The sequence below is a fragment of the Canis lupus genome, chromosome 24, assembly GCF_011100685.1.
Source record: "Canis lupus familiaris isolate Mischka breed German Shepherd chromosome 24, alternate assembly UU_Cfam_GSD_1.0, whole genome shotgun sequence".
NCBI classification, from domain to species: domain Eukaryota; kingdom Metazoa; phylum Chordata; class Mammalia; order Carnivora; family Canidae; genus Canis; species Canis lupus.
Genome location: NC_049245.1, coordinates 40,346,134 through 40,468,029, shown reverse-complemented (window position 1 = coordinate 40,468,029; position 121,896 = coordinate 40,346,134). Strand labels below are relative to the sequence as shown.

At 44.7% G+C, this 121,896-nt stretch overlaps 1 protein-coding gene and 2 long non-coding RNA genes across 7 annotated transcripts; 2 read left to right on the top strand and 1 right to left on the bottom strand.

Moving 5' to 3' along the window:
• The first annotated feature begins 2,015 nt into the window (after window positions 1–2,015).
• Window positions 2,016–99,637, top strand: BCAS1 (brain enriched myelin associated protein 1). 5 transcript variants are annotated; one of them, XM_038572627.1, is made up of 13 exons: window positions 2,016–2,371; window positions 14,419–14,495; window positions 16,862–16,940; window positions 36,509–37,080; window positions 57,698–57,856; window positions 59,411–59,455; window positions 61,813–61,947; window positions 66,290–66,466; window positions 73,048–73,089; window positions 80,863–81,036; window positions 88,781–88,843; window positions 94,448–94,711; window positions 98,611–99,637. In XM_038572627.1, exons 2-13 carry the CDS (start codon window positions 14,424–14,426, stop codon window positions 98,683–98,685), a joined length of 1,857 nt encoding a protein of 618 aa, XP_038428555.1. In that variant the 5' UTR covers window positions 2,016–2,371; window positions 14,419–14,423; the 3' UTR covers window positions 98,686–99,637. The 5 variants fall into 5 exon arrangements, with proteins under 5 accessions (XP_038428555.1, XP_038428553.1, XP_038428554.1 ...); XM_038572625.1 differs by lacking the exon at window positions 61,813–61,947 and having other exon boundaries at window positions 2,036–2,371; XM_038572626.1 differs by lacking the exons at window positions 61,813–61,947; window positions 88,781–88,843 and having other exon boundaries at window positions 2,040–2,371.
• Window positions 99,638–101,349: 1,712 nt separating this feature from the next.
• Window positions 101,350–103,100, top strand: LOC119865695. The gene is made up of 2 exons (XR_005377999.1): window positions 101,350–101,491; window positions 101,834–103,100. It is a non-coding gene; the product is annotated as an uncharacterized LOC119865695 (long non-coding RNA).
• On the bottom strand, window positions 101,809–105,597 carry LOC111092129. The gene is made up of 2 exons (XR_005377998.1): window positions 102,470–105,597; window positions 101,809–102,072 (listed from the first exon to the last, which is right to left on the bottom strand). It is a non-coding gene; the product is annotated as an uncharacterized LOC111092129 (long non-coding RNA).
• Window positions 105,598–121,896: the final 16,299 nt, after the last annotated feature.

The following is a 121,896-nucleotide window of genomic DNA, read 5'->3' as shown; positions in this document are numbered from 1 at the left end:
AAACTGAAGGTGGAGCGTGCAGCAGGACGTGTGAGCATCTACAAGTGAGGCAAACACCACCGCATACGTGTGCGTGGCATGTACTTTTTTTTTTCGTGGCATGTACTTTGAGGAAGAACGAAATGCATATGCATATCCGAGCTACAAAATACCAGTTGTGTGATTTCTGGGATTCTGCTCGTGAACGCGTTGCACTTAAAACGCACATTGCACAGAATCCCAAGGAGTCGTAAGATGCATGCTAGTGATTTAACATTTTAATTTTTCCTCAGAACGACTTTGAATGGCAAGGGAAACACGTAGGAAGCCGAGAGACACACAGAGAGAGAAAGACTATGGGAAAAAAAAGAAAATGCTTTCTATTTTAGCACCACCAACGGTACCTTGCCCGCTTATAGAACAAATGGCTTTGCATTTTCCTCTTGTACCGGCTCCTGCAAATCACAGAGCCAGGCCTGCCGCCACCACTCCTGCGTTAACACGGATGACAGGGATGCTATGCCAGACACGCAGCTAAGTGTCCTGCCTGGGTGACGATGATGCTTAATGGCCCCAGTTGCTCACCCCCGTTAAAGACTAAAATGCCATGCACATGGCAGTTATTGTCACAGCTGTTAAGAGTGAGCCAGTCCCAACAAGGAGCACTAGTCAAGCACCTCCTTTGTGGCAGGAAAATGGGCAGGAGATGGGGGCGGGAGGGGTGGGGGGGGTGGGGGGTACAAAGACAAGCACAAGATAAACACAAAGGTGCTCGCAGCCACTGGGGACAACAGAGACTGGGGGGCGGGTGGGGGAGGCAAAGTGGCTGCTCACTGTCACACAGCCGGTCAGTCCGAGTCACTATCTGAGCCCAGGCCTGGAACCCAACCTCCTGAGCCTCGGGCCCAGACCGCCTCTGTGACTCTGTGTGTGTGCGTGCGTGTGTGTGTGTGTGTGTGCGTGTGTGTGACAGATGCTTGATAATTGGATTTATTACATTCCAGATTTAAAGATAGAGCTCTAGAAAATAAATAAATAAATAAATAAATAAAGATAGAGCTCTGAGCTAGAATTGGGTTTACAGCCCTCGCTGTGGGGCATGCGATTGTGAATTCAGTATCTGTTTAAATAGTATGTTTGTCCCTTAAATGTTGCTCTCTGAAAGGGGCTTTCTCTGGCTTTCCCTGTTTCTCTCTCTCAGCAGCCTTGGCTTTGTTTCATGATGAGGATCACACTCTGTAATTCTATGTTTATTTGTAGGACTCTGTGTTCAATTACAATGAGCCCAGGGGGTGAGGGGACAGGGCCTCCCTTCCTCGCCGTTCTAAACCCAGGCCTACATGTAGCCTGGTGCTCAGCAAGTATCCATGATGGGCGCTTGGGTGAGCACATTAGTGAATAAATAATTCACTAATGTGAATTAGTAGCCTGCATTTCTCCTGCGTGTTTTCTCAAGAACACCAAATAGCATTTGCCACGCTTCCCTTTTTGCATTGGCTGTTGGGAAGCTCATCTGCTTCCCACATCTGCGACGCCACCACCGCAAGCCTGTAAGCCAACATGCGTGTTTGTCTCTGAACCGGGTTCCACTGATGTACTCACTCTTACTTCTCTGTTTTCTTTTGCTATTTTTAAGTTACTCTCCCATACCGGATTTCATGTGTCCTTGTGAGACACTTTTCATAAACATCCTTGCGGAAATTAAATAAATTAAGCAGGCTGTCTTGAATTTCCAGCCTTCAGAGAAGAAGAATGCCCTCTCCAATGTCGTGCTCTGTCTTCAGAGCAATAAGCCACCTCTAGGTTACCTGCTTTCCGCTGTCCAAAGCCCTATGGGAGTCATGTTTCTGTGACTGGGACGGTGGGTGACGTGCTAGTTCCTTCCCATCAGGTGGTTAGGCGGTGGTGGAGGTGGTGTTCTAGAAAAAAATGCAGGTGAAAGGCAGACAGGACGTGTTTTCCCTGCTCTGACCATGGCCCGTGGTTACTAGGGAAGGGAGGTGGCGACCCAGGTCAACGTGAGCAGGTGCAGTGGGTGAGGGGACAGGGACAGGATGCCTGGAGTGCCAGGGAGGCATTAGTGCGAGAGGAATCAGGTGTGAGAGGAGTCGGGTGCCGGGTTGTGATTGGAGAGGCGAGAACAGCCCCCGAATCCAGGAAGGGCACCTGCTTCCGTGGGACGATCCTCGGAGAGGGACGCCCCACCCTGCCTGTGTTTGCCTTGCTCTGTGTGTTCAGCCCGCAGGCTCCGGAGGAGGGAGCAGAGGGCGCGGAGCCCGGCTCAGTGGACGGCCCAGCGCGGCGCAGCGGCAGCCGGAGACGAGGCACCCCGAGCAGGAGCAGCCCCAGGGGACACAGGGCACTGCCGACACGCCCGCCAGGGGCCCGACAGGTAACGGCTTCCCGATCAGGCTCGTTGTTTGTGGCACGTGGCGAAATATGGAAGGTGGGCATCAGAGAGGATGGACTGTGACCCCAGCTCTGCCACCGATTCGCGGTGTGGACTTGGGTACGAGTGGGCCTCAGTTTCACCGTCTGTGAAATGGATCCACAGACAGCCTTACCTAAGTGGGTTATAGAAGGAAACATGGCAACGTAGGCCGCGGCGGGTGGAAGCAGCAGAAAGAGCTCCAGTTGGCGTGGACCCGTTGAGAGCCATTACAAGTGTGAGACGTGGGGTAAAACACCAGCAGATGCAGGGGCGCCCCGGTGGCTCAGTGGTTGAGCGCCTGCCTTGGACCAGGGCGTGGCCCCGGGGTCGAGTCCCACGTCGGGCTCCCTGCATGGAGCCTGCTTCTCCCTCTGCCTGTCTCTGTCTCTCTGTCTCTCTCTGTGTCTCTCATGAATAACATTTTTTTCAAAAAATCAGCAGATGCAGGGGTATGCTATGTGGTGTAGGGACCACCGTCAGGACAAGAGTACCCCGTAGCAGAGCTGACTGTGAGTCAGTGCCAAAGGGCATGGTCCAAGGCAGTGGAGGAGACAGGGAGCGAGACTCCTTGCTGAATCTGGCTCTTTCGTCTTGTTTGACGTTCAAAACCATCCTTCGAGGTAGGTGCTGGATTCAAATCCGAGCTGCAGGACTCTAGAGGTTGGCATCGCCCTCTGAGACTCCTTCTGCCTCGAAGAGTCAAGGTGATTAGAGGGTGGGTGCCCTGGGGCCAGATGCCACCGGCTGGCTGGGTGCCCCGGGGCGGGTTGCTTCACCTCTCTGAGCTTCATTTCCTCGTCTGCAAAATGAGCCCGATCGTAGCGTCCAGATCCAAGCATACTTTGTGAGGGTTGAGACTAATGCGTGGGACACCCGTGCGCTTGATCAATACTAGCTCTTATTTCTACTGTCATCATCGTCTCTGTTTTACGATTCTGGAGACGAGGCGGGGCAGGAACTCCTTCTGGGTCTCACAGAATGGAACTGAGAGCCCATCCGTTCAGGATTTGAGTGACGTGAGCGAGGAACGCACAGGAGTGCAGAATTTAAGAGACACCAAGAAACCCAGTCGTCAAGATAAATTATACATATTTACTTGAGGGGGGCAGGTGGGGAGCCGGGGGGAGAGGGAGAGGGAATCTTCAGCAGACTCCACACCCAGCGTGTAGCCCGACATGGGACTCGATCTCACAACCCTGAGATCAGGACCTGAGCCGAAATCAATAGTTGGATGCTTAACCGACTGAGCCGCCCAAGATAAATTAGATTTTAGTCACTAAGTAAAAATTAGCAATATTTAAAAATTGAAAATTAATGCTGAAACATCCACAATGAACAAAATCACATGTTAAGTAAAGATAGGATCAGTAACAGCGTGATTGTGTTTTTTAAGATACTGTGTTAAAGGGCACCTGGGTGTCTCAGTGGTTGAGCATCTGCCTTTGGCTCAGGGCATGATCCCGGGGTCCTGGGATCAAGTCCCCCATCGGGCTCCCCACAGAGAGCCTGCTTCTCCCTCTGCCTGTGTCTCTGCCTCACTCTGTGTGTCTCTCATGAATAAATAAATAAAATCTGTTTTAAAAATCTAAATAAAATGTTGCGTTAAAATATATTATTCATCTTGAAAGCTTGAGCTTTCTGGCGCCCCCACCCCCTTAAATTTTACACGAGGGGCAAGTGCCTGGCTTACCCAGCATCTGTGGGGACCTGCTGGGACACCACTGGCTTCAGGCCTGGGGTACAGATGTCCTGCTTTGCCCCTAAACAAGCCAAGAGAGGGACGCACTAAAGACATTTTCTATTTAAGGGGGATTGAGGGTAACAAGCCAGAGTCCCGAGTCGTGGAGGATTCTGTTTTGCCCCAGATTTCTTAAACTCAGGAATGGCTGGTTGTCTTTCTACCACGAAGGCATGTGCTTCTGCAGAGCGAGCGGCCGGTGAGAGCCCAGCCTGGCTGGTTTCCCAGGACAGCAGATGCTCGCAGAGAGGGATGGGCCCGGCAGGCCCAGGGAGGGTCGGGGATCCGCTCCACACGGGCTCATGCGACCTGCTGGCGTGACACATTTGCTGATTGTCGCACTGTTGGCAGCTTCTCTCACCTCTGCCCCACACTGGGAATAGTTTAGGATGTGCCAGCCTGAGTCCCTGGAACCACATCCGACTCCCATCTCTGCCTCCTTACAGCTCTCTGATCTAGGGGGACGAGAGTTCCTCTTCTTCATGCATTTAACCATCAACGCCAATTAAAGACAAGCAGGACAAGCAAGGCACCTGTCCTCATGGGGTTTGCATTCTGGAGGTGAGGGGACTGCATCACTGAGCCTCAGTTTCTTTATCTGTGCAATAGGAGAATAATGGGGCGCTGTCAGGAAAAATAGGGGCAATGCAACCATAGCTCCTAGCCCCAGGGCCAGGACTACGGTGAAGCAAACAAGGCGCCTGGGGGCAAAATCCAGTGGGGAGGGGATGCTCATTCCCAAGTGCAGATTCTGGACCTGCCCAGACCTGAGAGGAATGCCTCCCCCTCGCATTTTGTACCTGGATGCCTCTCTGGCCTTACCCTAATCCTGACCCCGCCTGGCGCAGAGTCAGCCTTCAGATAGTGCCACCTGCTACCCTATTAGCATAAAGACATTTACTGTAACACTAAGAGCAGGATGGGAAGCTCTAAGCCTTCTAGACACATGACCGTTGGTACAAATGTAGCCGAGCGTTCCAGCAGCAAGACCTCAATGACCAAGCTTTCCTGAAATGCCAACGTGATTTTGATAAAGGCACCTCGTCCCCCCTGGGCCCACCCAGTCCTGTACTAGGGCGTGAGGCTTGGGGAGCACAGTGAAGGGCGGGTTTCAGTCCTCACATGCCCCCTTGTGCAGGAGGCAACCTGTGCCACCACACATGGCGGCCCTCAGAGTATCTTACCACTCCCAGTACCGCGCTGGAGGACGCAGGCAGATGCAGGATCATGGGACCTGGTGGGGCTGGGCTGGTCTCTTTACTCATTTTGACCCTGCCTTTGGAATTGGGGGGCAGAGGGCTTGTCCTGCCGGGTGTGCCAGATGGCTCTGTTGGCTTTGCCCTCAGCTGGGTGGTGAGGAGAAGCCACAGTTTGCCCACATTCCATCGCATCGGTCAAAGGTGTTTCTGCTTACTTGGTGACTAATTCTGTCACCATTCCACGATTCGAGAACCTCCCCCTTCTGTTTGACAGTCATTTAGCTCCTTGCTGGCAAGGCAGCTTCAGAAGTGCTTTCTCCAGGGCAGCTTGCCTCTTGCCTGGTGTTTAATCCATTCCCTGGAGGAGAGCTTGTTGGTAACCGCTAACTGCAAGGAGGCCACATGAACACCAGTCCTTGGTGTAAAAGAGGAGGAGTTCGAGGGCAGCTTCCGGGGTAACTAAGTCACCCACGGATCAGAACACCGAGCTAATGGGGTCATAACATTAATAAGAGAAATAAATAGCTTTGGGAAGGAAAAGGAACGTTTTCTCACCTGACTCCTGCCATGCCCTTGTGCTAAATCTTTGCACAAAGATGATTGCATTCCTCCCAAAGTGTGCATTGACTTTAGATCAGACCACACTCCTTGACAAGTTGTGATTTTAATTTCTTATTGCACAGATCTGCAATATTTTATATTCTAAGTTGTATTACATTATATATAAACAAAAAATAAAATAAAAGCATAAGTTACCTGGCAGAGGACATAGTAAAAGGTAGGAAATAGAAAGTTGAGGGGCGCCTGGGCGGCTCGGTCGGTTACGTGGTGGACTCTTGGTTTCGGCGCAGGTCGGGATCTCAGGGTCGCGAGTTGGAGCCCCACGCTGGGCCCCATGCTCAGCACCGTGTCTGCTTGAGACTCTTTCTCCCTCTCGCTCTGCCCCTCCCCTTGCTTGCTTGCTTTCTCTCTCTAAATAAAATAAGTACATAAAACCTTAAGAAAATGGAAAGTTGGGGATCCCTGGGTGGCTCTGTGGTTTAGCGCCTGCCTTTGGCCCAGGGCATGATCCTGGAGTCCCGGGATCGAGTCCCGCATCGGGCTTTCTGCGTGGAGCCTGCTTCTCCCTCTGCCTGTGTCTCTGCCTCTCTCTCTCTCCGTGTCTCTCATGAATGAATAAATAAAATCTTTAAAAAAAAATAAAAAATAAAAATAAAAATAAAAAAAAAAAAGAAAATGGAAAGTTGAGAGTTTGAACCAAGGTGCCAGGGGCTAAAGCCTGAGTTATGGACTCAGCAGCAGACAATCTGTATTAGTCAGCTCATGCCGCCACAACAAAAATGCCATAGACTGGGTGACTTAACAGATACTTATTTTCTCACAGTTCTGGAGCCTAGAAGTCCGTGATGAAGGTCTTGGCAGACTCTGATTCTGGTGGGACCTCCCTTCCTGGCTTTCCGGCTCTGCTGCCCTCTTGTGTGTCCTCACGTGGTAGAGAATGAGCTCTCCCAGTGACTCCTCCTCCAGAGACACTAATCCTATAAGACCGGGGCCCCACCCCACTAACCTCCTCTAACCTGGATTACTTCCTTAGAGATTTTTATCTCCAAATGCAGACTCAGTAGGAGTTAGGATTCTCTTCACTATGAGAGTTTGGAGGAGGGATCCCTGGGTGGCTCAGCGGTTTGGCGCCTGCCTTTGGCCCAGGGTGTGATCCTGGAGACCCGGGATCGAATCCCACATCAGGCTCCCGGTGCATGGAGCCTGCTTCTCCCTCTGCCTATGTCTCTGCCTCTCTCTCTCTCTGTGACTATCATAAATAAATAAAAAAAATAAAAATTAAAAAAAAAAGAAAAAAAAGAGAGTTTGGAGGAGGAAGTAGTTCAGTAGTTCAGGTAAGGAACATAGGCTCCCTGCATGCAGGCTCTGCATCTGTAAAATGGGATAATATCAATATGTGACTCGTGGAGTTCTTGTGAGGATGTGATATGTCAAAATAAGAAAGCACTCAGAGCAATATCCAGCAATGAGTCAACTCTGTAGAAATACTAGGTATCAGGGACGCCTGGATGGCCAGTGGTTGAGCGTCTGCCTTTGGCTCAGGTCATGATCCTGGGGCCCTGGGATAGCATCAGGCTTATTGCAGGGAGCCTGCTTCTCCCTCTGCCTCTCTCCGTGTGTCTCTTATGAATAAATAAATTTAAAAATCTTAAAAAAAAAGAAATGCTAAGTATTATTATTATGAAGGTACAGCACATTTTATTTGGCCTTTATAACAAGGGCTAATCCTTAGTGCTTGACTGCTGTACACCAGCCACTGGGCTAAGCACCGTGTGGACTGCATTATTTTTATCAGCACATGAGAGCGTTGAGGATGAACCTGTCAGGATCTTTCCTCTACCCTCATCCTTACAGGCCAGGAGCTGAAGCAAATGCAGACGGCTGGTGGGAGCCAGGACGTGAACCCAGGACAGAGTTTACTCTGTGTCACAACCAGGGACTAGTTCCTGCAGCCAGCTCCTCAGAAATGTAGGTCACTAGGGGATGCTACACCGTAAGCATGGGGAGGACACTATGAGTCCGGCCCCTAGAGCAGGGTCCCTCAACCTCCAGACTGGGGGCCGTCCTGTGGAGTGCAGGGTGTTCAGCAGCGTCCCTGGTCTCCACTCGCTGGGTGCCAGGAGCAGCGCCCCTGAGCTGTGACCATCAGGAATGTCTCCTGGAGGGCAATGCAGCCCCCTGCTCTAGAAACACTGCTCTCAAGTTATTGTAAGAAACAAAGAGAAGCATATTTCTAAAGAGAACAGATATTGGCTGGGGGGAGAGATAGAGAGAGAGAGAGAGAGATCGTGAGTGGGGCAGAAGGAGAGGGAGAGAGAGAATCTTAAGCAGACTCCACCGCCCAGTGCACAGCAGGACACGGGACTCGATCTCACAAGCCCGAGATCATGGCCGGAGCCCAAATCAAGAGTTGGACACTTAATTCACTGAGCCACCCAGGCGCCCCAAGAAAACATTTTGCCATAATAATGTAAGTCATCGACAAATACCACAAGATCCAAAATAGTTAATGTATAGTCCTAGAGAATTAGGGTGTACCGCTCTCTCTCCCACCTGTCGGGCGCTGGCTCCATGCCGGGCACACATCTCCCTCATTGAACCTTCCCCGCAGAACAGTGATGAGCAAGGGCTGCTGGGCAAGTGCCACAGCCTCTCTGTCCTCAGGTTCTCATCAGAAAATTGAGCGTCTAACCCAGAGGGCTGTTGCAGGGACCAGGGGAAGTCGAGGCACGCAGATCAGGAGTGCGCGGCCCAGAGACAACCCTCCAAGCCTGTTCGTCGTTGTCATCATTAGGAGCACTGGGGTTTGCCACAAGAAAAATGCAACCCGAGGGCCCAGTGCCTTGCCCAGAGCCTGGAGTGAGGCCTTTTTCTCAGGGGCAGGTGGGGGCGCCCAGACAAGCAGGAGAGAGAGATTGCTCCCAACTCCGGCAACCCTCTCCCTCTTCCCGTGGGGCCTGTGCCGCCTGGGAGGGTGAGCCTGGCTGGAGCACCCACTCCCAGGGAAGGACAGCCGGAGACCCAGGTTCCCCTGCGTTCACAGGCTAGGAGAACAGAGGACCCACAGAGTGCCCTGGCAGGGTTGGGGAGGTCGTCAGATGCCTGGGCTGAGGATGCTTTGTGGGGCCTGAAGGCGGAGGCCCTTCCTCCATCTGAGAATCTCGTGTTCTGTGTGTCGGGGTAGGCAGCATCTGGGGGAGGTCCCTGGCCCTGGGTGGGGGGCTCGTGCACCCCTAAAATATCCACAACAGCCACCCTGGCTGCCACAGAAATCGCTGGAGATCTTGCAAGTGTACGGGTGCCCTGGACCCCACCCTGGAGAATCTAAGGGATCCAGTCCAGCGGGGGCCCAGGCACAGGGATTTTAAATCCACCCCCCATCCCCCTTCTCCTGCGTCCACTGACTGCGGCCTCCGGGACAGGGCCGGAAGTGGAGAAGTCAAAGGACTTTCTATCTGAACCACCCCCTTGCAGAGGCTTGACCCTGTGTTCTCAAAATGCTAAGGCCTCAAACATGAGTCTAATTTCAAAAACAGGACGCCCCGCCATATGGCGTGGCTGGTGTTTAATGTCAGGATAGGTCATTAAAAATAAAACAACTAACACCATTGGTTCGCGAAAGAAAGGGCATCACCTTCAAACTTTGTTGTTGTTTTTCAAAATAAAAACTGGCTCTTTCAGATGAATACTGCTTCCTTGATGAAAATCTGATCCGATTAATTTTTCTCGTTTGTTGGACACCAGAAAAAACTCCATCACAGACAAGAAGTATTGTCTGAACCATCCTGAGATTCAGTTTTGCCATCCGTCAACTAGGGGTGAAGAGGCCCTGCTGCCCAGGGTCCCTGAGCTGGGTCCTAGGGAGATCAGCTCGTCCCCGTGTGCCCGGGGCTTTCCTGGTTTTAGCATGAAAGTCCTGCACCCCAAGCACCTTCTTTCCCAGGACAGCTGGGACAGATGCTCACCATCCCGGGGTCTTCCACATACGCCTGACCATGAGACTCCCCTGTGTATTTACTAAAAACACAGATCCAGGGCTCCACCCCGGCTTTTCGGTGGAAGAATGTTGGGAATCAGAGGTGGTGCCAAGTTCCTCAGCTGCTTCCCACTCTCAGGGAGCTTTGGGGGAAGCTGCTTGAAAATCTGCATGGGAATAAGGATGACACCCCTAATCATGGCTACCACTTGCTTTTTTTGTTTTGTTTTGGTATGGTTTAAAGATTTTTTTTATTTCTTCATGAGAGACACAGAGAGAGAGGCAGAGAGAGACACAGGCAGGGGGAGATGCAGGGCTCGATCCCAGGACCGCGGGATCACGACCTGAGCTAAAGGTAGACACTCCACCATTGAGCCACCCAGGTGCCCCATGGCTATCACCTGTACGGTGCCCACCATGTGCCTGGCCTTCTTCCCGGCACCTTGCACGTAGTAATTCATTTAATTCTTGCAATGACCTCTTAAAGGGGGGGGGGGGTGCTATTGTCATCTCCATTTTACAGAAGAGGAAACTGAGGCCCACTGAGGCTCGGTACCTTGCCCAGGGTCACTCACATCCTTGTCCTAATCGCCACGTGGCTCTCCACCCAGAGTGTTCAGCACTGGGCCCACACATGGCTAGCTCTCCCTCCCCAGCAGATGTGATTATCAGGATTATTTTCTTAGCTGTACCATCACGTGGGCATGGGAGGACTTGCCACGCTCGTGCCCACTTCTAACAGAAGATGTAAATGCTAAATGTGAAATCGCTCCCCTGGATTTCCCCAAACATTCTGACCTCGCCCTGTAGACCCAACGTACTCATTTCTGCTGATACTGACAATGGCCAATAGGTGGCAGGAACCTTTTGTTCTTGTCTCGCCGTAAATCCTGCTCTTCACAAAACCTGAAGGAGGAAGAGCAGGACCGATTTCACAACACCTATGTTACACCTGCTGGCGGGAAGCAATCCTAACTGAATCCAGGTTGTCCCTGCGAACAACGGGCAAATGCAGGGTCCTTCTTTCCATCCACTTGGCCCTGAGTTCGCCAAGAGGCTACGTCAAATGTGCAACATTCAGAAAAACAGAGCCCTGGCCTCACACTTCTTGCAGCCCAAAGATTTTTCATGACCTCAAACTTTTTTTTTAGGTAGCCCCCAAATTTCACTGAATCTGAACTGAATAAGGAGAGCTTGAAAAGTTTGCAGACCCCTTGGTGACTCCTTTTTCATTTTGTAGACAGCTGGATTCAGGTGGTGACGTAATCTCCCATGGGTCTTATCCTGGTGCGTGACCTTGGTCAAGGCATTTAACCTACTAACCTCAGTTTCCTCGTCTGTAACACTGTAAGAAAGATACTCCTGCCTTGCTGATTTGCTGCAAATCAATGAGTTTACTATAAGTAAAACCCTTTGGACAGTTTGTCAACTCACGGTACACCCTCAGCAATTATGTTGTTGTTGTCACGATGTTGTCCATCACTGTGGTTGGTAGAGTTGTCATCATTATTTTTACCTAGAGTATTTGGTAAAAATCCTGGTCAATTGGGGATCCCTGGGTGGCTCAGGGGTTTGGCGCCTGCCTTTGGCCCAGGGCACGATCCTGGAGTCCTGGGATCGAGTCCCACGTCGGGCTCCTGGCATGGAGCCTGCTTCTCCCTCCTCCTGTGTCTCTGCCTCTCTCTCTCTCTCTGTCTATCATAAATAAATAAATCTTTAAAAAAAAAAATCCTGGCCAGTCTTACTATGGCAACACTCTGTGCTGCCTTGATCCCCTTATTGGCAAACTAGGTGTATATTACTCAGGGTGATCTCTTGATAAACTTTCTGGAAAGGGCCAGTTAGTGAATATCTTAGGCTTTTTAGACCATATAGTCTCTGTGGAAACTATGTGGCTCTGCCTTGGTAGCGTGTGAGCAGCCCCATGCAGATAGGACATGAATGAATGGGCCTGGCTATCTTTCATTTTCTTCTACTTACAGGTTACATTTGGATTTCGTGTAATTTTCCTGTGTCACAATCTACGATTCCTCTTCTGATTGTTTCCCCCAACTCTTCATACACGTAAAGCCCGTGCTTAGCTCGCTGGCCACACTAATAGAGGCGACAGGCTGGATTTGTCCTACAGCTGCTGTTTGCACACCCCCGGGCTGTTGATGATTCCATGTTATATTCATAATGCCCCGTTTATAGATGGAAGTGGTGGTCTATAGTAAGCACACATGTCATGGATTTTATAAATAAGAACAATGGCAAAGTAACTAGTGTCTGGTATGTTTTAGGAAGTGCTCGGCTTTATTACCTGGTACGATTAGAAACCATATAAAATCCCCAGATTCTGTTATCTATCAAATTTCCCCCAAAGGAGCCAGGTGGTGAGATCTATGACTCTTTTTTGGCCTCTGAAATTTCTGATGACCCAGGGCATGAAACCTCATACTGTGGGCCAGAAGCCCATGGGAATCCTTGGAGGAGCATTGGCTGCTTTCAACCAGAAATCGAACGTCCTAGGTTTTATTCTGAAAGCTTCCAAAGCTGATGAGCCTGTGGCTCATCAAACATCCATTATGTGTGTGTGTAAAAAAGAAACTTTTAGGTCTCAGGGCAGCAGGTGTCTGGAGTGCCTGAGAGAGCCCTCCTTCTGGGACCAGGCGTCCTCTGGGTCAGCCCCTGACTCTGCCATTTTCTGGCTGTCTCTCCTGGGTGCGTTTTGGGGACTTCATTCTTTCCTTTCAAAGGCGAGGTGAGGGATCCCTGGGTGGCACAGCGGTTTGGCGCCTGCCTTTGGCCCAGGGCGCGATCCTGGAGACCCGGGGTCGAATCCCACGTCGGGCTCCCGGTGCATGGAGCCTGCTTCTCCCTCTGCCTGTGTCTCTGCCTCTCTCTCTCTCTCTCTCTCTCTCTTTCTGTGACTATCATAAATAAAAAGAAATAAAAATTTAAAAAAAAATCAAAGGGGAGGTGATAATATGCAGAACATTCCAGTAGTTAGGAGCCTGGGCAGCCTGTGTTTGAATCTTGCCTCTGCCATCATTAACTGGGTGACCTTTGGAAAGTAATTCAACCTCCGCTTCCTCCTATCCAGAAAGATGGTGAGAACACCCATTCCACGGGGGTGCTGCAGGGATCAGCTGAACAATACAGGGAGCGTGCTTGGGAAACAGTGCTGGGAACTGCGAACGTGCTAGATAATGGTTGACTTTCATCATTATCAATAAAACAAGGCTCTTAAGAGGCTTAGTAATGCCGTGGGCACCTGCCTAGCTCAGGGCCTGCTGGGTGAGGGCTAGTTTTGAATGATTATTTCCTCCCTCCACCCCACAACTAATAATCAGCACCTGATAAATGCAAACAGCACAGTGAGAACAGAAGATACAAAGATAAAGATAGTTCCTGGCCTCATGATGCTTACAATGTACTGGGGAAGGGACACAGAAGCTAAACGTTGTGTTTTGCCTTCCCGGTCTGCATCAATTGTTACTTCGTCCCAGAACCACCCTACCTAGCATGGCTGCCTCCTGCCCCCACTACCCTGGCCCCTGTTACGTTACCAATTTACTTTTGTTCATTGCATTGAACCCTATGTGTGTGGGCTTAATGAGCACCTAGATATTCCTAATAAGGAGCCAGACATTGTTCCTACTGTTTTATAAGCCTTACTCATTGAGTCCCCGTAGCAGGCCTGGGAGGCACAGAGAGCCTAGTTAACTCATGCAAGGACACACAGCAAGGAGAAGCAGAGAGAAGGGTCAAGGTCAGGTTGTCTTGCTCCAAGCTCTGTGTTCCTAACCACTGCACCATGCTGCCTTGAACTATCAGAAATGGCCTGACTTATGGGTTTATTGTCCTTTTATTGTCTACCCACCAGACTTTCAGTCTGTGAAGTCCTGTTGAACACACAGCCGCAACGCTCATGCCTGGCACGGCATGAGGTACAGAGTTGGTACTCAGTACCTATTTGTTGAATCAACAAATGAATGAAAACACAGCCAAATAAATATATAATTACAAGTAGCACTAAGTGCCATGAAAAATAAAAACTAACCAACCAACCAACCAAAAAACCAAAAAAAAAAAAAAAAAAGAAGAAGAAAAGAAAAGAAGGAAGGAAGGGGAAAAAAAAAGCCATTGCTATGAAGGATTTTAACAAGGGATCTAATTTGGTTTGATGATCACAGAATACTAAATATTATAAATATTATATTGATTATCCTCATTCTAAAGTCTCCTTGTTACAATAGCTGGGCAGGAGGGAAGGAAACGTTATCTATACTGAATATACCTTTCATGATGATAAATATTTCCTCTTAGCAGTTTGAAATCTGGGGCTGCATTTGACTTAAATTCTGCTGAATATATGAGTCCCAAATCTTTTTTCATCCCCCAAATATATATTAGCAATTGACCTAACTTGGGCTTGTGGCAATTACACCCACAGTAACTAGTCAGCTCTCTACACTTGACTTCATAAGCGGGAATAAGACTTCTGTTTGTCTTGGGGTTTAATTTCTCTCTCTCTTTTTCTCAATTACAGGAACAATGGGTAACGAAATGAGTGTCCCAAAAAGAGTTGAAGACCAAGAGAATGAATCAGAGACAGACGCTAACAAGGTAGTATAGTTATGGCCACTGGGTCATTAGCTACTAGTAGCTAGATTTGGCGATGACAGCAGGATCAATGGCCTGTTCGGTGCTAATCACACATTCATTACTGATGATGCACTGCTGTTCCCGTGGACTGTTCAGTTGCATTCAAACCTCCAGAATCCATCCAGGAGCTCATTAAAGATGCAAACACTAAGGCCCCCCCTCCCAAGACTTACTGAACCCAAAATTACAAGGCTGGGAGCCTGTGCAACCTATGTCTTTAAGGAACTCCAAGGTGCATCATATAGGGCCAGTTTGGTACCTGCTGTCAGGTGCTTCTCCGCTGTGGGTGATTTTTGCCTGCCTCCACCAGCGGACACTTGGCTAGAGACATTTTTTATTGGTCACAGCTCAGGGCTACCTATCTAGCCAGTGAAGTCCAGAGATGCTACTAATCAGAGCACAGGACAGCCCCCCACAACAGAGGATGGCCTGGCCCCCAATGTCACTAGTGCTGAGGATGGGAAACCCAATTTAGGTCAGTAGCTTGCAGCGTTGGCTACTTTGGGATCATCTGGGGGATTAAAATATTGTTGCCAGAATAGCACCCTAGATTGATTAAATCAGAATCTGAAAAAAAAAAAAAAAATCAGAATCTGTGTGTGGGAGTGAGGGCAGTCATCTGCATTTTCAGTGTAGCCAAGCTGGGGAACTATGAGTTCAGGAACCCTTATTTTAGGAGACTGCTCTGGAGGGCAGAGGCCGAGGACACTCAAACGCTGCTCTTTAGATCTTCTATGACCAAGTGGCAGAAAGCCTACATTTCTACCATCCAATGCTTCTGAAATCGACCCCATTTAAGACTGGGAAGCCCAGTTAAACATGGAAACTTCTGTAGGAGGCAGATAATACCTACGGACCAATATGGATCATATCATCGGAGAATTCCAGCTCAGAAGAGAAGGCTGGAGGTGAAGCAATGGGCTCTAGCGCCTGCATAGTGGGTGCCAAGCCCAACGGCTGAGCCCACCATCAGGCAGCTTTGCAAACTCCCATGGCCTGGCCCCACCTGACAGCAACCGAAACACAGCCTCTAGCTGGGGGCTCAGGCATCAGAGGTCCCTCAAGCTCCCAAGCGCCTTCTCCTAGGCTGGGAAACTTGGGCCTCCAGGGGCTCGGGTGGTGACATAAGTAAAGGAAGCAGGCTGGGTGGGGTCTTCCGGGGACGGGAGACCAAGGGTCCATTTGCAGATGGCTGGCTCTGGCCAACAGGTACCAACCATCCAGATGTTCCCAGTCTTGTTTCTCATTAGCAGCTGGAGAACAATGTTAATGAAATCTCCTGCTTTTCAAATATTGGCAACCGATTCCCAGAGAGACCTGAAAACAAAAACTCTGTGAGCCAAATAAATCCGATTGGCACGCCCAGGATGGCCCCCCAGGGATGGCAGGGGTGAGCTCGGGACCAAATGGTCACATAGGTTCGACGTTTCCTTGTGGTAATTGCTTGGGAGGGTTAATGACAGATTCAAGAATGCAGGCTGATTTTTAAACAATTATCAAAACGTAAAGAAAGGAAAAGTCTTCTGTGCTCCTCCCACCCCCACCCCAGGAGTCCCACCTGCAGGAGCTGCCATTCAGATTTGAGTTTTCTCTCCGTGCCCCTATTAACATATATTACACCACTGATAGGATTAGCAAAATACGATACCCCGCGCAGCGTACTTAGCACATAATCAATATTCAATTAGTGTCAACTATCGGTGATATAATGTAGATGGTCTTATTACTAAAATAGCATTAGGTAACATATGTTCTGGTAACATTTCTCTTTCTGTGTGAGTATATGCATCCGGACGCACACACACACATGAAAGCTTTTTAAATTTCTGCAGCAAATGACAGTTATAGAAGCAATCAGGGCAGGGGCCTAAAATCAGAAAAAGGTCCCAACAGTGAGGATGGAGGGAGAGGGTGTGGAGCAGAAGGAAAGCAACAGTGAACTTCCTGTGTTTGCCAAGTTTGTTGACCAAAGGCCGGGCTGGGGGCAGCGCCGGGTGTGTGGGGACCGGACGGTGGCGGGAGTGGCAGGCGGGGGACCTCACGGGGCTGGGGATCAGCGTGTTGGATTCTCGTTCCCCACGGATTCGAGTGTCCCTGTTAGCCCGGGCGTCCCCCTTTGTGTGATGGGGTCCATTCTGCCTGCACTTGTGGGGCCCCCTGAGATGAATGCCTTAGTTTCTCTAGGGCACAATGGGAAGCTGGGTAGTTTCTAGAAACACAGCCTTTAAGTTTAATTTGGTGATGATGCACCTGCAGCCTCGAGGTCCTTCTTTGAGTTCTGAGTTTCCCGAAACCCTTGGCCGCTGATGCCCCCTGATCTGTTCCAGGTGGCATCTGAGAACAAGTGTGGTCAAAATGGGACGCCGGTGATCCTATCGACCCACGACATTACATTCTATGATGAAGGTCAGTGCCCCGCTGGGAGGTGGGCTGCTCCTGGGGCTGGGGCTGGGGAAGGGTCTGCAGATCCTGCTTACGGGGAAAAGAAAAAATGCAAGGCTTGAAACCACAGGCTCACTTTGGAACCATTAGTATAAGTGTCCTGGGGCTACCGGGCCAGTGTCACAAACCGGTGGGCTAAACAACAGAAATGTGTTGTCTCACAGTGCTGGAGGCTACAAGTCTTTTTCTTTTTCTTTTATTCCGTTTTATTAAAAAAATAAAACCACAGGAAAAAAAATGAATGTACAGGCGATGGGATAGTGGGGAAATGGTGAGGGAGGAGGGGGGAACACGGTGCTGGTGACGGGCAGTCCCGTGCCCCCTGTGATGGCGAGGTGGTCCTCATCACATGGACACTCCTCCGTTCCACGGGGTTAGCACATGGGCAGGGTTGGCGCCTTCTGAGCACCTCAAGGGGGAGTCTGTTCTCTGCCCCTCCTACGAGCCGCAGGTGCTCCCCGTGGCTTCCAGATGGTGTCCTCTCTACGCACGTCTGTCCATGGGTCCACATTTCCCCTTTTATAAGGATGCAGTCACATTGGATTGGTGTCCACCCTAACTGACCTCATCCTCGCTCGGTCATTTGCAAAGACCCTGTTCCTACACGAGGTCATAGGCACCTGGGGGATCCAGTTCAACCCTGGGCACCACCCATTCCTTCTAGAAGCGGCCGAGGATGTGCAGCAGCCAAGACGGAGGCAAAAGAGTGAAAACACTAAGAGGCTGGCATCTGGAGTCATAACCCGAGGCTACAGTCCCCGCTCTGCAAGGACTGGCTCTGTGACCTGGACAAGCCATTTCACTTTCTAAACCTGTGCTTTCTCGACTCTCCCGTGTGGGGATAAGAACCCCTATATCACACAGTTCCCAAGAGAGGTAAAGGAGCCCGTCCATGAAGCATGTCCATATTATTAGGCATTTAGGAACTTTGCAGAAACTGGGAAAGTAGACAAGGCAACAGGATTTTCCCTAACACAAGGCCAGTTTTTAAATGGGACCATATATTTATGTATCTTATTTTGTCCTGCAGTTTAAGACTATAAATTCAGTGCATGAAAGTGGCCAGGTTCTACTATGCGGAGAATATATATATATATACGACGATATAAGAAAGAACAAGTGGTTAAGGGTGAGAAGGCTTAGTGGAGTTCTTACTGGAATCAAACTGCTGGCTTTGCCCCCTACCAGCTGCGTGACCTCAAGCAGATTACTTAACCTCTCTGAACCTCAGGCTCCTCGCCTGTAAAGTGGGATAACAATAGCGCCTACAACATAAGCATCCGATGCACTAAAGCTCGGACATCAACGCCTGCCACCTAGCAAGTGCTCTGTGGATTAGCTGTCCTTATTACCGTGTGGCTCTGGTTGCTGTCATTGCATGTAACCTTCTGGGCTTCAGTCTCTTCTTCTGAGCCATGAGGGAATGAGTCCTCTTATTGGTGCTAGAAGTTTTAGAATTTCCTCGTGTCAGGGGAAAACTCCTTTCTTTCTCGTCTGCTACTCACCCCACATCTGACTCCAAACGTGAGGGGTTTCCATGCCAAGCAATTCTGTGACACCAGCTCGGTGTCCTCCATGTCAGTGCTGTTCTGACTCTGTCTCCCTAACATGAACATCAGCCCCCACAGGCTAAAGCCTCAGCCCCACAAGACTGCCTCTCACTTTCATTTGACAGTTGAAGGTGGTGAGTGGTCAGGTTACCCGCCGCTCCTGGCCTACCTGGCTACAGATCAGAGATGCCCCTGAGCCCCTCCCCAGGTTCAGTTGTCTGCTAGAATGGCTCGCAGAACTCAGGAGAAGAGTGGACCGACTAGATGGCCGACCCATCAGTGTACAACTCAGTAACAGCCAGATGGAAGGGAGGCATAGGGCATAGGGCAAGGTAGGAGGGCGCCTGGGGGTGGTGGGGCTTCCCTGCCCTGTCTGGGCACACCAACCTCCTCGCACCCCCGTGCATCCACCGTCCAGCTCTCTGAACCCCATCCTTTAGGGACTTTTGTGCATGCTTTATTACGCGGGCATGATTGATTAAGTCGTTGGCCATTGGCGATAGAACTCAATATCCAGCCCCAGAGATGGGGGATGGGGCTGAAAGTTCCAACCCTCTAATCACATGGCTGGTTCCCCTGGCAACCAAGTCCCCATCCTTAGGGGCTTTCCAAAGTCACCTCATTAACATAAACTCGGAGGTAGTTAAAAGGGGCTGGCTTGTTATGAATAACAAAAGACGTCTTCATGGCTCTTATCATTTCTATGATAAGCTTTAGGAGTCCTGTGCCAGGAATGGGGGATGAAGACCAAATACTAGTTCTTACCCTAGAACACTATATCATTCCTGAGGAGTTTATTAAAAGCTTAGATGGCAGGTGCCCTCCCATAGCCTCTATCTACGATAAACTAAGGTTGGGATTTTCCTAGAGGACTCTGACGCACCGCCAGGATGGCAACCCCTGGCCGAGAAAAGGTCCCAAGTTTCTTCCTCCCTTTAAGCCCTAGAGCTCAAACTTAACACTTTGACGTACACAACACGGATTGTATTTACAGCAGCAGCCTTTGATGAGAATGGGGTGAAAGCTGGCCCTTGAGACGCACAGGCTTTGAAATGAGAATCACACCGTTGATCTAATTTACAAACTGTAGATGTCTGTCCTCAAGAAGTTGAGAGGCACGGAGGATGTAATGTGTCCTACAGAAATCACTCTCTCTGTCATAATCATATTATCATTCCCCTATTTGTAGCACTGGGCGCAAGGGCGAGGAGTGTGTAGGAAGAACAGAAGAATATAGTGTTGGGGACTGAGAAAGCCTCCCTCCTCTTTTACTCCCTCCCTCAATCCCTGTCTCTTTCCTTTTCTACTTCTTTCCCTCCCTTTCCCTTTTTTCATTCCTTCCTATACATATACATATATATACACACACACATATATACACATATATATATTTCTTCCTATACATATACATATATGCATATATATATGTATATATATATATATATTTCTTCCTAAAAGGAGGAAAACAGGTAACAGAAACCCACAAGGATGGTCTGGAATAGCCTATTGCTGTGTGAATACCGACATGAGCCAAGGGAAACAGAGAATCGCATTTTGGTGAGTCATGGGTTCGTTGCATTTAGCCCTGGTTCCCTGCAGCCTCGCTTTCAAAGTCCCGGGCACCCGCTGGAGAATCTGTAAAGAGTTGTGATTAATCCTCTGAGGTCAGAATTCTGCTGCCATTCATGGACAACTTGAGCCCTGAGCAACTCGCTTTGGAGTGATTATCCCATTTAATGAGGAAGGCAGCCTATTATCACCCTCTTGCTGTTTTCCCCAGGTTATTAACTAAGTTATAATTTTCAATGCAGTTTTTAAGGGGGTATAAAAGTAGGATTCTGGGGGTCTTTTTTTTCATCCATTTGACAGAATTCTCTGACCCTGCCGTTTGACGCACATTTGTATTCATCTCTGGCGATGTATACACATACATCTGCACGTAGAGAAGAGTCACCAGAGAAATAGATAAATGGGATTCTGGGTGACTGGGTTTTTTTTTCTCCTCCTCCTCCTCCTCCTCCTCCTTCTTTTCTTCTTCTTCTTCTTCTTCTTCTTCTTCTTCTTCTTCTTCTTCTTCTTCTTCTTCTTCTTCTTCTTCTTCTTTTTATCTCTATTTTTCCCATTATGATTAAACAGTTCATCACCGTGCAGGACCGTTTTCTGCGAGGGCTTATTAAGACGTGGAGGTAGCAGTGACCGGACACACAGCATAGGAAGCCAGGATGCAGGATTTGAATTGTGGCTCCTGTGTGAGCTCAGGCAAGTTTCTGAGCCTCTGTCCTTTCATCTGCAAAATGGGAATGCTGTTCCTGGAGGAACCAAGTCGCTAAGATCCTTGTGAGGCTGAAATGAGTTGATGTGTGTGAAATACTTAGAAGAGTGCCTCGTCTCTGGTAAACACATGCAGAAAGTTGCTTGTCCTGGGTTGCACTTAATGCTGATGCTCGTCAAGGTTGTCATTGCAGTTTGAAGCTAACTGGAGTATCTCTAGCCTAACTTTTACATCTGGGTGGGCCCAATGTACTCTCAAGGGTCCTTATCAGGAGGATGCAAAGGGGGGGTCAAAGTCAGAGGGGGAGATGAGAGGGATAGATGTCACACAGAGAGAAAGATCTGACGATTCTGCAGGGCTGACCTTGACATGAAGGAAGGAGCCATGAGCCAAGGACTGCAGGAGGCCTCTCAAAGCTGTAAAGAGCAAGGAAGCAGATGCTCCCCTAGAGCTTCCAGAAGCTGCCCCGCTTTCCACTTCTGACCTTCAGAACTGGAAGATAATATATTGGTGTTGTTGTGAGGCACAAAAATTGGGGTGATTTGTTACAGCAACAATAGGAAACTAACGTGAGCACACTCACACTTTGGAGTTAGGGGACCTGGGCTTAGTTAGGTCCCAGCTCTGCTGCTCACTGGCTGTGTACAGCTTTGGCAAGGAATCTGTATTCTAAGAAAGTCATCTATCTGCAAAATGGGAATAATAATAATAATATTAACTTAATAGGAAAGTGTAAAGACAGTGGCTGGCACAGGGTAAATAAGTTGAAATACAGGAGTCCAGAAAAAAACAGAAACAGAGTCTATTGTCATGTGTGTCCTTTATCCCTGTCTTGTCATCTGACGATCTGAGATTTTTCCCACTTGTGCTTTGATGCCTAAAACCTCACTAATCTTTGGGGAAATAAAAATGCCTCATTTTTCTCCTTCTTCCACTCCTTTCTATCAAATTTATAACATTGGTTCCCTCTCTAAAAATTAAACTGTTCAGGGGCACTGGGGTGTCTCAGCGGTTGAGTGTCTGCCTTTGGCTCGGGTCGTGACCCCGGCGGGGTACTGGGATCGAATCCCACATCAGGCCCCCACCTGCTTCTCCCTCTGCCAGTGTCTCTGCCTCTCTCTGTGTGTCTCTCATGAATAAATAAATTTTAAAAATCTTAGGAAAAAAAAAAAACCCAAAACTGTTCAGTCCTCACTGCTACTGGAAGGCAAGGACTAATGCATGATTTATCCACCAGAACACGTCATTTTTCAGAAGCCAGAGGCTGTCTCTGTTTTACCTGGATAAGAAGTTTCAAAATATTAACACCTTTCCTTTTTGTCCCTTGTCAATTGTTCCTCAAAAGAAGAATTGCCTAATTTTGCTTAGAAAACAAAAATAAAAAATATAAATAAATAAATAAATAAATAAATAAATAAATAAATAAATAACAAAAATAAGTGGAATCATTTTATGAGACTGAAAATCCATAGCTGAGCTAAGTGTCCCTGCCTGTGCGGTAACATCATGAGAATAGAAGCATTTGCCAATAGTGACATTCGGGCCCAGTGTAATGGGAGTCCCCAAATGTCCACCCAGCCCAGCCTAGGACAAATCCCTGGGCTACCTGAACATGTACAGATCCCTCTAATTCACCTGGTATGGTCTTTAATTCATTGTCTTTTGACAGCTACAAAATATTTTAAGGTGTGGACTTGCTATCATTCAGCCATGACCCCCGCCCCCCATGGTGGGTGGGCATTCTTTTTTTTTTTTTCTTTCTCTCCACTCCGAACAACGAACAACGCAGCAGTGAATATTCTTGGGCATATTTTTTATCCTTTGCATTTTAGATCATTTCTTCCAGAGGGAGGCTGTACCTTGTATGGCTGGAGCAAGTGCTTCTAGACAAACCACTTGAATCTGTGGCCTCTTTCCGCCTCTTTGCAGCTGTGTGAGCTTAAACACAAACTTCCCTTCTCCACCTCAGGGTGTTAGGAAGAGAAAATAAGGTAATTGCAAATTATCTTGCAAATCCCTTGGAAAAAACTTGCGAATCCCTTCACTTGGTGCCTGAAACGATAAATGATGGCCATCGCAAAGAAGTAGATTCCTGAAAATCGTGGTGCCTAATTTTTAATCCACATTAGAATCCCCAGGAGGATTTCTTTCAAATCTCATGACCAGAATTAAGAAAATCAGAAAATCTGGGGGTAGGGCCCAGGCACAAATCTTTTTTTTTTCAAGTTTCCCTGGCCATAAGTGTTTTTAAAGCTGCTAACGTTCAGCCATGGTTGGAAACCATTTGGAATGCACTCAAATAGGAAATTCCTTACTCACATTTTTCAGAAATAAAACATTGGCATTTCTGTTTTAGATTCTTCCAAGACTTTTTTTGTCCCCACCATGGCTGACACCCTGGGCGCAGCTTTCTGTTCCAGGGTTCATTAAGTCTGATTTCATTAACCTCCATGCAGCTGCTGCTGAGTAACACCTAACTTGTTCTTTGCCTCTCTGGACTGAGAAGCCCGGACGGTGCACCCTGCTCTGAACACAGAGACATGGATGTGGTTTCAGGACCATAGTCATGCCCTAAACTAAAAATTTCTGGAAGTTTAACTATTTAAAGCAGCATATTAGTGGGTGAGGTCTGCTATGTGCAGAGCAGACCTCAAAGACCAAATGTTTCTGATCACAAGAGATGAGAAATAGAAGCAGTCTGGCTCCGTTTGTGGGTTCAAAACTGTGATGTATAGTCAGTCATTGTTTTTTGACAGCTACAAAATATTTTAAGGTGTGGATAGGCTATCATTCATTCAGCCATGACCCCCGCCCCATAATTGGTATAACTGATTCTCAGAGTGGTGCCCAGGCCAGCAGCATCTATCACCTCGAACTGGTCAGACCAGCAGATTCTAGGGCACCAGCCCACACCTCCTAAGTCAGAAATGCTGGTGGTGGGGTCCTGCCGCCCGTTCTCACTGCCCTCCAGGAGCTTATGACACTCCCTCAGGCATGAGGACCTTCGCGTCAGGGACCCAGCGTGGGGCCCCGGGAGATATGGAGGTGTCAGGAATCCAACGCTGCCCCTTGCCTAGACACCTCGACTCAGCTCCAAGCGTGGCTTCCCTGCAGATAATAAGATATTTCAGGAAAAGCCTTATTTTAGGATTTTCAAATGAAATTTCCCAATTCAAAAAACTCTAAACATTCTGCTGGATGAACACCGTGCTGGCCGTATCCGCAGATCTCATTAGTTGGCAACTTCTGATCATGTGAAGTTTCTCTCCCTACTTTTCATCACTCAACAAAAATAACTTAAAAAAAAGAAGATTTTATTTAGTCATGAGAGACACACAGAGAGAGGCAGAGACATAGGCGGAGGGAGAAGCAGGCTCCCTGTGGGGAGCCCGATGTGGGACTCGATCCCAGGACCCTGAGATCATGACCCGAGCCAAAGGCAGATGCTCAACCACTGAGCCACCTGGGTGTCCCCAAAAGTAACTTAAAAAAAATATCATTCATCATCACCATTAGGTTATCCTGGCTTGAAGCAGCTAAACATTTAAATCCTATAGCTAATTCTAAATGTGCTTGCTTGGCTTCTGGACCCACCAGGCCTCTTGCCCTTGATAACGTGCTTCAGTGTTTGTTGCCACCAGGGAGGGACCCCAAAGGCAGGAAGACGTCACTGTCTGTGTCCCCTTTGAAGCCACCTATGTGCTTCATCCACGAGTCCTTTTTATTTACTTATTTTAAACAAATTTTTATTTGGGTACCTGGGTAGCTCCTGGGTAGCTCAGCAGTTGAGCATCTGCCTTCAGCTCGGGTCATGACCCCGGGGTCCTGGGATCGAGTCCCGGACAGGCTCCCTGCATGGAGCCTGCTTCTCCCTCTGCCTGTCTCTCTCTCTGTGCCTCTCATGAATAAATAAATAAGATCTTTTAAAAAATAAAAAGATCTTATTTATTTATTTGCGAGAGCGCATGCACATGTGAGAGAGCACAAGCAGTGGAGAGGGAGAAGCAGGCTGCCCATCCAGCAGGGAGCCCTATGCGGGGCCCCATCCCAGGACCCTGGGATCATGACCTGAGCCGAAGGCAGCCACTTAACCAACTGAGCCACCCATGCGACCCTCATGAGCCCTTTTTAAAATGACCTCTGAGTGGGTACATCAACTCCAGGGGACTTAAAAAGTTGGTTTCTGAGTTTGCTGAGCAGGTCAGACTCTGGAATACGGAGCTGCCCCCGAGGTCATGCCACTTGCTCCAGGATGCAGGACCCACGTGGCCTGGGAGCCCTCGGTCACAGCCACAGGCTCGTTGGTTATGGAGCCCACGTCGCTGCTGGGCCAGCCCCAGGCCAAGCGGAAATAGGCCCAATGTTCCGCAGTTGGCCTTAAAACCCCATTCTAGGCCTCTCCTTTCCCCCGGTTTTTTCTGTTCATTATTTGTACATGTTTAAGTGACATGGGATGGGGAGGCCTTAGTATGTATACATATAAACCTTCCCAACAGTATACATCATAAGGGAAGACAGGAGACACATCCCCCATCCCGCGGGTCTATCCGCTTCCCGCCTCGTCCCCACATTTCCTTCGCTACAGGTGAGCACTTTGTACTGTTTCTTATGCTCACAGGTGTTCCAACTGAGCATATATTAAAATCTGCTGCTCGGACACCTGGGTGGCTCCATTGCTTAAGCATCTGCCTTCAGCTCAGGTCATGATCTCAGGGTCCTGGGATCGAGTCCCATGTCGGGCCCCATGCTCAGCAGGGAGTCTGCTTCTCTCTCTCCTTCTGCCTCTGCCTGCCACTTCCCCAGCTTGTGCTCTCTCTCTCTCTCTCTGTCAAATAAATAAATAAGATCTTTAATAATAAATAAATAAAAATAGGGGATCTCTGGGTGGCTCAGCGGTTTAGCGCCTGCCTTTGGCCCAGGGCGCAACACTGGAGTCCCGGGATCCAGTCCCATGTCGGGCTCCCTGCATGGAGCCTGCTTCTCTCTCCTCCTGTGTCTCTGCCTCTCTCTCTCTCTCTCATCATAAATAAATAAATCTATAAATAATAAATTAATTAATTAATTAATTAATAAAAATCTGCTGCTCTACCTCTCAACATCACTTTTTAAAAATGAATGGGAACATTCCCTCCGTGCAGTTGGACGTGGCTTTTTTCACTTACTACGTGTCTTGGAGAATGTTAGTGTGTGTGGAGGATTTCGCTCTCTGGGCATGGGATAATTTACTTAACCTCTTGGTAAGCGGTTAGGTTGTCTCTAGTCTTTTGTCAGGGGGACAGTGGCCCGGCAAGTCGTGTGTATCCGTTCCCGATGTCTTCATGCCTCGATGCAATTATATTTATAGGGTAATATTCTACAAGTAGAATATGGAGTTCACAGAGTTTGTGAATTTTTAAATATCGATATGTGTTACTAAGTTACCCTCCAAAGAGACACCAAAATACACAGCTACGGGCGATATGTGCGGCTGTTCTTTCTCATATTCCCTCCCTGTTAGGTGATTTTTTTCACTAGTTTGATGGGTGCAAAGCTATGTCTCCTAATTTTGCTCGTATTTAACTATTTATGAAGTTGAGCATCCTTTCAGATGCTTAAAAGCCAGCCGTGTGTCCTTCCTCTGAACTGTGTGCTCACGTTTGGTGCTCCTTTCTCCACCCAGCTCCCCTCTGTTTTGATGTTTGTTTATACAATGTCTTCTTTTTCCAAATTGAGATATAATTCACATGCCATAAAATTCATCCTTTTAAAGTATGCAACTCATGCTTTTGAGTCGATTTACAAGGTAGCACAACCATCCCCGCTATCTAGTTCCAGAACATTTTCATCAGCCCAACCAAGGATTCCAGACCCATTAGTTGTCCATCCCTGTAGCCCCTTGCTCCACCCCCAGCCCCTGGCAGCCACTCATCTGCTTTCTATCTCTATGGACAGAGTTTTGCCTCTTCTGGACATTCATGTAATGAGAATCATACAATATGTGGTATTTTCTATCTGGATTCTCTCAGCGTCATGTTTTCGGGTTCACTTGAGTTGTAGCATGTATCCGTGCTTCATTCTTGTACGTGGCTAAATACGACTCCCCTGTCTGGATAGCCTACATCTTGTGTAGCCATTCATCCGTTGATTGATCAATGTTCGGGCTGCTTCCACTTTTTCAGCTATTGTGAATAGCACTGCTGTGAACATTTGTGTACAAATTCTTGGGTGGACATACGTTCTCATCCTTCGCTTGTGTGCCTAGGAGTGGGATGACTGGGTCATACAGTAACTCTGTGTTTGACTTCTGGAGGAACTACCAAACTGCTTTCCAAAGCAGCTGCACTATTTTACATTCCCGCCGGCAACATAGGAGGGTTCTAATGGTGCCACATGCTCGCCAACACTGGTTGTGATCCGTCTTTCTGATTACGGCCATCCTAGTGGATGTGAAGTGGTACCATTTTGGTTTTGGTTGCCTTTTCCTAATGACTGATGATGTTGGGCATCTTTTCACTGCTCACTGATCATTTATATGTCTACCCTGGAGAATATGTCTTCTTGATTTGGCTGCTTTTCCCCATCCTTCTCCCCTGAGCCTCTTGTCTCCTAGTGTTTCTGGCTGGCTATTCTTAGTCTCCAGAGTCTCAAGCTAATAATTGTCACTCTTCAGCAGTGTTCTATGTGGCATGAATTCCACCTACCCCACCCTCCACGTCCAAGGCTTGCCCTTGGCGTTCTTATCCTTGGAGGGCACTGATAGAATAACACATGACCTTCCCTGGTACGTTTTCTACCATTTAAGATGTGCTTTATGTTGTATATCTGATCAATGTTCTTGCTACTTCACATCCCTGCCACCCTTGGTGATGGAAGAAAGACACTCTATCACATTACTGCTGAAAATGTGAATCACTAGAGCCCTTTCTGAGGAAAAAAAAATATGACTATTTTTTTTAAGTTTTTTTAAAGATATTAAGAAACAGGAGAAATATGAAACTATAATGAATTTTTTTTAATTTTATTTATTTATGATAGTCACACAGAGAGAGAGAGAGAGGCAGAGACATAGGCGGAAGGAGAAGCAGGCTCCATGCACCGGGAGCCCGACATGGGATTCAATCCCGGGTCTCTAGGATCGCGCCCCGGGCTAAAGGCAGGCGCTAAACCGCTGCGCCACCCGGGATCCCTGACTGTCTATTTTTAAAAACTAAATGCACATTGATCTGGGTATAACAGTTCTACATCTGTGCCTGTATTCTATAGAAATAAAGCACTAACTTAGGATTTTTGAACATAGAAGTTAATCCCAGCATCGTTTGTAATAGAAATGGAAACAATTACTTGGAAACTTCCAGAATATTCATTGATTGGGCGATGACTTAAATATCTTTTAGTATATGCATATTAAGGAATATTATGCAGTTATTTAAAAAATAATATAAGGGTGACTAGATGGCTCACTTGGTTAAGCATGTGACTCTTGGTTGGATCTCAGCTTAGGTCTTGATCTCAGGGTCGAGTTCAAACTCCACGCCCAGCATGGAGCCTACTTAAAAAAAAAAAAATAAGATAGATTTGGACATACTGACTGAGAGGAATCACTATAATTGTCAGTTCAGACCTGGGGGGCTTACACACCAACTATTAATGTCTCACAGTTCTGCAGGTTGGGAAGTCCAAGATCAAGGCACTGGCAGATTTGTTGTCTAGCAAAATCTTCTTCTGGTTCTTAGATGGCCACCTTTCTACTATGTCCTCAAGCAGTGGAAGGGGCAAGAGCACTCCCTGGGGCCTGTTATAAGGGCACTCATTCCGTTCCTGAGGGCTCCAAACTCATGACCTGATCTCCTCCCCAAGACCCCACCTCCTAACACCGCCAGAGCAAGGGTTAGGATTTCCACATATGAAGTTTGTAGGGACACGAACATTCAATCCATAACAATGGTATATATAAGAGCAATCAAAAACTATGTCTAACCTGATCCAGTTTTTATAAAAACCAAGAACAGACACAACCCCTGCGTATGTGTATCTGCAATACTTATGCATATTTGTGTGAGTATGTACAAAGCTTGGCAAGCCATGCTGGGCTGCAGATGCTAGTTAGGTCGCCACGAGGGTGGAGGGGCGAGACAGAAAGAAAAAAGTTAAGAGATCAGTTGTTTCGGGTAGTAAACACCTGTTAAATGTGTATTATTATTATATTGAGGGAAAAAAAACAAAATCAGACACTGAATATGTCTTTGAGTGACAATATAGGCTCCCATTGGAGCAAAGGTAGTCTAGCCCTGGAATTACCTTTGTATGTCCCAGACTTCTGCGGCACATAAGTCATAGGAAATCTGTGAGCAGAAAGGAAAATGGAAATGATGAGTTTCATTAGTACAGTCTCGCCCCACAGTGATGGGCAAATCCCTGCTGACTTTTGCGAGAGCACAGGGTGAACCTTTTGCCCCATCACGTTGGAACCCAACATTAAAACCCAGCATTTCAATCACTAGATGTTCAGACACGTTCTATCAAGCTGATAGTCAAGAACCTTCCGCTCTAAGATGCCCCCCCTCACTCATTCCTTTCTTTTATTTATGCTGGAATTTCTTGGCGAAATTTGTGGCTTTTCCCTATTGAGATGAAAAGCATGAAATCTGATCATTCCATGAAATTTTCAAATCTAACATCCTCTTCCAAGCTCTAAGTATCTGCCACATGAATCCTTATTTCAAGACCTATAAAACAACAAATGCATTTGCACGGCACAGAAAGCCACAGTTGTTTGATGTGTCATGTGACTCAAAGTAAGACCGCAAAAAGGTCATTTTTGCAAAATTTTTTGAGGTCTTCATCATCAGTTTTCCCAAGGGCCTACCGTAATCCTTTGATATTCAAATATAATTCTCTTTTGAAGAGTTTAGTGGGTCATCATCTAGTTTCCCTTCTACCTTCCTGTCTTCTTCGGTGAACTCTTTGAACTCGGCCAGATTCTCACCCAACGAGAGCCACGTGTGTGATCTGAGCAGTACTTTCCAATGACTCAGCAAACTCCCACTTCTTCTGTCAGGTGGGCAATTTCCCTTAGCAATTTGTGTGCTTTATATTTCCACCTTACCCTCCTTTCTCCTGACTGATGGGGATGCTGACACACAGGGCGGTGTTGCAGCAGAAGGGATGTTGGAGTGGGAAATAACTCTCGTAAGTGGACACTTTGTGTGTAAATGAAATCATGGTGGTGGTTTCTGCTTCCTTCTTTAACCCCAAGCAGTAGGAGGATTTGGATATGGATTCTTAGGAGAGAACTCCACCTCCGCCACCACTGGTTATTACAAGGGTAGCTACTCTTGCCATTGCTATAGTGACGTTCCCTGACTGCTTGCTACGCCCTGGGCCCTGTGCTGTGGCCTTTCCTGTTCCCTGACCCACTCTTGCTATGGGCCAAGCACTGCCGGAGGCACTAGGGACACGGCTATAATCAAGTCAGACCAGGCCTCTATCTATTTGGGCTTAATTTCTAGTGGGGAAGAAGCACATAAAGGATGGATTAATGAAATCATTTCAGAGACCAAGGAATACTCTGCAGAACCCAAAGAGGGAATGGCGGTGAGTGGAGGGTGACTTTAAGAGGGTGGTCAAGGAAGACCTGACCTGAGGCCTGAATGATAACCAGGTAGCCATGGGAAGATGGGAGGGGAAGCATTTTCCACCTGGGGGTGGAAAGAACAATTAGTGCAGAGGGCTTCGGGTGGGAACGCAGTTGGTGTGTTGTGAGGAGGAACATGAGCTGAGCTGAGTGAAAGTCTAGCAGGGGTTGTCCATGGTAGAGTTTGTGCTTGATTTTAATTGGGGTGAGGCCTTTTTCTGATGATTTTATGTAGAAAAATGACAGAATCGAATTTGTATTTAGAACAAAACAAGACAAAATCACACACCAGTGTTTTCCAGATGTGAGACAACACTGATTCTTGAACACCCACTAATTCCGTGAACCAAACTTTCTCTGCTTTGTTCCCTCCCTCTCTTCTGTTCTTGTTTCTTTCTTTTTCTTTTTTTTTTCTTTTCTTTTTTTTTTTTTTTTTTTTTTTTTTTGAAGCAGGCTCCCTGCAGGAGCCTGATGTGGGACTTTTGTTTTTTTTTTTTTTTAAAGATTTTATTTATTCATTCATGAGAGAGAGAGAGGCAGAGACACAGGCAGAGGGAGAAGCAGGCTCCATGCAGGGAGCCCAACATGGGACTCAACTCTGGGTCTCCAGGATCACGCCCTGGGCTGAAGGCGGCGCTAAACCACTGAGCCACCTGGGCTGCCCTCTGTTCTTGTTTCAACTACAGCATGTCAGGGGTTTAAGCTTTGCAATCAGGCAGATGTGAGTTCAAATCCTGACTCCACCACTTAAGAGCAGGATGAATTTGAAAGGTGACTTTAATTCTCAGAACCTCAATTTTCCCTAATGATGACCCCCAAAACACCACTGGAAATAAGTTCTCAATCACATGTCTGCCTGAGATGACTTTCTTTGAAAAAGCCACACACATAATACAACAAAATTTTCTTCATTAAGATCAAAATTTCCACCTCTTCTAGGTATTTGAGAGCTGCCATATGCTTTCTTACTTGCTTCTTTTTTTATCTCCCTTAAACTCTTACACATTTTTTTTTCATGGAAAGTAAAGTCTCTTTGGTATGTCATCTGTTTGTCTGCTTTACGAGAAAACTTTTTTTATTGAAACCAGATTCAAGATGAGCTTCTCAAGATTTTTTCATGGGAATTAAAAGCTTAGTTCCCATCAGCCTGAAGGAACTTTTTAATTCTTTCCATAATAATGTGAGAAAGACATGTAAAGGACATTCCTCTTTGCAGGAGTGTAAAATTTGCAACTCTGATGGGTTTTCTTCCTATTTATTCATTTACAGATTGTGTGTGTGAGTGTGTGTGTGCGCGCGCATGCACATGTTCATTTAAGTCAATGTTTTAGGACATATTTCATTTCTAGAAATGAAATTACTAAAGATCTCAAAAGGTTGTAGTCTCTTTCCTGAAGTGGATTTTTTTCTTCACTTTCTTGAGAAAACAAAGGGTTGATGGCTTTTCTATTCAGCTCTTTGTGACTTACTTCCTCCAGTTTCATTCCCTTTACACTCCTTCCTTCCTCCCATACTGACTGCCTCCCAGACAGACTTGAAAAGCCTGGAGACAACTTCCCAAGAAGAGGATTGTTTGCTATTACTTGACAAGTAAAATGGGTAGAGAGAGAATTCTGTGAAATTCTCTCCAAGTCACTGAGCATGTACTTAATTTAAACTGGCGTAAGTGAAGAAACAAAAACAGGTCTGATGGCCACGTAATGGTAAATTTCAACTTCAGGCACAGCTGGATCCAGGTATTTATATACTATCACTGGGCATTTGCTCCCTGAGTCTTTTGGCTCTGCTTTCATCTGAGCTTGTTCTCAGACAAGCACTTGTGAATGTGATGATCAAGCCCCCCACTTACAGATGTCCCCCTACTGGTTTGCCAACCCAAGTATAAAGAGTGTAACTCCGTTCTAGTAGGTTCAGCAAAAGCCACAGGATTAGTCTAGCTTAGATCATGTGCCCAGCTAGGAGGTAAGCATTTTAGAAAGGAAAAGGGAAGACCTGGGTGATGGACTTGGGTATGCACTCACCCAAGTTTGGGGGGCAGACCTTCATTATCATGGGATGTCCCATCTAGGAAGTCCTAGTTCTTACCAGTTAAAAATACTTTCCTGGGGTACTAGGGTGGCTCAGTGGTTGAGCATCTGCCTTTGGCTCAGGTAGTGATCTCTGGGTACGAGGATCGAGTCCCACATTAGACTCCCCGCAGGGAGCCTGCTTCTCCCTCTGCCTATGTCTCTGCCCCCTCTCTGTGTCTCTTCGTCTCTCATGAATAAATAAAATAAAATCTTTTAAAAATACTTTCCCCATTCTTTAATATCAAGAGCTATGGTTTGCATCTGCTATAATTTCTAAATGCATTGAGGACTACTCTAGCTACTTGGATGAAAGAAATCTATCCTTTAATAAAGCACTATATTGACATTTTTTAAAAAGTCTATCCAGGGACTGCATCAAATTAAAAAGCTTCTGCACAGCAAAGGAAGCCATCAACACAATGAAAAAATGAAAAACCAACCCACTGAATAGGAGAAAATATTTGTAAATCATTTATTGAATAAGAAGTTAACACCTAAAATGTATAAAGAATTCAACAGCAAAAAAAAAAAATCTGATTTAAAAATGGGCAGAGAATCTAAATAGACATTTTCCAAGGAAGACATACAGATTGGCCAAGAGATACATGAAAAAGTGTTCAACAACACTGATTATTAGGACAATACAAATAAAAACTACGCCAAGATATCACTTCCCACCTGTCAGAATGGCTGCTACTATAAAAAAAAAAAAAAAAAACCCAAGAAATAACAAGTGTTGGTGAAAATATGGAAAAGGGGGAAATCTTGTACACTGTTGGGGGGAATGTACATTGGTGTAGGCACCATGGAAAACAGAATAGTGTTTCCTCGAAAAATTAAAAATAGAACTACCATGTGATCCAGCAACTCCACTTCTGGGTATCTATCCAAGGGAAAGGAAAACACTAATTCAGAAAGATATCTGCACCCCTGTGTTCACTGCGACATTGTTTACAACAGCTAAGATATGGAAACAACCTAAGAGTCTATCAATCCATCAATAGATGAATGGGTAGCTGGGTGACGGGTGCTTGAGGAGGGCACTTGATGGAATGAGCACTGGGTGTTATACTGTGTGTTGGCAAATTGAATTTAAATTTTAAAAAATAGATGAATGGGTAAAGACGCGGTGGTCATGTGTATATGTGGACTACTACTTGGCCATAAAAAAGAAGAAAATCTTGCCATTTGCAAAAATGTAACTGGACGTCGAAGACATCATGCTGAGTGAAATAAGCCAGACAGAGAGAGACAAATGCCATACGATTTCACATATACGCAGAACGTAAAAAACAAAAAAAATGAACAAACAAAACAAGACGTGTAGATACAGAGAACGGAGTGGTGGTTATTGGAGTATCAGAGAGGTCAAGAGGCTGGGGGGTGGGTGAATTGGGTGGAAGGGGCCCAATCGCATGGTGACAGATGGTGGCCAGACTTACCGTGGTGATCACTTCGTAGTGTAGACCAATATTGAATTATTATGATGTCATATGCCTGAAACTCATATTACGATATGTGCCTTTTTTACCTTTTTAAAAAGTCTGTCGTTGGGAAGGTTTTTGTTTTGTTTTGTTTTGTTTTGTTCTTCCAAAGACTTTCTGAGTGTAACACTCTTAACCACTAGCTCTTTCGGTTCCCGGCTGGAGAGCAAGGAAGAGCGGAGAAAGGGAAAGAGATTGGCTGATGCTCTCGGCATTTTGCAAAGCCCTTCCTTGTTTTCAATCTCAGTCTCTGCCTTTTTGTCAACTGTTTCCTCTTCTCCTGGCTTGGACGGTCCCCACGATTCATTTATATTCACTGTGATGCTTCAGCTGCCTGACTGGCTTACTTGGCACCCTGACACATCCATCTATCACTTCCTTAGTCCCACTCTCCCTCCCACCTTCTCTCCCTCTGTACAATGTTTGCCACGATTATGAATTCCTAGAGCACAGGGGGAAAGGGTGAAGAGGAGCTAGAGGGCGTACCCGGTGCTGCAGGGTGACTTCTTTAAGATCTGAGATTGTGAGGAGCCCCGAGTGCTTGTCATTGGCCTCTGTGCTGTCTCTCCTGTGCTCCTCAGAGATGACCATGCCACTTAGGGATCCGGCTCTCCCCTTCTCTCTCTCCTTTCTCTTTGCCCCTGACACTAGACACTGGGAGATACCACAGTTTGGCAAAAACAATTGCTAATAAAAGTGTGTGTGTGTGTGTGTGTGTGTTTGTCACACATATTAACAAGCAATATGAGCAGAACAAAAGATTTTCCTCTTTCTCTTTTTGTCCTTCTTTCTGCCTTCCTGCAAATGTATTTTTTAAGGACTGGCTACAGGGCACCTGGGGGGCTCAGTTGGTTAAAAGTCTGCCTTCAGCTCAGGCCATGATCCCGGGGTCCTGGGATCGAGCCCTGCATTGGGCTCCCTGCTCAGGGGGGGTCTGCTTCTCCCTCTCCCTCTGCTGCTCCCCACCTCTTATTCTCTCTCCCTCAAATAAATAAAAAAAATATTTAAACAAATAAAAAAATATAAAAATATAAATAAATAAATAAATAAATAAATAAATAAATAAATAAGCCTGGCTACCAATGTATAAAACAAAACACCACGCTGGCAAAGGTGTGGGGAGTCCGAAAAATAATCACAGCGTCCAGCAACTATTAAGCAGCTACTACAGAAAAGGCAGCGCATGAGAGTCTTTGCATCTGTTTTCTCCCTTAAACATCACAGCAAAGCTGCAAGGGAGCTATTAGCGTTCCCACTTTACGGGCGAGGAAGTTCAAAGATTTTTTTGTGACTTGACCAAGGTCACACAGTTTATCAGCAGAGAATCCTGATCTTTAACTTTGGTCCCGAAAGTCTAGCTTCCTTCCTGAACATTGCACTGCTTTATAAAAGGCACCTCGGAAAGAAAGCAGTTCAGTGAGACCCACGCAGAGGTCAAGGCAGAGACAGCTGGACCCTGGAAGCGGTGCTCAGTCCCCGGAGGAGGACGCAGAGCCCGCATCCATGCGGCCCTGGACAGCTAACCCTAGGCAGCCCGAGGTCTAGGTTGCCTTCCCACGTGGACGCTTGCTCTTCCAGCCTTCAGAGTGGAGCTCCTCTGAGTGCTACCTTTTAAAATCTTCCATGAGCCTGTGCTGACATAGGCCTGATGGTAAAGACAGAGCACAAACTTCGGAGTCAGGTTTCTGTCCCAAACCAGGCCCTGCTGCTCCACCAGGCGGCCCCGGGGGAGGCGAACCACCTCTGTGGCGGCCTGTTTCCTCCCTTGAGAATAGTGCTAGCAGCTAACATGCATCACACACCATTCTGTCTGCTTTAAACATGTTAACTCATGTAATCTTAGTTGCAAAATTATGAGATAGTTTCTACCATTTGCCTCCTTTTACCAGAAAATTGAAGCACAGAGCGGTTAAGAAACTGAGATTCAAATAGACAATGTAGCTCAGTGGTTCTCAAACGTGAGTGGTTTTTAACCACCCCCACCCGTACCCAACCCTGGGGGACATATGGCAAATGTCCGGAAGCATTTGGGATTGTCACGACTGGGGTGCGGTACTGGCATCTACGGGGTGGAGGCCCAGGATGCTGCTAACCACCCTACAGTGCACATGGGGAACCCCCATAGCAAAGAATCAGCCGACCCCAAAAGTTGGTAGTCCCGAGGCCCAAGCTCCAGAGACCAAGCTCCTAACCTCTGCACAGCCTCCCAGATGAAATCATGACAAAATGCGTCTCACGGGGTCCCTCTGAAGCTGCAACCGGGTAAAGAACACGAGTGTCACTAGTACGGTGCCTGGTGTGCGCTTTCCGCCAACTGGCTCTCCTCCTCCCTGACCCCCCCCCCCACCACCCTCATTCCTCTCTCTCCCCAGAAGAGCAGGGTCAGAGGAGTTCCAGATAAACCAGGTTCTGCTCTGCAGAGGGACCGGACAGCGACAGAGCCCCAGCTTCATGGCCTCTGTGTATAAAAGGTTTGGAGTCCATTATCAATCCTTGGATTTCCTCGCCGGGTTGAATAACCGCTGTTTATGTTTGTGTTTACAGTCGATTTGGGAATAAGTGTCAAGGAGGATAATGTGGCCACTTCTTCCCCCAAGACAATGGAGATAAGCGCTGTTGCAGATGCCAACGGAAAGAATCTTGGGAAAGAGGCCAAACCCGAGGCACCAGCTGCTAAATCTCGTTTTTTCTTGACACTCTCGCGGCCTGTACCAGGACGTACTGGAGACCAAGCCACGGATTCATCCACTGGAGCAGTGAAGCTTGATGTCAGCTCCAATAAAGCTCTAGGGAACAAAGAACCAACTGAGAGCATGGCACTTCCGGTGGCAGCTGCACCGGGCCATGACCCAGATAAAACCCCAGGGCAGAGCCCCGCCGGGGACCAAGGCTCCTCTGCCACTTGGGGACCGGCGCCTGTCTCACCTGAGTCAGGAGGGGCAGCCCCCTCCAAGCCTAAGGACTCCAGCTTTTTGGACAAACTCTTCAAACTGGACAAGGGACGGGAAAAGGCACCAGTCGACAGCCAACAGGAAGCCAAGAGCAGCGAGCGTCGAGACCAGGCCGAGGAAATTTCCGGATTGTCCAGGCCGTCCGACGATGTCCCTGCAGAGAGGGTAAGTGCTGCACAAGAGCCACCCATTTTGTGAACACCGGCTCAGGGTTGGGGGGGGGGGGCTCTGGTGGGGTAAGATGATGGCACATGTATGGCTCTGCAGTCACCAAGGGGCCCTGACAAGGTATCGAGCCGTCGACCCCTCTAGAACAGATGGCACGTTGCAGTGTCCCCCATGTTTCTGGGGGCAGAAACATCTGTTGGAAGAGCAGGAACAGCTGTGACATCTGTTTTCTGTAAAAGAAGGGAGGAGGTGAGGTACATACGGATGAATTCGTCCTTCCATTTATCAAAGGTAGAGGAAGACAGGTTGCATTTATGATCAATGGGGTCTGGAGGCAAAGGCATTAGCAGAATAAAAATGGTCCCTGAAAGACTCCACTAGCCTGCGTGGGCTCAGTAGGTTGTTTCCCGTTTCAGTATGTTTCTAGGCTTTTGTCGGAATACATTTCATTTCTTCCTTTTAATAGCCTGGATTGATCTTTAACTATCTTTTGCACCAAAGTGTGGGTTTAAATAAAGAGCTTTTTACAGCTCTGGGCAGACTCTTTTATGTCCTAATTATTTCCCAACAAGCTGGGGTAATATCTTTGTAAAAACTAGGTATTTTTTAAGGAGGTATCCCGAGTCAGCTGCCTTTTTTTTCTTCCTGCACAAAGAAAGGGAAGTTCTTTTGATCTTAAAAAAAAGGAGGCATTTGCTTTTTATCTTGAAAGAGTTTGTTTGTATTGGGGTCGAGAAAGGAACTCCTTGAATGAAGGAGGAAATAAAAGTTGATACACTGTGTTTTAAGGTACTGGGGTTTTTTTTTGTTTTGTTTTGTCAATGGAAGTTTAAATAACAGTATTTTTCAAAATTTGGGAGTCAAAAAAAATTGGGGAGTGCAGTCAGTACCTCTAGTTGAGGTTAGAACCAGGAAAAAAACTCGATGGGCTCAGGGTTTCATCACAGGGTTCTGCATCATGGCTGTCGATGCATTTGTCTTAATAACAACTAACTGCATTGCCATGTTGCCAACAACACATTTATCGAGCACTTACAGTATACCAGGCTCTGTTTTAAATGCTGTGCATATATTATTCTCCTTAAAAGAAATGATTAACATGTTAGTCTGTGGTTTTAATGCACCCAGGATGGTGTCAAGAACTATCTTCTATTTTAAAAATTTTTGGTAACCATTTTATTTATTTATTCATGAGAGACACACACAGAGAGAGGCAGAGACACAGGCAGAGGGAGAAGCAGGCTCCATGCAGGGAGCCCGATGTGGGACTCAATCCCAGGACCCTGGGATCATGCCCTGAGCTGAAGGCAGGTGCTCAACCACTGAGCCACCCAGGCACCCCAAGAACTATATTTTAAATGTTAGGCACCAGTTAAGGATTCTGGACAGTTACGTCTAGGGAAAGATAATCAGGCTCCTGTGTTCAGGCTCTCATGATCAGTGTTCTTGCCCTTTCTATATATTTCTATTCCAAGAACCGATTTTCAAGTTTTCTTCCAAAAGTTTTAAAAATTGTCCTTCAAATGCCCCCTTCCCCAAATGCACCAGTTCAGGAGCCAACTGAATAGCTTTCTGGATAATTCTTTTTTTTTTAATATTTTATTTATTTATTCATTCTGGATAATTCTTTTTTTTTTTTTAAGATTTTATTTATTTATTCATGAGAGACACAGAGAGAGCAAGAGGCAGAGACACAGGCAGAGGGAGAGGGAGAGGCAGGCTCCATGCAAGAATCCTGATGTGGGACTCGTTCCCAGGTCCTCATGATCTTGCCCTGGGCCAAAGGCAGGCACTAAACCACTGAGCCACCCAGGGATCCCCTTTCTGGATAATTCAAAGTAGGTCTTCAAACGCATCCAGGCATCACATCTTTACTGAGTGTGACACTGCCAGGTACAGGTGAGGCAAGGGTACAGTGGTGGCTGAGACAGAGCCCTGTCCTCAGGGACTTTGCAAGAGAAAAGGTACAAAACCGCTGCAATTCTTATGCAAGACACCAAGTGCTCTCCTTGGAGAGGCTGAGTGTTGGAGAGGATGCTCAGACACAAAGAGAATTGGCCTCACTGGCTCAGAGAACATTCCATCAAATGTGTAAACCCAGAGCTGGAAAGTTACTTGTCTTGGGGCTACAAACTGGTCATCAATATTCATGAATATTTGAGAAACGATTTACTGCTCGACTCTGAGCAGAAACTCTTGAGTCCTCATTATTGGTCATGGCTCCTAAGGCCATTCTGAGGTTACGACTTTGTGAGTCATCACGTGTTTCATTCACTGGGGCATCCAAAGCTAACCCATTGCCCGAGTCAGGAAAGGATGGAGTTATTTATGGGAAAAGGATGAAGGATCAAGCTTTGCCCATCTTGGGACAGGTATCTAGTGACTTATCCAAATCCCCCACCTTATTTAAGAAAACCAGTTTAGCATCTGATACCTGACTCTCGAATGTTTTTAACCATAAAACCCCAGTGCGATCAATCCACTCCTATTCTCAGAAAAGTACAGGAAAGTTTAGAGTTGTATTTTATCAACCCAGTTTTTATATTAAAGACTCTCGGGACCAGCATCTGAATTTGAGTGTAATGAGTTCCAAAATGAGATTTGATCCAGAAGATGGGGTCTTGTGTTGGGAACATGGCAGGTTATCTGATACCGTCAAGCCCGGGGTGATATTTTAAAGTTCTAGGGACCTCTCAGAAGACCTCAAGTTGTAACTTACCTTCCTTTTGGAAAAAGTGAGTTCGCTCCAAACCAATGAAGTTCGCATTTGTTTATGTTACACTACAAATGTCCATGTTTTTATGGGTAATATCACCAGAATCTGAATATTGAGTACCCACTCTGCACTCTATGCATATGAAACGTGGAAAAACCAGGAGATGGCCATTGATTTCTCCTTTGGTCTGTGAACTTGTGGATAATTCAAATACATATATCTGCAAAGGTTTTAAACAAAAACAGCCTTCTGATTATTGAGGTTTCTCAGCTGATCCCTGGCTGCAGAGTCTGTATTGAGCAGGGGAGGGGGAGAAATCAATTGTTCTATGAGTGTAATGAGAGAATCCAGCCCTCAGAAAGTGACACGGATAAAACTTCTCAATCAATGGCTTTCTTGGTGGGAGTACTGCATCGTGCATAAACGGCCGTCAATGTATTGATTCAGAATTCTTAGCGTAGATTATGCATTGGGCTCAGCTGTCCCTCCCCTCCCACCACACAAACCTTCCCCCCCCACCCCCCCAGTTTCACTGCATGCTTCTTCCTGGATTGGAATTCCGACCGCAAACCTGCAGAGCTGTGAATTGGGAGAAAGATGCCACCATTTCATTCTGGGAGAAGCACACAAATCTTCTGTGTTTTCAGAACGACAATCTTATTTTTGTGCTTCATAAAACTACATTCAGAGCATAGCATAATTAAAACAAGGCCAGAATTCATGAACAAATGAAGCATTTACTACATAGGCCAAAGAAAAGATAAATTATATGCCTGAAAGGTTTCACTGAGCTGTGATTCACACAAACCAATGTGTTGGCAGGGATGAGATTTTTTTTCTTCTTCTAATTTTTCTAGCCCTTTAACAATTGAACCAGAGCTATAAGATACACATTTAAGAGATTCGTTGCACAAAAAAAAAAAAAAAAAAAAGTCACATAATGAAAATTAGATCTTTATCAGTTAAAACAACAACAACAACAAACCCTACATGTCTGCGGTCAACCAGTAATTCCAGAAGCGGCTTTGAGTTGGGGGGTAGGGGGAGGGGCTTAACATGTTACCAAGCACAGATTCAGGAGATTTAAACAAGAATATGCATTTCTTTAAAAGTTCAGCTAAATTCTCCAATTGTTATTTAAACACCAACCTTGGCAAAGCATTTGAAAGGTAAATCCCCATCTAGTCCTTCAAAGGTCATATAATCTGGTAAGAGATGTAATCTTTTAAAGGGAAGTTGCCATAAGTGACCCGGATCCTCAAATTCATTCAGTCTACAAATATTAAGAGAAATACTCAGTGTTTTTGCTTCCTCCTGTCCTTTTCGCTCTTGAACACACTCAATTCAGGCTTTTATCCAACACAAAAACTGTTCTTGTCAAAGTGGCCACGATGTGATTACGTCCCCCGGCCCCTACCATGGCCACCAAACCCTATATGTCTCAGTCCTATCCCACTGGCCCTGCTGGTCACATCAGACACCGTTCCTCCCCTGGTTGCCAGGTCCTACACTTCCCTACACCCCACCCCTACCTGAGATTCCTTAACCACCCTTGCTAGATCTTTCCTCTACACTTCAATTCTTAGACATCTTCTCTGACTGCACTTACTTCCTTAGAGACTCTTCTAGTCCCAAGAGTTTAAATATAACTATCTGCTGACAAGTCCCAAATTCATGTCTGTAGCCCAGACCCACCCCTGACGTCAAGCCTTAAGCATCCAGCTGCCTCTTGACATGTGTACTCGAATTTCGACATCTCCATTCGAACGTTCACCCCACCTCAACATGTACAAAACTGAACTCCTCTCCCACACCTAACAGCAAGCAGCAGCATGCCTACCTGTGTCATCCACAGGCTTCCTCATCTCACTTGATGGCAACTCCACCTTGCCACTGCTATTTCATAGTAGAAATGGACTAAAAAAACCAAGATTTCCAGAAAACTACATGATGTAAAGTAGGGAATTAAAACAAAAGCTTTGGAGTCAGGTAGCTTAAAACTTCAACTCGGCCTCTGTCGCCTACTGGCTGTGTGACCTTGGAAGAGTGACTAACCCCCACTGAGGCTTGGTTTCCTCATCTGTAAAATGTGGATATCAATAGTGTCGAGCACATTTTCACAGTATTCACACTTGTGGAAATTAAAGGAGATAAGCCACGTAGAGGATTCAGCACAGAGACTTGGCAATTTTGAGAAAAAAAAAGAAAATTCAGCTATTATTAGAATCATGATTCCCCCCACCCCCCACCATTAATCAACATTTTCATCTTTTTACTCTTCCCTTCCAAAGTCCCCAACCAAAGGTCACGGAGATAGCGCAGGTGAATCTAACTTGAAAGCTACATCGACAAAGACAAAGAGTCCTGATTTGAGTTGAAGAGAAAAAAAAAGGTGCAGGAGTTATGAAATTATTTGAGAAACAGAAGTTCAATGCCCTTGCTTACAGGCTGTGGTTTCTTAGTCTTAGACATTCAAGCGTCTCTATCGGCTTTCCTCTGTTTCCAACTGTATTTTCCACTATTCCCTTAACTGTACCCAGTCAGAATGGCCCACATATGACGTGTGCAGATGCCTCCTGCTTCCCCACATTTTCTCCTCCCGTATCTCTCTTTCTTTATCAAAAATTCACTTCAACACACACACACACACACACACACACACACAACAAATTCACTTCACCTTCCAGTGCCAAGTTGTCCATGAGGCCAACCAGATCTCTCCTCTCCTGGGTGATTTCTGATGACGTAAATCTCCCAATATTTTTTTTTTATGATCTATGTTCAGTCAAATTCAATAATGAAATCCCTTTGATGGGATCGTCTTATTGAAACATCAAAACTTAAGTGGGAATTCCTCTATCTTTACCATTTTACAGAGGAAGAAATCCAGGCTTTAGGGAAACCAAGTCACTGACTCCAAGCTACTATAGTTGAAGAGGATTGCCGGTCCCCCAAGCCCATACTTTTGATGCTCAACATTACATTTTTATCAAATTGTTGAAATTTGTGCAATAGGGTTGTGACTAGGCAAAACTGAATATTTGTTTGAGGAAATGTCTTTTTTTTTTTTTTTTTTTTTTTTTTTTTTACTGTTAGGACATGCAATATTGGGAATGATAAGTTAAAGTTAAAAAATTTAAAAATCACCTAATTCCAATGTTAGAGTACCAAGTGATTTTAAGCTGTGTTTTTATTTTGTTTTGTCTACCTTTTGGCCTCAAGGCCATAAAAGTCCAACAGGTAAAGAGAACTATCCACCCAAATGACTTTGTCAGTACAGAGGGAAAATCTGTCCTAAATTATGCAAATTATGGAGTAACCAAGGTTTTTAGCTATGGTACTATAATTTTTATAAATTATATGGACTTAGCCCTAAAAATCATTTGATATGAACTGTTTTCAGCAGCAGAGGTGATGTGCAAGTGTTAGGAGCTCAAGTGCTCCTGATATAAGTTCAAATTCTAGCACTTATTGGCTATGTGGTAAAGTCAAATAATAATTGCCTCACTTTTTAATAATTCATCACTCATAGGCTGTGTAGTAAGCATTTTACATATTTTGTCTGCTTTGATTCTTATAACAACACAACAAGGTAGGTTTCTTTAATGCCACTTAACAGATGAGGAAGCTAGAGCTCAGAGAAGTTAAGTTACCTGCCCAAGACCACACAGCTAAATTAGCGGCAGAACCCTAATCCAGATCCATGTGGCACTCAGTCCTCTCAAAACCTTGTGTTTTCATCCAGAAAAGGAAAATTCACCCTGAGGGGATAAATTGTAAGGAGAGAGGATGATGCAGATTGTCAGCACTAATGATGCTAAGTGAAACAGTGTATTTTTTAAATTCTCAGGAAGTTAGGAATAAAAAATGACAAAGTAGATCAAACGGGCTTCCAGCATGATGGAGTTTGGGTAGTCTATCATTTAGGGTGCCTTTGGCTACAAGTAAAAAAAAAAAAAAAAAAAACCCATCCAATCACTAGTGGCATAGCTAATGAGGATAATATATTATTTTTTGAGCATAAGAATTCTAGAGGTAGGGGGTTTACGTTCATTCATCTTTATAGACCCGGGGCGAGTCAGACTCCAGGCCCTGCCATGTATTATTGGCTTGGTTCACAGATTTGGCCCCTGTGGTTTCCAGGTGGCTGCCAGAGTTCCAAGCAGTATACACACATGGTCATAGTGTCCTTTCAAAAGGAAGAGGAGTTTCCTAAGATTCACCCATTGTAAATTCAGTCACATATCTGTGTCAAGGTACGAGGAGGCTTGTCAAGTTGCTTCAGTTAGAGAACAGACTCCACCGGCAAAGATAATATGCCATGGATAGAAACCAGATATATTTTTTCTATCCAAGTTTATATCAGGGAATCATCAAGTAAATGGAATTGTAGAGACTGCTCCCGTATCCCCTGCTCCCATGGTAATTTAGTTGAATTGACTCATTGTGCAACTGTCTAATTTGACTATGACCCACAGTAAGAAATAGATTTTACATCTTAACCTGATAGACATGCACATGAATGCAGCAAAGAATTCACAGAACAGTGCTATTTTTTTATTTTTATTTTTTATTTTTTAAAAGATTTTATTTATTTATTCATGAAGGACACAGAGACAGAGAGAGAGGCAGAGACACAGGCAGGGGGGAGAAGCAGGCTCCATGTAGGGAGCCCAACGCAGAACTCAATCTCAGGTCTCCAGGATCACGCCCTGGCCTGAAGGCAGTGCTAAACCACTGAGCCACCGGGGCTGCCCTAAAAAGATTTTATTTATTTATTTGACACAGAGAGAGAGACACACACACACACAAGCCTGGGAGCTGTGGATGGAGAAGGAGAAGCAGGCTCCCCGCTGAGCAGGGAGCCCGATGTGAAGCTCGATCCCAGGACCCTAGGATCATGACCTGAGCTGAAGGTAGATGGTTAACAGACTGAGCCACCCTGGGCGCCCCAGAATAGTGCTATTTTTATACACTAGTATTTTGTGTTCTTTTCTATTCTATTCTGTTTTTTTTTTTCTTAATATTTTATTTATTTGAACAAATAGACACAGAGAGAGAGAGAGAAAGGCAGAGACACAGGCATAGGGAGAAGCAGGCTCCATGCTTCGGGAGCCCGACGTGGGACTCGATCCCTGGTCTCCAGGATCACGCCCTGGGCCGAAGTTGGCACTAAACCACTGAGCCACCCGGGCTGCCCTTCTATTCTGTTTTTTTAATTTTTTAAAAAAATTTTTTAAAGACTTTTTTTTTAAGATGTTATTTATTTATTCATGAGAGACAGAGAGAGATAAAGAGAGGCAGAGACACAGGCAGAGGGAGAAGCAGGCTCCATGCTTTGGGCGCCCAACATGGGACTCGATCCCTGGTCTCCAGGATCAGGCCCTGGGCTGAAGGTGACGCTCAACCACTGAGCCACCCTTGCTGCCCTTCTATTCTGTTTTTATTTTTATTTATTTATTTTTTTAGACTTTTTTTTTTAAAGATTTTATTTATTTATTCTGTTTTTAATGCTGGTTTTGACCCACTAAGTTGTTTTCCAATCTACTAATGGTCACAACACGAAGTTTGATAAAATTGCTTCTGCCATCATCACCCTTCCCGTGTACGGAGACAGTGATGGTGAGGCATGTGACTGTGTCCAATGCAACTAGGTATTCTGAGTGCTTGGCACACAGCCTGGTGCATGTTGGCATGCAGTGATGTTTGTTAGATGAACCTGGCAGGAATAAAGACGGCACACGTCATGTTACCACTTTGCATGCGGATATGTCAACTCATATATCTGCATCATTTATTTATTTTTTAGAAAATTTTATTTATTCAAGAGGGAGAGAGAGAGCGCACAGGGTGAGGAGCAGAGGGAGAGAGACAAGCAGACTTGTGCGGGGATCTATCTCAGGACCCTGAGATCATGACCTGAGCCGAAACCAAGAGTCAGATGTTTAACCGACTGAGTCACCCAGGTGCCCCTCCGTATTTTTAATTCAGTCTTTAACATGTTATGGTGTTAATCATCATGGTTGGCTATCAAGTGAATGGTGTTTTGCAATGAATATGCAAAATAAATTTTGAGTTAACTTTCCCTTTGGTGTTATCCAGTCTGATTCACTCCCTGCAAGGTTATAATAACAGCCCTAATTTATTGAGGTTATAATAACAGCCCTAATTTATTGAGACTTTACTAACTCAGAGAGAGGTGAAGTAACTTGCACAAGGTCCTAGGCTAGAAAGCAAGAGAGCTGGAATTTATCACTAGTGCCCACACACTTAGCCCCTGTGCCCGGAAGTTCAAAAAAGAGAGAATGTTTGGAACCTTTTGAAACATCTTAGATTTTTTTAAAAAATTCTGAAGCTAATACTTTGGGAGGTTAGCTAATTCTGTGGAACATGGGTCCAGTGAGATCCACCTAGAAGCAGGGATCACCATCAAATAGTCTTAGAAAATATGACTTGCCTTCTCCTGGTTCCTGAAGATTCATAATGGACATCAGCCTCCTAAAGCCCTGAGAGGTCCCGCAGCAAGCAGACCTGCTTCGCTTTAACTGAGCATTTCTCAAACTTAATTACCCATAAAACTACTAGCGGTCTAACCGGTTGGACATAGCTTCTGAGGGACTGTTCTTGGAAATGCTGAGCTGGGCGTGTAGATCAACGTTGGAAAATGACCTCTTGCAAGATGCAGCAAACCACAGATAGATTTTATTTGAACTTCACAGTGTTTTAATAGTTTAAGTGACTGTTAATATTTTGAAATGGGCGAATGTGACAATACTTCAAAATTATGGCATTCGGTACAGGTCCAGGTTTCAGATATTTCTGGAGAGTGGAAAGTTTCATCCTACATTCCCAAACAGGATGTGAGTTGTGGCTGCCTCTGGGGATGGGGCATTCACTCTCCAGCTCATCCGGCCCCCACGCCTCTCACATTCCCAACAGCGTGGGGTGGGAGTTGTCCTTCACTACAACACTTGCATTATTATTTTTTTGTGGTAGGGTTCAGAGTAAAGTGAACTCTCTCCATCACACACCACGTTACTTCCTTCCTAGCACTTATCACAGTTTGAAGCTACTTAGATGACCATCTGGTTAATATACTATAAATCCAGCCTGAGAGTCAATCTGTTGGCAGATGTTGAGCAATAAAGAAGAGGCTTGAATGCTCTTGTTTATTCATTCAACAAACAACTGAGTACTTTCTTTGTGCCAGGAATGATTTTAGGGTGGATAGAATGATGTACCTCATGAAAGCTTTCATTCCAATGAAGAGAGCCACAGTAAACAAGAAAACAAACAAAAAGGGGCACCTGGACGGCTCAGTCAGTTAAGCATCTGACTCTTGGTTTCAGCTCAGGTCACGGTCTCAGGGTTCTGAGATCGAGCCCCACATTGGTGGGAGGGGGCAGGTGGCAAGGAGTCCGGTTGAGATTCTCCTTCTCCCTCCCCCTTTGCCCTCCAGCCTCCTCCCTCTCTCCAAAATAAATAAATAAATAAAATCTTTAAAAAGGAAGCAAAAGGAAATAAACAAATAAATATAAAGGGCTGCAAATGAAATCTATAAATGAAATCAACAGCGTTTTGGGATAGGAAGCAGGGTGGAGAGGTAGCAGATAATTAAATGGGTAGGGGACAGGGCCAAGGAGTTTGGTCCTATCTAAAAATTCAGGGAAAAGGATGAGACTTTTTTTTTTCTTTTTCTGCACAAAGCCAAACCATTCTTAGAAGGTCTGCAGCCCAATTTTGGCAGCATGCAAAACAGTTTTCTCACTCCTGAGTTAGTGTTTGTTAAACAGATGACAAACATATTCTAGGCTGTGGGTCACTAGCTTTTATATTTTGAAGTACTTAAAAAAAAAAAAAACCTGGATATTTTCCTTCTAATAAATCTGAAATGCCATGATCACTCTGGATGGAGCTTGTACATGTTGGAACAGAAGAATCTTCCACAGATCCCCTTGTGCCCGACGGGACCTGCCCTGGGAATCACTCTCCACCCTCTCTTTGCCCACGGCAAATGTATTTTTCCATTTTATATCATGCAGAGTGGACCTCAAGAGGATGCCAACTCGTGTGTCCTTAGGCATATCCTCAAAGCAGTGACTGCTGCAAAACCAAACCAAACCAAACCAAACCAAACCAAAAATGAAAAAGCAAGAAAAAAAACATTTCGTTGCTTAATTCTCTATCCACATTTCACTGGCCGTTGGAAATTAAGTCAACAAATTCAACAAATTCACTAACCCCTCAAGTAGAGGAGTTCTGAGAGAGAAAATGGAAAGCCTTATTCATAGGAAGCAAGTGTGAATTGCTTTCTTTGATAGATTCCTTTCCACCTTCCAACTCTGACCACAATGAACAACTGCTTTATTTAATCTTATAAATACAATAGCCCTGCGTCAGTCAACACCGTGGATTAATGAGGCTCTACGTCATATAGGTGCTGTGTTAGGCTTTTGCTGCGAGATGAGTTCTTAATACCCCCAGGTTCGGTCTGCGGAGCATTAAAGCAGGTGGTGATCGTAAGATTTACAATAAGGAGCATCCTGCTGGATAGCTGGTCCAGCCTGGCCTGCTTCAATTAGGATAAGAAGATAAAATGAACAGTATTGCCTCTCTTCTCCCCAAAAGAGGAGGGCAAGCGAGTAAGTGGAATGTTGTCAAGTCTGTGCCACGCAGCTTAGATCCCTCTCTTAGGAAACATGCCAGAAGACAAAGAAGAGATAGTTTTCACGTTTCAATATTTTAATGTTCTTTGCATTGCCGTCTGAAGTCCTTGATAATTTCTTAATCAGCTCTGTGGATCACTGGGCAGCTTGTTTCAACCATGGCAATTTGGCAGTCTCAGACAGCGTGCTTTTTGAATGAGCAATTTGACACATAGGAATTTATTGAGAAAATGGGCAGAATTTTATCCACAAGGATTTTTTTTTTTTTTTTTTAATTCCAGCAACGTCTGTCAGAGAAAACTTGGGAGGCGCCTGGGTGGCTCAGCCAGTTAAGCCTCTGCCTTCAGCTCAGGTCATGACCCCAGGGTCCTGGTATCGAGGCCCACCTCGGGCTCCCTGCTCAACGGGGAGCCTGCTTCTCCCTCTCCCTCTGCCTGTCGCTCCCTTTGCTTGGGCTCTCTCTGTGTCAAATAAATAAATAAAACCTTAAAAAAAAAAAAAGTTGGGAAGATTAAAATGATCCAATAAAGGGAGCTGTTCTGTTGATTCTGGGACACCCTTACCCTGGACATCCTAAGCCAGCATGACACAGAAATGGAATGAGTGACCTGTGAAAACGATGTTAAGTGAGAAGAGCAGGGTCCTAGAAGGAAGGATCCTTCCAGGGTAAAAATCATATCTGCCCACTTACCCACACGTATTCATCCTTTTGGAACCCAAAGGGAGGTGTGGAGTGAGAAATTACACCTTGTTGATAGCAGTCGCTTTCAGGAATGGAATGACGGGTGCAGTGTACATTTTTCCTCTTTCCTCACCCAGATTTTCTCATTTTTGTAAAAGGAGCAAACTCAAGGTGCTCCTGGCTGAGGAAATACTGCAATCCCGGTAATTCCCTGATCGTCCACTAAAGGGCGCTGTGGGGCTGGAGCTCCCTGAGTTGCAGGACAAACTGCAGCCAGGCTGCTAGAAACTACACTTCACACCAGAAGTCCTTTTTAGACAGTAATTCCGGAACCATGCAATTCGCAGCGAGGGTGGCAAGGCCTTGCTCAGAAATAACACTGACTTTTTAAAGACCCTTAGAACTAGTGCGTAGTGGTCTCCAGCAGATGAGAAAGAGGAAGTTGGCTGTGGATGGCCCGTCTTCGGAGCCTTTCGCAATTGGCCATTTCTTAGAAGCCGTGTTCTTTCCCCATTTTTGCTGTGGACTCAAACGGTGTGAGTGCCTTTTTGTCAGCTGATGTAAATTTGGGTGGGAAGGGCGGGGGAAAATAAAAATTAGCTACAATCATAAACTCTCCTTAGGTGGTTTTGAGCTGCATGGTAAAGCAAAGTAAATATATATATAATGTATGTCTATAAATATATTGTTTTTTTAAAAGATTTTATTTATTTATTCATGAGAATACACAGAGAGGAGAGAGAGAGAGACTGAGAGGCAGAGACACAGGCAGAGGGAGAAGCAGGCTCCATGCAGGGAGCCTGATGCAGGATTTGATCTCATGTCCCTAGGATCACACACTGGGCCGAAGGCAGGTGCTAAACCCCTGAGCCACCCAGGGATCCCTGTCTATAAATATTTTATATATATATATGTATATATTTGTTTTCCTCTTCCAAATTATATAATTCCAAAATTATATACATATAATTTTGAAGTTCCACGAAGCATTTTTAGTAGACTTTGGTTTTGGAGTTCCTGCTTGTTTCTTAATTTGCTTTCCCTTCTGAGCAAATGGAGAGATAAATTCTATCTTCAAGAATTAACCAAATTCCATTTTTCACCCTCAATCTGACAATGGCTCCATGCAGGTGACGGTGCTCTCGGAGGAAGACAGTCTGGAGACCATTGTTGCCGAGCACACGATGCCCTTTGTGCTGGGGGGGCATCCAAGTGGGGGAGGAAACAGAGCTTTCCCTTTTATCCCAGGCAGCATGTGGCTCGAATTTCTAACACATGGAAAGGAATGGAGTAATGGGTTTCTGTACCATTCGGGGTCTTTCAGACAAATTTTCTTGTGTTAAACTGTATACTAGGCGCTGATCCTTGGTACAAGGATTCAAACTGAAACCAGGGGCGCACCATCCGTGAAGAAACCTAGGTGGGGGAGACATTTATCACTAATAGGTCCAGACAAGGCTTTCATGGCCTTGACCATTCTGTCTTATGTTTTCACTTTGACAGGGTAGACCTTGCTTAAAGGGGCTGAAATGCAGTTGACAATTCACAGTCGAAGGAAGGTGCCAGAAGTTCCATATGGCTTTTATTATAAACACTCAAATTATGATAACGCGGCATTATTTTTCAACATGACAAATTGTGATCCCGTAACTAGTGTCGCTGCCTATTTGCCCTTTGGAGGCAACAGCAAGGGGAGAGAAATAGGCTTCTTCCACACAGATGAAAAACAAGCTGACACCACGAACACCTGTTTGTATAAAAGAAGTTTCCAGATATTTCCTGAGGAACGTTTGTGCTTCTAAAATTTCTGTTTGCTGAAAATGATCTGGAGGCCTGATGAGAATAGCAAAGACATATTCGTAGTTAGGAACAAAGATCGTTCTACAAATAAGTCAATATGAAAGGCATCATCTTTCTGACTGTGTTTAGTTTCTCCCTCTGGGTGTTTTTTTTTTTTTTTAAATTTGGAATCACTCACCTACATTTTGTTTTAATTTTGATTTTTATACATAATACCTGGCTCAAAATAAAAAAAAAAAACTATGTAATGGTACATCTATCTACCAATGCCACCTCCAATAGATAATCACTGTTTGAATTTTTAAGTGTATCCTTCCGGGGTTTCTTAGCACATACATAAGCAAATACAAGCATACTTTTTCATTCCTTTTTCTTTTTTTTACACAGAAGTTAATATAATACACACTCTGTTCTAGTCCATGCTTTTTTTCCAGTCAGCACAATTTTGATATCTGTACAGCTTTCTCGTTTCCAACACTTGTGTAGTATGCCAGGGTGTGGATGTGCCATGATCTAGTTCACCAAGACCCTAACAATGACATTGGGCTGGTTTCCCAACATTTGCTAGTGCCTCACTGCAATAAATAACTTCATGCATTTGTTTTTTCACACGTGTGTGAATTGGGGTTTAGAGTCAACTCTTAGAAGGGGAATTGCTAGATAAAAGAGTCTGTTCTTTAAAAAAAAAAATGTTGGTGGATAATGCCAAATTGCCCTCAATCAGGACCCAACTAATTTACATTCCAATCAGCAGTGAATAAGAGTGTCTGCTTCCCAAACCAGCCTCCCAACGGAATGTTTCCAAACATTTGGATTTTTTTTCCCCTCTCAATCTTTCCTTTTATGGCATCTGGATTTTGAGTCACAGTTACAAACGTCTTCTCGATCCAAAATCATAGAATATAAATATTTTTCCCATGTTTTCTTCTAGTGTTTTTATCCATTTGGATTTTTTCTTTGCATAGGGTTGAGTTAGGACATCAAGTTAATTTTTCTTTAGATGACCACCTTGCTGTCCCTGTGTCTTTTGTGAAACAGCTCTTCACTTCAAGATAGGTCTGAGGTGTCATCTTTATTATACACTCAATTCCCCTATGTCTCTGGATAAAATGTGTTGCATAGCAGGGGGGAGCAGTAGGGACAAGAGAAAGTAAAATAGGAAAACTCTTGGCAGAAAGATGATATTTGATGAAACACCTGAAGAAGGGAGTTGGGGGAGGCAGGGCAACATGGACTGCACATGCTTTTTGCCTCTGAGATAATATGGGCCTGGAGTCAACATCCAGCTCTACTCTATGACCATACGCAAGTTATTTATCCTTTTCATGCTTCAATTTATTCATCAGTAAAAAGCAAAACAAAACAAAACCTGCATATAATACATATACTTCATGAAATCCTTGTGCAAATGAAATGAGGTCTTCTAAGCTAGTTTAGCAGGGCCTAACACATCAAGGTTGGTCATTATTATTATTATTATAGACCTTTTTTTCTCCTCATTCTACATTCCTCAAAGAATTCATGGCTGCAAAATAATACACCACATGGAATGTGTAAATATTTCTACGCTTGAGTCCCACACCGGACTCCCTGCTTCTCCCTCTGCCTGTGTCTCTGCCTCTCTCTATCTCTCTCTGTGTCTCTCGTGAATAAGTAAATAAAACCTTAAAAAAAATACATATTGTTCCTCTCCTTCCTTTTTTATTGCTGAATACTATTCCGTGCTACGGAGAGACCTCATTTTGTTTAATCAATCCTCCGTTGAGACACATTCAGTTGTTTCCAGTTTGGGGCTATTACAAATGTAATAGTTGCTTATAAACTTTCATGGGTAGGTTTTTGTGTGAATATATGTCTTCATTTCACTGGTGAAAACAGCCCAGGAATGCAATTAATTGCTGGGATGTATTGCGGTTGTGTATTTACTTTGTCAAGAAACTGGTAAATTCTTTTCCAGAGAGGCTGTACCATTTTATGTGCCCATCAGCAAGCAATGTGTGAGTGATCTCGTTTTTCTGTCTCCTTGGCAGCACTTTTTTTGGTCAGTGGCTCCTCTGTTTCCAAGTCGAGGATCGATGAGGCAAACAGACACCCCAGGGCACTCCCCACTGCGTGGTTCCTCCATTCCCTAGCCGGTGTGTCTTCTCCTCTTCACCTTGCAGAGAGAAACCTGGGATTTCCCATTGTGCTCACTGGGAGGATCAGGAAACGTTCCTATTCTCTTTCTGAAAGCAGAAGTCAGGTCCTCTTTAAAAGCCAGTAGAAGAAGAAAAACCATTTCAGGGAAAGGGCTCAAGTTCAAGCTTGAGGATCTCAAGGTGAAAGGCCACTGGGGAAGCTCTCACTGGGGAAGATCCCCAGGCCGACCAACCCCCTCCTTGCACTGAGCAGGGAGGGCTTACCCTCGGCTGCTGTCCAAGACTCGAGAGCCTGCTGCATCTGGGAAATCAGAGGGGCAGAGGTCAGCATCTTCAGAGATGTCAGGAGGAGATGCCGGGGCATGGAGGAGAGGGTTGGAGGGCTCCTCCGTTCCAGGAGCCCTGTTGAACTGTTTCTCCTCCATTCAGAGTGCTTTACCCTGGGGAAAGAGGTACTAATGCTCATCCGCTGCCCTCAGGGGATGGCCGTAGTGGCAGGTTTTCCCTGATGGTCCCCTAAACCCATGGGGACCACCCAACCTCCCTCCAATCCATTCCCCCTTCGATGGACTTCACTGTGTCCCATGGTATCTCCAGGAGGTTCGTAAGTGTTCCCTGGGTGTCGACCTTAGTGGAACTGAGAAACCTAACCCCGAACCTTCCCCAGCCCTGTTCCCTCCTCATCCTCTCTGCATTTTTCATGCTCTTGTCTCTGGCTAAAGTCCACCCCCCCCCACCCCACCCCCACCTCCACCGGTCTACCTGGGACAGGCTCCATGGCCAAGGCAAACACTGCTTCACCCTCAGGCCTTCGCCTCCCTCTTCTCCAGTTGTTCTCAGCCCCGAGGCACATGGCCATCCCCTGGGGTTCTGCAGACCTCCAGAAATCCTCGTTGAATTGGTCTGAATAGGTCTGGGCATTGGCTGAAAAACTGCCCAGAGATCACAGAGAAGAATCAGTGTCTCTTGCTCCCTGCAGGAAACACCAGCCGGGCAGCTGGCAGTGACTGTTTGCAGGCCCTTCCACTCGCTGTGAGGAGCACCGGGGGCCCATGGGCTGTGGGGCCGGAGGGGGGGCAGAGCAGCTGAGCCAGCCTGGGTGCCAGGGGCCTCCCTGAGCAGGTGCCTCCTCGCCCCTCCATGCCTGTTCCCCAGGACTTCACCCACAGTCTCATTCACCCTCTCTTCCCTCATCTTCTCTGTTTGTTCTCTTGCAATCTTGACTGCTGGAGGCCTAAGTTACATTTACTGGTTCATCTGCATTTTTGTTTGGTTTTGCTTTGCTCCCCTGCTGGAATGTCCGCGGTCTGAGGACAGGGCTGGGCGCGTCTCGTTTGCTGCTGTATTCCCACTGACCGTGCCCGTGTGGGGCGCCTGGTAGACATTTGATAAGTAGCTTCTTTCCTGAGTCCTATGCTGTCGTGGGCAGACCCCAAACCTTGATTCAAAAATCCAGTCCAGGGCAGCCGGGGTGGCTCAGCGGTTTAGTGCCGCCTTCAGCCCAGGGCCTGATCCTGGAGACCCGGGATCGAGTCCCACGTTGGGCTCCCTGCGTGGAACCTGCTTCTCCCTCTGCCTGTGTCTCTGCCTCTCCCTCTCTCTCCTCTCTGTGTATTCTCATGAATAAATAAATAAAATCTTAAAAAAAAAAATCCAGTCCAATTTAAAAACTTCAATCTCCTGTCCGTGTTACCATGCCTCCCAGTTTTTCTCAAGAATCAAGCTCTGACTCGAGCTTGGCCTTGCCAGCTGGAAGGGGTTGGACGTGTCCTTTTACTTCTCCTCCTCGACCCTCAGGTGTGTGAGTTCAGGGAGGAGGGATGGAGAGAAGAGGGCTCGCTGGTGCCATCGTCCTCTCTGGACTGTTTGCGTGTTTTGTGTTGTAGGCATCCACAGACGGCTCTCTCTGGGGCAGAAACGGGGAGGGAAGTCTCTACTCTCTGCTGCTATTGGGTCTCCTTGCCCTGCACCTCGTGTGAGGGACAGCAAGGCTGCCCCAGCCCAGAACCCTCTCGTGGCACCTGCTCCATAAGAAGCTGGCACTCAGCACCTCCTCAGTCCAGCTCGTGGTAGTATTTTCCTACCCACTGTGAGGGTCATGGCCTGTCTACCTTAGTGGAACTGAAAAACCTAACCCCGAACCTTCCCCAGCTCTGTTCCCTCCTCATCCTCTCCGCAGTTTTCATGCTCTTGTCTCTGGCTAAAGTCCCCCTCCCACCCCCCCCACCTCCACCGGTCTACCTGGGACAGGCTCCATGGCCAAGGGCAAACACTGCTTCACCCTCAGGCCTTTGCCTCCCTCCTCTCCAGTTGTTCTCAGCCCCGAGGCACATGGCCATCCCCTGGGGTTCTGCAGACCTCCAGAAATCCTCGTTTAATTGGTCTGAATAGGTTTGGGCATTGGCTGAAAAACTGCCCAGGTGGTTGGTTCTACTATGCAGCCCGACTAAGGGTCCGTGAGCCAGAGGGGCACACTTGCCTTTTAATCAGAGGACTGTCCTCTCTCTCAGCCTTTATCCACTACGAGACTGGCAGCAATAGGAAGACCGTGGAATCACTAACATTCGCTGAATGCTTAGCAGGTGCTACCCCTTGTCCTGGGTCCTTTAAGTGGACCATCCCATTTCCTGCCCCCATGACCCTAAGAGGTGGGTGCTGCTCACTATTCTCCTTTTATAGATGAGCACACCGGTGCACAGATGTTAGAGAACATGCCCAGGACTGCACAGGTGTGGATGGAGGAGCAGGGAGTGGAGTCTGGGCCGCCGGCTAACAGGAACCCGGGCTAACACTCTGTGGTCTCTCTGCAACCTGGGCCTAGTCCAAGTTCCCCCATAGTTAGTGAACGAAGATGAGGAAATGAGTGAACGGAAATCACTCTGTCCGAGGCCACACTGTAAGGCAGACCTAGTGGGGTGTTTCTCAGTTACATTTATTCCTTGTACCGCCTTCGTAATGGCTCATCTCCCAAAACACCTGTTTGATTATTTATGTAATAGTTTTTTTTTTTATCTCAAATTGTATTTCAAGTGTTCTTTTTACTCAGCTACACCTAAGCAAAAATATCCATAGTACCAAAGGTTCGATGCTAGGAATATTTTTCGACAGCAGCTGAAACATTAACTTTGTGTGGGCGCGTGCACACGCACCACCTAAAACAAAATCACCGCACCTGTAGGTACACCTGCACTCATCTGCTATAAACAGAATTTTCAGCCATCCTTCTGCCTTAACAGTGTGGATTTGAATTATATCTTGAATTAAAAAAAAGTTCAACTCATTCTAGAACCTGTTTTGTTTTTTGTTTTTTGTTTTTTTTTAAAGAGCATCTCTTCCAAAACAAAAACAGTTTTTGCCTAGAATGAACTAGAAATCCTAACAAGTTTGTTAAGGTCGTGGGTTTTAGCTGCTTTTAGTTTTATGTAGTTCCAGATCCTTATTGAGGCATTTCTCAAGAAGTACCTCTCTGTTTAGAAACAGTGCTGGGGCTGAGGGAACCCTGTGGAATACATGTGTTATTATTACCTTTTCGAATATTCATCAAAATGTGTGTGGGGTTTTATTTTTATTTTTAGGGCCATTTCACAAAAGCCCCCAAAATAGCAGACTATTTTAATGCATAATCTTCTGGCCTGGCCTCTGGCATTAGGCTAGTCTTGTGTACCAAACTTATATGCCAAGTGAGTGCCGAGGGGAACAGGTGTATAGAAACTCAGAGAAGGGAATGCATAGATGCTGTGGATTTCAAGACCCAGAAAGATGTCAGTGAAGAATGGATGGGTTTGAGGTAACCTGCCTTAGCCCAGGGTCATAGGCATAGAGATGGGGAAAGGAATACAGGTTTAGAATGCTTCCTGCCCTCCTGCGTGAGTTAGAGGAGAAAATCAGTCCCTGTATTACATTCCTTGCACCAATAAACTCCCAGATCCCCAAAACAGAGTTATTATTTTAAAACATCAGTACTTTTTAGGGGCATCTGGGTGGCTCAGTCAGTTGAGCATCTGACCCTTGGTTTTGGCTCAAGTCATGATCTCAGTGTGGTGAGATCGAGTCCCACGTTGGGCTCCTCTCGCAGCGTGCAGTCTGCTTGAGATTCTCTCTCTCTCTCTCTTTCCCTTGGCACCTCCCCCTGCTCACGCTCTCTATTTAAAATAGGTAAGTAAATCTTTTAAAAAAATCAGTACTTTTGAAAAGTTGGTATGATTTGCACTGTGGGGCTCGTGGCAAGTCAAACAAAGTCTCTGGGGATAATGTACAGATCATTAGACTAGGTGACCACAAAGTTGGGAAATATTGGCATCACACACAACCTCTTTGTAGAATTGGGAGAAAAGGGGTTTTGTTCAGGATGCAACGTGCACTGCTGTGTTTGTTACCCTCTGGCTCCAAACAATGTCCCTCCAACTAACTGCAAATGCTGAATATGTTAGAAAGCAGAGGAGGGGAAGGAAGAGTGAGTCTCATAAGCTCCTGATTGTTCTGCACACCCGTGGGCAGAAGAAGTATGGCTGGAATTAGGGGGTAAGGGAGAAAGGGGTGCGAAGCCAGAGTATCACTGTGAGAGTCTGCATTCAACAAGTAGGCCACGGTGAAAACTCTGTTTTACACCTAGGACATAGCTGGCAGCAAGGGGAGAGAAGAACAGGAGATCCCCACTGTGAGTGGCTCTGTCCCCGGGAACCCAGAAGAACGGGATCCTGCAAAGGAGGACCTCCAGACAACAAACACAACCGAGAATAATAATTCCATCATGAGCTTCTTTAAAACTCTGGTGAGTGGTTGCCTCCCCTTCTTTCCTTATTCTATTGCTCAAAAAGTTTGTTAATTATATATATTATATAAAATTTCATATATAAATTATATTATATATTTAAATAAATATAATATATTTATATAAACTATACATATTATAAATTATAATATATAAATATAAAATATAATTCATATATAATTTATTATATATAATAATGGGTACAATATATGATATATAAATTGCATTTGTATATAATATAAATATATTATATATTATATATTTATATTAATATGTAATACAATTTATATAATATATAAATATTTATATATTTGGTTTTGGTTTTTTTAAAAAACAAAAACAGAGCAGCTCACTTCTACTTTAAATTGCAGCTCACCTCCTTCTCATTTCCAGTAGCTAATTTGTACTATATTCCTATATTCTCAGATCTCTCCACACACAATTAAAGACTAACATGAAAAAAAACCAAAACCAATAATTCATATATTTTTAATATATGTATTTATATTTATATTTATTATATTATCTATAATATAATTATATTATATATTTATATATTATGTTAAATATAAATATAAGTTATATTTATATATCAGTTATAAATATATATGGGTAATATATACCCATTATTGTATTGAATGGGGTATCATGATGGGGCCGCTGGAACATTGGAGAACGGGGATGAGATGTGCTTTGCAAGGGAATTGTGTCACATTGAGCTCTCAGCGAGGGAGCCCTCAGAGCTGGGAACTTAGGCATAAACAGCGGGTGCCCAAGCTGGGTGACATGGGCTGTGTTGTCATGGAACTCTACTGTGCTTGCATGTCTATGGCCATTGATCATACACATAATTGGAAAATACCTCCTTTGAGTTGTCGACCTATCAAAGCACTTCTGCCACTCGAATGGCAAATAAACTAGAAATCACTTCCTATTCTGTTACAACTGAACCTACCGTTTTAACTGCCCAAGGGCAGGGACCCATGGCTTGGAATGCTTGCTTGTCTCTGACTCCTCAAGGTAGCCACAGCCTGGCACATGTCCGACATGCAAGAGGACTGAATGAATCAATGAATGAATCCATGAATGCAAAATCAAAGGGACAGCTCCAAGTGTGTTTGGGTTCTTTCCAAAGCCCAAGACGAACCTCGGAAGGTAACAACAAGTCAGCAGAATGTGCTGCAAACACCAAAGGGTTGTGCATTTGTTTGGATTAGTGGTAGAAGTGATGGAAAGTCCATGACCTTCTAGGAGACAGTTTTGAATGTGGTCAAGCTCTTAGTGAATGTATAAGGTCTGATGTATTTTATGATAAAACATTAATTTTTTAAAAACTTTTTTGTACCTAGAAAATTCTCTAGAAGTCCATGGCTTTCTACTCAATGGGGTAAAACACTTTTGTACTGAAAAGAACTTCTCACCACATTCTTCACCTGCAGAGTGAACCACACTCCTCGCCCCACCCCCCCACCCCAAAATGGTGTATCTATGCAATCAAATCACCCTAAGGAGCTAGCTATGATTTTTAATATTTCGTTTTCTTAAAATTTTAAGGTTTCACCAAACAAAGCCGAGACAAAAAAAGATCTGGAAGACACGGTAGGTAGTTTGAAGTATGTTCGTGTTTGGATTTGTGTCGGAGGTTGGATTTGGATTTGTGTCTGTTGCTTGGTTTCTTGAATTTTGTGGGGTGGGTGGGTGTGTACATATATATTTATATACATACTTAGCAATTTAATAGTGCTGCTCGATTATCTTTAAAATGTTTCATTTGTGTCAGTGGTATTTTAATGAAAATTTCAGTGGAAAGCCTAAAATATATGCTAAGTCTGGATACATAATGTCACAATAACCAATTTCATATATGAAATAAGAACAGAAGACTAATAACCATATATCATGTTAGTCTCTAATTGTGTGTGGAGAGATCTGAGAATACAGGAATATAGTACAAATTAGCCACTGGAAATGAGAAGGAGGTGAGCCGCAATTTAAAGTAGAAGTGAGCTGCTATGTTTTTGGTTTTTAAAAAATATGTTCTGTGTTTTTCATGTAATTTGGGAAAAATAAATCTCCACCACAAAGGCAATTGTTTGGTGAAATGAAAGAGTCACCATGGGACACTTGCCAAGGGAAGGAATGTTTAGAGTTAGGATGCTCTAGAGAGTCTAAATTTATTCACTGTCATCCTAGAAATCCAACCAATTCCCCTCAAATTGTGTTTGGAACAACTACTTTCTAGAGATGTTTTCCTTTACACTTGACAGAACTGATTATCCCTTAATGGAATACAAGGTTTAACTTTCACGGGAATCGTGAGGAAAGTTTAACTTGGTGACAGATAAGTGTCTTGCGCCCTTCTTTTGATAACTGAAAGTGCTTTGAAAGACACTGGGACCCAATAAATGGCTTGGCCAACCCGGCACATCTGTTACCAATATTTGAAGGGGCCAGGTCGGGAAAAGGATCCTAGAATTTATCTCGAGGCCTAAGTTTGAGCTCTAGTCCAGCCACACAGTGGCTGTGTGATGTGATCCAAATCCATCTGAATCCAAATTTCAACATCTGCAAAACCGGGACAAGAAAAATTCTGTCTCCCCACCCCAGCATTGGATGAAGGTGTGCAATGCCTGGTAAACCATGGAACTCTATTCAAATGTAGGTGATCCCTATTTCCATAATGGCCACAAGATGTATTGGACGCCGTGATTACATTTGCAGTGTCTTGATTGGTTCTTCTACAATGTTCTTCTTCCATTAGAAAAAAAATATACCTCTGAGGTATCTATATGTGTTTTCCTATAAAATTAGTCTTTTGCTACAAGGCAGCTAGGGTCAAGTTCAATGAATAGTTGGGTCCAAATGTTTCTCTTTTGATTCTTGTGTCTTGCATTGTTTGAAGTCAGCACAATAGGCTATAAACAGTGGGGTATGTGGGTGTGTTGTGTGGCTTCCCAAGTGACCTGATGCACTCATTCTCCTCAGCTGCCCATGCACCAAGACTCTTCCCCACCAGAATGTGGCCCCATGTGCACATATCCAGCTGATAAAATCTCACTACCTTGCCCGGAGAGATCAGGGTCACTGCTAGCAGAGCGGAGTCTCAGGGGAGGGTTTGTGAATGTAGGTTGTCTATGACACAAACCACCTCTTTCCACAAACCTGCATTCTTAACATCCTTTATTTGTACAAAACTTCTTAGATTCTTGCTTTTGAAGCATCTACACTGTTCATCTTCACATTTCACATTTGGCCCTGACAATTTTGAGCACACTCCACACCCTGCACAAAATCCCCAGCCATTTGTAACTTGAGTCGACAATTCTGAGTGGTTGTTGCTGGGCTGTCTCAGCTCCAATCTCCCCCGACTTTGGCTCAGTGGACTGGCGCATGGTAGACACTTCTCCTGTCTGGGAGGGAGATCTGCCCATATAGAAGCCAGCTGGAATTTTTGCGGGTAACACTGCTCCCCTGAAGTTCCTAAGATTGGTTGGAGAAAGAAAGCCACTCGAGGCAGGGTTTGCCTTGACTCCAGGATGCAAAAATAAATTCGTTGTTTTCATGTATCTTTTTCTTTCCCATGACAATAGCATTTAGATATTTAAAACTATCAAATAAGAACTGTGCTCTCTCTTTTTCATCTGAAAAAGACGGAGCTTAGATGTCCTGTCATTGTCTTTAGCAAATGGAGCTGTGTTAATCTGGGTCATTTAAATAGGTCACCCTGATGAAAAACAACTGTACTTGAAATGGACTGTGAATATGCTGTGTAGCAAATTGTCTTGGAGAGTCTCAAAAAGAGAAACATCCGCCTGATTGAATGCTGTGGTTGAGAGGTGGGGGTGATATAACAGAGTTAATTGTCAAAGTGCTTCAATGCGCTTCAAAGCAACAGGGGGGGAAATGGATTTTGTTTAAAAACAAAGTTCTAAGGCGTCACTGCTGTTGCCCGAAAGGCATCCAAAGCAGAAAGTGTCTGTGATGGCCAAGCGGGACAGAAGACCTGTGAGAACCAAGCTAAAGGCACCAAGAAAAAGCACCTGCACAGCCCCAGGCTAGGATTCGCATTTAGAAAATTCCTTAGGCATAAGGTCTGTATCTTGTTCAATTAGAAAGAAAAAAAAGAAGAAGAACCCTGGTCTTCATCACATGGTACATGTGGCTGTCCTTTGTCCCCTCAGCTCCACTTCAGGGAAGACAGCCTTGTGTGGGTGGGGTCATGAAAGGGAATTAAAAATGATGTGAATCAAATTTCATTGATTCTTTTAAGTCTCCGTAATTACAAACCAACATCTGACTAGTTTTTTCCTAGTGTGGACCAGGGTTCTGAGATTATGCTTCTAACTCAGTGTTTCCCAAATGTCGAAAGTATGCATACCATCTTCATCATTTTCATCACATATATATTCAGTAGTTGATCTTTTTATATTACAATGGACTCATATCTTATTTAAAGATATCTTTAAAGAAAGCTTTGTATTATAACATACATGGAAAACTGGAGTCATTTTTCATAAAGAGGTAACCATTAATATGGCTAATAAAAGAAATAATTACATTCTAGCTACCTTCTCTGTGTTAAACTCCAAATATAATGCCTTTCTAGCTTTATTAAGATGCAATTTGCCAGCAATAGAAAAATGTTAAAGACGTACCAGCATCAGACTTTTTCCTCCAAATGTTCTTAGAAAGATTAGATGAGAGTTGGGAAGGAAAAAAAAAATGTTTTCTCCATTTTAATGTTTTTTTAACTTGGTATCTCTGCTCGACCTAAAATTATCTGTGATCCCACCAATGGTATGCTTCCTACAATTTGGGAAATACTTTTCTAACCTCAAGAAAATAATTTTATCTTTCTGTGGTCTGTTCCGTCCATTCTCCATCTTAACTAAGCTCATACTGACCCAAAACAAAAGCCCAAGCACAACAAAAACAATGAATGAAGGCAGAGCAATTTCTATCTCCATGTCCTCTCCAAGTGAGGGCAGCACAGAAGTGAGCTTTCGAGGTTTCACTTTTTTAATGTCTAAGAAGATGCCAGTGTTTGCCTGAAACCAGCGGTTAAGATCCCTGAACTGCGCCAGCATGCTTGGACATTTGTTTAAAACATCAACCATTCACCACTAAGTTGAATAAACTTATTAAAAAAAAAAAAAAAAAACTTCCCCAGCTGGATGTTAAAACCCCAGGATTGTGTATGCAAATAAAAACTCCATAGAAAGATCTCCTGGCTGAATCTATATTTGCATAAGCAAACTATGTTATGAAGTTACCCTTTAATTTCCATACAGGCTTATTTTGTTTTCTAAAGACAGAAGGGGTGGAAGGATAGAAATTGCAGTGGGGGTGGGTAGAGATTAAAAAGTGGTACCACTGTACATGGGACACCATTTGGTAACTGCTAGTGAAGTGTGTCGTAGACCTTGTGCAAAGAAACCCAGCTGAATTCCCACTTGGAGCCTCTGTGAGTTGGGGGCCTTGACAGTTTACAAAGTGTGTGACTTTCCCCCTCATATCTGTACCTCAGATGGCATTCATTTCATGCACAGCTTAGTTTCCAGAATCTCTTTCCTCCACAAAGGGGGGACCACCCACGTTCCCTATTCCCAAGGTCCTCCCGGACCACTGGCCTCACCTCCTGCCACTGAGTTGGGTTTTGGGCAAAGATAGGATTCAGGGGAACGCTGGAGCTGGTGGGTGGGGAGGTGATGGTGGTAGGAGCAGCTCCCCTTTCCGGACTTTAAGGTTTTGCCTTTTTTAGGTAAAGTAAGGAGATACTTCCCAAATGTTCCCAGTTCTCATTCACACAGCAGTTTGGTAGAGCTTCTTGGCTTTTACCTCATTTTATAATTCTGTCATCCAAAAAGATAGGAAAATAGGGCCATTAAAACTGAGCACACAGATTGTCGCATGGTTACAGGAGGTGTGCTGCTCATCCTCAATTTCGTTGTAACCTAGTACGGAAAAGAGGAAATCCAAGAAAATTTAAGGATAAAAACATCATCTGCTGGTTTTGCAATTTAAAAAAAAATGCAGTGGTGACTGATTGTGATCAACCCCTAGATTCATTTCTCTGTATTTCACTTTTTCTTCTTGTAAAAGGGATTTTCTTAAAAATGTTCTTTCTTAGCTTAAAAAAGTGGGGAGTCCCAGAATTAATAAGTGAAATAAGCTTATAATTATAAATAATGAAAGTGTCAGCTTTCCTTTGCTGAACTGAGATCTTTTTCTCTTGGCTTAACCACCTGATGCTTCAGAATCAGACTTCTTCACATGTTCTTCAAACATTGAACATGACAGCATGCACACAAGGCAAGGCATTGTTTGAGGATATTAATTTATTTTTTTTTCTTTTTGCCATGCCCAGAAATGCTCCTCTCCCCACTCAGGTTTTCCTGATTCCAGCTTGTCTGCAGGGCAGCTAAAATATTAGTGGCTGGCTCATGTGATTCATAAGCTCTGCCGCACACTCATTGTTTTCCACTTCTTGGTGCAATGTTTACACATCTAACTAACCCCTCCCCTCTCCCACCCCCAAATGTGAAACAAGAAGAAAATGTACTGGGGAAGAAGGTAAGGTCATTTGCTCTGCAATCTCCAAATCTAATACGTTAGAATTTCATGGGTGGCCTTGCCAGATAAAATACAGACGCTCAGTTACATCCAAATTTCAGAAAGACAGCAGATAATTCCTCAGTATGACTATAAAAAGGCCCCTGGCAGTTCTAGGGACATACATTCTTATGCTTCAAAATTATTCTGCACTGATCTGAAATTCGAATTAACTAAGTATCTTATATTCTTATTATTGAGAGTATTGGCTACACATCCGGCAACCCTCTCCATGAGGCTGACTCCCAAAACACAGAGTTTTTGTGATCTCTTCCATAATGCAGACAAAGAGTATTAATTCAGTTGATGCTGGCGGAATGCCTCTTTGGGAAGTGCTTCTTTGGGAAGTGAAGAACTGGGTGGACAGGGAGAAAAGACTACTGGTCGTCTCTGGCTCCATAGCCAGTAAGGAAGGGGAGGGTAGATAGACACATAACATGGCAGGGTCCTGTGTGGGCATTTCTCTCTGGTCCTCTCTTTACAGTTATTTAGTTATTTATTTAGTGCCTATTTTGTGGCAGACACTGGGCCTGATGGGAGCTAGGGAGGTAATGATGTCCAAAGCAATGGCTCTTCCCTTCAAAGCTCGTGGTCTGGCCAACGAGATGCATATTCAACAACTGCACGAATATATTACAGTTGTATTATTCTATATCTAGTAGAGTCATCTCCTTGTAATGTTCTTCAAGAGTCTCTGGGCATTTTCCCAGTGCAGAGAAGAAAAGTGCCCATTTCCCAATGAAACTGATGAGTGTAGATGTGTCTCTCAATCTTTTTGACATTATCACCTTCCCAATGTGAAGCTTTTTAAGCTATTTTCCCCCTGGATGGGTACAATAGCATAGGGAGTGGGGAAGATCTTGGTTTGTTGGAGGGAGTGTAGGACGGAGGAGGTAGTAAGAGCTTGAGTTTGGGTATCAGGTTCCTGGGATTTTTTTTTTTAAGATTTTATTTATTTATTCATTCATGAGAGACACAGAGAGAGAGAGAGAGAGAGAGGCAGAGAGAGAGAGGCAGAGACACAGGCAGAGGGAGAAGCAGGCTCCATGCAGGGAGCCTGACATGGGACTCGATCCCAGGGAACGTGGGACTTGATCCCAGGTCCCCAGGATCATGCCCAGGGCTGAAGGCGGCGCTAAACCGCTGAGCCACCCGGGCTGCCCAGGTTCCTGGGATTTTTATGTCAACTCTGTCCCCTTATTGGTGTAATGGATGGGAAAGCTTTTGAGCCACGTAGGGCCAAAATTTCTCTATCTGTAAAATGAACATAATAATTAGTCCCTTCCTCATAGAACTGTTGTTAGAACATTCAATGGTTTAGAACAGTGCCTGGCACTGGTACCTTTGATTGGGATTATTAAATCAAAGTTAAAAGTTGGAAATTACATCCTTTATATTTATTTTAACCTCCTTTAATTTCACATTTGAATTAATAAAATAGTACACGCTTATAATATAAACAAATATGCATGTATTAGAGGTGTATGTTCAAACTGTTTTTACTGATGGGAACATGATCAAACCTATTTGAAGACCCATGGCCTTGATACAGAGTAATGTCCTCACAGTAAAGTACCTCTTACCAGCACCTTGATTCCTAATGACTTACATGAACATAAAATATTCTTTTGCAAAGGGAAAATATCTTGACTTTTTCCAAAATTTTAACACAAATTGCATTCGCATAGAATCTTTATAAGTAACAGAAAATTTTAAAAAGAAAATTAACATGCGTAACCCTAGCCTATGCTTATAAAAAAGAGATCTTTCACTTCTGAAATCCTGAGATCAGTCTAATTTTTTTTTTTTTTAACTCTGTAGGGTGCTGAAAAGTCGCCTGCTACTTCATCTGACATCAAGTCAGACAAAGCGAACTTTATATCCCAGGAGACCAGAGGAGCAGCCAAGAACCCTACATCCACAGACACTGCAAAGGAAGCTGCCAAGGAAAAGGGAGGTCCCACCTCTCTGCCTCTGGGCAAACTGTTCTGGAAAAAGGTAAGTCCTGTTTTCAAGACCTGCAGAGTAGTTGGGGCTAGGGTGACTGGAGAAATTATTTCAGTTGGGCTAATCCATGTGCTCACAAAGTACAGAGTTTATTTTTTCTTCCCCAAAATGACTCAACTAGCCATTGAGTTGAAGACTTGTCATTTACTCCTGGGAAGCGTGAAGTGCCTATGGTGTTAGAAGCATGTGTTTCATGGGAAAGAAAAGGAAATAAACAAGTAGATTTTTTCATTCTTGGAGTCACTCTGGTTCATGACAGACAGTTGTGGTATTTCATGATTTCATTTTCTTTACAAAATGGCTTAGTACTCTGGCTTCCTCCTGGATTCCTCTGAGACTGTCCACCCCCGCCCCCCACACCGACCCTGGCAAGCTGAACCACCTCTGGGCTCCCTCTCTCTTTTCCCAGCAAGACATAATCAGTCATTATGAACCACGAAAGCTCACTCTCCTTTTGGAAAACCAAGGTGTCCACCATTCACCACCAGGACAAGCACACAATGTGCTCTGTGATAGGAGCATTCAAAATATTGTCCATTTTTTTCCCTTCTGAACTAAGGTGGCATACAAGGGAGTTTGGTGGGTGGGGCTGAGTCAGTCTGAGAGCTAGTCCTCGGTCATCATTGCTGAGCACACCCCAGCTGCCACACATGTTCAGAACTCTTGCCTCTTTTAAATGTGGCCAAAAGATGAGCAAGAAGTTGTGGGTGAGAAAGTGGAACATAATTCATAGAGCTGAAAAAAATATCTAATTAGTAATTTCTTCAAAACATCCATGCCACTTAGCATGCAGCACATGCTGCAAGTCAGGTAATGAACACAGATGCCCCTACAGTGCTTGCTTTATTCTTTGGTCCAGAATCCAGCTGGATTCTAGAACTCTTTTCTTTGGCTTTCCATTGTACAGAAATCTTCCTTCTGGGTTCAGCCCAGAACACAAACTTCAATACTTAATGAAAACTTTGGGTGATGTCATTTGGCATTCTGTTCTAATCCTCCTTCCTTCCCAACCACGAATTACTTATTTTTAAACATCTTTTATCAGCAATATAATGTAGGGAAAAGTTCCCAAGTGAATCATATGTGCATACTGGTGGCCAGGAAGATGACTTAGGCAACCCACATTCAAACATCCTTTATTTTTAAAATTATATATATTTAAAATGCATTAGAAAAACTGAGCTAGCACATTAAACTCAAGATTTAATAGACATTTTGCTCGAGGTGAGACTATATATATACATTTAGGTTAAGAAGTAATCCAATTAAAAGGAAAGTGTCACACAATGGATGTATTGATCTTAAGTACATGATCGTAAATTTGGATCCTCCAAGGAGTGACACAGACGGGATCGATATACAATAGATTTACTGTAGGAAAGCACCGAGAAGGATAAAGGGGAGGGGACAGGAGTAGGGAGAGGGAGACTTCAGACCACAATGAGGGTCTGACATGGCCGAAGGGAGACAGGGAAGGAAGGAGGAGAAGGTTGGAAAAGCCAGGGACTATGGGTGGTGCTGAGCCAATGGCAAATCCCAAGTCCCATGTTGAGCAAGAATGGTTCCGGCATCACCTGGGAACAGGCGGCAAGAACACAGCCTCAGCATTAGCTCTGTAGCGGATGCCAAGGGGTGCAGGCCAGGAGCTGCCCTTCTAGTGGGGAAATCTGAGCAGTAAACACTCCATAGTTGCCATAGATGGTACATGAAATGTGGCCAAAACCATATAGGAGGCTGGCAAATGACTGAAGCTTGAGGAACACTTATGTAAGTTTGGAATTGGACAGATGAGCCCTGATGAGCTGCCTCAGTTTCCTCATTTGTAAAATGTAGATAATAATAGTACCTCATCATAGAAATGAAGATTAGATGAAATTATGCCTGCAAAACCCCCAATTTCATGCCTAGAGTAAAAGTGACCAGTGAATGGCCCTTCGGACCTATGTCATTTTTCTCCCGTGTGCTCAGGAGGCTGGATACACTGACCATGGCCACCTCTCAATCTCTCCATACCCTCTGATTTGGGGAAGTTTCTGAGCTACTAAGCCACAAATACTCCATCTTTCCTTATCTTTGGGGCCTATAAGGCATACATTGATTCCTTTTTGAAATTCAAGCTATCTCCATTGGGGGGGGAAAAAAAAAAAAGAGAACCACTTGACATTCTTTCCCTAATGGTCGGATTTCATGTAGTTCAGTCCCGCTGTTTTTTGATTTTTCACCATTATCTGGCTTTATTTCTTTAGTAGATTATAAAAATAATGAAGAGAAGCTAAAACTCAAATCACCCATAAATCTTACTTTTCCTTCCTCCATCCGACCAGAAAGAACAGCTCTCTATGGAAGTAAAATAGGAACGATTCACTCATGCAAGAGTATTTGAAATCTCCTTTCTGCAGAGATGCTTTTGTGCTAAATGCTTTGTGCTAAGGCATTAAAAAGATACCAGCAAACAGATTGCTGCCCTTTGGTAGCTTACACTAATCTCAAGGGGTGAGGGGACTTACGTTCTAGTCAAAAACAAAAAGAACATGGTGTCTACGAACCATCTGCATATACAACGTCTTCATTTTCTTTTCTTTAAATTAGATAAGCTTTGGTTATAAAATCATTGTTGTAAAAATTCTGAAAAGCAAACAGAGAAATGCTAAAAAATCTTGATCTTTCCACTAACCCAAGCTCTCTTTCTTCTCCTCTTTTAACTGGAAAGAGGAGAAAAAATTTTTTTAATTTATTTGGAAATTTGGAAAATTTGGAAAAATTTTTTTAATTTATTTTTTTATTGGTGTTCAATTTGCCAACATATAGAATAACACCCAGTGCTCATCCCATCAAGTGCCCCTCTCAGTGCCCATCACCCAGTCACCCCCACCCCCCGCCCACCTCCCCTTCCACCACCCCTAGTTCGTTTCCCAGAGTTAGGAGTCTCTCATGTTCTGTCTCCCTCCCTGATAAGCTGACTTTGAACCATATACATCTAGAATGTGAACATCAGGAATAAAAATTTACCCCTAATGTGCTGTGGACAGGAAATTCTAAGTTATTTTGATTTGTAGTCTTGATTGCTGAAGTCATTCTGATTATAAGACAAAAATAACACAAATAGCCTTTGAGAAAATTAGTTTCAAATTAGTTGTATTTGCCAAAAAAATGTTTAAAATTCAATATCCTGGAGGACTTATGTCCCTTATTGTTCTGAGTTCTCTGGGGGTACCATTTGCTCTGTGACCTCACAAAAGTTACTCATCCTGTAAGCGTTTTCTTTTCTTCATCTGTTGAAGGAAAAGGGTTGGAATAGATGATCTTGAAAATTCTGGTATGTGGCAAATCTCACATTCCAGACAGAACCAGAAAGATTGGACTGCATAGCCTTGGACAAACTGCTTGACCCCTCAAGCCTCTGTTTCCTTTTGTGTAAATAGGGACACGTTTATCTCACTGTGCTGTTATGACACTCCATTAAGTGTACACAGAGAGACCCTCAGACATAGTAAGTGCTCAACGAACAGTTTTATCATTTCTTCAGGTATGAACAGTTGCTGGTTCTGATCTAAATATCCATGTGGGGCATCGGGTGCCAAGAGCGCCCAAGGTACAAAATGAGTCTAAGACTCATGGATTCTGCTATTGAAACACCCGAAGTCCATTTGGAGGAACGAGGTAGATGCACATGCATGCACGTGCAAATGTGTGTGTACCTAGGCATGCACACAATTCGTAAATAATACATTTGGAATGTCTTCAAAACAGTGCTTTTCCTGCTTTCCTTTGGAGGACACAAATGATGTCGTGCAAAATAATGGGGGTTCTGGAGCCAAAGAGACACATCATCCAATCTCAGCTCTTGCTGAGAGTTGCTGGCTGTTTGGATGTCATCGGGTCACTTAAACCCTCCATGCCTTGCTTTCCTCTGCTCTGGAAGCAGGCAGTGACACCTACCTTTTGTGATTATTGGGAAGAGAATGCAGAGTGACTAGCCCTGGTTCCAAAACAATGATGTTAGGATCCAGTGTCAGTGTGTCGTGTGCAGGTTACAAAGTGCTACGCGTGTTTAGAAAAGGCAGCAGTCGGCGTAGGTCCAAACAGACCAAAAGAACTTTAAAAATCCTCTGAATCATCTGAGTTACTTGCTTCAAGTGCAGATTCCTGTATTTGATCCCCAAATCCACAGGAATCCTGGTGAAGAGAGTCTGGCATATGGCTGGACAATTATGGCAGCACTTGAAAGGCGGGCTGAAATGTCTCGGCTTGAGGAAAGGTCTTAGGGCCGCTGTGAAATCAGTGAACTCGGAACAGCTGTCACATGATCAAAATGATGCTTCCAGAAGACCTGCTAGCAACAGGGATGTCTGTTGGCTTAAGTGCTACCATGTGACAATATTTTAAAGAAACATTCTTTCTTCATTGTACTCTTCAAAGGACAGGACCCCTTGCTCTGCAAGTTTATACTGATGCATTCAGGGGCTGTGTTTGGGTCCTTATTCTCCAAAATATAAATGCCCCAACAGGAGCCTTTAGTTTCAAACTAAAGAATTGTTGTTATGGTGAACGAGGCCGGGTAGTTTGTAGGCTCAGCAGGTAACAGCTGGATGTCCAGTTCATTGAAGAAGACCAGAAGTTTCCGTAGGCTCAACAGGTAACAGCTGGATGTCCAGTTCATTGAAGAAGACCAGAAGGTTCCGGGCTTGAGATTTGAATGGGAATCCTGAACTCTGTGCACTTCCCGATTAGCCCCTCACCTTATCATGTTCTGACTGGAGAGCCTGAGCACCCAATAAACACTTTTTACTCTGCACAGGTGGCCCTTGCGCTTAAAAAGTCTCCCTCGTCTACGTTGAAGTGAGCTGCTCCGTCAGCAGCGCCGTGCAATCTCCCCACCTGCACACATTTCCCAGGTGGAAGAATCAAGTCCTCTGCCCTCCAGCCCAGAGCTTATCTATCACACAGGACCCACTGGCAGTGGAGAAAAGCGGGTGGCAATCTGGTGCCTCTGGTTTCTCCACTCATAGGCTTTCTACACATAAGGAGAAAAGGAAGAAGCTTCCTGAGGCTTTCATTTGTCATTGTGTGTTGAGCATGGAAACCATGCTGGGTGCAGATACACATGGCCTGTGAGATCCAGGCTTGGCTCAAAGGCTGGGTTCAATAGAAATACAGTTGTAAATGATCCAAGCTGAAAATCTCATCTAGAGAGAAAGCCAATCTGGTGTTGGAGAAAGAAGCTCACACCATTACTAAAAAAATGTGTTTTTAGTAATGCAAAAAAAAGAAAAAATTAGTAAAAAACTGTTCTGACCCTTGAAATCGTCACGGCAGAGGGAAAACTTGGCTCTTAGAACCATTTCCACCACTTCCTAGCTGGACCACCTTGAACAAATGACTTTACCTCCCTATATCTCTATTTCTCGCTGTGTAGATGAGGATCACCATCCTTACCACTGGGGGCCACTCTCAGGGAGATGGTGTCTACAAAGCACCTGCATATACGATGTCTATACAAGTATACAATCTGTTTGCACAATGCAGAAGACATATTTGTGAATGCTGAGTCCTTTCTCCCCTTCCACTGAATGTTTTAAAGGTAAAAATAAACACAGGACTTGGAACAGAGTGAATATGTGGAAGAGCTCCTTGCCTGGAATCCAAGAAGGTCTATGAACACCCTAAAATTATTTGCAAAATATTCTGTTTGTGTTTATTTTTCTGGGGAGAGAGGCCAGATCTGTCAAGTGAGTCACAAAGTGGTCTGTAAACACCACCACCACCACCACCCCTGACAAATTTAAGAACAACTGCTAAGATGATCTCCAAAGTTGAAGCTTAGCAAACTGATGGCGGCATTGACCTTTGATAGCACTGGGCCAACTGCTCTCCTAATTTGAGGCAAGTCTGCGCATGCCAGATTTCCTCCCAGTAGGGAGGAACAGTGTTTGAAGTTGGATGTGTTGGACGCCAACCCTCTGGGCCTCCATAGGAGGGTTTTAACCAAATTCAACTTTGGCGTGATGACATGATGACATTGGCCCATACTGAGCTGATGTAAGAGGCAACTTCTGACGCTGGCCACCGTGCTGCGGTCAGAATACGGCTGAAGACCCTCAGTGTCTGTTTGCTCTATGAGTACCATGGGATGGATTTCTCTGGACTTTCGGCCAGAATTTTCCTGAGCTGCTCATTTGTTTTTACCTAATGGTGACTGTGTCCTGCATGACCGATCCTTTTCCCTCTTTTCATCAACAACAACCAGAAAATGTTAAGGAAAATGCGCCACTGATCCACAGCCCAGGCTGTGGTTTGTGTTTTCTGTAGCAACCCTTCTTCTCACTCCATTGGTGTCCTGGCTGCAGCTGGGTGTTTATTTGCCCTTCGTTGCATTTTTAAAATACAGACCTATTTATATTATCTTGCTGTACTGTTGACTGTCGTGTAAACCTCCCACAAGTCCATTTTGAAACCACGTATGCATAAGCAATACAACGTCCAAGATGGCACCAGAGGGCTGCGAGCCCAACTAAACTCTCCATTTATGGGCTAACCTCTGACTCTTACTTTTGTTTTTATCTTCCCTTTAGTCAGTTAAAGAGGATTCAGTCCCTGCAGGTGCAGAGGAGAATGTAAGTTATGCATTAATTGGCACAACCATTCCATGCTCATCTTCCGCATACTGGACCATTGGGTATTGGCTGTGGGGCCCCGTGTTCTTGCATGCTCCAACGTCTCCCATCTGCTGTGGACTCTTTCAGCCTTTCACAGGATTAGGGACAAATGGGAAATAATGCTGGGTGAATATCTGTAACGCCTATTGAATCAATGCAAACTAAACACAAAATCAGAGTAATTGTTTTTATAATTTGTTATCATTTAGGGGCTGAAAGAGTCTACCAAACATAAGAACATTCTCACTCTTCCTTGAGGGGCAATGATGCTGCATGCTGTCCTCCTCCACCTTGATTGCTCTTTCATCTTTATTTCCATGGCAACCTAGATTCTCTACTAACTGTGGGCCTTAGCCAGGATGGGTAGTGGCATCCAGCAGGAGAGCTTCTTGCTGCACTTGATGCCGAGACTGTTGATGTTGGGCGGGAGGGCTGACTTCTGGGATCTACACCTGAGAGACACAGGTTGAGCCTCTTTGTCCAAACTTTCAAGACTGTTCATTCACATCTGAAGGGAATGGCTCCATAGAGGCACGTAAGAAATGGAGTTTTCCAAAACATGTTCCAGGGAGATTAATAAATTGTCCTCATGAGTCAGCAGCTTTCTGCTCTGAAGAAAAAAAAGTACAGTCTTTGGAAAATGCTCTAAGTGGGGATAAGTGAGTTCACAGCTCCTTAAGATAGAAACTGATCATTATCATTTTGCCAAAGCAAAATATGTTTGGCTCTTTCTAGGTGTCTCTTATTTGCTAGCCTTGGATAGGGCTTGTGTTTTCATTTTTATTTAATTGTTGGCATTGAATGGATGTTGGAAATCCAAGTATGTTCCAGAAATGTTGCCTGTGATGTGGAATGAAAATTAGAATGACTGTGTTATGGTTCTTGTTAGGAGAAAGATCTTTCAAATCTGCTTTTTTTGTTGTTGCAAGTGTTTTTCTTTTCTTTCTTTCTTTCTTTCTTTCTTTCTTTCTTTCTTTCTTTCTTTCTTTCTTTCTTTCTTCTTTCTTCTTTCTTTCTATCCCCGGCCCCCTCTCTTTTGAGCCAAACGTAGTAGCTCAGGGAAGCTCATATCTCTCATAATTCCAGAAAATTTTCATGACGTGACCAGCTATTTTCTACAGAGACAGAGCAACCTGTGAGGAGAAACTCTGTCCCTTTTCCCCATGAACTTTGGGTTTAAAAGCTGCAGGTCAGGTCTGAAGCATCAGTTAGCTTGGAGGTTCTGAGTTTTTTGAAAAGAAACTCGTTTTGGGATGTTTGTGTGCAGTTGCCTGTCTGAGGAACTCCTTGCAGCTTGCATGTTAAAATGTGGAGTTGACCTCTGACAAAGAGGAAGCATTTCCTTCTCCAATGTGAAGTTCAAAACAGAAAGATAAACGTGAACCAAAGTTAAATTACTGATAGCAAAAGAGAACAAAAAAGCTGATGAAGACATCAAAGAAAGCAAAATATTTTCTCAAGAAAATAAAGCAGCATTATCAAAATGGCTTTAAATTGCTTAGCCCCACAAGTAACATTTCTGTTTGGAAGCTCCAGCATTTCATTGTCTAACAGCCTGTTAGTGGGAGGGAATGAGATTAAAAGTAGTGATCCTGGGCCCATCAGCCCCAGGCTGTGCTACTTCTGGGACCTCAGTTTACTCATCTCTTAAATGGCCACAATAATATCACCTACCCCTTAGGGTTCTTGTGGGATTCAATGAACAAGGCATACGGCATAACGTGCATATGGCAGTGCCTGAAACACAGGAAGAATTTAGTAATTTAGAGGTCAGCAAACTGCAGCTCACAAGCTGGTTCCAGCCCATTGTGTCCATATGACCTATGAGCTAAAAATGGCTTTTACATTTTGAATGATGAGAAAATTGAAAGAAGAATGATATTTCAGGGCATGTAAAAATTACACAAATTTGGATGCTGGGTGGCTCAGTCAGCTGAGCATCTGACTCTTGATTTCAGCTCAGATCTCAGGGTTGTGATCTCAGGGTTGTGAGATCAAGCCCCACATCAGGTTCCACACACCCAGGGTGGAACCTGTTTAGGATTCTCTCTCTCCCTCATCCTCTGCCCCTCCTCACTGCCCTGCTTCTGCCATAAATAAATATGTAAATAAGTAAGTAAATAAATAAATAAGATGAGAGTATCTGTTTTTTAAAAAAATTACACAAATGTCATATTTCACTGTTTATGAATAAAGTTTTATTAGCACACTCATTCATTTGCATGTCATCTATAGCTGCTTTCCTGCTTCAGTGGCAGAGTAGAGTAGTTGGGACAGGGCCCTTGGCAGGAAGAGTTTGCCACCCATGGGGTAACTGTTAGTGCAGAGGAGTTGTAACGTGATGAGTGCTTCCCAGTAATCCCTGGTTATAGTGCCCTGTGAAATTGCACATCTGTCAGCTGACTCAGTGCCCATGTGGAGTGAAGGCATGTGTGAAATAATTACTTTAATTTCCTTCTCCCAAATAAGAGACATAGCATTAACCAAAACAACGCAGAGTACTCTAAACCTCCAAACAGGACCATTAGGTGAGATTAATCATATTATATGAGTCCTTTTAACTAGCAACTTCTGGCTAAAATATGATTTTTTTTAAATTTCTCTGCCACCAGTTTCTTTTTTTTTTTAAAGATTTTATTTATTTATTCATAGAGACAGAGAGAGATAGGCAGAGACACAGGCAGAGGGAGAAGCAGGCATCATACAGAAAGCCTGACGTGGGACTCGATCCAGGGTCTCCAGGATCACGCCCTGGGCTGCAGGTGGCACTAAACTGCTGCACCACTGGGGCTGCCCCTACCACCAGTTTCTATAGCCAATCTATGAACCAATGCAAAGCAAAAGATAGAATGATTTCAACATTTCTCATAGTTTTTCATGAGGAGAAAAATGAGGCTTTTGAAATCCACAGAAGTTGGGTGCTTTTCCTAGAATGTGTTTCTGGTCCTATCAGAAATAAAATCTACTACAGAAACTACTGACTCATTCCACTATAATCTGTAAATATTTTGGCCATTGCTTAATTAAGTTAATGTTCTAACTAATGAGGGGGAAAGAAATCTTTCCTTCCCAATGACCTGTAAGATGAAAGAAACAGGTGCTTCGGTTGTTTACCTCTTAGGAAGTAAGCTCACAGTTACAAGTGAAAGAAAACCCAACCTAACCTAGATTTGTGTTGTTTTTTTCTTTTTTTAAAAGAAATTTATTGGCACTCATCACTGGGAAGTAGAATTGGTTTTAAATAAATCTTGATTCAGGGCTTTCCTGTGGCTCAGCCTTCATGGCCTGGCTACATTTCTAGCTCTCTAACATCATATCACATAGTCCAGAGTTAAGGAGAGATTGGTCCAGTAGAAACCCTGCATGCCCTGGAATCGATTCTCTTTCACAGATTTACATGGGTTCACAGGCTCTATTAGTCAGCTTGGCCAGGTTGTGTTGCAGCAACATCCAAGCCCCACACCGCAGTGGCTTTCAACAGCAAAGATCTTTTTTTCCCCTCACTCATGCTACATGGCAGCCATGGGTTGGCCGTAGCTGATCCATGTGGCTTCTTCCTGCCGAGATCTAGACTGAGAAAAACATTCCCTTCCATAAAGGCGTGCAATTGTAGTGACAAGAGAGAAGACAGTGCTGGGGGTGAACCATGAAATGGTTCTGAGAGCTTCCACTCAGTCTTGCTTTACATCCTATTGGCTCATGTTACATTTGCCAAAGCAAGTCACGCAGCAATGGGCACAGATGTATGATCCCCTCAAAGGACGCCAGAGTGAATAACTGGGAAAGTCACACACTCCGTCACACACTCCTGGCCCTGAATTCTTATGGTCAAGGAGCTGGACCATGTGGGTTGGCTTAGATCTGCTCAAGCAACTTCATCCTGACTATGCAGGCTAAAAGCTAAGGAGGGTTGTTCCCCCAAGATAAAGCTGGGGTTCCATGAAGGGAATGAGGGAGAATAGTTACCAGATTGAAAAATAAAATCTTTCCCAGGTCTTTGTGATTCAAATAATCCCGTTCTAAATCAAATCAGACAGCATCTTTAAAAGATTCTAAAGTAAAAACTGTTAGTAGTGTGTGTGTTATGGGTGAAGTTTAGGTGGAGGGCATCTATTTTGCTATAAATCTGTTTCCCAAACTCACAGTTCCAGTGAAAACTGTATAATCCAAATTTCAAGAGTACATATGGGATAATATTTGAGATCTGAAAAAAAAAAAGGTGAAACCTTTTGCTCTGATGTGTATTGTCCGTGTTAAACATAAGAGCCATCTTCACACAAAGTGTAATAACCCCTCCTGAAATCAAGCAAGGGGGATTTGATTCTAAAATACAGCACAGGTCTGATTTTCATTATATCCATCATGCCCCAAATTAAACTATGTAGATGCAGTCATATATTCTAAATAGGGAGTGACTTTTTCCAAAGCCCTTGCCTAGAAGGATATCAGAAAACTATCCAAATAAAAATCAAATTTTATGTCTATAGATGCAAATCAGCTCCTAACTAAGGTCAAATCCTTCTGGATTTCCACACTGGAAATCAGTGGATTTTCCCTGGCTGCTGAAAGCCAATTTCTTGGCTTCAAAGTTAATGGGAGTCTCTAGAAGTTCCCCCAAAATCAGCTTTTTTTAAATGCCTACCGAAACAGTTGTGTTTTGAACAATGGACTCTGGCCTAGGATTTATGAGTTGACATCACTCAAATGTTTAAAGGCCCAGCAAGAAAACCATTGGCAATCAAAAAAAATGATTGATGAAGTCACTGCCATATAGTCTGATCATTTTTATTATGTAATTTTCCCTCCAGGCTCTTGCATACAAAAAAGAAACATGCTGTTTCAAAGACAGAATAATTCTGAACCCAGATTAAATGAGTCAGACTCTGGTCATTACCCACCTAAGGGCTATTTCCCATTTCTCCACCCTTCTTCCCTTGATGTTGGGCAAGGTTGGCAACTACCACACCCCCGAAGAATTTGATCATGATTAGTCTACAGCAATGATCCCATTTTTTTTTCAACAATGACTTATCTAGGGGTAAGGATGTGACCACATCTGGCCAATAGAATGTATGCTAAGGTAGGAAATCAAAATACAGAAGTTCATTTGGAACAAACATTTTGCTATAGCCTTCCTCCCTTTTTTAAGACATTGGGTTGAGGATATGATGCCTGGAACCGTAGCAGCTATTTCATATCCATGAGGTAACCCAGCATGCCAAGGATGGCAGAGTCAAAGGATAGAAGGAGCCCAGATTCTTAAAGACATTGTGGAGCCATTGAACCAGTCCTAGAACTTCTCACTTGCAAACTTTTTGTTTTATATTTTTTCTAGTAAAGTCACTATTAGACATTCAGTTACTGGTACACAACCCCATCCTCATTGAAATGGCTACTTACCTGGGCTGGGACTTTGGCCAAGTCATTCAATCATTCAGATTCTTCATCTCTAGGATAGCAATAATGTTACTTACTCTGAGCTGTTTAATAATTTAATAACTATTCACCAAGGTAATATATTAAAAGTACCTTGCATGATATCAGCCATAGTAAGAGATAGTTATTAATATCATCTCTAAAAAGTGGGCATGGGCATGGTGGGTGATTCCTCATAATTCGGGCCCATGGAATAAATGGTTCTCATAATAGCACAAGTAACTACTGCTAGTATTAATTGAGTGCTTGTTATGTGTTAGGCACATTTCTAAGAACTTTATGTGCACTGCCTGATTTAATTTTGCAAACAACATTCAGATGTGTATAGAATTAGAAAAACCCAGGTACAGAGATGGGTAGAGACCTCATTTTAGAGCCTCTGTATGGGATAGAGTGGAGACTTAGAGCCAGTTAGGCTGGCGCTATAGGCTGCGAGACCTGCGAGACCACTACATTAGACTACCTGCATTTCAGGCTTACCCCCAGACTCTTGGGGCAGAAGCTTCTTTCTTCAGAATTGCAATTGAATTGAATCAGGCCTAGATGGGGAAATCCATGATCACATCTGACCGCCAATCCCAGTATGTCAGTTGGCTTCGGTCTCAGCTTAGTTTCCCAAGATGGGCCTGTTTGGCCAGTCCAGTGTTTTCATTCTTTCAGTGTCTTTAGATGGGAAACCTTGACTTGTTCATCAGCTCATTTGTGTCTTATGGTCAATCCATATAAATATAACCTGCCTTGCCTCCTTTGGACTTTTGAGTTGATGATTCCCCAACCTAGATCTTTACCTACAACAGAAAGCTGCTAGAAGTTATGACAATGAGTTATAAAATTGAAGGTGGGGAGAGATGGCTGTGATTTAGTTGCCGTATTTTGGGGTGTTCCCTCATGCTGATCTGTTTATGGGCAACTTCCTGCTTTGGTTGATAACACAGAAATTAAGGGGGGGTCCTTCTCAATCTGGATCACTGGGGCTGTGGGGCTGTGTGCAAACTAATGGTGTGTTTGGCATGAAGGAAAGGAAAATAATTTCTCCACAGGCATACAGGTGTTTTTGGAAATACCTAAGTTCCCTCCCCCTACTCCTTGGCCAGAAGAATAAGATTCAGAGGAAGCTGGGGGGTCCAGCACCGGCAAAGACAAATGCAAAGATGCCTTTGGCTCTAGAGCGCCTTTCTGTGAGGCAAGGGATGACAAACTTATGGTGTGAAGGGCCAGGTAGTAAATATTTCAGACTTTACAGGCCACACGTAGTGTCTGTTGCCTGTCTTTCATCTTGTAAAAACATTTTACAACCTTTAAAAAAAAAAAGTAGAATCCATTCTTAGCTCACAGCCATACGAAAACAGTATCTAAGATGGATGTGGTAGTAGTTTGCCTCTCAGCCCCTGCCTGAGGAAACAAAGAAATTATGGAGCCTTCTCCAGGCCAATTCAATCTGTTGCAGGGACCAATGCAAAGCAGCCTCTGTTCCAGATGTGACTGGGGCACAGCACAAATGGAGTGAGGCAATGCAAAAGAACAGAATTTAGAATCAGAATGCAGGTGAATTGGACCTTCCATCCAAACCCCTTGTTGCTGGCCATCTCTTTCCCCCTATAGACATCCTGGGGCACTGAGCTCACTGGGTACTTTGCAGGGGGCTGTCAGGAACTTACCTATGGTTTTCTTACCAAGTTCAGTTTTCTTCTGAAAGCATGAACTTCGGGTAAGAAACAAATACAAATGACTGGCCTGGGGTAGGGTGGGAAGTAAGCTAAAGAGGAGATCCAGTCTGTTAAATCCAGTGTGGCTTTCGTGCTACCTTTTCCACAAAGAGAATGGGTCCTTCCAAGTTGTGGTTATCTTAGGGCAGGTGGTGGAAGATGTCATGGTCACCATCTCTAAGACTGGACCTTTAAGGAAATGCTGACTCCTGATTTTTACCCAGGCCAGGTGTAAGTCACCTTGATGGCAGACCAAAGAGGTGGGCCTACTGGAATGGAAGGGGTACTGAGCATTCTGTAGACAGCAGTCCCCAGGAAGGGCTTCCTACCTAAGCCTGTACCTTATGGAGCAGGATTTTTGCCACTTCCAAGTGGCATATTTGGCATTTTTTCCCCAGAAATTGGCTGTTTGAAAGTACATTATATGACATGTACATTGCTTCTTGAAGATGTGCCTGTGTAGAAATGTTCACTCGTTCAGACCTATAACACTATGTGGACAAGGGGGCAACCAAGACCCCACTTCAGAAAGCTTATTTTGGGGAATGTTTTTTTTTTCACTGTCTTATTACCTGGCAAAATAATCCAGGTGGTGTGTGAATCACCAGTAGAGGTTGTAAAGTCTGAGGAAGTAGAATCAGCCTTACAAACAGTGGATCTCAATGAAGAAGGAGATGCCACACCTGAACCCACAGAAGTAAAACTCAAAAGAGAAGAATACAAACCACCGAGAACATCCCTGATGGCGTTTCTCAGACAAATGGTAAGCCACCTGCTCCCAGCACAGGAAAACTGAAATACCCACATCAGCTTCTGAGAGTCAAGGACCTGTCTCAGGTGGGGTAAGACGTAATTGTACGTGGTGGAGATGGGATATAAATGAAATCTGTCGTGTGCAGGGAGACAATTGCCTTTCATCCTACTGACTCAATCATAGAGCAAGTCTCAGTTTATTTCCAATGTTCCTTAATATTTCCTTAACTCCTGACAACTCCCTTTTTAACAAAGAAAGAGCTGGCCTTGGGTCCTGAGCTTTGGCAGACAGCAGCATCCATCCAGAAGTTAATATTATTGTTCGCTTTCAATTTAAGTTATTTTTAAAGTTTCCTTCTGTTTATGGCAAATGATATTGTTTTTCTCATTATGGTAATGAGATGCAGTTTCCTTTGAAAATACATTTATTTACATAAAGAACATAAGGCATTGTTTAAAGAACTGGGCAAGAAATAGGCCAAGTTATATATTGATGCTGGAAAAATTCTGAAAGTGACGTGTGAGAGACACAAATTTGGACAAAGCTGATTTAGAAATAATTCCAATTATAAAGTGACAGCATAATTTTCTAATAGTGAATGTGTATAAATCAGTTGGTGAATTTGCCAGGCTTTTAACTTGCATAAAATGGAAAGAATGCAGACATGTTTTTTGGTGTCTGTAAAGTGTCATGTACATTAAATAACTAAGCATCCAAGAAATTAAATAATATAATACAACCAAATCCAACTTGGTTGGAAGACAAAAAAGCAAAAACCCATGTAGAAGGTCGTTGGTTTAATTCTCTTTTAATGAGAAACAAGAATTTCATTATTGTGTACCATTATTTTCAGGAGTATTTGGAAGTTTAATCCTCTGAGAAAGCAACCCTCTGGTTTCATAGGCTCTGCCTGTTAAGGAATTCATTCTAGCCCACACCACAACATAACATAACACAAAACCCTTGCCAGTGGGAGCTGAGGCATATTAGAAATAACTCTGTTAGAAATTGTCAACAGGAGTCGTTTTCTTTTATCACTGGACTCTCTGGGAGTAGGAAGCGCAGAGTAAGTATTGAGCAACATGTATGGATGGGAGCCCACCTATATTCCTGGTCATTTCTCTGCAATTTGGCACTGAAAACAGGGATCAAGATCTGAGATTTTTCAACCAATTTTTACACAATGTCAGGAAAGAAAAGAACATTTGGCCTGTTTCTGGCAACCCATCTACATTACAAATGGAATCCTCAAATAGTTCATCATAACACTGAGAGTGATCCAACTTTCCTCTTTCTGGGTGGGGTTGGGGGATTACCCATCCCCCTGCTGCCACCACCAACATAACAAATTATGGTTTTCTCTCCCAAATGACTAACCTGAGACTTCTTAAAGACAAGAAAATGCAAGAGACTCCAAATAAAGTATGAAAGATGACTAAACTTCCCACTACATCCTTAAATTCTAATGAGGTCCCACATTACTTAAATTCACCATCCAGAGCTCTCCCCTCTAGGTTTCTTGAAGATATTTTCTAGCCATAGAAACTGGGTACCTCTGAACTCTTAGAGGAACAAACTAGAAACAAAAGAGTCTTTTATAATTGATTCTCCATAGGATAGGGATAGAGGTAGAAGAGGATACATTTTTCTGGAGCAATCCGCAGTGGATTCATAGTATCAGATCTTATAATGTCCATTATAATAATGTCTTATTATCTACCGGCCATAGGAAGACTTATGCCTGGGATCTTGAACGTTTTTCCTTTCTATTAATGTTGAAATTCCAAAGCTTCTGTAATTTGAAGGGTTTTCCCTAAAGATTCCAGATAACCTAATGATTCTCGTCTTGCAGTCTGTTTTGTCTTCATTATAACAATATATTGCCATTGTAGTAATAATAATAATTCAAATACACAGAAAACATGGGTTTTCCAGTTTGCCATGATCTCATGACTCCCTATTGCCACATCCAGCCCAGCTCACTCATTTATGTCACTGGCCCTATCCCTGTGGGTATTTGGTGAGGTGTCCCTGATATAGTGCCACTCCATTCTTTATAACAACTTCGTTGAATCACATCATCTGGATTTATCATATTCAGATTAACCATTGTTCTCTTGATGGACGTTTGATTTGTTTTCAACTTGTTGCACTTCATTTGGTCATTTATTCAACAAATAATCATTGAGGACCCACTGTATTCCAGCCATTGGGATACAACAGTAAGTGGACGTGGCCCCTGTCCTCCTGGAGAATGAAGCCTAGTGAGGAAAACAAACGTTTAACTCTAGGCCACCTGCAGTGAGCACACACCATGTGTCTCAGGCACATGACCTCAGGTGCTTCACTAACTAACCTGATGAACATCCTTGTGCACCTACCTTCATGCGTATGTGCTAATATCCCACAGCATGCATTCCTGGGCGCTGGCTTCAGAAACTGTTTTCAGGAAACACTTTGAGCTAACATTTCGTGCCTTCCAAATGAATCTAAAGTCTGGATTTACACAGAAGAAACCCAAACCAATCCAAACCCTGCTCCAAGGGCTTGAAAATTGAAACAACCCCTGACTCATCACTGAGCTTTTTATTTTTTTAAGCCAAATAAATGAACATTTCAAACTGATTTTAGATATTGTTGGCAAAATATAGTTCTTTTTAAAATAATTGATTTAATAAATAGAAGAGTGAAGCCAACTGTAAAGGCGTCACCCTTGTTTTGGAATCAACATCAGCATTCATCAGATCATTGCTTTGCCTTTGCCTTCCTTAAATTTCTCTCAGAAAGCATATTTTGCTGTCCCCTGGCAATGTGACTCATGGTTGCATTTTAAAAAATGCATTGCCCAGTTTATTTCTAATGAGATGTTTTTCTTTCCAGAAATTAACCTCTCATAAAAATAGAAATGGAAAGAATATGATTTTTCAAATAATCCTATTTCAGTAGAAAAAAATTATATTTCAGGAAAAATAGAGTCACGTAAATCCTCACACAGCATCTGACACATGTAGATCTATCACTTCACAAAAATCCTATGGGCTCCTACAGATTTTCAAAATAATTGCAAGGAATCTCTAAGACATCTGTCATGCCCTAAATAGAAAAAGATTCTTATATGTATTAATTCAAGTGTATGTCAAGAAATTGGATATTTGAAGTGCCAGTATATTTTTATAAAGTGAGTGGGTGGAGAACTCTATTCATGTGCCCACAAACCAGGTAGGCAGATGAAACCGTAAGGTGCTGGATAGAATTATAGAGATATAGATTTATAGTTTGCCAATATTAATAACACCCTGTACTTGAAAAGTGGTTTCCTCCTCCAAACCATTGTCACCTACTGTTTCATTTAATTCTCTTCCTGTCTCTTTCTTTAGACCATTAGTTTTATAAGAAGCTCTTTGTTGGAACAATGTTCTCAGGCACAGAGAGGGACTGTGAGCTTTAATATTGGGCAAATGTGAGACTGGAATGAGGATACAGCCAGGAAATCATGGTCTTCCGTTGCTTACATTCAATCTATAAATCTAATAAAACCTGTTGAAATTTACCCTCTGGAGGAAAAAAGAGGATGGTTCGTGATGATAATTGTCAAACAAAAAAATTAAAAAACAAAAACAGGAGTCTTCTAGCTCAAGTTCTTGATCTCTGATTCTGCCCCAAGTATTGACTATGAATACAGAGTTGCTCTTCGAGAGAAGGTTTCTGAAAGTAACATTGGTTTGGGTAATTCCTGTCTCCACAGGGGCCTGTGTTCCGTTTTACCCTTAAAGGGGATTCTGTGGTCATTGGCACTCTCAGTTAATAATTAACAGTAATGATGACAATACTATTGGTTATTTATCATGTGCCAATGGCCTGGCCAGCAGTATGCTAGCACAGTGCACACATCATCTCATTTATTAACCTAAAAACCCTGTGCAACACATTCCTGTGCAGAGAAGACCATGAAGACTACGCGTGTTTAAGGGGTCTGGTCGGGGTCACAGAGCTGGTAAATGGCAGCCAGAACTCAAGCTCAGGCTTTCTCTGATTCTGAAGCTCGCCCTTGTACTTACATGTGGTTGTGGCTTTCTGTGCTCCTGGCAGCTGATTTTCTTTGCGAGTACATGAAGGTAGAGCAACCATAGCTTTGTTTTTGTGATTCCCCTGGTAGTATTTTCTGTGCTCATCTAAAATCACCTGAAACTACAACAAAGCAAGAAAGATGAGAATTAATGCATGGCTTACATAAAGCTTGGCTGTACATTTTCTGTATATATTTGTCACTGAAATGAGATTTGCCTTGGCTGCGTAGTTTTGTCTGATGGTCCAGTTCTGTTTCAAGTGAGCATCTTGGTAAAACACAAAGGTTGGACTCATTGCCTTTGTTGATTCTGGAAACTTCAAGCAGGTCCAGTTCCTTGGATTTGTTACGATGAGGCTGATCTAGTAACCTATCTTGCTGATATCCTCACACTAAATTAAAACATCTTCTCAATTCTTCTTTAAAATCTCAACTTCGGTTGGACTGGATGGCCATCAGAAATCCACTTGCACTCCTTTCAAAGAAATGTGAACTGCCCACCAAACATTTCCACTAGAATTTTGAATATCTAAGTGATACATGCTGGAGAGTCTTCAAATGCTCCTCCAAGTACCAAGCTATCAGAATGCATGACACAATGAAAGAAATAAAAATGACTTTACTAATATGCAAAGCTTGGATGTCACAACCAGATTCCATCCCAACACTGCAAGTTGGATGCCCTGAGATGCTTCATCTTTGGCTCTCGAGAATAAAAATAAACCTGTGGAAGAAAGTCGCTCAGTATTGAACTAGAAAATCTCTGAAATTACTTGGTAGTCTTCAAACTGTTCTTTTTAAAGTATTAGATAGCCCCTGAAAAAAATTTGGGTTCTTTAAACAGCAACTCTATTTTTGACAGCTGAAGAAAATGAGCTTCTGTGGTTATGGTCTTTGAATACAAAGCCCAAAATGAACTATTTGAATTGGCCTCTGAAAGAGGACTCAGCAAAGAGGAAAAAAAGAATGATAGAAGGAAAATAAAGAAAAGAAGGGAGAGAAGGATTTAGAAAGACCCTTAGTCTAAACTCAGCATAAAGTCAGTCACCTTTGCAAATATACAGCTTTTTATGCTTAAAAATGAATAACAGAGGAAAATCATAGAAAAGCTTGAGATAGTCTCTCTCTCTCTCTTTTCTTTTCTTTTCTTTTCTTTTCTTTTTTTCTTTTCTTTCTTTCTTTCTTTTTTTTTTTTTTAATTTGAACTTCTTTGCAATGATCTCCCTGACAGCCTGAGGGGCTGTTTTCAGGATGCTAACCTAGATCCACTGCTGCCAAGAAAGCCTTTAGATTCAATCCAAATTTTACTCCAAGGGCTAGCAAAGAAAGAGAGGGGGGGAAAGGCAGATTTAAACCTTAAACTGGCAGAGGACCTAACAGATACCAAATTGAAACCCCTAAAAGGAAGTTAAAAATCTCTCGGGCAGGAAGGTGACACCAGGGGCCATGCATGCCTCTGGATCTCCACTTACATTTTGCTTAAAAAGCCATTTTATTTGTCTGTTTGGCTGATTTTGCCATTCAGCATTCCCCACAGGGCAGCTAGTGAAGATGGACAGCATATTCTAAAGGATACTAGGAAATGTGGGTTGTAAGCCTGAATTTTGGTGGCAAATGAAGTCCCGGAATGACAAATCCTTTGGATGCAATGAGGAGGCTGACAGAGCTGGTTATAGGGAGAGAAATAATAGCCCAGAAAGCCAATTTCTTTTTCTAAATGTTCTCAAGCAAGACTGGCCCTTGTGGAACAAAGCAGAAGACTCCGAGGGAAAACAAAAACAAAAAACAAAAAATAAAACAAAACATTTTCGATCTAAATGCATCTACAATGTATGTAGAGGACAAACAGATCCTTATTTGCCTTTGGGCTGAACACCTTGGGGAAGCCATGACAATGATGCCCCTAAGAAAAGCAGATGCAACTTCCAGACATTAGGGGTTCAGGCTGAAGAAAGATTTCCATTCACAACTGATCAAGAAGCATGTATGAAACTTCCACCCTATGCCAAGCTCTGTAAAGGCTGCTTCTGAGGCAGGAAAAGGCATAAAAATTCCCATCCTCTGTTAAACCATTGACAGTCCTAGTCAAGACTTCTGATTTGGAGCAGCACCAAGTAGAATTTAAAGACGAGTGTGGTTGACCTCTGAGGATGAGCAGGTCCCACAAACCTCCCTGTTTGAGATTTATCGACCTCCATCTTATTCAAGCCCTTATTGTCTTTCCTAATTAGGGAGCGAGCTTCCTAGTAGATGCTCAATAAAAAATGTGTTGGGACAGAACGGGGAGACGGTGAAGAGTATGGAATTCGGAGTCATTGTCTGGTGTCAAATCCTGACTCCCTAATCTGCTGGTTCCATGACCCATGCTAGTTTCTCTGAGCTTCCATTTTCTTGCTTATAAAATGAGGCAGATCCTTCCTCTATCTTAAGGTTCTACATGATGAAAAAATGAACTAGCAGAGGTTACCATCTCATTTAGTGCAGTGCCTGGCTCTTAGCAAGCACTCTACTAAAAGGTAGCCCTCATAACTAATAATCTTCATTATCTTTACTAATATGCACACCATACCTCAGGTTACAGAAACATATAAAATGAATCAGTCAAAAAATTATCTGAGTGCCTTTCATATTTTTAACTGTCCCTGATGTAGGTGTTAGAGATTCTTGCTGTCTGCTGGCAGACCAGCTAAGATAATAACAGTAGGATCTGAAGTCTTCCCGTTTGCCCCCATTGCCTAACCCCTGTTTTGTACACTCCCTCCAGCCCAGGAGGAAGAGCCGATAAGCAATGACAAAATCTGTGGGAATTAAACCCGACTCAAAATTGTTGATAAGAACTGGACAATCCGTTACCAGGTTTCTTGGGTACTTTATCAAGCATCAGGCATAGAGCATTACTTAACCCACAGTTAAAACTGCCAGGCCCCAGTATGGTCTGCACTTTTCTGTTGCCAACTGGCTTTGAAAAGTGATGCTCAAACTCAAGTGTGCTTCAGAATCACCTGGAGAGCCTGCCGAAGCACAGGTGGCTCGGCCCCACCCCTGAGACTTTCTGACTCAGTGGATCTGGCTTGGTTCTCGAGAACTGGTATTTTTCTAACAAACTCCCAAGTGACCCTGAAGCTGTGGTCCTGCGGTCACGCTTTTTGGACTCTTCGTTGAGAGTGTGCTTTAAGGGACCAAAGCTGTGAATTCAACCCATCCAACACTGTCAGTGATGCCACGGGGCACCGGGGTTGCTAAAAGTGGAAAACAGGATGTTCGACAAACCCCATCTCTCTGCAAGGGGAAAAAATGCAAGGAAACATCCACCACCTAAGTGTCACCAAGAGAAGGCTACCAACGGTTTAATTGCTTGTTCATTCGTATGTAATACCACCTCCTGGTTCCAACATTAGCATTTTGATCATTTCTTTATCCCAGAATTAACCTAGTCCCAGGGTTTAAGACTTCTATCGCTGTGGTTATTTTGGGAAACCAACACTTGAATATAATCGGACTCTGGTTACAAGCCACATGGAAGTCATGTATCTCATGAGTAATACATTTCTAGCTGGTCTTCCATGTGTCTTGACCCCGAATCTCAATAATGAATGACTGAGGTCATCCATTTCAGAACCTCCCCTTGCATTCTCCATGTTACTGTGCCGTGGTAGCTGAAAGGCCATTGTCTGTTTGTTATTTTAGTCAGTGAAAGGGGATGGAGGGATCACCCACTCAGAAGAAAAGGGGAAAGACTCCAGCCATCAAGTAAGTGATCTGTCAACCCTGTTCGGTGGTGGGTTTAGCTTGGATGTTTCTCACTTCTGTCTAGCCTAGTTGCCGATGCAACTCTCAACCACAGACAAGTCATTTACCACCTCTAGGTGAAGCACCTGCTGTATACCAGGCACTATCTTGGGCTCTGCGGATTCATGCATGAACGAGCTAGAGTTTCTCAGCTACATCTTATTAACACAGGCTTTTCCCTCTTCTCCACATGGCAGATCCCTTCCTATCCTTCAAGTCTTGGCCTAAATATCACCTCCTCAAAGAGATGTCCTATTTCCTACCATCATCACTGCATCTTGTTTTCTTACTTCATGGGCTTTATCATACATTGTAATAAGTCATTTGTCTATTAGTTTTGTCCCCTCTATTCCTTCCTTTCTGTGTCTGGAGCCTTTTCTGTCACATGGGATAGTGCCTGGCATAGAGTAGGAACTGTTTCTTGAAAAAAAAATGGGTGGAAGGCATGGGACCATGTGGGTTTTTCCCCCATTATTTTATCCATTCTAACGAATCATAGCTATGACATTTTTGTAACTACATGTATCCTTTTTGAAAATGGGATCATCTCATTCTCGACACCCTATTTTATAACCTACACTCTCTTAACTTAAAATTATACCTCCACAAAAAGTGTCTTCAGATATTCTTGACTGATTTTTGCGATACAGAGAACTGGTTAAGAGTGTGAGTTGCAGGCTTAGACCGCCTGGGTTCGAATCCTGGCTCTGCTACTTTTTAGCTGTGTGACTAAAAACAACTTACCAAACCCCTCCGTGCCTCAGTTTACTCATCCATACAGTGGAGCTAGGAAAAGTACTGCCTCGTGATGTTGTCATACTGAGATGAATCAACACGTGTAATGCCCCTGGAACAGTCCTAGTACAGGGGACTCAGTAAATGTTAGCTGCTACGTGAAGCCATGTGGGCTACCATACAAACTACCATAGATTCGGTGCTTTAACAACAGAGATTTATTTTCTCACAGTTTGGGAGACTGGAAAATCCAACACCAGGACGCTAGCATGGTTTCCAGTGAGGAAAGCTCTCTTCCTGGCTTTCCAACAGCTGCTTTCTGCTATGTTCTCACATGGCAGCTCTTACCAGGACACTGATCCTATTGAATGAGAGCCCCATCCTTATGACCTCAATTAACCTTAATTACTTTCTTACTCCATATACTGTCACATTGAGCTTGGGGCTTCAACATATGAAGCCATAGCAGTTATTATTTTGTTACTATTTTGCCACTGATAGGAAATTACCACCCTATAGTATTGTTCATATCACACACACACACACACACACACACACACACAAATGGACAGCAATGACTGTAAAAAATTTATTGTTATTTCTATTTCCATAATAATTGGATTAGCCCATATATTTCAACAGGGAATATATTGTTTTTGCTGCATTCAAATTATTTTAGTTTTTCTTTTTCAAAAAACTATGACTTTTATCACTATGCCTGCCCCAAAATCATTCTCAGGACAGCGTTACAACCAAAAATCCTGAAGTAGATTACCTTGGAAATATGATAAATTTACTTTATTTAATATGAAAGATTTAAATATAATTATATGTTTTGTCTAGGATCCAAATGTGAAATGGTTATGCCAATCATAGCGATTCTAAAATGTAAGTGATGTCAGCAAAAATATGAATGAGCTAGAAATTTATCCCATTTACGCTCACCTAGAAGTGACCTGAGAATCCATTAGAGGGCCCTGGATCCAGACTGGAGGAGACTTGGAGAGATGATAAATGCTTAGGTTAATTTTGGGGGTGGGAATAGACATTCTCTGCTCCTTTCTGACTTGCCTTCTCAGAATTATAAATATCTGGGCTGATGATTCCAGAAGAAGCAGCCTCAGGCACCTCCTGGTCTAGCTGTGCTTCCAGGATGTGAATCAAATGGGATGTTCCCATGATCCTGTCCTCCGACTTCCTGCCAGCATTGCTGGGTTCCAGGGGGAGGATACACTTGGATGATTCGGGTGAGAATAATTTTTGTTCAAAATTCTGAGACAGAAAAAAAAAATTCTGAGACAGGATCAAATCCCAAGCAAAAATTTTTAAATCATCTACATTTAATGACAAAGCAATCCACGCACAGTTTAGATTCTTAGCTTACTCGGGATATAAGGAACCAGCCATCTGTTATTTTTAGAAGTTAGTTTCTAAGCCATTAAGAAGAACATTTAAGCCTAATAGCAATGGCGTAACCATGTGGTAAATGGACCTGATCCATTGAAAGCTCCCCTCCTGGAAAAAAAAAAAAAAAATCAATGCCCTGTGAAAGTTATTGATGTGTAGGCACTTCTCACTCCCTGCGCTGCAATGATTTGCGGAGGGAAAATAGTGTAGAAACATCTGGAAGGCAAGTTGCTGGCCATTCATTCAACCCATCTTGGTGGAGACTTACTATGTGTCAGACTAGGTGCTGGGACTAAAGCCACGGAACACAGAAGAGTGTTGTTCTCTGGAGCTCCCCTTCCAGCAGAGGGAGGCAGGCGGAACAGTCTCAAGGGAGCCAAGAAATCCCCAAGATTAATGCAAACATTAAAAAAAAAAAAAAAACCCAGAGCAGTGTTTTGTCAGAGAAGGGTCGGGCTTCTTTAGACCCTCTCAACAGGGACTGGCTCTCCAAGGAGGAGACATCTGAGCTGAGACTTGACAGGAAAGAAGTGTCAAACCCTGTGAACAAACATCCTGAGCAGAAGTTACAGGGACCGAGAAGCCCCTTCTTGGGAATCAGCTGGTTCAGGAGGAAGAGGAGGCCACGTGGCTGGAACAGAAAGAACAGGGGGAAAGGCCTGAGAGACGAGCCTGGAGGGGCACAGGGACACTGGGGTGACCGAGTGTGCCCTGAGGCCTTCGTCTGCACCAGGCCCTGGGGTCCACACGCAAGGAATCTGTCAGAAAGAATCGCTGCTGGAGTGTTGGGTCAGGATGACTGACTCTTCCCAGTTGGCCTGGGACTCTGTGGTTTTAAAATGAAGCACATGTCCTGGAGCTCCCCCCTCTCCCAGGCAAAAACTTCGGTCCCCCGAAGTTTGGCATTTCCCAAGGGCCAGGCGCCACGTGATGCAGGTTTCCCGTTATTGGCTACTTTAATCCTCAGACCAGGGGGTATGATTTCCTTTGTTTCTCCCACACGGATGAGGAAGTGAGAGAGCCAGCGGTTTATTCCAGGCCGTACAGTGAGGATGCGATGGAACCAGAACCACACTCTGTTCTTTTTTTTTTAAGATCTTATTTATTCACGAGAGACACACAGAGAGAGGCAGAGACACAGGCAGAGGGAGAAGGAGGCCGGGAAGCCCGATGGGGGACTCGATCCCAGGACCCCGGGATGACACCCTGAGCCAAAGGCAGATGCTCAACCAGAGTCACCCAGGCGCCCCTATAGCTCCAGATTCTTATGACACTAGGCGCTTAGTAGGTCTCAAAAAAATTTTTTTTTTGGAATGGATTCATTGAATGGATTGGCCTAAGCCACTCTGAATGCTTAAAGACTAGTTTTGGGTGCATCACGGTGACCATTTTTCTAGGTAAAGTTTTTAACATACTCGAATGCATTGCAATAGGCACAACGCTTTGGACTCCAAACACCAAGCCCTTAGCCAATGACTGGATCTTATCATCTTCTCTGCAACAAAAACAGTTAACAAGATGTTCAAACGGTGCGTGGTCTTTCTGAAGAGCATCACGGGGGAGTGTGAGTCTCTGCTCTCGGCCCCTGCCCCACGCGGGCGTCCGTGCCCTGCTCAGCACTTGCTACCACTTCGCAGCCCGGGCCTGGCGGAGAGATTCAGGGCCTGCGGTGGCAGGTGTCTGATGCCCTCGGTGTCTGATGACGTCTCCTTTCTCCAAGGAGCTCTGCCCTCGGGAGCCTTTCGGGACCAGGGAGTCTTCTGTCCTCCTGCTTAGTTCTAAGGGGTACACGTGACACTGATGCGAAATGACAGTTCCCCGCATGTGGCTTTCTCCTTCAAACTGCAAGTTGGCCGGAGAACATCTTACCTCGGGGACGTCTATCACTCCCACAAGTCAGAGGTTGCAAACGTGCATTCGGTGGGCCAGTTGTGGCCCGCGGGGGACTGGTGTCGTGGCTGTTCTCTGAGAGCCAGGCTTTAAAACTTTTGAAGTCGGCATTTTAAAATTGACATATTTTTCACTCAAAACAACTCCATTTCAAGCTTCGATGGGAAAAATGGAAGATTTGGCAGCACTGGGGTTGTCATCCTACGTAGTATCTCGGCTGGGTCTGAGCACCTGTTGCCCCTTTGGACAGGGCATGTGACAATTCACCACATTCCGCCCCCCCCCACACACACACACACTCCAGTTTCTCCCCAACATCAAAGCCAGCCTTGCTTGAACTGGTGTTTTTCTTACACTCGAGAAATATTCCTTATGCTGTTTTCCCAAATGGGAAAACAAGGCCTCTATTCTTACCCCTGGCCGCTGTCATGTTTTTATTTCATCTGTCTGGCCCCTATAGTAATTTTAGTTCAAGTAAATTATGGAGAAAGGGCTTTTACTTTACAGATATTCTGTTATCTGTCATTTACCCAGCATTTGCTAGAATTTTGGATTTTACAGCTTCATCCCTCTCAACTATAGGAACCAAGTAGGATTGCAAAAATTTCTCTTTAGGACGAAAGATGAATATCCAAAACTAAAAATGAAACCCTCATCTTCTCTCACCACTGTTTTATAAACATAAAAACGTGTCACTCCAGGAACTAAGGTAGACATAATCATGAAGAAAATAATAGGCATCCCTAAGAAAAGAGTCACCTGTGGTTGTTAAGTGGGAGAAACCCTCTCAAAGCTGGCTTACGAAAAAAAAAAAAAAAAAAAAAAGCTGGCTTACGCACAAAAGAGCTTCAGGAACAGCTAGATCCAGGGGCATATGTGACGCCATCAGCACAGGGGCTCTCTGTCTCTGTCTCTCTCTCTCTCTCCATCTCTCAGCTCCACTCTTCTCTCTATTGGCTTCCTTTTCAAGCAGATTTTTCCTGGAAATGGTGCTGGCTCAGAAGCTCCACACTTTCATCTTCATGGTTTCAAATCCAATCAAAAGTGGACAGACCTCCATTGGTTGACTTACCAAATTTCTGAGATTAGCTCAATTTTTATCTGTATTCAGCCATCCTGAACCAGTCACAGTAGCCCTACCGCGTGCAGGGCTCTGATTGGCCAGGCCGAGTCCTATGCCTTTGTCCAAGGGTGGAATTCATTTGCCTGAACCATGATGAATAAATAAAGGTTTTCCTTGGAAAACCCAAGTTCTAGTACCAGGAGAAGGAGGGAAGAATGCTTCTGGGAAAGCGTACATTAATGAATTATCAGATAAACAAATGTCTCCCACTATGACCTTGAACCCTAACAGCTATTTGCACATTATTCTCATTTCTTTTTTTTTTTTTTTTTTTTCCGTTTCACCCAGGACTCATGAAAATGTAGACAGCATCCAACACTTGAACACCTCTCTTTCAATATAATCATTCACCAGCTATGGAGTGTTGTCTTACAGCTACTAAATATGCATTTTCTTTGAACTTGCTGTAGACATCGGACTCAGCGGAGAAGGCTGTCACATGCCCAGAGCCGGAGCCAGCAGGAGCGGGCCAGAAGGGCAAAGAAGGCTCGTCCAAGGACAAGAAGGTGGTGGCTGAAGGGAACAAGCAGAAGAGCACCAAGCAGGAAGCCAAAGAGCCGGTCCAGTGCGTGGAACCAGCCGTGGTGGAGGCGAACTCACTGCAGAATGGGGACAGGTCCCAAAAGAAACAGGAGAAGCGGCGACAGTCCCTCGGGGGCTTCTTTAAGGGCCTGGTAGGTGGATCGTTCACCTCTTCTTTCTAGGCTCTTGGGCCAGGAGTGTGGTTCCTGCCTTCAAGTTGGGACTGGCCTGGGCATTTGTCGACCAAGGATTTCAGGAGCACCTGCTGTGTGCCAGGCGCTGTGCTGGGCACAGAGAACAGGGTGGGCCTCGGCATCGTGGTTCTGGGGGACACTCAGCTGCAGGCGGCTGGGGGCTGGGGAGATCCTGAGTGTGGGGGCGCCAGGATGCAGAAAGCAGGTATGAGGGAGCCTGAGTGTGAGCTTGGGGCCCCACCCTGAGGTTGAAAGGAATGGAAGGCTTCTTGGAGGAGATTACCTCTGAGGTGGGGCCTCAAATTAGCCTGTGGAGGAGGCAAGGGGAGGTCTGAAGGCCCAGTGTGTTCCAGGCAATGGAGAGACAGCAGGGAAGTGAAATTCAGTCTGGCGGGAAGAGAGCACAGGAGGACAGAGGCAAGGCTGGCAGGAACAGGTGTGATGAGGAGCAGCAAAGGGAGCCTTGATGTGTTTAAATCAGGAAACTGCTCTGAACCTGATATTGGTGGTGGCTACACAGAGGTGACTACAAATTAGCTCCTTCCTTCTAGAGAGCCCTAGCCCAGGGTAAGTGGAGGCCAGACATTCAATAATTAACTAACCTTTGTTAGTTAGTTTTTGTGTGTGTGTCTCTTTGGTTCTTCTCTGTCTCCTCCCCTAGACTGTTAGCTTTGGGAGAGCAGAGACCATGCTCTCATGGACAGACATGCTGTCCTCCCCAGCGCGGTGGCTAGAGCTCAGTAGACACCCCGTAAGCGTTCGTCCAAGGAATGAAGGAATGGATGAAGTGAAATAGGGCCCTAGTAAATGTCTTTTATTTGGGATCATAGACATCCTGGCAAATGAGGAGAGTCTGAAGGCCACTAACCAAAAGATAAGCAAGGAGCTCAAGCATCCACCAGGAGGAGAAACAGGTGAAGTCATACCGAGGACCCATGGGAGTGTGGCTTGAGCCCATGGGGCTGGACAAGAAATAACACTGACACTAGCCATGGGGCTGGAGTTAACTGGGGTTAACCTTCAGGCTGTGGTAGAGATGGGGTAGGTACATGAAGCAAACCGCCCTAAACCAATTGATCATTCCCCCATGGTCCTGGTCCCTGCATATCTGGAGGTATTGGTGACCTCTGATACACGGAGGTGGGGGTACGATGGTTACTCCGGGCCCGAGTTTGGTCTCCAGACAGCATCGATGGGAAGCCTGCTAGGAATACAGAGTCTCGGGCCCCATGTTTAAAGTTTTATGATGAATGCCATTGTATCTCCATCTGGTCTCCATGTCCGAGGACGTGTACAGAACCTCAGTGTGAGATAGTGCTAGAAGTCACAGCTGGAGGCTGTTTGAAAATGGGAAGCCCTGGCACAGAGGCCTTCTCCTACTCCCAAGCCTCTGGTAAAAAGCTCTTCTCTATCTTTTTAAGAGGTGATAAAGACAGGAGACCAACTGTCAAAGCAGGGAGCTGCCTAAAAGACAGATTGTGCTTTCAGTGGTTTTGCAGGAAAATTGGTCTCCATTCTCGGCTCTGGTTCCTTGGAGAGGAGTGTAAACCCTTATTAGGCTTTTCTAGACATTTCCAAACTGTCTATGCCTTTTTTTTTCCCTGCCCAAAGTTCTGGCTGAACCACTCCCTGCCAACCTATGGCACATGGGAGCGGGGGGACGCATACAGCATGGGGAAGGCGCTGTTCTGGAAAGAGTCTGCACTCACACCCCAGTCAGTTCCTCACTTGCTTGATAGTGTTGGTTGTCTGCGGGTTTTATTTTATTTTATGTTTGGTCAGAGGCTCGTGGAGTGCTCTCTGCATATCTCCTTACCCACAAAATCCTTGCACCTGACAGGATCTCATCCAATAGTTCTGAACCAGTGATTTTATTCGCAGGAGACATTTAGCAATGCCCAGGGGCCATTTTGATGGTCACCACTGGGAGCAGGTGCTATTGGGTCATTGTGGGTAGAGACCAGGGATGTTGCTAAATGTTCCATAGAGCACAGAACAACCTTGAGGTTGGAGTTAGCCTTCAGGCTGTGATTGAGATGGGGTAGATACATGAAGCAAACTGCTCTAAACTGATGGTTACCCAATTATCCAGGTTCATGAATATCTGTAGGTATTGGTGACCTCTGATAAATAGAGGTAAGGGAGCCCAAAGTGTCAGTGGTTCCAGAGTGGAGAAGCCCAGAGATGACCAAACAGCATGTAGAACAGTGGAAAGAACAGAGCAATGCCAAAGAGCCTATGCTGTGAGTCAGGCAGCTTCCCCGGAGTCCTAGACCTACCATTTCCTAGCTACGTGACCCTGGGTTGATCACGTAACCCCTCTGCGCCTCCTGTGGGAATCAAATGAGCATGTGCTCTATAGGGTCCGGCACCTGACACAAAGGAGGAGTTCCAGAGTGGATGCTATCATTTCCCTGACAAATATTCTGGGACCTTGTGTATGGACTAGAGCCTGAACCCAGCCAAGTTGGGACATCAGCCCACATTGTTCTTACCCTGAACTCACCATGGCGCTCCTTCCCGGCAATTCATTCTCCCTCCCTCCACGTGCCACCCCTCTCTCTCCTTGCCCAAGACCAGTTGCCCCAGTCAGTTCCCAAAGTCACTGCCCGCCGACCCCTGCTTGATCTTCGCCCTCCAGGTGAGGTCCTCTCTGCTCAGCTCCTCTCTTCCTCCTCCCCATCATGCTGCTTGGATTCTAACAGGGAGCGGGATCCTTGGCTTTCCATGCAAAGTCTGAAAAGAACTGGAAGGAAGCCTTTAGAATTCACCAAGTGCAACTATTTGCAAGCACTTGGGGTTTGAGCAGAGGGACTCAGTCTACAAAGAAGATGTCAGAATCTTCGCGCATGCGTATGTACATGTGCGTGTGTGTGGACACACACGTACATGTGTATATAGAAACAGGTCTGTTTGATCAACATGGAGCTCTGATTGGAGGAACAGTAGGTTCCCCACCCCAGCTTGCCAAGAACCACCCACCTGATGGCCCCTTCGTCTCTCCCACTGTCATGAGTCCCAGAGACACCTTTATATAGTGCTAGGATTCTGTGGAGCCCCATCCAGATTCCAACTCAGGGTGGCCCATCCATCGCTCGGTAAGCTGGTCCTGACTTATCTTAGAGCCTATTTCTACATCCGTAAAACTGGGTGAATAGTCACCACGTGCCTCACCGGGCTGGCAAGAGGACCAGATGAGAGCGGATTTGGCTTGGCTGGCATAAACTGTGAAGTGCAGTCCTGACCCAGCAGGGAAGACAAAGGTGACATTAATGCCTCTTATCCCCAAAGTCCATGCCTCGTGGGGCCAAAGGGGAACTACTTCACCTTGGAGCAACCCTTTGAGATAAATTGTATCTCTTCCATTTTAAAGATAAAGAAACTGAGTTTATTTTTTTATTTTTTAAAAAGATAAAAATAAATAGATAGATAAATAAATAAAATAAAAATAAAAAGATTTTATTTATTTATTCATGAGAGACACAGAGAGAGAGAGAGGGGGGCAGAGACCCAGGCAGAGGGAGAAGCAGGCTCCCTACTGGGAGCCCCGTGGGGGACTCGATCCGGGGACCCCAGGATCACGCCCTGAACTGAAGGCAGATGCTCACCCACTGAGCCACCCAGGCACCCCAAGAAACTGAGTTTAAAGAGTTAAGTAATTTCTCCAAGACTTCACAAAGCTAGAAATTGGTATAACTGGGCATTGCACTCCAACATCTGGTTGGAGACCATTCTTTTATCCCGCAAATTTATTTAGCACAACACCTGGCATGGAGTAAGTGCTACATAAATGGCAGTGGTTGCTCTTGATATTTCAGACTTTCCTTAGGGTACAACTTCTTTATATTTTTCTCCAGGGACCAAAGCGGATGTTGGACGCTCAAGTGCAAACAGACCCTGTATCCATCGGACCAGTTGGCAAATCCAAGTAAACAAATCACTACAGTTCCCACCAAGTTGTCCTGCCAGCAAGATGCCTTCTCCCTGCCCCTTCTCCTGCCCGAACCCACTCTATGTACATAGTTTTCTCCTAATGGCCATCCAATGAAATTCTGCCTACAAATTAAGCCTGAGCTGTTGTATATTGAGGTGTATTATTTACGTCTCTGGTCCAATCTTTTCCGGTAAATAACTGTAAAGATGGGTCTAAGCAGGTTAACGAGTCAGGTCAGAAGACTGGATGGGGTGGCGGGGGCAACAGGGGGTGGAGGGGCAGAGGAATGCATTCAGGGTAAGTCATGGAAAATGACAGTGGCAAGTAAGCAGCAGAGGAAAAATGCCTGCTGGACGGAATTCAGCTTTGTAGTAAAAACGTGCTCATCCTCTCAGCTCTAAGAGGAGGGACAAAAATCCGTCTAAGTTCACCTTTCGAGGAGGGACAACATGGGCTCAGTGGGTTGGGGGGGGAGGTTGCCAATATCCTGGGATGGAAAGTGTGGGGAGTGGAAAGGGAATGAATAGGAATTGCTTTTCGAATAGGGTCCTTGGGAGTTATCGATGAGAGGGAAAAGATTGACCGCAGAGGGTTTGAAATGATTTGGGGAAAACAATTGCTTTTTGAAGCTCAGCGACAAGGGCAAGGATTACAACTTAAAAAAAAAAAAAAAAAAAAAAAAAAAAGCAGAATAAATGAAGTTGCAAGTTTACTTTGCAACACAAGGGGGCACTGAGGTCTCCGTTTTAATCCCACATCCTGTAGCCCTAACAAAGATTTGGTCTCTGCAATCTTACATTATTAATGCTTCTCAGATGGCTGAGGGGCTTGCTTCATCTGTTCTGTCTGACACTTATCTCAAGTCTGTCTGTAATTTCCTAATGTTCTCAGGATGTTTTCTGATCAAACCCGCCCCGTAACCCCCGTTAATAAAAATTTTCAGAAGATTATTCAAATACTCGAGGTTTTTTTTTTAATACGTGTACAGAGGAGTAAACAAGACCGTGAATCTATTAAAATGTAATTCAAAGTAGCATATGATTGATATCATGTATACTGTATCTTTCTTTTTCTAATTTAATAAAAAAAAATACATTTATATCTAAAGCATCTTTTAATTTCCAACTGTTAAAGCAGGTGTCTGGTTCTCTCCGAGGCACTTGTTTCCTCCACAGTATAAAATCAGTCTTCTCCCTCCCCCTTGTCTTCCCTCCTGGATGCTCCTAGATCTCCTTGTATGTGGGCACATGCGCATACAAATGTGTGCACACGTATATTTGCATATATACATGTGCACTTATATAAAATTACTGCTTTTGCCCAGGAGGCCTAGAGCAGAGCCTGAGACAGGGATTCAGAAGCATGTGATACACCAGGGGAGGACTGGGGGGGGGGGGGGGCGGGGAGAGGAAGTGAGCAACAGGGCGGGGAGGGAGCTGGGCAAGGACTGGTCTCAGCTGGAGTTGTTTCATCCTGACCCCCCTAGTGGGCGCTGGAGTGTGAATTACACTTTACAGCAGGTTCTACCTGGGGTTGGGGGGCGGTGGCTGGGAGGTGAACCTTTGAATCCTTGTTGATGAGTCCTGCCCCCCCCCCCCAGGTGGTGGCCTGGGCCACGTGCTCCCAGTGAGCTGGGAGCAGCTAGAGGATGTGTGCCTGGGCAGTGTCCACGTTAGATACGCACGTGATATTCAGATAGGTGTCTGTGCCCACGTAGGAACACAGCCTACATCGTATCAAAGTACTTTACACACAGACATGGAGAATTGCACGAGCACACTCATACTTACATATTACATACAAGAATAAACGCTTGCACGCGCAGATCCGCACCTACACCATCGCACAATGATCCGAAGTGAACACTGAATATACTCCCCTGACAAATCTGCGCGTGAGGTAAATGAAACCATGGCTTTGGCACAAAAAAAAAAAAAAAAAAAAAAAAAGGCATTTAGAAAATGTCTTTAGGAAAAATATGGTATCCCTGAAAAACCAGATTTGGGGGGCCCCGTTGCAGCTGAGGCCTGCCCGCTCCCAGCTCGGATCTTGGATGGCCGCAGGCTAGGTTTCAAATAAAGATCAGAGGTCCCTTCCTTGCAGCTAGCTTAGCTTCATCAGACCTGTGCCTCAAACCAGGAGATCAGGGTCTGTAACTCACCCTGTTGACAATGACCTCATGACACTCCCTGTCTGCATGCTTTACTTGGCACAAATGAGGAAAAAGTCCTTTGGGGAAGCCCTCGCTGCCAGGGTGTCTTTCCTCCACCAACACCATCCTAGAACATGGGCTGATTCAAGGAAACCAGGCAGCTGCTTATTCCTTTGTCCCCGAACACCAGGGGGGGTCACCCTGTGTGACCTTTGGTGAGCTCGGGGGCCCTACACGTCCATTGAGAAAGGTGACAGTTTCATTTGCAAGTTTCACCTCACTGGGCACGGGGGCTTTTGGCCCTGATGAGAAATGCCCCCAAGCAGCCCTGAGTCACAAGGGACGGAAGGGGCCCACCCCTCCCCCACCTCCCGGAAAAGAAATTTTCAAAAAAAATTTTAAGTGACGTTCTTTGCTGAGAACCTCTCTGCACAGCCAACACTTTCTGTTAACAGTTTCATATCGCCCTGGCCAAAAAAAAAAGAGAGAGAGAGAGAGAGAGAGCTTTGCATGAAATTGCTTGGGTTTGTTGTTGTTGTTAAAGGCAAGAAAACTTAAGCCAGAGCAGACTCAGAAAAGAACTTGCTGGGGGATTTGAAATCTAGTTGTCGCCCCCAGAAACCCGATAAAGCCCCATCTCTGAGTTTTGAGGGTTTGTGTTTTGTTTGTTTTATTTTGTTGTGTTATTTTTAGCTGGGAGCTCATTCCTGATGCATTTGCAGCCAATACTAATTTCCATGCCTGCACGCCCATAAAAAAAAAAAAAAAAAAAAAAAGGAGCAAAAACTCCCCAAGTGAGCTCAGGAAGACTCTTGAGTCTCAAAAGCCTACAGGGACTGAAGTTCCTCAAAATATGGAGCCCAGAAACACCGCTTGGCCTGCCGAGCTGTGCACAGCCAAACTCCAAACGAAAGGGAATCCTGGCCTGGGGGGGGGGGGGGGGGTGTCGTTCAAAATTTGCAAACTCACTTATTTATTTACTTTTTATTTTTAGGTGCATGGGGAAGTGTGTCTTCAGTGGCAGGAAGAAGTGGCCCTTCCAAGAATTGAGCTTTTGAGCTGAAACGGCCGCCAGTGGGGGAAAAACAAAAGCAAAAAGACTCTGCTTTCCAGTTCCAGCTGACGGTGACTTTTTGACTGATATCCATAAAAGAATTCATTCAAAAGCGCGCTTGTTCTCAGCGGCCCGTGAGGTCCCTGGTGAATTCATCATCTAGGGAAGGGGAGGCATACCTAAAGAAATGCCAAAAAGGGAGGGAAAAAGGGAAAGAAAATGAAGTTATTGGGGTTTGATTGCATCCCCCTGCTCTTTAAGCAAATTATCCGGGATTTCAACACACACACACACACACACACACACACACACACACACACACACGCACTGGGGCTGGGCTGCCCTGGGCTGCTTGCAAGCAGTCCAGATAGCAATGGGGCCCCATTAAATCAGACTCCAAGAGACTGGAATCTGTGTCCTGCTGGCTCCTTCTCGCACCCAGACCCGACAAATGTCATTTCTTGTGTCAAACAGTCCCCACGTGGATCTTAGAACATAAAAAAGAAAAGCAGCTAGCTTTTCCTACCTTAGAGAAAATTTTGCAGAGGAAAAATGACTTCAATTAATATAACTCACCCAAGTTGCAGACACAGGGCAAGCGCTCTGCAGAGTCGCAGGGAAGCTCAGCACTGGTTTTAACCATCCTCCCAATGTCCCTGTTTAAGCCTTCTTAAAAGGCGGTTCGCACGGTGGGTAGAAATTGGGCTCCTCTGCAGTCTGGATCTTCCTCACTTGATCAGTGAACACACAGTGGGCACTGGCCCACTGGAAATTATGGGCTCCATTAGGGAGAAAAGAAATTACTTACCGAGCAGCAAATTCTGTAAATTTGTAATTCAGATCTTAGCGCTGGCCTGAAAGCCGGTTGGGATCCAGCCCTTTGCATAAATTGGTGTTCTGGAGGGCTTAACCCTTGCGGCTCTGCTTCTGTCCCCCAGAAAGTGACTCACTTTATCTTCTGCATCCCCTGGTCCTTTAACTTGTCATAGCAGACAGAGCAACCCGGGCAATTCCAGAAAAGTAAGGATAACAATAATAATGCCTCACATTCTGGCGCTTGGCAGTTTATAGAGTGCTTTCTGAATACATTGTCTAATTTCAAGCTGTATACCTCTAACTGAACTTAATTGCCACCTTTGTTATACTTTATTATGAGGGCACTGGCATGCACCTGTATGCCTTCTCTCTCTCTCTCTCTCTCTCTCTCTCTCCAAAAGAGCACTTCTTGACAAAATGGCCCCCAGCTGCACTTCTGGCAATGGTTGCCATCCGAGGAGCTCACTGCTTCCGTGATTGACTCTCACAGAAGGATGTTTTTGTTGAAATCTGGCCACATGGGGGAGTTCGAGGACTTAGGGTGCTACCGTCTCCAGCCAAGCCCTTTTCCCTGATTCCCTAACCAGGAGGCTCAGCCAAAAAAAGGTCTTAAGAATGTGTTTGTTGACCAGCTTCTAGAAAGCAGTCAAGTTTAGTGAAGAGAACTAGAACAAGAGAGCCAACCTGGGCAAATCAACTGCTCTCCATGATTCCCAGTCCAACAGACAAAGATAAAGTGGGTTGGTTGGGTTTTCCATTCTTATCAGTTAGAAGAAGCTTAAGGCAGCACAGTGTGACTGTGAAGCGTGTAGGCTGGTTTCACTGCAAAGCATTTGAGTTCCCCTCGCCAGCATTTTATGCTCCATAACACAGCCTTACCTCTCACGTCTCTGCACCCACCTGGCGGGCAAGTGACTTAACCTCTCAGTTTTGTCCCTCAACAATGGGACAGTACTGGTGCCTACGCTGGGCAGCTGGTGGCTGGCACATCATGAGCACTTAGTAAAGGAGAGCTATTACATCATAGGGAACTTTCAGCACCAATAGCAAAAAACTCCTACTCAAATTGGCTAGTGATAATCATAATAATAATAATAAGGATACGTATCATATCATTTAACGGATGTTATATCACAGCCTGGCTCTGATTCTCTGGACTCTGCTCTGCCATGTTTCATGGGCTGACTTCACCCTAAGACCAGTGCCAATTGATGGCTACAGTTCCAGACAAGGGGATTATAGGATTACCATAATCAGTTTTGATTTATCATTTTGGCAAAATCGGTTATTTAGAGGCAATCACGATGATGCAATCAACAGGAAGGCAATTACTGACATCGGTATCCTTAAAGTTAGCCGTTCCTCAGACCAACCGTGCCCCTAGAATTGGGACTGATGGGACACATACATTTATGATGCCCTGCCCTCCAAAACAGGGCCATTATACTATGAACTCATCAACATCGGAGACCTTCGTGTCTGTGTCCTTCACCGCTCTGTCGCCAAGGTCTAGCACAACGCCTGGACACAGTAGATTCTCAACAAATATTGGCTGAATGGATGGATGTATTAACAGATAGATACACCATGTCCACATCCGCTGGAGAGGGAAGTGCCTTATGCTCTAGTATGAGTTTATTTTAGCACCAAGTATTCAATCACTTTCATCAGACATCCACCCTCCCCAGCTGCCCAGCCTACTGGTTCTCAGTGTGTGGTCCCACAACAATCAGCAATGGCACCACCTGAGAACCAATTAGACATGCAAATTCTGCAGCTCCATTCCAGACCCACTGGATCAAAAACTCATGGTGGAGCCCAGCAATGTGTGTTTTAGCAAGCCCTCCAGGTAGTTCTGAGGCAGAGAGAAACGTGAAAACCACTGGTCTAGGCAGAGCTACCACTCCACTGATCATCAATTTAAAAGGATCAGCTCTGAAGATGCATAGCTAACGTTGGACTTACTACATGCCAGGCATTGTGTGCCACAGAAATTACCTCTCTTACTGCCCATTTTACAGATGAGGAGATTAAGGTTCAGAGAGGAGAAGCAATGTTTTTCAAGGACACACATGTCAGAGCCAAGGATGAAACCCACCCTAAGCTCTTAACAGCATGTTCTCATGCCTACGGGAAAGACGGGCAGGCAAAAGGACAATGATAATACAACGTATGATAAGTAAATGTAGGATGTTGTGGAACTCAGAGGAAGACACTGCTACAAGACTACAGGGGGCGGGGGTTGGCCATTTGAAGTGGTGACAGTTGAGCTAACTCACAAAGAGTGATTAAGAGTTGGCCAAAGGGGTTCCCAGCAGAATAGGAAGTGCAAAAGCCCAGGATCTATAGAGAGAATGGCAAGTAGTTCAGCATGGCTGGAGTGAGGCCATGGGGAGGACAGATAAGATGGTGGAGGCTGGAGAGGAGGCCCAGGCAAGATCATCAAGGACGTGAAGTAAGGAGCCCATAATAAGAGTTCAAACTTCTGAGAAATAGGGGGGAAAAAAGATCTGAACTGAAGGGTGGCAGAGTCAGTTCTTTGGTTGCAAGTAGGAACTAACATAAACTCAATTCAGCTAATACTCTTTGAGTGAGCTGAACTATCTAGTAGGTATTACAAAGCATAATCATTTCCTTCTTAAGCCTCTTTTAAAAGTATAAGAAATACTCATTTAGATAAAACCTCTAAATGGCATTGATCCCTATGAGAACTTTTAAATGCTCATTTCCAAGTGTCATAAGTGTGGGTTTGGAATTTGGCCCATGGAACGCCTGGGTGGCTCAGCGGTTGAGCACCCACCTTCAACCCAGGGTGTGATCCTGGGGTCCCGGGATCGAGTCCTGCATTGGGCTCCCTGCATCGGGCTCCCTGCATCGGGCCTGCTTCCCCCCCTGCCTGTGTCCTACCTCTCTCTTTCTCTGTGTGTCTCTCATGAATAAATAAATAAAATCTTAAAAAAAAAAAAAAAAAAGGAATTTGGCCCCTGATCCACCCAGATGACCCGCACCTATGACCCAAGGCAGGGAAATTATGAGCACGTTATTTCACATAATAAAGCCTTAATTTGTTCCTCTGTAGAACGGGAATAGTAATAGTACTTAACCCAGCAAGTTGCTGAGAAGAGTAAAAGAGACAACACATTTATAGCTTGTAAATATAGTGTCTGGCGAGTAGTGAGTGCCCAGTGAGCATTATTGATGAGGACACAGACAACATTTGCCTAAAGTAGATCATCTTCACTTTCATGGCCACCCAATCTTAAGGATTAAAGTGAGTGCCAGGCCCTCTCCATTCTGGTAACCAGTTGGCTCGCTGGCTCATCCAAGAAAAAAAGAAAAGAGGAGAGAAGAAAAGAGAAATGTTGTTTTCCCCTGATGTCCAGCTCATTTTAAAGTAAAGTAGAATTTCTGGGGAGTGGACTAAAGTCTGCCTTTGGTTTTCCTTGATTGTATCTTCTTATAATTATTAGCCCGTTTGCCATGGTAACAGATGCTATGGATGCTCCACCTCATTTCTCTTCAGCCCACTTCAGAGTTTACTTGTAGTACAGATAGCTCCCCACCTCAAAGATCCCCCCAAGACTGGCTTTTCTTCTTGGTGGTTTTCTTCTTGGTGAGACATTCAGCTCACACACAGAGCATTCTGGAAATGCCTAAAATCTTACCCCCTTAGGGACAACTTTCAACCAATGAGGGATTGGAGATGGTGGATAAATATCTCAGCTTCCCCATCTCTCAGAGGGACAATGTTGAGGTGTCTTCTAAATGCTCCCACAAGGTCCCCAGCAAAACTGAATCCCTAGCTGCCCACAGCAATAACCTACTCATGAACACACGCTCCCTCGTTTGTGCTTCCCGGGATCACTTCCCAAATAAACTACCTGCATCCAAGTTCTTGTCTCAGGGTCTGAGTCTAAGGCACAAACAACTGTATCTCACAGTATCTTGGTCCTTGTGCCAAGTAGTTTAGCAGAAGGGAATTAATAGGTGCTGGAAGAGGTGAAAAAGCAAGCCCATGATGAGAAGACCACCCAGAGATTAGATACAGAAGGAAACTGCAATACCACTGGGGCCAGACAGACAAAAGGAAGAGGTCATGTTCTCAGAGCTGGGGAGGCTGGACACCCTGTGGGAAGCAGAGGAGCACATGGGAACGGGGGAGGCTGCCTGAGGGTAGCTGGGACCAGAGAGTGCTTTCGGGAAGCACTGCCTTTCCGCTGACAGGAGGACATAGGAAAAATAGCTTGATGGCAATGCCTCCCGCACTGTCTGAACCTAACCAGAAGCCAGTTGGCAATGGAACCTAGGAAATGAGATTTGAAGGGAAATATGGAAAAAGGAACTTAGAACCAGTGGGCAAATGCCCAGCACAACGTAAAGCCCTGCTTTGAGAGGGAAACTAAAATCAGAAGGTAACATTGTTTAGAGCTCCACACCCTCCCTGGATCCAAATCAATGAACATGTACATTAAGGGCCCACTTAATTTCTTAAACTTCACTTTGATATTCATAAAATGGAGATGGCAATGGAATCTACCACGTGGAGTTGCTTGGTGGATTTAATGACATATTCCGTGCAAAGTAGTTAGCACTGTGCCTGGCACCTGAGTGCCTAAGAAATGCTTGTGCTGATTGGAACATTTTGAGATTCAACTGCTTTTTGAGTACCTGGCAACCCATTAAGATTCGTGCTCAAACTTGCTTCTTCCCCTCTTTACCACTCAAAGCTTCAACTTCAATGTCGAGAATCTGCCTCTAGTCTCTAGTTCATTGCCTTTAAAAAAAAAAATAGAAAAAAAAAAGATCTTTCCACTTTCACTGAAGTTTTGCCAGAGCTGAAGGAGGAACGGCTCTCTCCTCCCCTCTTGGCTCCAACCCTCTCCCCACAACCCCCACCCCCTCCCTATCTTTGCTGGCCAGTTGTTCACAAGGAGCTTAGCAGTTTTGAGGATACAAAAACAGGAAATTATGCACCAGTCCTGACTAAGGCTAAAAACTCATGTGCAAACCCTTCATCATACAGATTTCTTCAGCTCTCAAAAACCGGGGCCTTGAAAAATCAGGTCCGTGGCCAACATCTTTGGATTTGCTTAATCATTTCCTTTGCAAATTTATAACCTCTTTAGCCATGAAGAAGAAATGGTGAGAAAGAGGGAGGTGGGAGTTGAAATACTTTAAGTCAACCACAAGACAGGACAGGAAATTCTGGAATGGAGGTGGGGAGGGGGGGTGACAATTTTTCTTTAATTCGCCAGTGCCACAGCCCACTAAGACAGCAAGTTTGGGGAAGTGACCTTTCTAGGAGATTCTTTTACTGTTGACTCTGACCCGGAGTGAAATGTCATAGCCCTCTTCATTCAGGGCTGAATAGAGAACATTAGAGCAGAGAAAACTCTGAGCTGCATCCCCCAAGTGACCCTTTATTTGACTCAGGCAGCAAACATTTACTGAGTGCCTACTCTGCCCCTGTGCTGTATAGAGAAGACTAAGATGGGCTTCCAAACAGGCAAGAGACATCCTCGTTTGCTCAATGCCAGTTAAAAGTTAACACACCTATTGGAGGTACCTATTGGAGGTCTCTGCCTACCAGAGAATCTGAAGTAGGTGACACCCAAAGCCCTATTCTGTTGTTAAAATCTCTGAATGACAACATAATATGTGGCTTCTCTGTGCTTCCATCTTGCTTTTGGAAGTTTCCCCAGCAAATCAGAGCTGTGTACTTTATCAATCCTTAAGGAAGGTCATTGTCTTTAGCAGAGATTTTTATCTGAAATGGGAACCAACCCATTAATGTTAATCCAGCAAATAGAATGGGATGGGATGAAATGAAACGCCATGAAGTGGAGTGGAATGGAAATGGAATGGAATGGAATGGAATGGAATGGAATGGAATGGAATGGAATGGCATGGCATAGCATAGCATAGCATAGCGTAGCGTAGCATAGCATAGAATAGAATAGAATAGAATATTCCATGATGTATTATAGGTAATAGGAATAACATTGATTAGTGAAAGATTAGTTTTGAGTATGAATATGTACATATAGATTCATGATATATTTTTTACTATGATTTATAATCAGAAAAGTTTAGAAGTGTCTGGTCTTTAGTGTAGTTTAGTGGTTAAATGTGTGGGCTCTGGAGTCTCCTGGCATGGGTTCAAATCTTAGTGGGTATACTAGCTGTCTGAGATTAGACATGTCAGTTAAACTCTCTGAATCTCAGTTACTTTAGGGAAGTACAACATAATAGGGAGGAATGTAAGATGGAATATTGGATATGATAGTCTCACAGGTTCTAGGGCCATTTGTTTTCAGAAAGTGCCATTCTCTCTGCTCTTTCTTTCCTTTGCTCCTAGGCTGCTGCTAATCTTCTGGGGTCCACTCCTCTTAAGTAAAGTTACTCCTTCTATCATCACCTCTCTCTCCTTCTGATCACCTCTCATCTCCTGAACCTCCTAGCTGCTCTCTCCAACACTATCTGGGGGAAAACAAAGTCATTTAACATGCAAAGCTTTTCTCTGGAAAAATGTCCAGATAACTAGTTGCAGACCCTCTCACCTCCTAGAACAACTACAAAAGCTAGACAAAAAAACTGGCATGAAGACATCCTAAAACAGAGACACAGTGCTCCACTTCAATGGAAAACAATAAGGGGGACGGCTTTTGACTTTTCAGCAGAACTGATGGAAGCCAAAAGATAAAAATCCTTTAAAAAAAATTAAGAGCTGAAAGAAAATAACTGCCAACCTATAATTCTACACCCAGTAAAAATATCTAACAAAATTTAAGATGAAATAAATATATTTTCAGACAAACAAAAAGTGAGTGAATACATTACCAGCAGATTTTAACTAAAAGAAAGACAAAGCAAAGCCCTTTAAGAAAAAAGAAAATAATCCCAGAAGGAAGACTAGAATTTTAGGAAGAAATGAAGAGCAGCAGAAGAATAAATGTGTTGGCAAATCTAAATGAATATTGACTATATTAAAAGATAATAATCATATCTTGTGGGGTTTAAAATATATGTAGAATTTAAATTGACAGCAGCAGTAATGTAAAGGCAAGTAAGAAGAAAAGGGAATCAAGTGTGTCCTAAGCTCCTTGCATTGCCAGAGAAGTAGTAAAAGCACAGATTTTATTAGACTATAATAAGACAAGGATCATCCTTGTAATCTGCAAGATAACAACAAAAGAAAATATGGAAATAACAAGCTGATAGAGAGGAGAATGATCTAAAAAAGATGTCATTAATGTAAAAGTCCATAATAAAGGAAAAAAATGGACAACTGATGGAACTCATTAAAACAGTATTATGTTATATAATGTGTTAATAATTACATTAAATGTAAATCTACTAAATGAAAAGACATTATCATACTAAATGAGAAAAAGCAAAAACCCAACTATTTTCTGCTTGCAAGAGATAAGTCTATATGAGCATACAGATAGGATGAAAATAAAGGATAGGTAAAGACAGTGCATACATACACTAATCAAAAGAAAGTTGATTAGTTACTCTACTATCAGATCAACTTGATTTTAAGGTAAGAAGCAATAGGATAGGATAAAGAGAGTGAGTTTTATAATAACAAAAAGGGCCAGTCCCACTGAAAGAAAGAACAATCCTAAGTCTAGAAACATTTACTAATGTAGCTTTGATATGTATAAGGCAGAAACCACCAGATCTAACAGGAGAAATAGAGAAATCCACAATCATAGTGGTGGGCTTTAACATTCCTATATCACTAACTAATGAACAAACCAACATCAATAAATCAGAAGGATTAGAAAAAATTGGCCAGGGACGCCTGGGTGGCTCAGCAGTTGAGCGTCTGCCTTTGGCTCAGGGCATGATCCTGGGGTCCTGGGATTGAGTCCCACATCGGGCTCCCCGCAGGGAACCTGCTTCTCCCTCTGCCTGTATCTCTGCCTCTCTCTGTGTCTCTCGTGAATAAATAAAATCTTTTAAAAAAAGAAAGAAAAATTGGCCAATACCATTTTACACACTTCACCTAACTGACATCTACAGAACAAAGCAACTGATAACTACAGAATATGTATTCTTTCTCAAGTGCACTTGGAGCATTTACCCAAACTGACATGTGTGGGCCTGTAGAGCAGGTCTCAGATTAGAAGGTGGGTGGCAGGGGCAGGGTTTGCTGCTTGATTGGCTGTGAAGATGACAAAGAGACAAGTCAAGGTTGATGATGAAAGACCCAGTGCTCTAAAGTCCAGAGTGACTGATTCATATTGCACAGTTAGCATTTTGGAAAGATAAGGGTGTGTGTGTGTGTGTGTGTGTGTGTGTGTGTGTGTGTGTGTGTTTAACAGTCATAAGATACTCAGGAGTATTTACATGTGTGAGTCAACGAGGGAGTGAACCTGTGTCCAACTGAACATGAAGTGATTATTCAAACTTGGTTTCTGGAATAGTCCCAGGGTGAAGTTATTTCCTGTTTTTATCACCATCTTCTCAGTTCAAGTGTTTGCTTCTCTTAGAAACTGGGTTGCCATCATCTGTTTCAGTTTGGAATAGTAGGCATTCAGAAAAAACTCCATAAAAATCCCATAGAGTTGACAGACCCTTCTGAGAAATGAAGAGGACAACCCAAGTCCCTGGCCGCTCTTATCAATGAAGGATTGGTTTATTCATCTGCTGATTGAGTATCACCTGTGAGTCTGGGTCTGAGAAAGTGATAAACAAGAAAAGCAGAGAACACTCCAGGACAGGTGAGAAGGTACCCACTCCAAAAGCCAAGTATCAAGGATATACATCAGGAAATCCCACACATAATTGCATTAGGTACCTTTGTGTGATATGTTTGAAGTAGTAGTTAAGAACGTTCCGGAACTCAGTTCTCCTTTGCACTAGCTCCAAGACGTTGCGCTGGATACGAAACGTTGTCTTTTATTTTCTTCCCTGTAAAGTGGGAGTGATGTTATTGATGCCACCATCATTACAGAGGTAAATCAGGTAATACTCAGAGGCTGCTCAGAGCAGTGCTTGGGATTCAATTCACAGAATTAGCATTTGCAACATTCATCATTCTGGTGTTTCAAATACTTCTTTCCTTTTTTTAAAATTAGGAAACCATAACATTTTTTTGAATGTTAGGAGAGAATAAAGGTAAAAGACTCCATCATAATCCCATCTCCCAGACTCAGTCTTATGTTTACATAGTACCTTCAGATATTTTTTTATATTAATTATGTCATTGTTTTGAAAGTGCCTAGCATATAGCAGGTGATCAGTATATGCATACTGATGGCCTGACTGTCCAAGTCAATGCCAACTACTTTGTTTTATGCTTTGCATACCTAATTTAGTACATAAGATTATGATTATAATTATATCACATATATTCTTTTATGTTTTTCATAAGCTGCATAATTGTAATCTTTATGGCTCCTGGAAATCTCATTGGATCAATGGGCAAGCCCCAGATAAGCCATTTCTCTTTTGCTGTACTGTTGTACGGAGAATTGCTACAGACCACATTTCTGCAGACACCACCATAGTGCACAGCTCTCTATGTAGCATTTTGCCTTTTCTTATAAAATTTCTTAAGAGAATCATAGAGTCATGAGTCGAATGTTCCAAGCTAAACCATTAAGTTAGCTGAGAAAGGAGCCGCCAAAGATTAAACCAAAATGGGATTCCTTCCAAAAGGTTAGGTTGTAATAAAATGAATTCCATGAGATGATGAAATCTTGTGGTGATCCTATTACCATTTTGAAGCATTGCTTTCCACTCTTTCAAAACAACAACAACAACAACAAAAACCCCCACAACTCCCCCAGCACAGATCAATAGAAGATACGAAGATTTCAGTGTATTCGTTGAACAACAATAACAAACTCACCCTTCGTGGATATAAGCAAGGAAAAATCTCCTCAGACCTCTGGTTAATTCAAAGGTTGGCTTTAAAAAGTTGCAGAGAAAGATTTTCAGCTATGCACATGTGTCTTGAAGCAGCAACCCCAACATCTGATGGTATGTTGGGTGATGAATGTCTCCCCCTTCGTGCTGGGGAAGCACAGGAGGGCAGGTGAATCATAACACTTGATTTGAGTGAGAGACACTTACCTCATCAGACAGAGACACCCACTGTGCTCAATTCTCCGAGTAATGAGGGGTGACTGCAAGCCTGGTGGTCCTCCTGGGGGTCTCTGGAGCCAGGCAGCCATGGGCGTGAACAGCAGCTTTCGCTACCTTGTGCCGGTAGGTAAGTTGATAACTGACCGAGGCAGGGAGCAGGCCCAGCTCTCCCCGGCACCAGACCCTCTGGTTCTTCTCTTATTTTGGTTGATCCCAAAGTTCACTGGAAATGGGAAGAGTGACTATGGAGAGCCGTGAAGAAGGCCATCGCCACTGCTTCTTGATAGAAGCATGGTTGCTGAAGAGGAGGTGAGAAGTGGCTGTTTTCAGGACTTACTTGAATAAAACATGACAGGATAATATCATCTCTGTGATGCCTAGTCACGCACCTGAGAGGGGACAGAGGCACACTTGCCCGAAGGCAATAGAGCTCAACACACGTGCTCATTGGCTCCACGTGGAGACCAGCCTCGAATGCGGAGGCTTTATTTTCACAGAAAAACCTGAGGTGAAAAAGAGTATCTTTCTCCCCAGACTGTCCTTTTTTATTTCCATCTCCTGAATGATGGCCGTAAGGTAGCACGAGAAGAAGAGAAAATCAGATGACCCTGAGAGTAAAACCGGGACTCAGTGATGGCCACATGGCCTCTCCGGGTTCCAGCTCGTCTTCAAAGGAACCCAGTGAGCTGGGGATGCTCCATCCCCCTCCCACACAGGAGACAACCCAAGTAGAAGGAAGTTGCAGGATTTGCTGGAAGCCACAGAGCCGTCCGGTAGGAGCCGGGATTCCACAGGGCTGTGTCTGATTGCAGAGTGTGCAGGCTTCCTGGTGAGGCCGCACAGCTTCCCGCCATGTTGGGGGGCAGGCGGGGGTTCAGCCTGAGGGAGAGGAGCGGCCTTCCTCTCTCCCCCCATCACAGAGCTGGTTCAGGGTCAGCCCTGGGCTGCCAGCCCACTGAGCTCAGGGTTAAGAACACACCACAGGCCTCTGGTTGGGAGTGGGAGGAGTTGACATTTGTTGCCCAGCGTTGGGGAAGTTGATCGTTTTAGGTCCTCTCACACTGCGGGGAAGCCTGACATCTGACATTTGGGTAAAATGGGAAAAAAGTCTCCAAAAGGCTGCTTAGGGCCTGCTTGCCTGATTCCTTGCCAAACAGGAATCCTTCCTTGGCTGTCTTCCTTTATAAATGATTTTCAAACTATAGGGTTTTTTTTTTTTTTTAAGATTTTATTTATTTATTCATGAGAAACACAGAGCAAGAGACAGAGAGACAGAGAGACAGAGACACAGGCAGAGGGAGAAACAGGCTCCAGGCAGGGAGTCCGACATGGGACTCAATCCCAGGATCCCAGGACCATACCCTGAGCCGAAGGCAGATGCTCAACCACTGAGCCACCCAGGTGTCCCTTGAGGCCATTTTTTTTCTTTCTTTTTTTTTTTTTTTAAATCAAACATTGTGTGACCAGGATTTCCTTATGTTTTAAAATGTAAAAACATGACAAAAACAAAAAACATGGAAAACATGATTTTTAATGACTACCCAGTAGTCTACCCCACTGATTACTATGACATTTAATCAAATGGACATTCTTTTGTGTCCTACTTCAAGCCACTTTGTCCTCATATGAATATTTCGCCTTTCTACAGCTCCTGTGCCAGCAACGAAACAAGTTTAGTTTTCCATCAAAATCCTTCTAGACTTTTCTATATCAGAAGATTCAGGATGCAAATCATAGGTGTGATCTTGGCTCAGAAGCGAACACCGTGCTGTACTACAGCAGTCACGCCTTGGAAGGATGAAGCCAGAATGTCTTTTTATCGAGCTGCTTTGGTCACCCCCATTAAAAGCGACCCCACAAAGAACCTTCCCTTGCTCCTGTCCCCGATCTGAGCCCTTCTGTAGCCTTCTGTTCCTCTTTCCCTTAGCCTCGGTTTCTGTGCCTTGACCTCCCGTTTACTCCTCACGATATTGTAACCTTTTCCACTTCTACTGCGCTGCTGAGACAGTCCTTGAAAAATGCCATGTGTGTTGTCCTATGCTGTCAATTAATTTTTAACTGTGTGAGTGATGCAGACACGTGTTTTCCTGGTTAAAATAATTAACAACTTAAAGACAAAGGTGGATTCCCTTCAAGCATTTATCCCCAATCTTGGAAGCTTTCTCCTTCGACAAAGATACCTGGTAGTGTCAGTGTGGCCAGAGGCTTCAGATCCTACTTCCACGCACAGACGCAGACACAGACACGGAGGGAGATACACACTATGTGGTGTTTGTTCTGTTTGGAAGTCTTTCAGGGCATCTTCTCTGTTTAACTGTTCCTCGGGTCACCAAGGCCCAGGTATACCATGAACCATGACTTATTGACCTGGAAATGAACTGATGGACGTTGAGGTTGTTTCCAGTTCTTCACTATGACAAACAATGATGCAACCAGGAGGATGCTACCCTCTCTGTGCACCTGTGCAGGAGTTTCATGTCTCTGGGGCAGTCACAGGGAATGAGCCCCCCCAGGCACTCCTGTGCTCTAGAGTCCTAGGCCCCTTCTGTTTCTTATCCCACCTCTCCTTCCCTGTGCATCCTCGTCCTCCGGTCTATGTTTTCTAAATCCCCTTTGTGATATTCCCTATGCTGCCCTGAAATGTTCTTGTGGCCTGGAATGCTTCATTTCTTGCTTGGCCTGAGTGACCTCATATGTTCCTGCAGCTTGCACAACTCGCTCCCTCAGGGGCACAGACTCAAACATATAGAGGAGCCAGGGGGTAAAAAAAAAAAAAAAAAAAATACAGGGGAGTCCAGGCCCAGCCCTCACCCAGTGCCAGCTGTTGTTGCTTTATTGGAATCTACATCAAATATTCTCAGATATTTTTTCAACAGGAATCCGAAATCTAGATTTGTATGTAAATGCTCACATTTCTTTTTAAGAGCTAGAAATTAATGTAAAATAAATTTTAAGGGTACCTGGGTGGCTCAGTGGGTTAAGTGTCTGCCTTGGGCTCAAGTCATGATCTCAGGGTCCTGGAATCGAGTCCCACAGTGGGCTCCTGTCTCAGTGGGGAGTCTGCTTCTCCCTCTCCTTCTGCCCCTCCCCCAGCTTGTGCACTTGCTCTCTCTCTCTCTTTCTCAAATAAATAAATAAAATCTTTTTAAGAAAAAAGAAATTTCAAGCCTGTGCAGCCCACACAACATATCTGCAGGGCACATTCTGCCACCAGAATGCCAGATTGCAGCTTCTGCCTCAAACAAAATCACTCCATTCCTCAAATCCCCCCTTTCCTACCCGGGGCCTGTCCCATAGCCACTCCGTCACTAAATGTGCTGATGCTGCCTGAGAAATTGTTCCAGAATTTTATCTACCTCTCTGTCCTCACTGCCATTGCCCAAATTCCAACACTTGCCAAGTCATATCCTGACTGTGACTAGAGCATCCTATCTAGTTCTCCTGCTTTCAGCTAATACCTCCCTGCCCCTGCCTTTGCACTACCCTCCCCTGCATTCTAGAACATTCTCCCCATGGCCAATGGAGAGAGAAGGAAAAGGAGAGGGAAGTATCCATGCCTCTTCTCTGCTCAGGCAATCCTACTGGGGCCGTATCGCCCATAAAGCCATGTTGCCCACTGCGGCCACATTTGGTCCACACTTGCCCCATGACCAAGAGTATCAAATCTGATTGCATATAAATATTCAGATATTGAGCTTTTCCTTAAAGATCTGGCCAGCAGCACTGGGTCTGCCAACAGAACCGATTGTCTGGAGCCCAGTAGTGACTGTCACTGTGGGGACAGCTTTGGTCCTTCCCTGTTTCCCGCAGCCAGCCTCGTGCAGCCATGCTACTGTCTGGCCCTGGAGGATTTTGCAACCCCTGAGTCATAGGCTAAAATTCAACTGTTAACGGGCTCACCAGACCCAGCACGTCTGGCCCCTCTGCCCACCCCCAGCCTCACTGCCCAGCCCCTCCCTTCACCCCCTTTCTTTTTCCCGCCACTAAGAATGGCTGACTCACAAATTGTTTCAGACCTGAACCTAACCACCACTCAATGGCATGACTGCTTTAGTTACTTAAATCAAGACAGACACACTCTGTTCAGAGAGGGCTTCCCTTTAGCTCAATAAATCTCTCTTCAAATCACTAATGAAGTTGAACTTGCCCTAGACAGTGTGTTTCAGGTTTAAGAAACTCCTACTGAAGCTCTTTATAGTTCTCAGGAGTATCCTCACTCAGCCTTGGATTCTAATAGAAGGAGACTGAGCTGCTGATGGACAAAGTCACACCTAATTCATTTACCTCCCAGGAGAACAGGGCTGAAGATCATGCAGTCAGAAAGCTATTCGCCCTCACAGAGAACATGCACAGACACACATACACACACACCTGAACTCTCTTCCTTTCCTGATATACATATTTAATAATACGCATGCTCATTATTTTGCTACCTGGTAATTAGTTATAAGCAAGAATCTTTCAGAAAGAGCATTGAGTTAGGATTACTTTTGCAAAACTAGATAAAAATTTTTTTTAATTTATTCATTTTGTTTTAAGATTCTTGGAAGTGGTCAAAGTCTACTGGATGCCTACCCCACATGCACTCTCCCTTCTTTGTTACTATTGACTTTAATGGGGGTGGTGGGAGAAGGGCTTTAAGTACATCAGCTCCAATAACTACATTTCCCAGCGTCTTTTGCACCTCGACTTGGCGGTTTAACATGGCTCTGACCCATGAGATGCCATAAGCCATCAGGTGGCCTTCCCCAAAAGCTCCTAAAGGTGGTTGGGGAGGTGAAGGGTGGAAGGCAAAGACTCAGGGGATCCCTTTTCTGGTACCTGAAAAGCCATATGACTATGAGAAGAAGACCCAAATAATTTGGCCTTAAAATCCATAGCACGCCAACACCAGCAGCCACCTACAGGATGGGAAAAAATAAATCCTATTTAAGCTTCTGGTATTAGGTTTGCTCTTCTAGGCAGATATACTATATTCTATTGAAACCTATTTTGAACAAGGTGGGGGCAATTTCTCCCACTGGCTAGCCCACCAAAAATCACGGGAGGGGTCCGGTTCGGAGATAACTGTAAATAAAACTACTTTATTCCTAGCACCTCGAAACTTTTCCTGTGCTTTTACCATTTTCTATCTTGTGGCCCAAATGCAGTACAATGTGAAATCTATCAACTGTGCATATAATAAACAGTGATTGTGGATTTGCAGACCATCTGAAAGATTTAAACCCAAACGTAGATTTCCATTTTGGCTGAAAGCAAGATGTTCCTTTCGGTAGTGGGAGGCCCTCAATTTCCCACTTCACTCTGGGTGACTCAACTTGAACGCACTCCCATCGACATTCTGGATTTTTCTGTAATCTCCTTTCCTTAATAAATTCAAGATAGCTCCGCAAGTCGCAAACAGCTTATAATAGTGTTACTGTTTCCGGGCAAAATCAGGGACGCAGCCCCGGCCAGTAGCTGTGTCTGTGGATATCTGAATAATTGCTTCAATTCCCCACTTGTTTCTGAGTGAGTGTAGGCCTGACCTCCGGGCATGGCTGAGCATTACTCAGTCAAACCGAGAGTCTCAACACTAAATGTGACAGTGTGTGCTATATCTGTTTTCTCTCTGGCAGATTATTCAAATACCATCGAGCTGAAGTCAAGTTGTCCCAGAGCCCGCTGAAGCTTAGCCCCAACGGTCCGAGGAGGAGCCCTTCCTTGAAGAGCTTCCTTTGCTGTACTGTAATCTGTTTCTCAGTGAATATGTGATGATTGGATGTTTTCAGCCTGATTCTTTTCTCCTGCCTCATGTCCCCTGGAGATCCCGCTGCCTCCTTATAAAAGCCATGTGTATCTTATCTTTTCCAGTGCAGTTGCTAAAACCAGAAAGCAGGCTGGAAAACATTTCCCCAAACTGTACTGTTTTTCATCATTTCTTTCTGACACCTCCAGATAACTTGTTAGCATATTGTCTCTCTCTATTCAGCATAGGCCCGCTGGGTGTTTGGGGACCGAATGACATCACTCAGGCATTTATAATTAGAAACCAAAATGCCTCTTTCCAAATCCATAGCACCAGGAGACAACTGGAGAAATTTCTTAAGTTGCCGGTGAAACCTCAAATGAAAGAGGTCTTTTGGGACCACGCAGACCTGGCTTTCAGGACGCTCCCGGGAAAGCACTGGAAGCAAGTGGCAAATAATCTTTCCAACTGCTGATCCCAATGCCACATGCCAAGGTGACACTCAAGAGCTGGGGTTGGCTTTGGAAATGTGACAGGAGAATTGTCACTGGGCTCCTGGCTCTCCCTAGAGGAGCTGTGTTTTTTAAAGTTCCTGGAAATCTCCAAGCAGTGGTCTGAATTTTCACCACCATGGAGACAGAGCTCAGTGGCTTTTGATTACGGAGCTTTTTATTTGTTGAACAAATTCTTATTGACTCGACATGAATGCACTCCATGGACATTCTGGATTTTTCCGTAATATTTTTTCCTTAATAAATTTAAGATAACTCCACAAATCACGAATGACCTGATGACTGAGTTCTAATTTATTCAAGAAATTCTTATTGAGAACCCCTCTCAGCAAGTCCTGTGCCTTGAGGGCCTTCTCTGCTGTCATCCAGGTCTCTGCCTCTGAATAATATGACCAGGGCTCTACTATCCCATACCCTAACCACTAGACACATGCAACTATTTAAACTTAAATTTAGATTAGGAAAAGTTGAGGAAAGGCAGCCCAGGTGGCTCTGTGGTTTAGCACCGCCTTCAACTCAGCGCGTGATTCTGGAGACCTGGGATTGAGTCCCAAGTTGGGCTCCCTGCATGGAGTCTGCTTCTCCCTCTGCCTGTGTCTCTGCCTCTCACTGTTTCTCTCATGAATAAATAAATAAAATATTTTTTTAAAAAAAGGAAAAGTTGAGGAAGCTGCAAATTCATCTCTTCGGTTGCACTGGCCCCAACTCAATAGCCCCATGTGGCTAGTGGCTACCGTATGGCGGACAGCACAGATCTAGAGCATTTTTGTCATTGTGCAAAGTTCCTTTTGGACCATGCTGGGCTGATCATCTGACTTGCCTTCAACACTCCTGGATCACACCTATTGACCCCGCAGGAGCATTGGCAGCACCTCCTTTCACGCCCAAAGTGTCCCGGTTGGGCAAAGACCCCTGAACAAGGACAGCGCACCTGGCCACGGAGCTCGCCAGGACTTCCCGGGGACCCAGACCGCTGGGTCTTGATGCAAACCTTGGCCCAGTCAGCAATCCCCCTGCTTTTTCAGCAAGATTCCCTGGCACCTGGCAAACCCACCAGTAGTGGGAACAGGGGGTAAAACCCGCAGGAGAAGAAGCACTGGGCAGTTCTGGGCTAGTGAGCGGCTCGCTTGCAGGCAGGTCCAGGGCGGTTCCGGCGGGCGCGGCCTGAAGGGGCCCGGAGGGGTCAGGGGGTGGGGGCAGGTGCCCTGGAGGATGCCCGTCCCGGCAGGAGGGGCCCCTGGGGCTTCCCGGGAGCCCCGCCCCCCCGCGCCCCGCCCCCCCCCGCCTCGCCCGGCAGAGGGCGCCCGAGCCCAACGCTCCGGGCGGGGAGCTTTGCACGCTCCCGGGCACCTCTTTTTTGCTTCCAGTGATACGTGTGTGTGTGTGTGTGTGTGTGTGTGTGTGCAGCAATCGGAGGTGCAGCTGATACAGGTCACCTTAGGGCTACGTCGTCAAAGCTGGGAGGTGGACCCCGCGCCCCGGGACAGTCGGCGGCGGCCCGCGTCCACACGGGCAGGCACCATTTTGCAGAAGTCTCCAGAAGTGGAGGGGGGGGGGGTGTCTACACCGTGTGGGATCCGATCCGATCCGTGCCGCCCGGAGGGTCGGGCCTGCCCTGCCGGAGGGGCCGCCCCGGGAAGCGCCGCGATCGTGGCCTTGCTCCGTGCGCGGCTCTGGACACCGGCTTGCAGCTCAGACACCTGCCCCGCAGCCGCAGGGTGGTGGCCGCCAAGGGGTGTCTGCGGGGACCAGAGGTGACCTCGCACCCCGGGCTCAGCTGCCCGCGCCTCCCACCAGGCAACACCCCATGCCTAACCCCCTTCTCTCTCTGTCTCTCGCCCCTTCCTCCCCATCCTCCTCCCCCTCCCCTCTTATTTCCCCTCCTCCTCCCCCTCCTCCTCTTCCTCCTCCTCCCCTCCTCCTCCCCCTCCCCTCCCCTCCTATTTCCCCTCCTCCCCCTCTTCCTCCTCCTCTTCCTCCTCCCTCTCCCCTCCTCCTCCTCCCCCTCCCCTCCTCCTCCTGCCACAGTCCCTGCCCCTACGGAAGGGGGCTGAAGTCCCAGCTGATTGGATTCCCCGCTCTTGGCTCCTCAACGCCGCTAATTCATTACTGAGCATAGTTTTTTATTTGTTTTTATGTATCCAAGGGGCGAGGTGCTGAGGCACTGTTAGCAGCTTGGGTTATTTCCTTTGCCTGTTGGGGTGCACTGAACACTGTTTACGAGATCCAAAAGCCCATTTCTAAATGGGTGTTCATGGCTCTTCTTAAGATGTTCAAGAAACCTTATGAATGGGGTGTCTAATGGCAAACACCTAGTATCACTCCACTCTATGTTTTGGGAAAGAGACCAGCATGTGCTGCCGTCTGGGCTCTGGTGGCGGTGACGCAGTGGGGGGGATTTGTCTCGGGCACCTTCATTGTCCTTTTCTGTGTAATAACCACACTTTCTTTAATGGATAAATAAGACAAGGCGTGTCGTGTAGAAGGCTTAGCGAAGGCACACGGCACAGGTTCAGTGAACACCAGCTGTACTATTTTATCCTCTCTTTGCCACAAGCTCCCTCGAGGAGGCCTGGAGCTCAGCCTCTCCTTATCAGTGCTTGCTGGAGGGAGCTTTGTATTTCCTGAGCCAGGGAATCCTGTGGAAGAGGGTTGGCCTCACCTCACCTGTGACTTCCTCTCTGTGATTTTTGTAAGTCGTTGTTTTGTAACTCGGTGTCTCTCTGAATGGAACACGCCCTTTTCCTTACCACCTCTTGTGAATCTGTTGATGAAATACACTCAATGTGCCTTTATGGAGCCCTTGTGATGAGCCAAGGACTGGGGAGAAACACTTGGCAACCTCC

Coding starts and splice junctions, on each gene's coding strand:
- BCAS1 (XM_038572627.1), top strand. CDS start 14,424: ATGGGTAACGAAATGAGTGTCCCAAAAAGAGTTGAAGACCAAGAGAAT. Junction 59,456..61,812: donor AAAAAGATCTGGAAGACACG/GTAGGTAGTTTG, acceptor GTTGCCCGAAAG/GCATCCAAAGCAGAAAGTGT. Junction 66,467..73,047: donor GCAAACTGTTCTGGAAAAAG/GTAAGTCCTGTT, acceptor TCTTCCCTTTAG/TCAGTTAAAGAGGATTCAGT.